Source organism: Hyalella azteca, unplaced genomic scaffold (assembly GCF_000764305.2).
Source record: "Hyalella azteca isolate HAZT.00-mixed unplaced genomic scaffold, Hazt_2.0.2 contig14089, whole genome shotgun sequence".
Taxonomy (NCBI): domain Eukaryota; kingdom Metazoa; phylum Arthropoda; class Malacostraca; order Amphipoda; family Hyalellidae; genus Hyalella; species Hyalella azteca.
In genome coordinates this window covers 932021-1076199 of record NW_025943988.1, presented here as the reverse complement: position 1 = coordinate 1076199, position 144179 = coordinate 932021, and the positions used below count along the sequence as shown (strand labels likewise).

General features: G+C 39.0%; 3 protein-coding genes across 10 annotated transcripts; 2 read left to right on the top strand and 1 right to left on the bottom strand.

The window, feature by feature from the left end:
- The first annotated feature begins 56096 nt into the window (after positions 1 to 56096).
- LOC108675223 lies at positions 56097 to 104914 on the top strand. 6 transcript variants are annotated; one of them, XM_018163214.2, is made up of 26 exons: positions 56097 to 56234; positions 58039 to 58148; positions 58788 to 59525; positions 59601 to 62836; positions 63154 to 63285; positions 63590 to 64152; positions 72375 to 72541; positions 73125 to 73249; positions 75191 to 75265; positions 79167 to 79406; positions 81165 to 81921; positions 82712 to 82850; positions 85268 to 85395; positions 86320 to 86477; positions 87262 to 87487; positions 88682 to 88912; positions 89827 to 89952; positions 90358 to 90444; positions 91143 to 91275; positions 92318 to 92401; positions 92649 to 92713; positions 99519 to 99695; positions 101079 to 101211; positions 101559 to 101932; positions 103401 to 103487; positions 104349 to 104914. In XM_018163214.2, exons 2-26 carry the CDS (start codon positions 58071 to 58073, stop codon positions 104517 to 104519), a joined length of 8430 nt encoding a protein of 2809 aa, XP_018018703.1. In that variant the 5' UTR covers positions 56097 to 56234; positions 58039 to 58070; the 3' UTR covers positions 104520 to 104914. The 6 variants fall into 6 exon arrangements, with proteins under 6 accessions (XP_018018703.1, XP_047739889.1, XP_018018702.1 ...); XM_047883933.1 differs by having other exon boundaries at positions 63142 to 63285; positions 72384 to 72541; XM_018163213.2 differs by having other exon boundaries at positions 63142 to 63285.
- A 2100-nt stretch (positions 104915 to 107014) lies between these two features.
- On the bottom strand, positions 107015 to 121149 carry LOC108675225 (ubiquitin-conjugating enzyme E2 L3). The gene is made up of 4 exons (XM_018163217.2): positions 120911 to 121149; positions 110696 to 110791; positions 109245 to 109431; positions 107015 to 108707 (listed from the first exon to the last, which is right to left on the bottom strand). The coding sequence occupies exons 1-4, from the start codon at positions 120935 to 120937 to the stop codon at positions 108553 to 108555; spliced, it is 465 nt and encodes a 154-aa protein (XP_018018706.1). The 5' UTR covers positions 120938 to 121149; the 3' UTR covers positions 107015 to 108552.
- Positions 121150 to 123958: 2809 nt separating this feature from the next.
- Positions 123959 to 133862, top strand: LOC108675224 (brain acid soluble protein 1). Of its 3 annotated transcripts, none has more exons than XM_018163215.2 (5): positions 123959 to 124128; positions 129020 to 129081; positions 129585 to 129739; positions 131202 to 131919; positions 132477 to 133862. In XM_018163215.2, the coding sequence occupies exons 1-5, from the start codon at positions 124072 to 124074 to the stop codon at positions 132649 to 132651; spliced, it is 1167 nt and encodes a 388-aa protein (XP_018018704.1). In that variant the 5' UTR covers positions 123959 to 124071; the 3' UTR covers positions 132652 to 133862. The 3 variants fall into 3 exon arrangements, with proteins under 3 accessions (XP_018018704.1, XP_047739902.1, XP_018018705.1); XM_047883946.1 differs by lacking the exon at positions 123959 to 124128 and adding an exon at positions 124767 to 124802; XM_018163216.2 differs by lacking the exon at positions 123959 to 124128 and adding an exon at positions 124872 to 125101.
- Positions 133863 to 144179: the final 10317 nt, after the last annotated feature.

Below are 144179 nucleotides of genomic sequence, written 5' to 3'. Positions count from 1 at the left end.
GATGATTTATTGGCTTCACTAATTGTTGACAGACTCTACGGAGGCAACGTCGACTACCAACATGAACAGAAGGAACAGAGGAAATTAATCCCTGAATATATTTCGTGACTTGTTCACAGATCTAAATACTGGCCTGTTGACCAGATGTTTTAAACTGACTTTGTTTACGGAAAATGTTACTGGACTTGTTCTAGCTCCTTAGGGTACTAGGCATTTCAAGACTGAATTGAACATTTCTAAATCGCCAGCTTGTAGTAATTATATAATAGTAGCAACATCCAGCTTATTTTGGCAGCACTTTTCAGTGGAATGTTTGTGGCGAGTGCGATCTAACACTTTTTCTTATTTCGTACTTTTCCATTATCAAAAGACGAATAAATAACTTAATTTTTCTTCAATTCACGAAGAGCACAACTCAAGACTGCACAGCAGTCCTCATTCATGTATAAAAAAATTTCCGCGCTTTGCAATCATCCGCATTTTCATGACGTTAGGCATTCTTTTGGTTGTTTATGATATATAATCCCTAAATTATTTGATTAAAAGTTGCGGTTACAAAAGCTGGAACTGTTTTAACGAAATATAATTAATGCAGGTTATTTTCAGCCGAGTGTGAACGGCGAAGCGTGTTGTCAGTTGACCTTTTGTGTCGCGCTGACGGAGAACTTCTTTAATGTCGCTTGCTTCAGCGACATTTATAATTCGCGAACTTTATTAGAGATGGAAGATGATTAATAATGCACAAGCATTATCATGAATTAACTTCGACTCATCTCGGGTCATTCATTGGCTGATGGTTGTCTGATTCGTGAGTTCATATTTCATTCTGAGAATTTGATAAACTTTGTCGAAATGGCGACGCATTTTTTGCCCTTGCGTGCGTTATCTTGACCCAGTTTGATCCAACATTGAGGCGTATCAGTGCCATATGCAGAAAATAACTCTATTTGGACACTATGACTTGTTTAATTTCCTGAGTTTAGTTGAGGGAGACAGACGAAGCAGCGTTACGAAAGCGAAGCGTGAGATTACGAGCTGTCGTATATATGCACTAATAACGTTCGTCAGTTTTGCGACGAGCGTAAAGTGAAATAACGCGTTCGCGTTCTACAAGCTCTGTTCAAAAAGCTAACTGAAGTGAGCCACCGACTTAACGATATTGGATTGTCTCGCAGCCTGTGGTGCCACAGTCTTGAATAGTTGAAAAGAATAGATTTTTTGAAGGAAATTTATTTATTTAACCGTCAATTGCCTATACAACAGTTAGTAGAGTTAGTGTGTTCAGTTCTTGAGCAATGCTGGCAAAATCTGAAGTAGCTGTTGTAAATAACTTGCCGTGAAGATGCTGTGACCCGTTTAATTAATGTTGGAAATTAATGAGTTAATGCTCTTTAATTAATAATTGGCGTTGGCTACTTGAACATTCGGGTCGAACAAACTCTAGAGGTTGGGCGCCGTCGTAGACGTTGGGCGCCGTCGTAGACGTTGGGCCTCCGTTGTAGACGTTGGGCGCCGTTGTAGACGTTGGGCGCCGTTGTAGACGTTGGGCGCCGTTGTAGACGTTGGGCGGTGTCGTAGACGTTGGGCGCCGTTGTAGACGTTGGGCAGTATACGTTGGGCGCCGTCGTATACGTTGGGCGCCGTCGTATACGTTGGGCGCCGTCGTAGACGTTGGGCGCCGTCGTAGACGTTGGGCGCCGTCGTAGACGTTGGGCGCCGTCGTAGATGTCGTAGACTCGCATCGCTGGTCGTGTTTTTTCTGGGGCGGTGGCCGAAGCAACATTCAGCCTTGCGTTAAGTAGAGCATCCTTGCTACGATAATTGAACGTTGTAGTTCTACGCTGTTTCTTTAAATGCAAATGAGCCTATGCAATCTCGGGCTTATTTATGACCACACACTACATGTGTTCAGATGTGCGTACTACATCGTTGAACAAATTACTAAAGTTAAGAGTAGGCAGAGCACATGAAATACGAGACCAGAGCTAGTATAAGTTTAATTGTAAGTTAAGTTGAATACTTGAGTTGATGCAAACGTTAAAAGTTTGAAAAACTTCACAATTAAGATATTTTATTAGAAGTAATTGTATATTTTATTTATATTTTAAAACTTGTCTTTGTTGTCAAATTGTCAAATTTAATTCAGACTTATTAGTAAGACGGTAAAATAATAAAAAGTTTTGTTCATGACGGTGAACTTGCGACCTATCGGAGCGAGCAAAACATTAATTGTTACGTTTATTCTTAGCAAAATGTTGATAATTTGTGTTCATCATTTATCTGTTCACACTTTAACAGCACCGATTGATATGCAATAGTTAACGATTTCCACTTGAATTTTATTCATGGGTCGAGTGAATCGAATTACCCCTGCTATGTTACAATAATCAGCTAATCTATTTGTTCGTAATTGTCATTGATCGTGCATCTAGCTCAACAGACATTATTTTGCTTGCAATATTATACATAATTTTTCAGTTAACAACTATTCATAGTATCGCTGAACTATAATACAAGGTATCATACATCGGAGTCACCAAAAAAATACTTTACTACTTCACAGAAAACATGTAGCACTTATCGAAACAAGAGACCGAGGAGCCGAAACGCGAATTTTTGTAGATACTTCGCTGTGACCGCGTTTCGTAATAGGCATGCTGGCCTTTGTTCGTAAAACGAGCCCTTGACGTAACCTCGCAATGTCTTCTTAATTGTATTTACTTTGACGCCAACGAAATAAATAAAAAAATAAGACAGAAATCCATTCCGAAATGCCAGTGTTGTTGGTTAGGTGCATTGCGTGGCGCTAGAACAAACATGACATTTAGAGGTCCAAATCTGCTCTGGAGGTCTCATTGGCGGGGGGGAACAATCGTATTTATAGGCTCGATCAGAACGTCAATGGCTACTGGTTCAGTCGTATTGTGAACTCATCAGTTGTGTTGCAAACTCATCAGTCGTGTTGTGAATTATTCAGTCGTGTTGTGAACTCATTCTGCACCAGTCTTTGCTCGTTCTTATATTTCCCGATGAGTGGATCGTGTGGTGTAAACTTTGGGTGAAGTGTTGTGCGTGGTGTTTGAAGACAACTCAGGACAATGCTTCCAATACTTGAACAAATGTTGACGACACGAATGATGCAATCATCATAGGCCGAAGTAGAAAACATTTGTCCCCATATCTTCCTCACAATGTTAATGGACATATACTTTGCAGAATTCCTCCTTTAAATCGTAATTACTTGAATATAATTTAATCAAATGCAAATAAATAATTTATTGAAATATCATTATTAATAATTACGTGATGAGTTGTATGTATTAGATACTTGCAATAATGATCTGATTATAAGTATCTGATTATATAGGCACATATCTGTGTGTGTTTGATTCGTCTTTGCTGAAGTCTGCTTCTACGTATAGACTTGCTGGAGCAGAGACGCGGACGAAACCAAAGCCTAAAGAAAATTCCGACAAAGTACAAGGATTGGACGAAATAAAAGACACGCCTAACCCACCAGACAAGGGAAGTAAAAAAAAACAAAGTTCAATTCAACGTAAGATGTCAGGCGGGAATATTTTGAGAAGACAACTGGAATCTTTTTTTTTTCTTGGCGAAGAATCTGGGCAACATGGCGGGAGATTCGGGGATGTTATTTCTTGGAAATGCGGCGGGCCAATCATTCCTCTTCATGGAAGAATCAACAGCTGCGACTATTTCTAAATTTTGGTTTATTTCAGTGCTTAAACCAAGTGCATATTTCAGTGCTGAAACCAAGTGCATATTTCAGTGCTGAAACCAAGTGCATATTTCAGTGCTGAAACCAAGTTCATTCAATGTTTTAATTTTAAGCACTCTTTCCGGAAAAAAACGCATTGTTCAAGATGATGTTGCTTCAATCCATGAAGCTAGAATTGTTAAAAAATGCCACGGGAACATTCTCATGAAATTGAGCATCTCATCTGGCCGCCACAATCACCAGACCTAAATATTATCGAACATATAATTATGTTCGAAATTAAGGATTGAGTTCGGAAGTCAATTCGAGCTGTCATCGTCTTTAAATGTATTGGAGGGAGTTTTAACTGAAAAATTGGGTACAATTTGTTCGAAAGCAATTCACAATTTAAATGAATCAGTACTTCATAGAATTGAGGCTGCAATTACCACAAACTGTGTACCTAGCTACATCATACTAAAATATATTTTCCAAATTTTTACGGCGTTGCCCATATTTGTTTCAACCATCTGAGTACCTATGAACAATTTTGAAATTAACTGCTTTAAAAAATTCTGGAAAAATACGCATTAAATATGGTCTCACCTTGAAATTCTACTTTAACCGAGTTACGGCCAAAATTTTTTTACCGAGATATATATATGGCCACCCAACTCAACCAGGCAATGCCAGACTACAATAATATTTACATTTACATCGCGAATTAATCGAGACTAGCACTCAATATGCATGGCATAATAATATATATTCTATCACACCAAATCAGCCGTAACAAACATTGAAATTTCATGCAAGTTTGCGACTCGCTCGAGTGCGCACGACGGCTGCTGCTGCCCTCCCTGGCTTTTATTGTCTTCTTATTGGCGTATTATGCGTAGCAATGTTCTGTGAAGGCTCATCACATCTCAGCGGCGCGTACTTTAGTTACTCCTGACGAGAGATGAACGTCGACAGCGTTCAGCCCTGGCTGGGAACTTGCCGCTGCGACGTTCCATGCGGCGGCAGCGTTGTGTTAGTTCAGGTCTTTCCTATCATTACGTTAGCTTAGGTCTTGCCTATCATTACGTTAGCTTAGGTCTTGCCTATCATTACGTTAGCTTAGGTCTTGCCTATCATTACGTTAGCTCAGGTCTTGCCTATCATTACGTTAGCTTGAGTCTTGCCTATCATTACGTTTACCGGGACGTTATTCTCATCTTCATAACTGCAGTACTTGGGAACTGCTGCAGATTGCAGGGTATATCCTCACTTGCACGTCTACCACGCCGCCTTATAACACTCCTCCCGACCACAAGCAATTTCGCATGTGATTATTTGCCGTCGAAAATACCGGCTTTGGTCCGTGTTTTGCCCGTGTGCTTGTTCCGTCATAAGCAAATGTTGAGTGCACTTTAGGCTTTTACATTCCTGGTTATGGAGAGCTTATTTATTATTGGCATATTGTTTATTCATACGCTGGTATCAAGCCACGCTTCGAACTGGAGGCGATGCCTGGTCTAGTAGCGAGTTCAACCTGAACGTTTGAATGTATTGTCTCCTTTTGAGTTTTTGCAGATTTCGTCCTTAGTTCTAAGGGAGAAAGATAAACCCAATAATGCAGGCGTCACCCTGATTTTTGGAGTCCACTTATACAATGTTACGTATTCAAGCTGTGATTGTTTTACGATCGGAGTCGGCATTTTACAAATCGTTCCTGGAAAAATGATTGCACTTGTTGTTTGGGTCTGGAAATTGGTTCGTAAAGTGCCTTGTTTAATTGACTTGTAAATTTTCTGCTATTCAATTCCCATGAATATGAATATTTTATGAAGTAACACGCCCCAATTTTTTACATCGTAATTTCGACCTGAGCATGGATATTTAAATTTTATTTTGAGTGAACCGCTAAACCTTTCAAAAGGTTAACTTATCACAATCAACTTTTCACATTTATTTGCTCACTATTATCTGAAACTAACCTACTTCTGCCAAGAACAGTTTTTTTTAAAGAAAATCGGTCGTTTAATATAACTAAACATAAACTGATTCTTTATGTTTATTCTACACCAACCTCAATTTCTCAGTCTATTTTAATGTTGATTTATTAAAGTGTCAGCTATTTTCCCAGAAGACCCACAGTTTTATTTCAAGTGAGATAAATGAGATGAATCAAACGCTGTACTGGGCCGACGCCGAGTGACTATTGCAATATTTAAATTTCATCAAAACATTTATTTATTAGTGATAATTGATAGCAAGTACCTACGGTATATAGGTGCTGTTGTCAGTCAAATGATAGTTGATAGCAATGTATATATATGCTGTTGTCAGTCCAATTTATTTACCTGCATGTTCTTGCCTTGGTTTAGAAGCTCGGTTTCTATTTACAATAAATATGATAGCAGACCTGATGATAGCAATTACACGTCATGTCTCATGTTCGGAGAGATTGTTCAGTGTGCTAATGTGCCATATGATTGTTGAGTGTGCTAATGTGCCATATGATTGTGGAGTGTGCTAATGTGCCATATGATTGTTGAGTGTGCTAATGTGCCATATGATTGTTGAGTGTGCTAATGTGCCATATGATTGTTGAGTGTGCTAATGTGCCATATGATTGTTGAGTGTGTTATGTGCCATATGATTGTTGAGTGTGATAATGTGCCATATGATTGTTGAATGCGCTAATATGCCATATGTTCGATGATTGTGTTGATGTGCCATATGATTATCATTAAGATTACACTCGCGTCTTCCATGCCTCCACCACAGCAGGGTTTACACTCAAAGACTTCCACCAGACGCGCGTGTATAGGGCCGTTCATGACGATTTACCAGTAGCCTGCCGACGCTAGTGCTTCTCTACAATCTCTTAACAAAAACTCGTCTTATTGTGCGCACAATTCTTAATAGCGACAAAAAATCTCTCCAGTGCACCGCCAGCTATAGGCAGCAGCCATGAGCACGTCTGTGATGGCCCTGTGTAGTCGTGTTACGATCAGTGTAGGTGTCCTTCAGAAGTGATGTCTTCTAAACTGATAAGTATTATAGAGGCAGCTGATGCCTCTACTTCGTGGTGCACCGGAGCATTCGGGGGCCGCTGTATATCTTGTCGAATGTGGCTAGATGTGACGACGCCACAGCAGCTCAGCGTTATATTTAGCGGCATTCTATTTACCAATATGTCATTCAACATTATGTCATTTGCCAGCATTCCATTTTCCAGCATGTCATTTATCAGTATGTCATTTACCAGCATTCCATTCACCAAACTGCCATTTACCAAAATGCCATTTACCAGCATGCCGCTCATCAACATACCATTGACCACCATGCTTGAAGTTGCTCAGTTAAGCGTTAGTTTCATATCTGACGCAAGTTAAACTGTCCTTCGTATTCAAACATTAATTGATAAATTCTCTACTCTAACTTTCCAGTTCGGAACTACATTCAACGTATGTTTTACCTCAATATTCAATCAGCTGATTTCCCTGGTATAAATATCGACGCCATAGCGCGCTTTTCACATCACATTGTTTGCTTACATGTTGTGTGCGTTTTATTGTTTTCTTCCACGCAAAGATTATTCTTAATCCTGCGTAGTGTGCTTTTTATTGTGTCCACGAGCTGTTTTTTTACAGCCACAAAGCAGTTCCCGCCCCACACCCACCAGTGATGTCATACTGTTAATTAAGCTGTCATCTCATTTACTTTTACCGCGATCGAGAAGTTATCCCTTGATTCAAAATTCAGGTTTCTTCAATGCGATGTTGAGGCTGAGTTAAAGACTAGATATGAATTGTTGGTTAGCGTCATAGCGGATTTTAAATAGTGCCGTTATTTTTAAGGGGCTGACCTGATGTGTTATCAAATATTCACGACGCATAATTGCGTACGTTGCATTCGCATTGCATATGTTGCATAGGCATTGCGTACGTTGCATCCGCATTACATACGTTGCATGCGCATTACGTACGTTGCATGCGCATTGCGTACGTTGCATGCGCATTACGTACGTTGCATGCGCATTGCGTTCTTTGCCATGCGTACGTTGCGTTCTTTGCCATGCGTACGTTGCGTTCTTTGCCATGCGTACGTTGCCCTGCGTACGGCACACGTACATACTACGTGCAAGGACGCCTGGTCTGCACGGGTCAACCCTATAGCCTACGTACTTCCTTGACGATGAAGGCACCTCCTCGATCACTTAGTAATGTTCAGTAAACAAATTATTTAGGCCGGGCTGCAACTCGGACAATTGAACGCTAAAAAATAACTTCTAACTGCTGCCCAAATGTTAGTTTGAAAATTTTATGCGTTCATGGTTGAGGGAATAAGGGAAATATTTCGGCGTGACTGGAATGTCAGTTGAATAATTGGATCAAATTTGAATGACTTTTCCATGATTGTCCGTGATCATACAAGGATCCTCAACACACAGTCGATTGTTTCAACCCATTAATATATGTACAGATGCTGCGAGTGTTGTTTATGACATAAAAGAATTGACAATATAACTGACAATGCTCTGCATGCACGCATGGGAATGCAGGTCCGTATCATTAACGTCGCAAAGTCGTATCCTGGATGGAAAACTGCAAGTGCGTATCCTGGATGGAACACTGCCACTGCGTATCCTGGATGGAACACTGCCACTGCGTATCCTGGATGGAACACTGCCACTGCGTATCCTGGATGGATGGAACACTGCAAGTGCGTATCCTGAAGTTGCATATCGCAGCCTAGACTGTGCAGCGTTAGTTTTTGGTGACGACTGGCTGCAAAAAAGCATTCCTTGATAGCCTTCAACTGATGGACCAATGACGTGTTCGATTGATGTTTATTTAAGTAGGCCGCGTTAGTGGCTGATAATTACTACTGATTATTCGACCATTGTAAAGCAACGGGTCTTCAGCTGCCTCATGGTCGCTGGTTGTGTTGCTCATTCTAGAAGTAATACATTTAATTCGATTTATAAATCATTAATACCTTGATAGTTCGCGTCGGATGACACTGCGAAAAATTACCGTTAACGGTATTACCGGCGTTTCAGTGGCCGGTCGGCACGTGAAAAGAAACACCGTGTCACCGTTTTTATTCTAATTTAACACTAGAAATCTGCAAAACAACTGATAAAAACGGCGAAACAGTTTTTTTTCACGTGGCGACCGGCCACTAGAATGCCAGTAGGACCGTTTTTTCACCGTTTTTTCTAATAGTGTGTCATAAAGCATTTGGAGTTATATTACAGTTGTTATGCGTGTTTATGACGAGTATAAGTTTTAATCTCCGTTAATATTATTGAAAAATGCTCTCGAAATTATAGTATAAATACAGAGAATCTATTGCTTTATCTTCTCGTCATTGAGCGAGCCTCATTCGGTTCACCGGTCTCCCTAGGTCATTTAAAATTTTTTTCGCCCTCCTGTCGCCGGATTTCCACTTGGACAAACACAGCCTCTCGAGGAGCAGCTGTGGCGGCAAAGGGTGTTATAGCTATGTTGAATTAAACGTTGATTCAACCAAACAACGTTGAATTCAACAACAGATGTCTGGTGGCTTAGATTCTTTCAACTTATTCCCCTCTCACCGTAGAAATATCATTTGGCCCTCAGGGCAGAACAGCAAAACAATTAATATCGAATAAATAAACTCGTTCCATATTCATTATAAGCATCCGCTTCAATAGCCCCATCGACCTTCAGAGGGTCGGTAGTGACCAATAAGGAAGCCTGTGGTCCAACGGCGCAGGTTGTGCTATCAGCCGTAGCTGCCGTAAGCATTTCTACGCCGCCGATGGATTGCATTCTCTTCGTCAGGTTCGGACTGATCCATGTACACGTTCCGTGTGCTCGAATTCTTCCCTTCTATTGTTATACATAGTCCTGTTATTTTGCGAGATTATAAAAAACTAACAGGTTATTTGAGTGTCATATTGCACTAGTAATAGTAAACTTATTTATTCGGTTTTCTTCACTGAATGTTGAGAATGATATTCTGAGTATGTTGCCTAGCCCTTTGTCTAATGACTGTACGAATTTTTTTACCAGGCCTTTTATTAAGGAATTGCATTTATGGATCAATGTACCTTGTGACGAGAGTTTGACCGTTGTTTTAAGTTCATTTCATACCGTCAACACCAAGATTTTGATTTAACGACGAACTAACTATTAATACCGACTCAGTATAATTACTTCATTAAATACTTAATCTTTGGTAAAGATTTCTACGACTGGTACTTTCACAATGACTCTTACACTAATACTATTAATACAACTGTCTTCTTATCATCTGCGTTTTAGTATTCTCGTGCCTCTCTCTGCAAATTTTAATCTGAAAGGCAAAACGCTTGCGTTTTTCGGTTGATTTTACGCTCGCAAATCGTGAGTGCAACAGGATAAATAGATGCATGCTCTGATAATCCTCACGTATCCTGAACCAGACGCTTAGAAATTACAACGAGGTTGTCAAACGAATCGTCACGTATCTGAAACGTTATTCACTATCTACTAACCAAACACGTCAAAAGCGTAAAACTTGCGCGGCGATCGACGTGGAACAAATAATCCTTTATTATACGTCAGCGAACTATACTTGCCCGACTGCATTTCGCGGCAGCGTGTGATGTGGCTGCAGGGCGGGTAGCCTACACGGTAGCTATACACTGAGTTACGAGCCACTCCTTAACTCTGCATTACTGACTTACTGAAGTCATCAACCTTCACTGGGCCTTTCACCCGCCCCTTCAAAGAACGGTAGCGACTGGGAGGAGCTTCAAGCAATATATTCATTGCAGATATTTGCTGCATTCAAATTAGGGGGCTCTCAAGTGGGTGAAAACCAGCATTCTTTCTTTAAACCACTGGGACCGTGCAGGATGTAGGAAATTGTTTGCACTTCGATGATATTATAATTAATATTCATTATATCAGTCTGTAAGAGGTGACGGTTTATTCTATAACACAAGGAGAGGGAAAGCTTGAAAGAAGGTAATGGAATGTAGAAGGTGTGGAATCCCTGCTTCTGGAATCCATACCAGAAAAGAAAATATTCAAACTTTTATATAAAACTTTATATTGAATTTGCTAATTTCATCAACAACGTATATTGTTACGGTTAAGTATGCCTGCTATCTATAATTAATTTAATCTTCAGTATATTATCAAAAGCTGTTCATAGCTAATAACTCCTTTTATTGTTTATTGTATAGTCATCTCAGAACACGAGATGAATATATATGGATATCTCGTCTGTTACGAAGATGAATGACCGACCTGTCAACCTATTGCTCAAGTTTAAAACATCAATAAGGAGTTTCTAGACGACTCCTAAGGAGAAAAACTCCTGGATCTAGAGCAGAGCCAAATGTCAAACACACACCAGATGACAAGAGATTTTATGCAGACTAACCTACTAAACATACGAGAGAGGGGACGGTATAAGTGCCATTTGGCTATGGTGCGCGAAATTAACAAGCTAATGTGAAAAACTCGTGGTGTGTGACACGCAGGAAATTTGTGCATGTTCTTGTTTATCAAGATGATCGATTATGATATCCATTCTTTCTTCAATGATGTTAATAATTTTGAACGCGATAACGTAAACGCTTCAGCAACGTAAAGTTACAGAAGAAGGCCGAGAAAATCAAACTTCTTTAGAAAGTAAAATTGTAATTTTGACGCGAGAAGCATGATCAAGAACAGGTTTTTGTGCCTGAATAGTGCATACCCACGCAGGCCTGCGCTGCATACGTTGTGGCCCACGTAATAATTCAGGGTTCCTTTTAAAACAATCACAGCTCGCGTCCGATGACCGGCGAGTGTGCGTGTTGCTTGGTGAGACTATTTTCTATCATTTTTTCGATTCCGTTTTTAAAATCTGTGGAAATCTTGAGCAGTTTATTTCGTCAGATAAGTGGTGAAAGAACTGGTCCATCTCCGTAGAACTCGTATATCTTACTCGCGAACTTATATACTTTTGACTAGTACTTCATGTACCGCAAAGATCGAAACGGTCGGTGTGAACACCGATGTCTTCGCTAAATATGGACTTCTGCAGGTGCTCGACTCTTCTGTTCAAAGATGTCTCACTTTCACCGTCAGCAGTGACCCGCAACAAGCTGCAGCTCTCGCCGGACGATTGTGTTAGCCCGAGACTCCACTAATTCGGACATCTTTCTGTGCGCTAAACTGTCACCGCCGCGTCGGTCGTTAATTGCCGCTGCCGCCATCATGGCCTCATACTCGCAAAATGTTACGTGGGCTGTGAGCGCTACGATGATCGTAAAACGTTGTTTAACAAACTAGACTGGTTATAACTGAGTGTTTTCTAATGCATTTGTAACGTTGTAGTAATTTTTGGCAACGAACTGTTGATCACGATGAATAATGTTGCATGATTGAGCCATTGTTCATAATTGATTGAGCCAACAAGTACATTGGTTGTTCTTAAGCGATCAGGCCTGAGTATCGAGGCCGCTACAAGCCGAGTTTGAAATACGTATATGCACGATACTTGATGCGCTGCTTCATGATACATTATGTTCACGGTTGAATTCTCGAAGTTGCCAACTAGAATAAAACTTGAAACGTTTCACTTGTATACCAGTTTATCTTTGTATCGAATGAGCGTGTAAGGACAGTCGAGAGAAGCACGCCAGTCTCAGGTTGATTGTGCTGCTCTATTAAACAGAATCATCCGAGAATCACATTATTTTATGGCTTCTATTGCTCGATATTCTTTCTTGTAATGTCTTAGAGAAACAGAGTTTTTGGTCAACATTTTGGTATCCAACAGCTGCGGTCATGGCAGTGTAACAATATCAGCCTGCGGCCGGTATAGGAGGTTCGATGAGGTGCAACGGTCACTCTGAACCTCGCAAGAAGACCATATATTGAACGTCAAACATGGCTGCACGTTGCAAATTCTCATATGTTTGTCATTTTAATCTATAGAGTATGATATTCATGGCCCGCGGTAATTTATTATTCCACTCTGCATTAAAATTAATAATGATTTTTTCCTTTCCTTGAACCTTTTCCCAGCTGTCGCATTGCAGTGACATTAGATAAAGCAGTGAAGATCTGAGCGAGGAAAAATTACGTATGAAAGACGTTAAAATTCGAATCTTTTTAAAGAGTAAAGTTTGCAGCTATAATATTGCTATATGATGAACATTTTAGCTTAATAATTACGAGAATAAACAAGAAAAAGTACAGCTGATTAAAATGCAGATCTTTGAATACGGAAACCGGAAGTGTAGGAGTCCTTACATTTCATTGCATTGCAATCAACACGTAATCGTCGCACAATCTAACTTTCTCTTTTTCTTTCCTTACAGGTGTGCAAACGGTGGAGTGGACTGATGCCCGCACTAGAGTTCAGTTTCCTGCGACTGCGAGTTTACAGCGTTCAGGTTCCTGCGACTGTGAGTTTACAGCGTTCAGGTTCCTGCAACTGTGAGTTTACAGCGTTCAGGTTCCTGCGACTGTGAGTTTACAGCGTTCAGGTTCCTGAGACTGTGAGTTTACAGCGTTCAGGTTCCTGAGACTGTGAGTTTACAGCGTTCAGGTTCCTGAGACTGTGAGTTTACAGCGTCTAGATTCTAGCGACTGTGAGTTTACAGCGTTCAGGTTCCCGCGACTGTGAGTTTACAGCGTTCAGGTTCCCGCGACTGTGAGTTTACAGCGTTTAGACTGCCTCAGCGAGCAATCGGCAATATTTTTCACCCGGCTCACCCTCGAGCGTGTCGTGGGTATATACCGTGGCAGCGCACTGGTTGTTATTGACTTTTAAAAAACAAGTCATAGTAAAATCTTTTAGTGCACGTCAAACTCATTGAGAATCATTTAAATGAATAAAATACAACATCGTAAACTTTCGCGAGACTTGGTATAGACGAAGAATAGATTAATCCTCAGGTTACTGGAATGCGTTACCATGGTTACCTCGGAGGAGACCTCGGAGACAACTTTGACTTTCGGCCAGACCTGTGTTTACTGAGGATGTTTTTTCTTCTCTTTCAAAAGCAGTCATTACTTTAGAGACAGTACCTCCAGAAACGTCAAGCATTCGGGAAGTTTCTGTCACACTAGCACCTGCCATATACGGGCACCAACAATTTGGCTTCTTTGAAAGTCGGAGAGGTTTGCCATTTATAAAAAAAACTATATAGGTTCGATTATTGACATCAAAATTCACTAAAAATATCTGTACAAAGATAAAATATCAATTAACAGTAACAATGATCTATAACAATATGACACGTTTTCATTGTATATAACATCACGATATGTAAAATTCGATATGTAAAATTACATCAAAATTACGATATGTAAATATCAGGCGTTTCCCTTATCTTGTCCAAAACTTGTTTATTGCCTATTATAATAATTCTAAGTGAATATGTTTGTGAGCTCAAGTCTATGTTGGATCAAGACTCGAAGTTGTAGTTCCTGTTTTCTGTTGGAGTTCGGCTTTGGGTATGAACTTCTTCCCTATAATTGGAGCGCTGTTTGCACGGCTCCAGCGTGGGAAAGATGTTAGGAAATTCGAAATTACGGCATTGCAGAACCGCTTACCCCGTGTTCTTGTTCTGAAGTCTTTCGTTGCGCCTACAATTCTGTGTAATGGCCAGGCTGGAATTAGAGGTTCTCGCTCGTCGCTTGAATAAGAGAGATGCTCAGGTTGACGTAACTAAACCTGGCAAGCGTTGATTGTACTTTTGGATTGTTTTCATTTCCTTTTGTTTTGTTCATTGAATTTATTTTTAATAATGGTTGCTCCGAAGTATCACGAACATTAGTTACGTAAGCTACGTGCTCCTTTCAAAACGAGGTGCAGAGAGAAACGTGCCTCCCGTGGATGTTGTCGCCACCTACAATGAGTGCGCCTCGCACTACATTATTACATGGAATTTATCTTGAATTGTCGCTATAGAGATTGCCTGTTGTACAGACATCACTGGCATGCTTGCCATGTACATTACACAGTTTACAGCAATAGTGCAGTGCACTCGTGTGTGTTGTGTTTTTGCGGTTACGCATTGAGCAAAATTATGCAGACGATTAGACCCTTGTTGAGAATATATTTATGAAAGTTAATATTAAATTTGAGTGTACTATCGGTTATTGTTCAAATTCATGTATAATATTCAGGTATATCAATGTTCTGAATCATTTTGCTGGCTAGTCGAGGCTAGAGTTCAACGCGTCTATCCATATACAGATGCGTTTAAAGTCGAAGTTTAATAAGTATTTTCTAGTCGTTTGTTTATGACAACTTCCCTACTAACCTGCAAATGTCAGCTGATGACTCTGCTGTTCTACACTTGAACGATTTCTCCGATGCAAGTTTCGGCATCGAAGCCATGTATGAGTGACGAGCCTCATTTGTAGGAGTGACTGCCGTCTCGGACGAGACGGTATCACTTCTCGAGGTATCATTTATCACGGTATCACTTCTCGATGTATAATTTCTCGCGGTATCATTTGTCACGGTATCACTTATCGAGGTATCATTTGTCACGGTATCACTTCTCGAGGTATCATTTCTCGCGGTATCACTTCTCGAGGTATCATTTCTCGTGATATCATATGTCACGGTATCATTTCTCGCTGTAGCATTTGTCGCGGGATTACTTCTCGCGCGGTATCATTTCTCTCGCGATAGTACTTCTCGCGGTATCACTTATCGTATTACTTCTTGCAGTATCACTTCTCGCGGTATCACTTCTCGCGGTATCATTCTCGCGGTATTATTTCTTGCGGCATCACTTCTCGCAGTATCATTTCTCGCGGTACCATTTCTCGCGGTATCACTTATCATCGGTACGTGATAACAGCCTCCATGTGCAGAAAGAAAGTCGCATGTCGAGGGCCCCTCGTATCATCGTTGCCATTGTTTCGTGCACACTCGCAACGCTCGCGTTCTCACGGCTTAGTTAGGTTGACTAGTCATAAATCACTTGGCAAAAAACGGATTGGGAGGTACACGTGTTGACAATTCTTTATTTCCAGAACGAACGTGCTACTCTATGAGTGAAGAATATTCAGTTCCGTCATGTTATTTCTTATTTCCGACTAATGTAGAAATAGATTCTTCCGAGGGTTTTCATTATTAGACCAGCTGTGATGGTCTGGGAAAGCAGACGTGGCTTATCGCCCCATCCTGGGCGGTGTTCCGTGGCCAGCCTTCCAGCTGTGCCACGAGTGCCAGTATACCATCCTGGCACTCAACTGCCAACGCTTCTCCGTGCCACAGACCGCGACTGCAATGAAAGTTCCATGTGTTTATGAGAAACTTTTGGATCTGTCAGGCGGGCAGAGCTATTGTTACTTTCTAGCCACGGTTACTTCCTGTATTCAAGCTCATTATTCTTAATGCGGACTCGATAAAATTAATTTTTTAGTTTTTTTATGAAAAAATTCGTTTTTGAGGCAGAAAAAATATATGGTCTGAGAAGATGAGGCCCAATGAAGAAGTGTAAGGTCATGAATGGGTTGACCACGCGCGCATCTACCACGCGGAAGTTGGTACTTTTTCCCTTCCAGGTGATGTCTACCTCAAGGTTGCCGTGTCTTATTCCAAGCAGTGATGTTTTCGCAGGATTCTAGGACTCTCTATAAAAGTTTCCCACAGTTGAGCTGCTGGTGATATCTCGCAAGTTTAGTAGTTATTTATTTTGCCGAAGGGTGCGCGTGTATAGGTAGGAAGAGAGGAGAGTTGTGGCGCGTTTTTAGATTGCGATGAAGAATGAGCAGAACTTGTGTGGCGCTGAACCTTTGCATCCCGACGAATTGTTCGCTGATCGCACTAACCTGCAAAGAGATTTCACACAGCCTTAGCATCCCTAGTATGTATGTATTTAGGACGCAGCAGTCCTCCGCGACACATGAGCAGCCGCTCGCTGTTCGCCTTAACCGTTTCTGCTCCTGCTCTCCTCTCTACTTGCTTCCGATTCCAATTGCACGTAGTTATTGAAAAGCAAAATTGAAAAGCTTTTCTTATCGCAGTTTCATTACTATTGGGCACGCGTAGCTTCATCTGAGCTGACATTTGTCAGCAATTAGTCAACACAATCGGAGAGAAGAGAAGACTCGCGTACACGCGTCGCAGTGAAAGGTGGCAGCGCGCCAGCTGCTTCAGTGCGCTTACAGTTCCCACGATGAACTCGACGAACAGTCTCTTTCTACGGTCTCCTGAAGACACCGACACGAAAATTATTCAGCCTGTGTAATTTGATTCTTGCGCTTGTCTGACATTATATTTTGGAATTTGTGTTCAATTTCCAGGGTGCGAAATTTAAGATGACTTTGGGTGCATAATGTACGATAACTTCGTTCCAAATATAGAACTTAATTATGATTTCATGTTGAATTATTTCCTGCATGCAACCCCAGGTCTTAATTATTTCTTAGATGTTTTTTATTTCTGTTTGGTAAGGCAAACGGTCCCACTTCCCACGGCGGCAATAAATGGGTCAGAAGACGGCATTCTGGAAGCGACAGTTTCCGTACAAAAGATTATAACAATAGGAGGAAATCCTGTAAAAGCTGTTGACCCTTTGAACGCGATACAGATGATGGTAAATGAAATCTTGATTCGTGCCGCTGAATTTGAGATACCAAAGTAAGGTACATGTGAACGAAAACTTGGTACAACTCCTGATATAAGTTCAGTTCAGCTGAATCAGTGAATGCATCTGTTTTTCAAGAACTGATTGCCTGAATGGTATTACTGAATTGTAAGGACAGAAAAGTAACCGAAAATTGAGTCCAGCGATCAAGAAGCTCGCTGGACTGCTACTTATTTTATGAGTTGCAACTTTTTCTTACTATGATGTTTCTATTGTATTATGAATCGCAAGTATGTTTACATTCACCAACTTTTCACTTTTACTAGACAATAATGAACTCGAGTAAGCTTTATTTGTTACATTTTCACATTTATAATATTTTTATGATAAATTAAACGACGGAAAACATGAATGGCTGTTGCAAACCTATGCGTTTGATTTTAGTATCTCGTTAAGATGCCTTGATTTCTTTGAGGGGAATAATTTAATAATTAAAACCATGGGACTAATTGACTGAAATAATGGTTCGCGCATGATGATCAGCCTAACGTTAGTCGCTTTATAATCTAATTTTAGCGTGTCGGGTAAGGCGAGTTCGTCTTAATTAAGAAAGGCGGTCAGTTAGGAGCCTATATAACCCAGTGTACCGACCCCTGATTAGTGTTCAATCAGGGCTCTCTGATTATTAGAGTTAGGAGCCTATATAATCCAGTGTAGCGACCCCTGATTAGTGTTTAATCAGGGCCTCCTGATTAATAGAGTTAGGAGCCTTTATAATCCAGTGTAGCGACCCCTGATTAGTGTTTAATCAGGACCCTCTGATTAATAGAATCAGTCTTGGGACTGGCTGTATAGCTTGAGGAGCAGCTGATAATTGTTTAGCTGTTCTCTCATTTAGAAGCTTGCCAATTGAAGAGAGTGATGACACTGCCCCGGTGCTGAACATTCCGTAGTGACCGTTGCTCCCGCGAGCCCGCAGCGTTATCGGTTGCATCAGTTGTGCCGCTCTTACCTGGCGCTCTCATTACGAGCATTGTAATGCAATACTATATGTGCGAGTACCTAACTTTCGATGGTAAATATATTTAATTACTCTTTCTAGTTTTATTTGTATACCACATTTGAAGATGAAATTAAACAGTCCTCGTATATGGTATACTACAAAGCTGTAGTAATGTGATGGGATAACACCGTAATTCAATTTTAATGACGATTTTAATAGTTTATGTGATTATTTTATTATGCATATTATTATTTCATTGGATATGCAAAATTCAAGCGATTGCGAAATAACCGCCCATTATAACATCTCTTACCCTGAAATGATACCACGTATTTTTTTCAATTGTAATGAGGTGGCCAGCTGATATATGAGAGCGTTTTCTTCTAACTCTATCTCGCATGTCACTCGTGTACCTCAGAGATGTTAGAAACGGCTTTCCAATCATCCATGTATCTATTGGCATGTTGGCTATTATTTCTGTTAAAAATCTACTTAATGTTCTCTGGAATTTGTATTTTAGTTGTTAACTTGCCGAAACTCTTCAAGAATTTAATTCTTCAATTGTACAAACTCAAGATCAAGTTAGTGGAATAGAATATGCCCCAGCCGTAGACTCAGCGGTCACTTAATTGTGCCGACATGGTTGACAATCAACGTCCAGCTTGTGTATCGTTGATATGGCAAGACAGCACGCAGAATCTGATACCACTGCAAGACTTAATAATTTTCTTGATACAATCAGTATGTATAAACATTGACGTATATCATGGTCTGTGTTGTGTCATGCAGAGAGCCTCATGCTGAGCATACGACGAAGGGAGCCTCACGTCATGCGTGTAGAGGAGGCGTGTGTTGCAGACTAGAGGAGGCGTGTGTTGCCGACTAGAGGAGGCGTGTGTTGCAGACTAGAGGAGGCGTGTGTTGCAGACTAGAGTGTTGCAGACATGGTCCTGCAGAAGAGATAAGTCGTCGTCAGCCACGTCTTGCATACTAATGCCCGCATCAACTCAGTCCCTCATAGGCTTATCGTCCAGACATTCCCTTTCGTCCATTCATGTTAATTCTATGAGCTCGGTTCAATTTTCTAATTCAGATAACAATGAAGTAAGAATGAATTTTTAATATTTTTTTATACGTGGCAGAACAGCCTTAGCTCCATTCTGCATTACCTTTTGTATGAATACAAATTAGCTATGATTTACTATATGAGCCGCGATCATGAGATGAACAAACACAATTGACCCGTAGTTTAAAATGTTGGTACGAAATTGGATAGAATCTGAACGGTGAATATCTCCCGTGGCAGTATTTCTTGAAATTTATTTGTAAATGTATCACAATGAAGTACTGCGTCTGTGATTCGTGTGTGAATGCGGAAATGCCACGATTATTTGCCTGCGTCTTTTTGAACGCTAGACAGGAATAAATATAAAGTTTTCTACCTGCACAAAAAAAGCAATCTGTCTTCTCTCAACATTTTTCCTTCGTCAATTCGAGTGATATTGACGGCGCTCAATTTGCATACGCCATTTGAGATCGTCTGATTTGCATGCCTGATGCCAAGCTCGCTCCTTTTTCATTTAGGGGTTTCACTTTAAAAAGATCACTTTCACTTCTGCCCAGGAAGTTAAAATCCAAGTAGGAGATAAATTTTCTGCTGGTTCCACACTATGTTTTTTTTTTGTTAGAAGGATCCCAAACTTGGTGGCTGTTCTGGTCACATTCAATTTCGTAGGTATTTTTAGTCACTTAACTCGTAGTCTGGACGTGTTCCCTCTATAAATTTTTCATTGATGCGTGACGAACGCGCACTTGAATCGTGCGGCCATTCGTTATTGCATTTGAGGTTGAACGAACTCAAGTTGGCTTCTGTATATGTGCTCAGGAAAGAACCTCTTCGAAGCCACTTGAACATTAGTTATAAGTTATACGCTAAAAACACTAAATTTGCCCCGGCGGGAGAAGACGTGTGTGGGATCCACTCAGGAACAGGTCCTTGAAACCTGGTATGCTTTTTATTTGGGACCGCAAACGCAGACCATTGCGAACCAGCTTAATGAGGATCAGATGATTCATTGATGTGAGCTTTTGCGAGCCGACAATCAGCAGCCAGGATCAATGGACGCTGAACTCGCTGAAGTCGCTCACAACTTGTAGGAATTTCATACCGCAGGGTCCAGTTTGCAGGGCGGAATGCCCGGAGGTAGATTTTTAGCATTCAGTTTATGGAGCGGCAGGGATTACAGGCTCAGTTCAGCAGCCAGTTCATACATTGGCAGGCTGGGAGTTGACTTCTAACTTCCAGTTCATTGAGCCGCAGATTTTTGGGTTTTCTTTGCTTCTAGTTCGCGGAGCCCTTGCCTGTGGTTGATCATTTGCCTCTATTTTGTTCGAGGTTTCTCTAGCATTCTCATACTGGAACAATACATATCATTGGTTATAATTTACATCTAAGAGTGTTTACGATACAGCATGCCTAGGCGTACGTTGACCGAACTCATTTGGTATACCGAGATGCAACAGATATGCTGCGCCATGCTCAGTGTCTGCACTGCCAGGCCTGGTGTACAGCTTTCTTCCATTCCATTGTTGTTCAGTGGAACAACAAAGCGCACTGATTAATGGCTGAGCGCCTTCGTCGCGATATAAATCGTTCGCTGTCATAATTCTGCAAAGTACGACTGCCACGTTCGCTATTCGGCCGCCGTGCCTGATATACAGACCGGAAACTGCGTTTTTTCTTACGGTTGTTGAGTTACGCGAGCCTCGGTCGTGTAACTGAGATATTGGCGGTCAATTGTAAGACCAGGAGTTGGCAGCAACGCTCCGCCGCTGCATCAAGTGGTGCACAACTGCCGTGTATCAAGTGTTTCATCGCCGCCGCTGCATCAGGTGCTGCACCGCCGCCGTTTCATGTGCAGCACCGCCGACTCACCAAGTGTTCCGCCACCGCCGCTGCATCAGGTGCTGCACCGCCGCCGTTTCATGTGCAGCACCGCCGACTCACCAAGTGTTCCGCCACCGCCGCTTCAAGTGTCGCTCGGCCGCCTCATCAATTGGTACACCGCCGTGTCCTCATCAATGTCCGTGCCGCCGCCGTCGCCGTAGGCCGCCGCATTGCCGTTCACTGGCCGGCGTCTTGAGGGCCTCAATTGCGCGGCGTTGTCGGGGCTGCGCGCTGCTCTGGCCCAGCCTCGTGACTAATAATTAATCTGTATAATTTATTTTAAATTATTTAATTCAACTAATAATTATCAACTATTATAATTTATTTTCATAATAGTTTAATAATAATAATAATAATAGCTATTTTTGTAATAGTTTTTATAATAATATGCAAATGCATTTTTATAAATTATAAGTATCAACTAAAAATAATCTATTTTTAGTTGAATAATGCCTAATCGATGTCACTGAAGGGTGGAATCACAGAAAAACGTCAAACTATTCATTTATTCATGATAAAGCGTCTTGAAAAGGTTGTATTTGAACATTTCATTTGGAACGTTTCGCAAAGGTTATACGCACTCCAACTGTAAAATGTCCCTCTGAAATGGAAAATGATTTTCAGAATTTGATTCAAAATACTCGGTCATTCGTTTTCCAATAGGTTACGTCTACGAGCAACAACAGATTTATTGTCGAAATGACAGACATTTAAAATAACGCTAGGGTTTATGATGCCTTCAAAAGTTCTGTTAAGTAAACAGAAAGTGCGGTGCTTTTCACAGCTCGATCTATACGCTTGAAATTGAAGGGGTTCGCTTTCTCTCTAAGTTTCTGATGATTGGACCAATTTTCCTTTACCAGAACCATGCGTGCTGGCTGTGTAGTCATCCATGAACTTTTTAACTCTCCTCGCCCTTGTATTCGCAGCTTTTTTAGGAGGTGATTTTTCTATCTTGCATTCCTTATTAGTATTCGACCGCCGCTGGCCAAGCCGGTGCTGTGGGAGCCGGCGCGCGAACACAGGCCCCGTATCCATGATACGCGAGGCATGATAAACCTGGAACTCGAGACGAGCTGAAATGGTAGCTATTCCTTCATCATCTTTCATGGTAGCTATTCCTTCATCATCTTTCATGGTTGTTATTCCTTCATCATCTTTCATGGTAGCTATTCCTTCATCATCTTTCATGGTTGTTATTCCTTCATCATCCTTCATGGTAGTTATTCCTTCATCATCCTTCATGGTAGTAATTCCTTCATTATCCTTCATGGTAGTTATTCCTTCATCATCCTTCATAGTAGTAATTCCTTCATGGTAGTTATTCCTTCTGTATTTCTGTATTTGGAATGACTCGTCATAAGATTGACGTTACCGGAAACAAACGCGTTTCAATCCACGCTGTTCTCGATTAGAAAATTGAGTTACAAGTTAAAATTATTCAAACGCCGTGAAACGGACATTGAATTTTTGTTAATAGAGTTAATAAGTAATCATTTATTGATAATTTCTCAATTATGTGACTGACCGTTGTTTTCCGCAATCGATTCACCCAGAATTGTCAGAAGTCCTGAAATCGTCTGTCTCAATGTTTATACAGCTATAATTAACTTTTATACTTAATGTTCATAGTCTATTTCAAAATTCAAAATTTTAATGTTTAAAATTAGAGGTAAACTCCAAGACTCTCGTCTGCATACGGCAAAAAGTGGTTTTTAGTGCGCATGTCCAACGTCACTATAGTCGTTCCCTGATAAACTTTATTAGCTCGTAAATTTTTAGGCTGAGACTGGGGTGAATGAAATGAAGAATGTTTGTTTCACTGCATCAGATCTTGGGCGGCTCTTAAACTTGGCCTTCGACCAGAGGTTTGGAAAATGGCCAAGAAACGATTTGCGTTTACGAAGTTGAAACGTAGTTTCAACTTCGAAGTTTGCGTAGTTTCTGTCAGCTAAGGTATCCGATGTATTCGAACGATTCCTTATTCTTGGCTTAGCTTTAAACAAAATTTGTTCATAAAAATAGACTATATACAGGTTACTGCTTCATTTATCCCGCCTCATCGATATAATTTTAACTTCTATAAATATGAAAATGTTCGCCTTCTTCTATAAAATCGTATTGTTTTTAAAAATCGTACTTATTAAGATTAATTTATCAGGCTAAGAATTTCAATAATTTTAAATCCTGAAGTTATTCTCGTCTGCATTGAATTTATGAATGTAATTTTGCGGGCATCTTACCACCCCTTAGGATCTGCCTGATTTCAGCTATATAGATCTAACTCAAGATTCTCGATAAAAATTGCGAAAGGTCTGATAAATTCAAATTAACAAATGAAGAAAAGCGAAAGCACTACTTAGAATCGTATATGAAAAACGTGCCCAACACGGAGACGATGGAAATTCCGCCCAAGTCCGGAGAAAAAACATCTATCACAGACAAATGACGAAAATTATGACTGCGTAAATTGATCTCGAATAGATAATCGAGAGGAACTACATGAGTTTTGTGCACCCAAAATTCACTAGGGTAAAATAATTTCTACTCTGCACCCATTCCTCAAAATTTGCACGATTTTCTCCAAAACGCATGTGCTGTCACTTACCGATACTTCAAATACGTTACAGAATGAAACAATAACTTAGGGCACTAAATTATTTATCATATTTTTTCGCGGACACAAAAATAATCTGATTCAACGTGTAACTCAATCTCGTCCAACATTATGATAGGGCGGATGTACGGGGCAGGGGCTCGGGGCGGTGCACGCGGCCGCGGTAGGCCGAGCGTCGCGGTGAAAGTGGCTGGGCGAGTCTCTACCGCTGCCTGGGGCGGCCGTCCTCGCTGCCAGCGCCCACTGGCTTCCTTCGCGTCCTAACCAAACACACAGACGCATTCTATAAACTGAATTACATAAATTTACAAACTTCTCGTTTCCTAAGTAACTGGGAATAAATAAAAGCTTAGGTAATATTGACTTTTGTTTGCATTTTTATATTGAAAAGAGCTTTTTGGTAATTTGAAAGTTTGAGTGTTGTAAAGTGATAGATACAACTGTTATTGTGTTCAGATTATCCTTTTCTTGTACTAGAGATTATTTGTTTTGGGGTGAGATGTAAACTGAAATTCCCTAATTTAATTATAAATGTACCAGTGTTTCATTGCAAGCCTATCTCTGTACGATTTTTGCTGTAATCTATTTCATTCGAGAACTTATATACGCGAATACTCCGCGTGAAGCCCAAGACGCTACGGATGCAGCTGACTAAATTAAACAATTGCCGATGAATAATAACTATAACAATGAAGTCGTTCAAATTTTCAGTCGTTCAAATTTTCATAACCTAATCAAGAGAATAACTCTTAACATAATAAAGATGTGCAAGTACTGTGCATTCTTGCCTCAGAAAAGTCAGAAACTGTGCATTCTTGCCTCAGAAAAGTCAGAAACTGTGCATTCTTGCCTCAGAAAAGTTTTTTGTCGGTGTCTATTTTCAATAATAGCACACTTAAATATCTTCAATATCAAATAAGAAAGTCTCATTTGGGCGGAGGTTATGCCCGTACTTTAGCGGACGTAATTACTATTCTTGCTAACTCTCACGTATAAATTGATGTCTACTATCAGAAATTTCGAGCCCAGTGTTGTAGTAAAGGATAAAATTGATCTGTGAGTTGGGGTTGCTGCTGGATAGATTATCCTCGTAACCCGCTAGACTTAACCTGGTGCAGGATAGATTATCCTTCTAAACTTCTAGACTTAACCTGCTGCTGAATAAATTATCCTCGTTACCTTCTAGGCTTAACCTGCTACTAGATAGATTATCCTCGTAACCTTCAAGACTTAACCTGCTGCTGGATAGATTACCTTCGTAACCTGCTAGACTTGTCACCTCAGGGAACGTGCTCTGCTGTGCCGGTATACGTGCTGCTACATTCTGCAGATGTGTTGCGCTGTGTTTATGTCACACTCGTGTGTTGTTGTGTACAATGAATGTATGTTCTTCGAGAGACATATGCTGAATTCACAGCACCCGTTTATTAAAAGACTCCCTTGTCTTCACCTTGTTTGAAACGGTATTCATAGGCGCGACGCCATGTTGGTACGAGTATACGAGACCTTGTTATTGTGATATAGGGTTTCTATATAACGCAGGAATATAAATATCTATCTTTACACTGTGGAAAATCGAACGATATTTCAAAGCGGAGAATGCATTTTAAAATTAATTTTTCTTGTTCAGGTTTTGAGTGAGTATAACATGTTTTTCGCTGCCGTTTGTCAACTGAATAGCAAATTTCCGAAAGAAATATGGCGATCGTTTGGAAACTTGCGTGTCTTGCCCATCCTGGTAGTGGCAACTTTTGAATGGGTGATAATGGCCTCATTTTGAGAAATCGGTTCTTCTAAGGTGGTTCCACGACCATCACTAGCTTGCTGGTCCGCCTGAAGCATTTTATTACAGTAACCTACACAACAACCTGGGAATGCCATGAACTCATTTATCAACCTAATTTGGATGGATGGCTGAGTTGGCCATGAGCTGAGTTTCCCTTAAGAACTGGAGCCCGAGAGCAGCACCGCGCATATCTTCTTCTGAAGGTAGTATTTCACATCACTGTAGGAAATCCTCAATTTCTAAACAATTTCTCACATGGAATATCTTTCATTTCTAAGAACAAGAATTAAGTGTCGAGTTTCAGATAAAAATTATTTTTTTTCTGGACATTTTGAGCGTTTAATTAATTACCCAAATATGATGCTGCAGAACTAAGAATCCTGCTGGAGATTCATGGTCGGAAGTCGATCTCTGACTTTTGCAAAATTAATAAATATCAATGGTGATTCCGCATGATAGAGGCGTACTCTTTATGTCTCTTTGTAAAGCTCTTGCATACTATCACCTACTTTGAATTTGCTCTTATTGCAATAAAAAATGAATTCTTCCTTATTAAAATAAAAGACCACAATTAGCCTTGTATTCCAATTACATTACAAAATATTTGAGAAGCTGTTCACAATTTCTTGGTGCACGTTTGCCATGCAGATCCACTGTCGGCTGATAATGTGTTTTAGGAGGTGAAACGTAAATCATTGCATCTAATATTGAACTAATACTTTCATACGGGCGATGTAATAATGTTCTGTACTCATTTTCTGAATTCATACACGGTGATCAAAAATTAACTGTAATCGGAACGACTTTGGTAGTTAATTTGACCCCAACGACACCAGGTCGCAAGTTTTGTAGAAATGAGATCAACATATGGCTTTTCGAAGCCGACATTTTGCTGGAGTCTCAGCATTGAGATTTTCACTCGCTCATGCAAGGGACGCCAGTCGTTGATTTCTCGTCCAATTATTTCGTTAATGTCGCTTTTTTACGGTAATACCTTGAATTATGTTGTCATTTGAATCATGTTCTCTTGCATGCTATTTAAATATAAATTCAGCACTGAACTCTCTTTAGTTTACTTGTTCCGCTGTTCTCGTGAACTGAATGCATGATGGAGACCAACTGGTGGTGCTCATGTTCTAGCTGAACATTTTTTTTGCATTTACAATTTTGTGTGTCCTCGTTCCGCATATTGTTTTCTAGCCTTAGATTAGTATACAGATTAATATTTTTTAGTTCGATTAGTTTATGCAGGAGAGTTTTTTGCTTCTTTGTTATCCATCGATCGGGATATTGCTAAAAAGTTAACCGAATTTTGGACAACCAGCAGCCAATCCCCATTAATTCTTTTTATCTTCCATTTCCACGATCACTGCTGATCTGACTTCATGTCACAATTATTGCTGACATTAAACTTGAATTGATGACCATCTTATAACTTGTTACCTGAGCAGTAGTTGTGTGTGAACAGCTTTTCGCTGTCACATTTGTCTCGGTCGTCAACAGCGCTCCTCTATCGCGTCACCGTTACCGTCGAACATCTAAAATTGTTTTAAAACCACCCGCCTCGTTTGCCTGCTCATCCAATTAACGGGCTCGTAAAAATGTCCCACTTACCGTCGTGCTGTGCCGAGCGTGGGACGTGTCGTCAGACTTAACGGAGCTACTTAACTTACCTCATTTAATTTCGCATCGCAATTTTGCCCGACCGAACGAATTGTGCGATACAGGAAAAACCAGAGCTGACACGTGATTTTAGCTTTAATGTTTTATTATCGTCATGTAATGTAACTGCGTGAATAACTTCCTTTACAACTCAAGCTCAATTCACTGCTATATGTAATGGCGCGCTAATCGCAAATTAAGCTGATAAGACAACCAGTTTTTTTTCATGGTGACGACAATACCTAATCGGACCATGACCCCACCGCGACCCACACGCTGCAGTCCCTGCCTGCCGCGGATTGGACGAGTACATGCGGTTGCCAGCGTCCCGCTTCTTATTAGTGAGATACCGCGACGCGGTGGCGCTGTAGTTCGGGCCATTACTGAGATAAAGGAATACACGACCTCCGCTCAACGTCAACAGCCGTGTCGCTCCCAGCGTCCTGACAACGAAGCATTCTAATTGATCCTAACGGTCCTGCATGCGACTACGCGATCTGCGCAGGACAAATTCTCAGATTCTTCTCAACAACAAACATTATTATATTCCAGCAGGATATCCCGGTGCTGCTCGGGGGAAGTAATCCTTGGTAATTGAGAATCGTCGAATTGTTATCGTCTTTATATTTTTCTTGAAGCACCCTTGATTGATTGAAAATTCCGTCCCAGTCATCAGTTGAAAAAGATTCTAATTAAAACCCCGATTTGAAAATTTCAATGAATTTTGGTTTTATTCTGTGCTTTTCGGTTCGACGGTTTTATTTTGTGTTATATTTAAATACACGTGATTCAATCACAATTTTTCAAAACAGCCTCGTTATGAGCTCTCTCATAATTATATTCCAAAATACAATGTCAGGCACGGTAGGTATTGCAGATACGCGCTACAATGGCCCCTGTATGCCGGTATCTCGGCACGGTAGGTATTGCAGATACACGCTACAATGGTCCCAGTATGCCGGTATCTCGGCACGGTAGGTATTGCAGATACGCGTTCTTATGCCTCTGTATATAGCGGAGCCAGACTTACACCACGCCAACAATATATAATAGATAAACTCCATTAGGTGTTCGTACATGTAATATACTCAGCCTGTAGACGATATATATATGATTTGCTCAGCATTCTTCATGTGTTCGCTATGGCCGCTAGCTGGTCAGAGTTGAACTTAATTCCTGCTATCTTGTGTTTTGCCTTTTGCTTTTTATACAGAAAAGATTTAGATAAGAAATGGTGAAATGATGAAAACTGACAATCAGCAGATCAGAGAGATATATTTTGCCAATATTTTAAGAAAAACTAAAAATAAAGTTTTTTACCGACTTTATACCCTGACCCTCGCGCACTGCATCATTGAATAAACATGACTTAAGGTTCATATTATTATTATTATTAACAACATTGTATGATGTTATTATATAATTTTGTTGTTGTAATTATTATTATTAACATTATTATATAATAAAAAGCATTAATTATGTTGAATATCGCTGGGAGAAAGTTTTGATTTTTATTTTAATTGCAGAATTTGTTTTTTTTTTTCAATTGCACAAGATTTACTCACTTGTACAAAAATTTCAAAGTTTCATTTCATTCCTACAAGAAAACAATTATTAAAAAATACGTTATGAAAAATTAGATGCCTCGTATTTCCAAAATAGCCAGTGCATTTAATTCTATTTTTAACGCGTAAATCACGAATCTCATCGGCAACGAGATTCGCCCGAACAAATGACAGCATCTGCATCGAGATATTAATGATTAAAAACCAGTACGCTATAAAAATTAGATACCTCGTATTAGCCAAAATAGTCAGTGCATTTAATTCTATTTTGACGCGTAAATCACGAATCTTATTGGCAACGAGATTCGCCCGAACAAAGGACAGCACCTACGTCGAGATATTAATGATTAAAAACCAGTACGATATAAAAATTAGATACCTCGTATTTTCCAAAATAGTCAGTGCATTTAATTCTATTTTGACGCGTAAATCACGAATCTCACTGGCAACGAGATTCGCCCGAACAAAGGACAGCACCTACGTCGAGATATTAATGATTAAAAACCAGTAAAATATAAAAATTAGATACCTCGTATTTTCCAAAATAGTCAGTGCATTTAATTCTATTTTGACGCGTAAATCACGAATCTTATTGGCAACGAGATTCGCCCGAACAAAGGACAGCACCTGCGTGGAGATATTAATGATTAAAAACCAGTACGATATAAAAATTAGAGACCACGTATTTTCCAAAGTAGCCAGTGCATTTAATTCTATTTTGACGCGAAAATCACGAATCTCACTGGCAACGAGATTCACCCGAACAAAGGACAGCACCTGCGTGGAGATATTAATGATTAAAAACCAGTACGATATAAAAATTAGAGACCTCGTATTATCCAAAATAGCCAGTGCATTTAATTCTATTTTGACGCGTAAATCACGAATCTCACTGGCAACGAGATTCGCCCGAACAAAGGACAGCACCTGCGGCGGCAGGCGTCAGGCACACGCGTGCTCTCTTCCATTGTCTCCCGCCGAGGCATCGATGTCATTTCTCGCGGCGCAGCAAAAACGCCTCACGCAAACCTCGCATTGCTCGTGTCGTGTGATGCCTGCGTAGCCTGGCTACTGTGAATATGATTTCCCAGCAAAAACAAGGACTCAAGCAATCTCAGAATTTCACACTTGTTGCTGGCACATGTGCCGAGCATAACTCAGCATGCCGTCAACCGCGCTCGCCAAAACTTGCAAGTGTGCGCTCCGCTTACGTCAATGAAATGACTCTTTCTTTGAAGCTATGCAAATCTATAAAATGAATGAACAATTAATGAATAAAATACCCATTAAGTAATTTATTATCAAACGAGAAAATTATCATGATTATAAATTTTTTCTCAGAAGGTATAGAGTAGCGTGTGCAGTAGCTGCAGTAATTAATGTACTAGACGACGGGTGTAACTTTTCTCTTTGGATTTTTCTTAAGGAAATAGTATATGTTTAAAATACATCTGTTTGAATTATTTAATAGGACTAATAAGTTTTAAGGTATTTCAATAGTACTTTAAGTATAGCTATAATTTACATTGTTATTTATATTTTTTAGGTCTTCGCATATAATTACCTTGCATAATTATATTCGAAACATTCAATGTAAATCAGAAAAATTTAAATCAATTATTGTCATTTACAATAATTAGCATTATCAATAATTACTTGATCATAATATTTATGATAATTTTATACAAATAAACATTTTCTGTACAAAGAATTAAATTAGAGCGAGATAGGTAGAGTTAATATGCCTGTACGCCTGTAAAACTGTAAAATAACGAGTGATGAACGGAGCTGGCAAGCTGCTATATTTGATGTACCTTCAAATAATAAACGTAAAATTCCTATAGAAAAAATAGAAACATTAATTTGAAAAAAAATAGAAAAAAATAATATAAAATAGAAACATTCATTAAACGTAAAAATAGAAACATTCATTCATTCGTAAAAATAGAAACATTCATTAAACGTTCAATTATAACTGTACCATCATACCTAAACTGGTCCCGTAAATATTGTACAATATTTCTATACTGTACAGTAAATGCTACATAGGACCTAACTTCTAACATGATGGTAGGTATTCAGCTGGCAAATCAACTCGCAACCGCTTCACTATGCCGCTGTCTCGGCAACATTAATGTCAAGTCATTATTGGAAACAATTACGACAAATAATAAAAGAGAATTATTAATCTATCATCAATATTGAACAGAATTAATTGATGCCCTATAGCTTCTTTAGGGTAAGATTTAGATAAGAAATCTGAACGGATGAGAACTGCGGATCAGCGGAACAGCGTCGGGTGTATAGGGGCAAATCGAACCTATTTTACAAAAAAACAAAGAAGAAAATTTTTCAAGGAAAAATTACACTTATATTATATTTTCTCAAGATTACTTCGACGTATAAGAGTATAGTTGATTGTAAAAATTTCTTGACGATGCCTTTAATGCAGGTAAAAATATTACGCTGGAAAGAAATCCATTCTCTAACGAAAGCAAGCATGCACAGAAGCAAGGGTCGCCAGAAAAACAAGGGTTGTTAGAGGTCGTTAGGTTCGAGTGGCTCATCAATAATAAGTAGCACCTGGAGTGTATTTTCTCCCACACACACCATTAACTGCCTGACTCATTAGACCCAACAAGCAGTGTCAGGTCCAACCCTCAAGCTCGTCTTTAACTGCTCATCTCTGAGAACAGTTAGTCGACCATTGTATTGCTGCAGCGTGCTAGAGCTGGGGCATTTGTGTGATGATGCCTGGGCATTAGTGCAGCGTGCTGGTGTTGGTGTTGGGGCATGTGTGTGATGATGCCTGGGCACTAGTGCAGCGTGCTGGTGTTGGGGGCATGTGTGTGATGATGCCTGGGCACTAGTGCAGCGTGCTGGTGTTGGGGCATTTGTGTGATGATGTCTGGGCACTAGTGCAGCGTGCTGGTGTTGGGGCATGTGTGTGATGATGCCTGGGCACTAGTGCAGCGTGCTGGTGTTGGGNATATGGCTCACCAGAAAGAAAAATAAAAAGCTATGGACAGGAAAACGACACGGAGTAAGAGTAGTTTCAGTGCTCATGTTATATCTAATTGCTCTACTCGGACATACCTTCTCTCTGAAAACAATGATTAAAGTAATAATATTACTGAAGTATAAACAAAGCTTAACTTCAAGAGACATCATAAATGCTGCTCCTACAGACCATTTAACGCGGAATAAAATAATGCCAAGCGGCCGACGAATACGAAAGCAGCGTTCAAATCTACGAACAGCTTCTTGACTGAACGAAACTACGAATGCAAACAGACCTGGCCTGGTGGACAGGCGGATAATCCATCAGTAACACGTATGGATGGAAGCTGTCTCTTATACACATCTAGATGTGTATAAGAGACAGCTCTACCAGAGTGTGGGGGTGTGGGGGGTGCCCACTCTACCAGAGTGTGGGGGTGTGGGGGGTGCCCACTCTACTAGAGTGAGAGGATGCGGACATAACATAAAATGATTGGTTGAGCAATTTTCGTGGGTAAGAAGACGAATATATTTTTGGCGCGAGCTCGAGCCATTGGAGACGCATTTCTAGGCTTAGGCAGACGTATTGTAGGATTGGCCTTACCTTGCAGGCAGCTGGAGTATGTCCCGCCCACTGGAGGTCGAGTCGTGTGCGAGGCAGCAGCCTCGTCATATTCTGGCGGTGATTGGTGTGCAGAATCACATAATTTTACTCCCACATTGTCAAAAATGTGTTTTTCTTGTCCCATTCGGGCTTTACTGTGCGTTATAAACGGAGCAATGTCATCTTTTATGGTTGTCACTTGATGAAAAAGCGATGTTTTGTGGGATTTTCTGAAATTTTCTCTCCGCTCACTTGCTTGACTGCTTTTTCGCCTTTCAGTGTTTTTGCTATTGAAATTACGGAAATCCATTAAGCTAAAAATTCTCCCTTCATTACCATAATGATCAGCAAGCCCGTTATCGGTTTCGTTATTGGCTATTAAGCTTTGACCGACCGAAGCCTGCGAAAGCTTGGCTTTCTCAAAACGTTCGATGCTTACAGAAGATGCGCTCGTATCTGTAATATAGGATAACTCACCCTCCTTCTCGATGGAACATTGCTTAACTCGTTTTTGATGTTCTTCGTCCCAGTTATTTATATCGGGACAAAGCGCATCCAGAACTGGCCCTCTGAGGTCAGGCAAACTATGCGTACTCTGCCTCCATTCTTCCTGGAAAACGACTCCTTGTGTTGAGTAGTTCGTAATTTTAATGCTCGATTCAGGTGAATCGAATGACTTGGACTGGGTGGTCAGAAGGTCTGATCGTGTGTGTGAGGCTGGCTGGATGCTGCTTCCAAGCACACAAGTTTTGTTGCACACGATATTGTCATGATTATTTGGATTGTCACCTGAAAATGTTCCAGCGGCAAGGCTTCTGTGGTCCTGTTCCTTCGAAATAGAAGAGGTCGCAGTGGTTGTTCTCAATTGGATTTCAGGAGCTCCAGGTGAATATGAAAAAATTGGTGAATATTGCTCCCCTATTATAGGTTCAAAGTAATTGTCCTTTGAGCCTAACAGTAAATGGCTATTGGCAGAAGCTAGCGCCTCTTGGTCCTTACTCTGCTCAGTTTGTTCGTTAGACGAATTGACGACTACCCTTTCTTCTTGCTGACTGCTGGCAGATGGCAGGTCCAACGACTGTGTTTGTCGATGTAGTTTCATTCTCTGTCGATTTTTTTGGACAGAAGAATATGGCGTTCTTTGCTCCGTTAATTTATGTATGTCTCCACTTGTGGTTCTGAAAACAGCATAGGGAGTTCGTAGTAATTTAGATTTCGCTCCTGTATTAAAACTTGGATTTGTTTGACCAATTTGGCTCAGATGAGCCAAGGAGCTGCTCCTCTGCTTTAAATATTCTGAGTAAGGAGGGGGACTAATGCTTGCATGCGCTGCAGAGTCCGCGGAAAGATTCGCGGACGAGCAAGGGTTTATTTGTAATCCAGAGCTAGTGGAAAAGTCAGCAGGAGCACAGAAAAAGTAAGGCACTTCAAAATCTGTTGGCAGGTCCGAACCCTTTGGTTTAAAGTTTGTGGAGCTCCTATGCAGGTCTGCAAGAGCTTCATGATAACGAGGTGGAGGATGGCGATAAGCTTCAAGACTTTCGATCTGTTCGAATTTCGTTTTCGTATTGCCGATATTGTCATGATCATGTCCAGTTCTGGATGAACTGAATTGCACAGAATTAATTTTTGCGAAAGAATCTGAAACGAAGTCGGTAGAAATTCCAGCATTGGTTCTGGGGTTGTCACATGAATGGAAACGTGTCTCAGTGCTGCGCGTACCGGGGTAACTGACGGACCCGCATGGATAACAACGTCGAGTACAACGTATAATATCAGCTCCCATGTACTTGTAAAATTCATCCTTCTGGCCTGCAGGTTCATTTGAAACCCAAGTCAGCGGAATTAAACATGATGGAGAATCGATTGGATATGAATTTTCCCAGTCGAATGTCGTCGTGGCTTCGGAGGCATCTCCAGCACGAGTGTCGTAGCCATACACGATATCTTCACTACAGGTCGAAGAAACATTACGATGCGATGAATCTTGTGTTAGGTTCGTGGCTTTTGTTTTTCGTTCCTCTTGAGTAGAATCAGATGCGTCAGAATGTCCATCGCAGGAATCAGGGTCGTTAACGCTCAGTTGACTTAAACGAAGCACAGTATCCATTTTAACTCATTGAGTTGGTATCTATTCCGTTATATATGAGCATAGATATATGTTATTAAGGCTTGGCGTCTCTCATAATTCATATCAAATTATGTGATCATCTTATGGGATCTCCTGACTACTAGCAGATTTCTGTTCAGACGTGGGAGCTGGCAACGCGAAATAAAAATTTGAAATAAGAAAATTAAATTTTTGACAAAAATTAAAGAATTCAAACGAATAAATAGCCCTAGAATTTTCTTGGTGCTCTGTCATCAGTGCGTACGATGGAGCAGCATATGTAAATGACAATAATTAGCGTGCAACAAAATAATGCAATATTATACAACAGCATATCAGCATCATGTGAGTAAATTGCATCAACATCAATAAAATGTATAACTATAACATCAAACGAAATCATAACAGTTATACCGTACAATAGTATAATATTAATATCATCAAACAGTATAACAGCAGCCTTACACGTGAGTAAAACAGCAATATCATACAACAGTATAACATCAATACCACGCAAAACTAAAACAGCTACATCATTCAACAGTATAACAGTTACATCACTTAACAGCATAACATCAATATTATTACTGCAACATGACATAGCAACAACATAAGAGCAACATGACACAACAGCACAACATCAGCATCATCCAAGAGCATAATAGCAGCATGTCACAACAGTACAACAGCGTTATACTCATGACATCATCAATGCATACGATGCATGATGGACGGTATGGCACAGCTGGCTCACGGCCAACGCTCTGCCAGTATACTTCATAATCGTGATGCAGTCATGTCACCGCTGCACTGCCGTGCGTGGAACACACTCCACGAATGCATCCAGGCCTCCCACATGATAACGTCGCAATGCAAAGTACAATTGGGGCAAAGATGAAATTCTTGTTCAAGTTCAGCTGGTTTGAACCTCTGACAAAAGGCCGTTCCATTTAGGCCGAGCACTTACACTTAAGAGGCTACGGGAGCAGAAAGCCTCACTCAGAAGGATCAGAGTTGAAACCACCTTACTTGATGTATAGGCTATCGATATTTACACCGGACAATCTTTTAAAAGTAAAATATCGTTTACATATATGCTTCGTTTGTTTCATAAGATAGTGAAACTTAAAAAAACATTTAAATATATTCTGTCACACGTTAATAATATCCATAGGACCTCATCAATGGTTCAATAAACGCCATATATCTTGCAGAGAAGCCACACCGCGTCCGCTGTCCCGTACCATGTCACTGCACGCATGCACGGTCACGTGAGATGGTCGTGCATCGTATCTATCAGCTTCAAGTACCGTGAGAAGAAACTCCTACACCAAATGATAACAGCGCACCAGTGTTCAATCATTCCGATATCACTTCGGGAAGTCAGTTGACGAATCATTTACAAAGCGGTAAATAACTTCCAACATTTTCCCTCTACTTATTTATTTGGATTTCACTCTAGAAAACTATTATTTGCATTACTGATCCTTGAATTTCACCATGATCTATTTAATGGCGATTTCATGACATTCATAGGAATCTAAGAATTAGATACGACATCACGACGAACAAACTTGAATGCGATAAATATGAGCGAAGCTTCTCGGAGTTATGATCGGTTCGACCTAGAATAATTTACGTAACTTGTGTTGCTTCTCTATATTCGCACTGGCTCTCAGTGCCGCCATTGTAAACATTCATCGAATAAGGCACATAGGTTTATTAAATTCCTGCAGCTTGACAACTCTCGCACAGACCAGTGCAGAGGCCTACAATCCACTGCCGCATTGCACTACCAAGTCTTGCTCTGCCAGCTCTTTTTCCTCACCATGCAGGCTGCTGCCAAAACTACTCGCACGTCACAACTCTATGGGAGGCTCGGTATCTAAAGCAAATATTCAGAGGAAGTAATTTAAATGAACGTGAGTTATGCACTGAGTTCATGTCGGAAATGGTTGTTGCGGTGGCTGCGGCTGCTCTGCAGCGGGGAAACTTGGCTGGATGTCGCGTGCGGTATTTTGCCGTGAACATCAATTCGGCATTTCATCGAAAATTTGCAAGTGAGAGAGCAGGATAGAATATAAATTTAAGCTCTCATTTATTTCGAATAAATAAATCTATTGCCTATATGCTTGTCTTATCAAACATCGCTTTATCGCACTTAAGTTAATTGTCCCAGGACGATCTTACATACTTGGATAATTTCGATCTTGGACGATTCATTAGAGCTTCTCTGTAGTTAAGCTGATGTAAAGTAGAGCATCGGATCAGAATTCTACCTACTGAGCAAGTAAGCCGTGATCAAGGAGGTAGACGAGAAGTTTCAAAACTTTTAACTCCGCACAACAGGCACCAATGTGACTGTGATCTGGACGCATAATACCGATATATTACTCAACTGAGACCTATTCTTATTATACGAGTGCTTCAACTGCGTTGTATTTTTAAAATTAGGTTGATTATTCGATGATTTCCGTACCGACATTTGGGCCACTTCGAGCAGGGGCATAAACGACAGCAAAGTTGAAGCAGTGCATGGCGAGAAGCACGAGTGGCGATTCGAATAACGTCAGAGCAAAATACGATACATGCTCTCCAAATTAAAAAAAATATACATTTTCCTGTCAAGAAAAGAAATTCTAAAATAGTTTCGAAACGATTCACTTCCATTACTACTTGGAAATTTCCATTTCCACTACTATACTACTGGCATGCTCGGAGCGTATACTCAGTTATTGAAATGAAAATTTAAGGAGGCAAATTCTTTCCCGTGTTCTCAAATTATTCAGCTTCTGAAGAAGAACGAACGGCCTGCTTACCCTCTTATAGTTTTACAACGGCTGACTATCTTCTAAACTCACACTGGGCGGACACTTCAGCGAACTCGCGTGCGAACTGGCCTGCGAACTCGATTGCAAAACCTAACTTCATTTTCAACTCAGGCACTCATAAATCCGTCAATAATGAACGGATTTTATTCAAATTTGAAATATAAGTATATAATATCAGTAATTTGTGGACGGATTTATTTCAGATTTTTACGTCAATTACTTTTTGTTAATGCCACAACATACTGAAACTTGACCTGACTAGGACCTAACCTAACATAACATAACATAATGATGTCGGCGCTGAAAATGTAGGCCTGATGTGGCCTGTCGCCGATTCTTTTCCTTTTCGTGCCTTGTTCATAGATCTAAACTCGTGTCATTTGACCGGATCTTTTCATGACTGGCGATAGTTTGAAATAGCTACTAGACTTCCACCGGGTTCAAAATTTGAATAAAATCCGTTCATTATTGACGGATTTATGAGTGCCTGAGTTGAAAATGAAGTTAGGTTTTGCATTCGAGTTCGCAGGCGAGTTCGCGGAAGAGTCGATTCGGTTAAACTCACACCGTGCACGTCTGGCGGCTGCTCTACTCAACCTTTGTATCCTTGGTATTTGTTTCAGACGTAGCAGTCCCAGGCAACGATGGATCGCCGCCTCTGATTATCGCACCTTGCTCACTACGGGACGCCTGCACCATGTCTCCACCTGCTGAGCTCGTCTGGTGGAGACGGTCCCGGAGAGCCAGGATTGTACCTCGGCTGCACAAATTACGTTAAGTACGGGAAATAGAATCGGCCATTCATTTCTTGGCAATTCACGTTAATATACATCTGATATTCGTAGGAATCCAAGCCCTTAATCTAGGTTTCACGTTCATTGTCTCAGCAGCAAGGTATTCTATAGTAGCGCAAACTATTCTATACTTGTAGGATCATATAGCAGTATACCTGTATTCTGCTTTTTCTCGTTGTTCCACATTTCCTAAGTCTAATTACGTATTTTTTTATGTAGCGTTCAAGGGAAGCGAAGAACGTAGGCGGTCGGCTTGCCACTGGCTATTTGACTAAACTCTTGCAACAGCCAATTAACACTTAGAACGTAGTCGAGTAAACTTTGTTATTGACCATTCGTCACGATCTTAATTAAATTCGGTGTTTTTTTAATTTAGCAAATTTCATATACGCAAAGTACATCAGTAATTATACCCAGAGGTGGGCAGTAGCGCGCTACATGTAGCGGCCGCTACATTTTCAGTAGCGGTAGCGGCGCTACATTTAAGGCAATGTAGCGGCAGCGCCCGCTACATATTTAAGTAGCGATACGAGGTTTTGCCGCTACAGCGCTACCGCTACATTTATAGATAAAGCCTTTAGATTTTACTTAATAGTATTAAATATTATTTAAAAACCAGCATGATACATACATAATATAAATTGCAGAATAAAACTGTACGAAAGATTTCTGTGTAATGTTGTCAACCTCAGCCTGATACTAGTGTCAACATGTTAGTCGTTACATGTTAAGTTGTCACCAGTTACCACTTAAAGGTATTTTTTCAGATTTCAGTTTGCTTAGTTATTTTTACACAGTTATTTTTATGTTTCACCTTCCCTACATGGATGTCTACTTTAATCTACCAATCTCAAAATTAATGAACATATATATACAAATAAAACTGATTTTTTATATGTAAATGTGGATACTTTTTTAGATTGGTAGATAAAAGTACACATCCATGTAGGGAAGGTAAAACATAAAAATAACTGAAACTTTTATTTACTGTATCTAACCCGTACTAGTTCGGTTAGGTAAATTGCAATAAATTTGCATTTATATGTTTTGAAAATGTTTTATTGTCATTAAATGTTTATGAGGAAATCCCAATAGCAGAACAATAAATATTTAGAGATTTCCAATAATTTTGGCCAATGTAGCGGTTAATGTAGCAGCACTTCATTTTACTGTAGCGGTAGCGTTCGCTACAATCTAGTGGGTGTAGCGGTAGCGCCCGCTACATTTAGAGCATGTAGCGGTAGCGGTAGCGCCGCTACATTTCAAAGTAGCGCTGCCCAGCTCTGATTATACCAGGCGTTCCCAATTTAGTATAGATAATATAGCAGTTTATTGCATTAAAAACCACAAGGGTAATCGAAATCGGTTTCGCCAACAATTCCACGTCACTTATGGCCTTGTAGGTTTACTGTGCGATTCAGATGGGGAATATCTTAATATCCTCCACCATGCGTATAACAAACGTTTCCCACACCCGAACATTGGCAGCATGCCACTGGCACTCGATGTGACAGGAGTATCTCCTCAGCGTCCACAAGGGGCTGGCACGAGATAATTGCTCAGGAGCAATGGCCCCGGTAATGCAAGGCCCGCTAGGTAAGACTTCTGACGAGGTCGGGCGCTAGAAAGTAGGCCTCCCTACGTAATACCAGGAAGATTAAGGCCTGAGTTGATATAATCTTCTGCTAGTTTATTCAAGTGAAGAAAAAACTTACCAGACTGAATCAATGCGAGGATAAAACTTAAGTTTAATCAAAATGATTCTTTATTCAGAATTTGAAGCCTGAAACATACAAAGAGGCAACACTTGGGGAACCTTGTACGATGTGAGTAATCACAGTTTTTTTAGTACGAACTAGAGCATCGCTAGTCTCACGGAGGGCAGACTATGGCTACATCCAAGCAACCCACATTTACCTACCTCCATAAATATACTGACCCGCTATAGTAATGTTAAAAGCACCGTGAACATTAACGGGGCAATACACCAGTGAGAATTGGACTCAACCAGAAGCAAGATGACAGTAATTTGACTTGTACAGTATTTGTAAGCACATTAACTTAACACCAAAGCTTAAGAATACATGAAAAATGGAGTGGAGTGCTCAAGACTCTGGTTTAGATTATATTAATAGGTATAGTACCCAATCCACTCATTTTGATTTGTAATATTGGTTGAAGTACCAAAAACAATTGCACTGCTGCCATACTTAGGCCTCAGCTGTGCTAAGTAAGATTAGAATAAGTAGCAATCTCTACCGAATAACCTGCGAACTACTGGCTGTTAACTTAATATTTATAAGGCACTAAGCAAGTATGGACCTGGGCTGAAATCTTACATAAAACGTGACAAATATCAAATCCTAGCGACATGATTAGGTATATTGGGTCGCAGGTCATACTTCCAAAACAGGTCCCTTGAAGGCTAGGTTAGCAGCTTACCTGGCCAGAGGCTCATGTGGTGAATGCCTATAGCAGCAAAATAAAGATCACAACCACGGCAGCTTCAGTGAATATTTTGAACTGAATACAGACGTAACGATAAGGAAAAGATTTTGATTCGAACAAACTGGGCTCTTTAGCATAGGTTTTAGAAGTTTTTGATCAACTGATGGTCGTTGTCTTTGTGAAGTTTGAGTTTTTAAATAATTAAATAAATAATTATCAATAAGCTTCTCCCAATGACAAATATTTCGTTGACCGCATGACGCCACTACCGTAAATTAAATCCTAAAACAAACCGGAGAAATAAATACAAGTTTGCCACATCAAACCTGACACATTGAAAATATAATCAGTATACATAAGAAATCTAGATAAGAACGTAGCAAAGAATCAGATATAGTGCAACTAATGACATGAAGTAGCATAATAATTTGGAAATAATCTTGCATACAATAAGTACGTTATCATACCCTACCATCCTATGTCTTTTGAATTATAAGCAGAGTAGATGACTTTCGTGAATGGCATCATGTCGCTGATGCAGCAACATGCTCCTAATAAGGCCTTACGCTCTCTCCTCAGCAACACATGAACAGCAGCATCTCCAGTCCATACAAAAGAAAGCAAACCGGTCATATTTGGAACTATTTGTATGAAACTTGTTGTTTGATCTTGAAAATATACAAATTTGAGCAAGTTTCCTAACTTCATGATCAACAGTTGTTGTATTGAATTCAATTTGTAATTTGACCTTCTGCGTCCATATAGCCTCATAACGTTTCACGGTGCACCTCAAACCTAACTTTGGTATACACAAGGGAATGATGAGACGAAGAATTGAATGACTGGCTGGAGTGGAATGTCTTGTTATTTCATGCAATGGGAAAAAAACTTTACTGTAATCTGAAGCGGCATCAATAAGGAGGCGAGATTAACAGCCAAACTAGCAGCACAGCACACGGAGCAGCCATGACAGCATCACAGCACAGCAGCCATGACAGCATCACAGCACGGCAGCCATGACTGCAGCACAGCACATGGCATGACAGCATCACAGCACAGCAGCCATGACAGCATCACAGCACAGCAGCCATGACAGCATCACAGCACGGCAGCCATGACAGCATCACAGCACACAGCACAGGGACTTTTCTTTAAAGGGGTTAGCCTTGGAGTTGCGGAACTGTGAAGGTTGGCAGAGGAAGTCTGTTGGCTGATTTGAGGTGACGAAGTTCTGTAAAGTAAGAGATTATCATCAATTGTTTAACTCCACATCATCTTCTGTGAACAATTCAGTTTAGAACAAATGAACCACTTGATTACAAACTAAAGAAAAATTATTTATTTATAAACTGATCAAATTCTCCGCTATTGAACTCATATTTTGAGATCAAAGAGAAACCCACAGAAACCCAGTAAATCAAATTATACAAAAAAATTTAACCAAATACCACATGAACAAACCAAATAAAATCAATCCAACTACCTCATAATGTCAACACTAATTAAACATTACACAGTAATTCCACAACAATACTGAGTAACTTTCAGTAATTAATAAGTAAACAAATTACAGCGTCAACACGTAAAGTAAGAATACAAATTTACTTTTATACTAGACAATTTACTAGTTTTCATAGTTTAGGCAGACTATAGTCTACTTGATAAGTTATGTAAGAACCTGCATACACAAATTAGATGGCTTTGATTGAATGCAAAACAATGGCAACAAAAATTCAAACACAAAAGTGATACACACAAACGTCACGAATGCACACAAGTGATTCACACACAGAAGAGAAGCAGAGTGTGTACACAGCAGAACAAAAGTAAACACAAATAGCCTGGGTAAACTCTGCTGGCAAAAAGACTTACTAATTGTGTTCTTACAGGATGTAAGAGGCTTTCAAAATTTTGGTTATTGCATCATGTTATTGATGAGATATGAAACAATTTAAACATTCCTTTGCTAACTAACGACATATTTTTAACTAATAGAATATTTAGCTTAAACCCACCAAAGTTTCACATGAATTCATTGCTGAAATAGAAGCTCTCATGTTTATGAAAATCCTCTTCTAATTGGAGGCAATGACTTTTTATAATAGAAGAGGAGAATCTTTACCATTTGAAGATCTTGCTTCTTTAAACATCAGTGTTAGGTCATCATTATTATAGTTTTAGTTCATAATGAACCTCGAAACGTCACGCTCACTTATTTCTCTACTGAAGAGCTGAGGAAGTCAGCTAGATTCTAAAGACAGGCTCCACTTACAACTACTTTGAAGTCAGGTAAAGGTTAGCCTACGAGCTATTTTACCTGACGACTATAGCAGGTTGCAGGAACTCTTTTCCCTGTAAGGGTTGGCTTTCTGTGAAGAGAAGCCCACCAGGAGGCAGTCAGAAGCCGTGTTCTCTTCCACAAAGCGCTGTCAAAAGCAACAATGCAACAATACCGGCTACCCAAAACGTGCAAAACAAAAACCATGAATCTTTTCTGCAATTCTAAAAAAGCACCACCAAACCCTTTAATAGGAGTTTAGAACTAAGACATGAGCATAGCAACCAAGTTGAGCATTTCTAGAACTTATTGGAAATAAGATGCATAGAGAAGCAAGTCCTTTGTTAGTTAGCTAGAATTCATTATATGATGAAACTATGAAAGTGAATGTAATCCTAACTGTGGATTGCAATACATACTGTATTGCTAAGGAACATTACTGAAGTCATGTAAATTTTAATATTAGTATTAAAAAAAAATAAAATGCATAGTTCTGTACAGGAGGTCCCTGCAGACTCAAAGCCCAGAAAACCAACAGCATCACCACAAATGTGTGGGTGCAAACACAGGCAACTATTCACAGTCCTAAAAGCATTAGAAAAATATAAAATAAATCTATGGCAAAGAGTGAATTGTAGTTTTACATCTAAAAAATTAGTTTACTATCAATTAATTGCCTAGGTATTGTTTTATATTTGGTGTTGAGAAAACAAAAAGTATTATTGCAAGGTAGCCAAATAGGCAAACGTCTCTTGGTTGACATTAAAAAACATTATGAGAACAATGAATGGTCAGGATAATACTGTGAATTAAAAAATAATACCTACTCTATTTGAAAACATAGGAGATGAGAATAAATGCACAGATTTATTCTCACAAGTGTGAGATTTTATAAGTTAGTATTTTTGAATATTGTATGATCACTTATGAGTTCGAAATTTTAGTCGCCTAAAATTTCTTTGTTTGCTCAAAATTTCTGTGTCCAATGCATTTAAGTAGCTAGTATACAGCCAGTAGCTCTTCTTGCAATTCAGAGCAGATTTTCACCATAGCAAATAATGGTAAAAAATGGAAAAACAATGTCAAAATTGATATCAGAGATGAGGAAAATGGTCCAATTTTAGGGTTCTTGAGAATATTGATGAGAATAAAGGAAATTCATAGTGTAAATTGATTCTGTGTCCTTGACAACTGACTAGTTATTTCATTGAGATCTTATGGAGTTGGATAAAGTAAAAAATTGTACTCATTGCTAACACGGAGATTGCAAACTGAGGTCAGGTAGATCCAGCACAGCAATCCATAATTCAACACTAAGTCTGTGTGCAGGGCATTTTATGCTTAGTGTTCTTATTTACAAAAAAAAATAAAGACATTTGAAAAGGAAATTAGAAGTTCAAGGAAAGTTTAAGGGAAGCTCGAGACCATTAGTACACCATAGTTCAGGCTACACTCAGACAATATAAGATTGCAGGAATCGAGTTGGTGAAGAAATTCAAGTGAAATACTCAACATCAGTGCATGTTAACATCAAAACAGGTTATTAATGAAATTTATAAGCTTCACATTACAAGGACAATGTAAATACTATAGAGGAAGCATCACAAGGAAGATTCTCAGAAGCATCAAGATGATTCTCAGTTTGAATCATGTTTGTGATTAAATGTGCAATAAATGTTCTTCATGCCAAATTAGCAGTGGGGCAAGTTGAGTAAGTTTCTGTAATGAAAAGTATTTAATAATTCCACAAATTGGCCTATCTAGCTGCCATTTGTGAGTAATTCATACAATGAGCCAAATTAAGAATTAGTTTCTAACTGCATACTTTGGGGACTAAATGATTTTAAGTGAAATGCATCACTTGTGGCAATTAAGACACAAAAAATTGCTTTTTTTATTTACATCTGAATGGTTCATAATCATATTCCCTTGAACACCTGCATTATAGTTTTACATGATTGTGCTTTGAACAAAACTTATTTACAAATGGTTTTATCAAAGTATAAAAATGCTGTAAAACAGATAAATTCACAGTCATGTCCCTGTCTTGTTTAGAAAATTCTTTCACTGACGTTGCCAACAATGGCAATTCAAGGTCACTTCCATCTCCATATATTACAGTGTAACAGAATACAAATCATGGTTGAGATAAATGCTTGATATGTATTCAGCATATTAAATAGAGATCAATCATATTGATTTGTTTTATGACAGAATTTAAACATAAATCCAAGCTATTTTTTGTTCATTTATAAACATTTTATTACTTGTAGGTTTGTACAAGATATCTTTTTTGTATTTTGGTGCAGTTATAAAGATACACACAATGGCTGGCACTGCTCAAGGAAAGGCCCAGATGTGAATTCACGCAGTGTCAGGTCAAATTTCTAACTGAAATTTTCTCATAAATCGTACAGTTAACCATTCAATATGAAAGAATTCAAACAGAAAAATTGTATCTGCACAACTCCAATCAAAGATCCCAAATAAATTTTTATAAATTTTTTTTCAAATGGGAATTTAAAGCAAAAACTCACCTTGAGATCTGCAATGGCCTGAGATGTGTTGATACGGTTGACGTTATATTCCCGTTTCAGCTGGGCAACCATTTCTTGGAGTTGTTTCTGTGATGACATCTGCCCAAATTGATATCATCAGGCACACAGATAATGAACAAGTTGTTTGTTAACACTTTGACTGCGACTCGCAAAATAGCCTGTATTCCTGTGGTGCGACTCATTCAAACTTGAATAACTTAAGTTACAGACAAGGCAGCAAGATCAGGGCTAGTGCGCTACTCTTGTCTGAGCGAGCTCTACAAGCTTCTGACATAAAAACCGTGAGCCTCTATTGGTGCATGTCGCCTGGGATGGAAACTTTCATCTTTCTAGGCAACGTGCGCCATATGAGGTACACGACATTTATTATTCAACAACAATAAAAAATTTGCATCACACGGGTACTAACGCTTGAAAAACACATTTTCTGTGCAAATGAAATCGGATTGTGACTGTAATAATCAAACTACAAATCATTCTGGGGTAAAATGCTGCTAAATGGGAAGTTTATAATTCATTTAGATGATGTCTTACAAAACTGTGCTAAGCAAAGCATGGAGTGGTACCGACAACTGTTCAAGTTATTGGCAAAAAGTTATTGGCAAAAACTGTAGCAAATGCCTGGGTGCTTAGTGATCAGTTCTATAGTCAGTAAAAATCAATGTGAATTGCTGAAGTCGTTGAAGATTACTGAATGTATTTTCACTAGTAATAGGTCAGACACGTGAAGAAATGTTTCTATAACCAAATCACAATGATTTTAGATGTTGGCGTTCCAGCTCTAAAGTATTTGAAGCTGAGGATCTGAACTTCATGCCAAGACTAGCTACTGATCTGAGTCTTGCTTCAACATAAATGCAAAAAAAAGAAGTTAGTTGGTGCTAAAGTGAGACAAAAAGCTAGAAAAGTAACTATCAATTGCTAGCCCAGTATTCAGAATCCGTATCACTGTTTATCTTGTTTTTTACAGTACCATTCTGTTTCTGTGTGAGCTTAGGCAACTTTCGAATGACTAATACTTATTTTTCTACTGCTATAATCCATACCAATACCGAAAAAATGATTTTCAACATATTGGATCAGGATAACCCCCTTTATTTAATACTTTTTCTTTTTTGTAACCACTCATTATTTCAGGCTACATTCCAACCAGGGTTGGCGATTTTTTTGATTTTTTTAAAAAAAATCAAAAAATTAAAAATCAATGATTTTTTTCATTTTTTCACGATTTTTTTTATTTATTTGATTTTTTCAGCTTTTTTGTCTTTTTGAAGTGTCATTTTTTATGTTGCAATTGGCCTACTAACAATAACAGTATATGGATCATAATGGATGGCTAAAAAGGGCACTTATTGCCTTCAATAATGGCCAACAGGTCAAGGTGGTGTTTACCACTTAGGGATTTTTGGAGTAAATGATTATTGATAAGTCTATTCATTAGCTTTGTAAAGTTTGTATGGAGTAAGGTAATGAGCTAAATATTGACCATTTAACTGGCTTCAATATACAAACACTTCAGGAATGCAGATCTTCTAAACACTGAAGAGTCACATAACAGATAGGTAGCTGGTAGCACAGTGCACAGCACTATCAATAGATCTACTAGTTTTATGTCCTATAAATCTACCAGACTCTACCCTCTATATAAACTGACTAGTAGTGACTGAGTGACTGACTGCACTGTTCCCATTTAATTCAGACCAATAAATCAATACCAAACATAAACTGAACGATAACCAAACAAATCTCATACAACTTGAAATGAGACTTAAGTTAGGAGAAAAGCTAACACTGTTTGAAATAAACATGTGCACAATTCAAATATTTTATATCCATTCACTGCATTTAACTATTTTATAAATAGTTTTATAATTGTAAATGTTTTGTTCCTAGTTTTAAATTCACATATCTAAAGATTGAAATTAAATATTTTAATCAGAGTACTCGTATTAGGGTGGAAAATCTTTTCAATTGCCTAAAAGGTCAATACAATCTCAACCTCTCAATATACAGGGTGGGGCAGAGCCAATTGAGCAGTTTTGAGGTAAAATAAAAGAATTATGGAGGTACATTGTTCCCGTGTATGCCGCGGGGGGATTAACTCGTAACCCACTTAAACTTAAAGGCAGAATTGGATGGAATAAATTTCAGTTTCATGGCCTTAGTGTGTGAACGTGCTGCAGGAAGCTTCCAAGAACAACTCCAAAAGTGTGTTGCAGCTAACAAACCCCATCTTCCTGATATTGTTTTCAAAACATAAGTATTTTAAATGGTATGTTATGCTAATCTTGTGGAAAATAAACTTTCTTCTTTATGTACCTCCATTACTCTTTTATTTCGCCTCAAAACTGTTCAATCAGTTCTGCCCAACCCTGTATAAGCTAGCTAACACATTTGAATTGTATATTGTAATCAATATATAACAAATAGTCAAATAGGTAAAGACTACTTGTGGCCTTATAAGAATTAGCTAAGCTGCTAGTTAGGTACAAAGTATTGCACACTTGATGCCTCTGTACCAAAAACATTCAATTTATTGGAACCTAATACACACTAAAGGCAACCAATTTGTTTATTTTATATATATACCAATTAGTTTATATACCAATTTGTCATTCATAGTACATTTATACTAAACCATGAATAACAATACTTCAATATAAATTAAAGACTGCCACTCAATATATTTAATTATATGAAAAAATCAAAAAAATCGAAAAAATAAAAAAAATATGATTTTTTATTAAAAAATCATGATTTTTTTTTAAAAAAAATCAAGTGATTTAATCATTTTGATTTAATCATTGCCAACCCTGATTCCAACTACTAAGATTCTTATGATTCGATTGCATGACGTTCATATAGGTTTTTGAAAACATTATTGTCAATTATTTGTCATATTTTTCACAAGTTTATGATCTGGCTGATATTTGAAAGAGCATTTTTTAAAAAAGTAAATTATTTAAGCGTGCGCCATATATGGCGCACATCGCAGTTTGGGACATGCATGCGTGTACCATATATGGCGCACGTCGCAGTCAAAGTGTTAAGTAGTAATATGGTAACTTGACAAAAACAACCATGTTGACGGCAGAGCTTAGTCTGTGTTTGATAATGGCATTACTGGGGATAATCTTATGGCAGACTACGTATACTGGAGCAAAAGGCTCAAGTATATATATATATATATTCTTTTCATTTCTTTAATGTTATTTATTGCACATTCTAATTCAACAATAGGTATATTAATGATTGATTCGATGCTAATACACATATAGTGCATTCATATTTTCTTGCATCATTTAGGGTATTGAAATATACTCAGAGGAGCTAACAAAGGTAGCATGTGCATCTGACAGGTGCTGACAGATGGCTGAATAATTCTTAACTGCAATTCTAGCTGGTGAGTTAGCTGGTTTGTCTACTTATTCTTCCATTGTAGGGGTATGGTTCACTGCACCATGTACTCCTGCCACTTTTCTGCACAATTCACTGCTGCCACTTCTAAATTTTGAGTGTCAATTAAGTATCCAAGTTTTAATACATGTACTCAAGTTAGCCTTGCTTTGTCTATTTGCATCTTGGTATATGGATTCAACACAAGTTTTGGTGCACATTTGCACTGGCTGCACAACTTACTTGATCCTGCTGCCCAATAAATTACCTGCTTCATGGTTTGCTACCTACTTCATGGGCACCAAGAGTCCAGTATTAAGTCCTGGCAACTGAACTGAATTAAAGTACTTTGTCTCAATTTCTTGGTCTCATATGGTACAAGATTGCTCCTAGTGATGACTTTTGAAAAGTGTGATGAAATCTCCACCCTTGAGGCAACTGGCTCTTCAAATGCAATGGATTCCGTTTGAATCAAGGTCAATTGTCTACATTGTGAACACTTCCTTTCAGCTCTAGATGTTCCCTTCCTTTTAAGCAACACACTGCAATACACTGTAGTGAAGTTCTGTAGCAGCAGCTCAATCTTCTACAGTACTTTCATTCATGTGGCCCAAAAAATGCACACTTTTTTGACAGCGCTTGTTCCCAAGTTTATCATTGTATTTGGCATTGTTCATGTGAAGTTTTATTTGACATTCATGTAAACTACTTGTATTGGTTAGTTGTAGATTGATTGAACTACATTAGCTTAATTTGGGTTAGTGATGGTTCTGCAAAAAAAAATCTTAATTTATACACTTGTAACAGCATAGTTGTTGAATTAGTAGCCCAACACATTGTCATTAAATATGGTTAAGTTAATTACAAGTGTACTGTGTTTTCTCATGTTTGTAAATTTTCATGTACTCTTTTCCTAGCCCAGACATGAAAGTAGAACCATTAATGTGAAATAAATTCCCACAAATCAGAATAATGATCCAACTTTAAAATTTCAATTTATTTTATAGATAACTACACCAGCCTGAGAACCTAAGCTAGCTCTTCACTATAGTAGAAGAGAATGGTTAATTATTGGATAGTTGCATTCTATTATTATATAACAAATTGCTTTAGTTGCATTCATGATTCAACTTAAGTATTCCTCTGTTTCAATTTTGCAAGCATTACTTTTTTGTGTTCATGAATTTCATCAGCAAGATGTTTGGACTGATAATGCCGATCCAAAAAGGTCCAAGGGACAGACCTAAGACCCTGACCTTACAGGTGATCAAGGTTTTTGAGAAGGTAGTGGCAGGAGGCTTGTCCAGTACATGGAAGAGGCTGAACTGTATAATAATGGACAACATGGTTTCCAGCAAAACCATTTCTGTTTGTCACAGTTATTGGAGCACCATCATTGCCTTGAGGCCCTACTGGAGGAGGAAGCTGGCATAGATGTGGGATACCTGGACTTAGCTAAAGCTTTTGACAAAGTTGACCATAGGGTGCCATTTAGAAAGCTGAGGCTGTTAGAAATAAGAGGAAGCCTATTAGATTGGATCCACAACTTTTTTACACATAGAGTACAAGCTGTCTCAATTGGAAACTCAAAATTGAGAGGAGCAAGGGTGAAAAGCATAGTGCCTCAATGCTTGGTGCTTGAACTGATTCTCTTCCTTGTCCACATTGCTGACATTGACTTGGAACTTACCCACACATCAACATTTGCTCATGGTGTTGAATGCAGGAACCAATGCAAACTGCCACTCCTTTCATTCTGCTCCCAGGTTTTGTAACTCCCTGAATCAGGTGGCTGTGGCTGCCCGCTGCTTCCAACTTGACTGCCTTTAAACAAGGTGAAAACTGCCAGCTATAGCAGTGCAGGGAGCACACTTACACAAGCTGGGGCCTTTAATACCGTTTTCCTAGCTGCTATCATACATGTATAAATGTGTATATAAATATACATGTTCTTTTTAAGAAGTGGAGCCTTTCCCCAAGCCATCAGGCTAATCACTTTTCTTCAATAAAATAAAACTATTTTGTACATGTATTTACATGTACATCATCCATAAATGACAATGTTGATGTGTGGATAAGTTTTAAGTCAATGTTGGCAATGTGGTGAGAGGCTGGCTTGGAATACATCTCCCTTTTGAGCCACTACCACAGCTTTCCTGCCATTTTTGAAACCACGAGATGAATTGCCTACTACCGTAAAATGGGGTAACTTAGACCACTTTTTTTTCTTCAAAATGATGCCATTTTTTTACTAGATAAGTTAAACTTAAATTGAAACATGCAAAATACAGGTCTATACTCTAGCTTTACTCACCATAAATTGCTGGCTCCTGCCTCTCATAGTTTTGATGTAATTTCAAAAAAAGTGATGGTCTTTGTTACCCCAGCTCTTAGGGTTTCTTCGACTGGGTGGTAAAATCAATTTAATTTTTTGGTAAAATAACTCCAAATAACTCCAGGTTGTGGTGCATTGTAGTAAAACTCTTCTAGTTACATATGCAAAAGACAAATTTTAGAAAAGTGTCATAGTTTGCAAATGGGGGGCGCTGCCCCCCAATGGTCAAAAAGTGACCACCTAATGGCAGCCGTGACGGGGTAACATTCACCGGTTTGGAAATTAAGTTAAAATTACCATATATAAGAACAGGTCTATACTCTAGCTTTACTCACCATAAATTGCTGGCTCCTGCCTCTCATAGTTTTGATGTAATTTCAAAAAAAGTGATGGTCTTTGTTACCTCAGCTCTTGGGGTTTCTTTGACCAGGTGGTAAAATCAATTTTATTTTTTGGTAAAATAACTCCAGGTTGTGGTGCATTGTAGTAAAACTCTTCTAGTTACATATGCAAAAGACAGATTTTAGGAAAGTGTCATAGTTTGCAAATGGGGGGCGCTGCCCCCCAATGGTCAAAAAGTGACCACCTAATGGCAGCCGTGACGGGGTAACATTCACCGGTTTGGAAATTAAGTTAAAAATACAATATATAAGACTCTGTAGAGTCTGAAACATATAGAAAAAAATATTAAAAGGTGTTTCAAACATAAAATATGTTATATAGGGACATATGGTAATTTTAACTTAATTTCCAAGCCGGTCAATGTTACCCCGTCATGGCTGCCATCAGGTGGTCAAAGTTCCCCCATTGGGGGGTGGCACCCCCCATTTGCAAACTATGACACTTTCCTAAAATTTGTCTTTTGCATATGTAACTAGATTAGTTCTACTACAATGCATCAAAACCTGGAGTTATTTTACCAAAAAATAAAAAAATTGGAGGGGGTACTCCAACAGGCTTTAAATAATAGCTCTTTTTTGTGGGTCACATTATTAATTTTTTAACCTATTAGATATGCAAACTTTTTAAATCTTTCTATTGTGTTACGTAGCCTCAGTATTAGGCCTTTGATAGCCATTGACAAAATTTTTCTATGTCAAATTGTTTTTGAGTTTTAGGGGTTTTTGTCAAAAAAACAAAAAGTGGTCAAAGCCGTGTTGTATTCCAATAGTACAGCTCAGTGACTGAGCCTCACACAGTGAACGGAATTTAAACACATGGATGACGGCATTACGTATCAGTAGAATTTGAAGCGCGGACGGAATACGCCTCACCACGTGCCTAATATCCAGGGTGCAGAGGGTGGATGCAGCGTCGCCAATATATGGGTTTTTAAGCCCTAAGCGTCGCCGGGTAATTTTAAGATGCGTTGCCGGGTAATTTTTAATTAAATGCCATTTATGCTGAGTAATGAAAAACTATTTACAAGCCACAAACTTGTTTGCAAGGTTGCATGCACATGTTACCCCAAATAACTAATTTTACCCTAAAAACACTCTGATTGTACAGCAAGTGCCAACTGAACATGTGATAATGCAGTCTGACCGGGGACCGCTCTAATGTGACCGCAACTACGTAATCGTAAACTTGATGTTAACATTTTTTTGGTGGGAACTCATTGCAGCTGATTTCCAGACAAGCTTCACTGCATCCTGATCCATCCAACAAAACAGAAACCTTACTTTTTTTTAAATAGTTGGCCAAAGACAGACAAATATATCAAATGCAAGAATTTCAATCTAAATGTGTCGGCAAGATCTTCTGAAGGTGTAAATTTTGCTACTGAAGCGTCGCCAAAGATCTTGCAATATTCATCCACTCTCTGCACAGTGGCCTAATATAGCCACACACTGCGATGGAATATAGGGATTTGATACTCACTGCATAGTGACAAAGCAGAGAGTTTTTTAGACTCTCCCTCAAGTTCATTTTTGAGTCCTATAAGTAGACCAGTAAAGTATCATGGATACCAGCATTGCCATACTTAAGAAATTTGTTAAAATCTTGAGCACATGAGGGAATTACAAATGAACTGATTCTAAAGAAGCTCTGGTTTGCCACTAGGTTTGCATTCTGAAGGTAGGTTTGCATTCTGAAGGCTTTCAAATAAATATGGCAACATTTTGCGACGTTTCGTCATTGATGACACGTAGTGCGTTGTTTTGAGAGTTACATAAAGCAAACAGAACTTGAGTAACGCATACGGTTATTTTTTTTATAGTTTTTCATTTCTCGATGCATCCTTAATGTGACGGAATATACCGCGTTTACCCTATGGGCCTATATCCACTCTAAGTGGATAAGACTGTATAAGATGAAAGCGATGCCAAAATATGAATGTATGTATGATGGTAGTAGAGGTGGGGACCTTCTGTTTTGTGTTAGGGCAGGCGCGCTAGGTGTGAATGGACGTACATACAGGTGGAATGGAAGGAGAGAAGATAAATGTTTCATGTGTGATGGGGATGAGAATGAAACTGTAGAGCACTTGTTGATGGAATGTGGGGCGTATGAGAGAGAGCGTCAGTCTATGATTGAGGTGATTCTGAATGAGAGAGGTGAGACTAACGACACCGGCATGACTCATGAGAGAACAAGCAAAGAGTGGATGGCGATAATTACGGGTCTGTCTGAGGGAGCAACTGCGGCTATGTTTGAGAGTGTGAAGAGATATTTGGAAAACGTGTGGAGGGTGAGAGAGAGGAGGAGGATGATAAGAGTGGAGTCTTGAGGAATGGAGGGTTGAGAGAGGGGAGGGTGGGAAGACGTGTGAATGTGCCAAATTGTTTTAGTACGTGGTTTCACTTTTTTGCGATTGTCAAATTTTTATATTTTTTCTTAGGACAGCTGTGAATATGGTATATTTGAACTTTTTTGTTAACATAAGAGTGTGAACTTTTAATTTTTTGATGCTAGTAAAAGTTTTTAGGCAGCGTGTATGACCAATTTAAAGGTCGTGACCGTAGGTCACCACGCACCCCAATTCCAATATTAAATGCATTAATTACAATCTAAATGTGTTGGCAAGACCTTCCGAAGGCGTAAATTTTGCTACTGAAGCGTCGCCAAAGATCTTGCAATATTCATCCACTCTCTGCACAGTGGTGACAAAAATGAACTTGAGGGAGAGTCTAAAAAACTCTCTGCTTTGCCACATCAACAAAGTGTTAACCACAGTGGCAAAGCAGAGAGTTTTTTAGACTCTCCCACAAGTTCAATTTTGATTACTATAAGTAGACCAGTAAACTTGAGTAAAGTATCCTGGATACCAGCATTATCATACATAAGAAATTGGTTTAAATATTGAGTACTTAATTGTATAATCAATTAATTGTAATCAATTACAATTAATTGTAATCAATATAATTTTTAACTTCAAAATGGCGAGTCAAATCCCAAACGACGTTGTAGAAGGGTATGTATAAAATGAAATTTAGGTTCTTTCTTCGTTTCTTGATGTTCAAAACTTCAGCGAGAGTGAGTCTGTCAAATTAATAAAACATATGTCATTGACACTTTGACAGTGCAAATTTTTAGAATATTCTGTCTACACTTTAAATATTTACACACTTCATAGTCCAATGTCAATTTCATGAACAGCCAATGAGCATTTACAACGACCTTGTCCAGTGTCCACTGTCCACTCACTCCACTCCCACTGCAATCGTGCAATGCAAGCTTCATATCAGCAGCCATATAGATATAGGTACTAGGCCCTAGATATAGCAGCCTAGCACAATAAGCACATAATGACAAACCAGAGATTTTTTAGAATCAGTTCATTTTTAATTTCCTCATTTACCCAAGATTTAAACCAATTTCTTATAGATGATAATGCTGGTATCCAGGATACTTTACTGGTCTACTTTTAGGACTCAAAAATGAACTTTTGGGAGAATCTAAAAAACTCTCTGCTTTGCCACTAGGCCTATGCTCCCACAAGTTCAATTTTGATTACTATAAGTAGACCAGTAAACTTGAGTAAAGTATCATGGATACCAGCATTATCATACATAAGAAATTGGTTTAAAATATTGAGTACTTAATTGAGGAAATTAAAAATGCACTGATTCTAAAAAATCTCTGGTTTGCCACTATGGACTGTTAACTCAATTATTACTATAAGTAGAAATGTATGGTTTCAATCATTGAAATATTTCAAAGAAATAAAATAAAACATGCATTACGCTATGGTATTTCAAATGTATGAAATCATAATTTAAATTTACCTTGAGCTCGATTTGATTTTGCACTCGTAGTCACGCAGAAAGCCTGAGAAAGGTGTTGAATTTGAATGAAGTTAATCTTATATAATTTAATGCTTCAATAATCTGTGGTAGTTTGTTTTAAAATCCAATTAGTATCGTTTAATATTACGATAAATCATTAATATATAATTTTGTTCTAGATTCTTTATGACGAAAGCACCACTCAGCACAATTTCAGACAAGTTGATAGGTTTTAGACAGGTGTCAAACTAAGAACTCGGATGGTATGTAAACGAAGTTAATACATCAAAGGTAAAAATGCTAATTGTGTACGAATAGAAAAGATAGAAAATTTCAATAATGAATGGATCTCATACGAAAGCGAAAGCTAATAAACAGTAAGTAATAAAACACCTTTTCATTTCACATTTCTCTCAAAAGTTCAATATATTACTAGCTGCCATACCGCAGCAATTTTTTACCACAATTAAATTCGAAAAATGTTATTGTGAACGATTTAGTGGAACCTGTAGGATGAGAGAGGTTATTTAAGCGACATATTTCTGTATTTTACTTATTATTAGCCATCAATTTCATACCTAGAGAAAATTAATCCAAGACGAAAACTTTGTCTATGGCATCATGTAGTTGCCAGTGAAGGATGTTGCTGACAAGTCACAAACTCACTCAGATGTCGCTGCCGACACTCAACGTGAAATTGACGTAAAATGAATTCGACTTATTAATAGGATAACCAAGAAACACAAGATTTTTTGGCTCTGCAAACGGTATTTAATGGTATGAAGCAAAATATAGCCGACATCCAATTATCACCCTCCCATAACTCTTGTAAACGCGTTTCTCTACCTAGGCTAAGTCTAATCTTTATCCCTGGCTCTTAACATGAGGAAATTAATTAAATATGAATGTCGACTGTCAAGTATATACCACAATTCTATTCTAGTGAATAAATGTAGTGGTATTTCTGTAGTAGTTGGCAATTTTTACGGCGTGTGAAAGACCATTATTATTAGCCTTTAATTTGGGCTATTGACTAATGCGAAATGCGTGAATGTACCTACAACTTTACAAGCAAGTCTGCAACTCGGACAGTCGGACTGTTGCTGTTTATTCGCTGAAACTTGGAGTTGAACACTTTCATATATGCTGTAGTTAAATGCATCCATTATCTTGTGCATGAAAATTTTCTATACCTAGTTGTATATATGGTGCATTGGTGCTTGACTTGTGTTCCTGTTCCTGATACTAGTGATAGGAACCCAAAATTGTCCTTCACTCCTTGTGTCAGTCTGGCAAAGGCCAAAGAGCAAAATTTATATATAAATCAATAGCATTTCAGATATTTTAAACTGACGCCGGGTCAGATTTAAACTTTCTCAAATTTCTATATTGAAATCCTAGGCTAAAATTTACTTGAATCACTACCAGACACCAGAGTACCAGTAAACAGTAAATAAAGCTTAAAGTTAAAGGCCCTGATTTTGAAGATACCATTACTATTAGTAATTAATATCTGCAAGTTATCATTCATGATGATTTGAAGTATCCACCAAAAATGTCCACCAAGTTGTCTAATTTGTGATGACTATGTTAATATGTTATGAGTCAGGACTCAGGGTCTCAGGGATACCTATAGATATTTGTCTTGAAAATGTTGTAGTGTGTAGGAATCTCAGTGTGGGTCACAGGTCACTGTGGCTGAACTGAGAGTATTTGTTGTATTAGGCTTGTTAAAACAATGGTTTGATTGATGCTTGATTGTCTTCTTCTCCCATACAATCATTCCAAACCACAATCCGTTATATCTGTTGTGTTCATGTCTTAGTTTAATAATCAAAATAAGGACAATTTCAACAAGAACTGGCAGGAAAGTGAAGTATTCTGTATACATTGAGAAACAAGACATGTTCAAAAACCAGGTCAGGCTCAGGGGCAGGGGGGGGTCCATTTAACTTTAAACCTACTCTTGCATTAAACTTCAACTGTAACTAAGTCTGAGAAGGCAACACATAACAACAAAAAATATGTATGAATAATATGAACCAAAGCAGTGCAGTTAATCCTAATCCTCGATTGAGATATTTCAAAGGAACTTAAGTATGTTGAATTCAATGAATTGACAAGGCATTTTTTTCAATTCACTTAGAATTACAACTGAGCAATGCTATTATTTCAACAGCTGATACACATTTTGTGCTTCAGGAAAATGGGGGCCTAGCTGGAAATATCCTACTTCCATGCAAGGCACATGAAATGGGTTTCCCAAAGCAGTGTTACTCTTAATCTGAGTCAATCACCTGTCACCTGCTGATTGTGACATGTATTGCATTCTCTCTAAATTAGTGAATAATTAAAATACAACTACTACTTATTCAAAGCAAAGTTGTGGCTGAGACACCAATATCAACACTTCTTCATTATGTAAATCAAAGAAGAGGCAGTAACTGATAAACTAATATAAATAACCTAAAGATATTGAATCAAATTGAAGGAATAATAGGTTGGCAAATTAGTATTATGTTGCAATATACCTGATTAGGAGAATAAATTACATTAACCTAATTTATTGTTATTTTTACAGATCAGACTAATAGCTGGCAAGTTGGTGGTACAATGTACAGACAACGTCTGAAGGGGGGCCATAGAGTGGGCATCAGCCAGCAACAGAACCCCAGTGCCACGCAACATCATGTGTGTAGATTTTGTTACAAGCATTGTTACTGGTAGAATATTATATTCTTGAAAATATTGTACGTATTTCAACTAATTTAATTATGTATTTTAACTCGCTCTCAGTAGCAGAAAATTCTATGTGTGCTTGGAAAATTAACTTTCCTCTGAATTTTCTAGCATATCTGGACAAAATTTTCTTTTACAAATATATTGAGAACTAATTTTAATACATACAAAATTGTCACCTAATTTTGGAGATTTTCTGTGTCAAAATAAGTGCTGCAGCTCTCTGATTTGCTTATGTCCTACAACTTTTGTAGGAACCTTGTGTATTGTCCCCCAATTACATCCTTAAGAGCCATGGTGCAGAATTTGGAAGGATGGAAGGTGATGCTTGTATTGCCAGCAACAAAAATCCAGATTAAGGAAATCCTTTCCATTTGTGTACTAACTGTACAGTACTTCCTTTTTTTATAAGATAACATTTGAAATATTTTCCCTGAAATTTTTAACATTAATGACAGACATTTAGAATTCAGAATAAAATTGTGGGCACACCTGTGTGAGTTGTGCAAGCAAGAGTGCAAGATTTGAAGTTTTTTTGAACAGAAACACTCAAATAATTCTGTTGCAACAATTGAATAACTTTTTTTCCAGTTTGGTGATGGGGGAGCTGCAGCAAAAACTGGCACCCATAAACCCCCTGGCCCTCCACAGGCTGGGGATGCTGGATGGGGCTTCGGGGATGACTGGGGCTGGGGTGAGTCATCCAATTCTTCATACAATACCCAGTCCCAGCCATACCAAGCTGCTGAACATCAGCCATTAAAGCCTCAACAGCCTATAGGCTTTGTTCAGCCTCATCTTCATCGAAATACAGATCAATATCAGCCTAATAATCAGCATACTAACCAGCCAGCTGTGCAGCAGTACCATCAGCCTGCAGTGCTGCAGTACCAACACCAGTCTGCAGTGCAGCAGTACCAGCACCAGCCTGCAGCAGCCCAGCAGTACCATCAACCTGGTAACAATCCTATTTTCCTAAACACTCCTGAGAACACTGCTACTGACTTCTCCAACAACAATAGCAATGGCACTGATATTGCTTGGAGTGATAATTGGGAAGCTGATTGGAGTACTGTGGAAAATCAGGAACAATCTCAACATGAAATCAAACCAATAGATAACAATTCTAACTCCCATTATGATTATCACACGGAAAATCAAAATCAACAACCGTATAATTACCAGCACCAGTTTCTGCCGGATCAACAACAGACTCATCAGACTTGGTCTCACCATGACGCCAACCTGACACAGCAGCTACAAACGCAAGAGCAGCATCCACCCAAAACTCACCAACAGCTACCAACGCAAGAGCAGCAGTCACACGAGATACAGCAACAGATACCACCGCAAGAGCAGCAGTCACACGAGACTCAGCAACAGCTACCACAGCAGTCACACGAGATACAGCAACAGCTACCAACGCAAGAGCAGCAGTCACACGAGACTCAGCAACAGCTACCAACGCAAGAGCAGCAGTCACATGAGACTCAGCAACAGCTACCAATGCAAGAGCAGCAGTCACATGAGACTCAGCAACAGCTACCAATGCAAGAGCAGCAGTCACACGAGATACAGCAACAGCTACAAACGAATGAGCAACAATTGTATGAGACATGGCAACAAACGCATGAGCAGCAGCAGTCATTTGAGACACAGCAACAGCTACAAACAAATGAACAGCAGTCACATGAGTCACAACAACAGCAACAAGTTTACTCTACTGTTCAGCATGAGGCATCAAATGAGCTGCAGTCAAATCACGCACTGCAACATCAAGCCAACCTAATTCTTGAGCAGTTGCCGTCAAACCAAGAGCAGGGGAGCCTGCAGCAGAGGCATCAGCCCAGCGCAGAGTCTGAGTGGTCTGACTGGTGGGAGGACATGTCTCAGCAAGATAATCAACAGAAGCCTGCAGATAAACTACTACATGATAACCAGATGCGCCATTTAATAGAGCAACAGCACACTCAGCAGACTTACGGAATACAAAATGAGCAAGATACTCAAGGCAACCAAACTAAACAAGCAAATGAGGGCCTTGCTTTGCAACAAGAGACGAATGACAAAAGTCATCAGCAGGAGAACTGCTTCCTTGATGAGCAAGACCGACAATTTATGAAGCAACCACTCCAAGATCATCATGAACAAGCCAATCCATATCATCAGGAGCAAAATTATAATAGAGGTCGTGAAGAGATAGCTGGCAGTCAGTGTGAAGATCAGTGTTACCCCTACAATCATCAGCAGGGACAGCAAACTGATGCTAATGTGGTCTCTGATGCTGCCTCTCAGTTCTATGGTTTTAGTCCTGAAGTCACAGCTGACACTCGGGTGGTTGATGATGATTTTTCCAAACCTAGTAATGTAAAGCAAGTCGAGACAACTTCTGGCTTTGGTGATGAGATGCCAGAAGATGGAGGTGAATCGGAACCAGTAGAGGGTGACTGGGGGGATGATTGGGGAGACGAGATGGTTGAAGCAAATCCCTCCCTGATAAATCCTGATGGAGTTGGTAGTGAACTTCAGCATCCAGAAGCAGAAAGTTTTGGTCAAATTGATGAAGGAAGTTCTGACAAACTTGAAGTGGAAAGTTCATGTACTGAAAATTACTCAACTTCCAGTAATGCTCTACCTGAATGTCAAGTTGAAGGGAAACTTTTAGATCCTTATTTTGAGCAGAACGATTCTGGTGAAACCAAAGCAAACTCTATGGTCGGCTCTCAAGCAGAGGAAGTAGGCTTTGCAGCTGCTATTGCACCTATCACTCACAGCGGGGGAGCCTGGCACCAGCCCGACGTTGGGGCAGCTGTAAAAGCTGTGACCGACGTTGCTGCCAAGGGGTGGGGAGTGATGTTCAGTGCTGCAAAGGGCGTTGCTTCAGACGTCTTGGAAGTAGCAACTACTAACAACCCGGCATGGGGTGTTCAGAATACCCAAGATATCACCCTGTCAACAAACTTGCACTCTTCCCAAGTAAGTGCCATCCCGCCTACGAACGACCAATCGTCGCAAAAAATATACGGTGCAAGCGTGGGTGAATTCAACGCCTCCGCCTCTCAGGATTCCACCACTGCCAGGGGAGCTCGTGGCTTCCAGGGCTGGTCCAACGATGATGGCTGGTGTGGAGACGACGCGCAGGTGGACAGCTTTGACGGACTTAGGATTTCTGGTACGTTGAGTACGGGTGCTGCAGGACAGTTACCGGGAGGACTAAATAAACAGCCTATAGAACAAAATGAGCAAGGACAGCAGAGAGAACAAAATGAACAACTGCAGCATGCATTTGCGCAACAAAATACTGATCAGAATGAACAAGAACAGCGCCCGTCACTACCGCCACAGGAACGACTTCGTCAAGACGAGCAAGAGCTGGAGATTCACTATCAGCAGGAATGGCAGCATCAAAATTTGCAAATGGAGCAGCAAGAAGAACAACATCGCCATCCAGATTATTTTCCAACGAAAACTCCAGAAACTAGCGACAATGATGGTCTTCAGTACATGCCCAGTGCTCCTCCTGTAAATTCCACAACTTCATCCATTTTTGCTGCCCCTGTAGCTCCTTCATCGACCTCGTCTCTGTCAACTATTCCTTCCGTCACATGTCTAACTCCTTCAGTTGCTGTATTGTCCTCTTCGTCCAGCTCTCCTGTAACAACAAGTGTCCAGTCTGTCCCGACTCCTGCCTCAACGGCACCTCCTCCTACAGCTATTTCAGTTCCAGGAGGCAGCATTAAAAGCTTACGTGCGCGTAAAGGAAGTCCTTTTCAACCTCCGAAGAACATCAACCTTGTCGCCGCCAATTCGGCCATCCCTAATGTGCCTTACTTGCCTGATCCAGGATCCAACATTTCCTCTACCAGTGTAACCGCGAAGACGAGCGACAATAATCCTGACTCTTGTGATGGAAAGCAAACTAATGTAATGACACAGTCTCACAATGTAGGTGCTTCTCAAGATGACTTATGCGCGGGGAAACCAGATGAACGTAAAAGGAAAACAGAAAAATCATGCTTTGAAGAGAGGCAAGATAATGCAAAAAGTCAAGAAAATATACAAAAAGATGGACATGAGGACGGAGAAGACAGAAACGCGGGAACTTACGACGACGAAGAAGAAGAAGATGATGAAGCAGGAGTGCCTCGCTTTAGCCGCATGGTTCCGGGGTGCGGTAGTTCAGCCGAGCCTCAAGTGATCCAACCTCCTCACACTCATTCAAATCCTCCTCCCATGCCCACTGATAGGGTTGTGACGGGCATAGATAACCCCATAGCTCCTCCCCCACAACCTCATAGTGGGACTATAGGGAGCTTAACTTCACAGCCCCAACGACCTCCATTACATCCACCTAAACGCTCCGCCACCATTGGCTCGGAGGAAAACGGCGCTTCTGTCCCACTACGTCCTCCGTCGAACGGCGCGTCATCACCGTCTTCCAAGGCACGTCAGCTGCCCTCGTCGTCCAGGGCACGTCAGCCGTCGTCCTCGACGTCGTCAGTGTCACCGCCACCGTCGCCGACGTTCGACGCGTCGTCGTATGGGCGGAGCGGCAAACGCGGCGCGCAGTCTGGCCGTCCGCGCGGTGACGCGCAGCCGTCCAGCCGCCGCGTCAGGGACGACCAGCGCCCCAAGGCCAGGTTTGTTGCGCTCAGACTGTACCATTAAAATATGTTGAGAGTTCGTAACTCCGTCAGCCAATCACTGATAGCTTGTTAAGCTAAGCCCACGAATCCTAGACGAGAAATTGACCGCTTAGTCCCCTTAAGTTAGGTTTGACCGCACGGCTCCAGGTAGCCTGTGGCTGTCTTAACTTTAAATGATCGATGTGGTTACAGCACAGCAAAGTTTGACGATCATGATGCAAGCTTTAAACTGTCTTTGACTAGACTGATGACCCAAGTGTATGCGATACCTGTATTTTTAACGATAATAACACATGCAGGTATTCGGGCAGCGGGCGACCGCGGTCTGCTTATCGCGAGGATGTCGCTCGTCACGACGGTGAGGGCAACAACGACTACGATGATCGCAGTGACAGCGATACTCGCAACCATTCTAAATACCATCGACGTCAGGACCAGCACCGGTGAGAACCATTAACCGTCTTGCAATGGTTTTGAATCTTGAGTGCTATATTACTTCCTACTTACTACTATTATTAGCTAAAGTGGCGTCAATTGTTTCACTCCTTTACATGTTATATTTTAACTGCATTTAAAGTTACGGTACCGGTATGTTATGTGTTTCAAACTATAGAGGATGATTGTTTCTATCTTTATTTAGTGAGGACATCTTACCTCGATAGTTTTAAACTGTTTAAGGGATTACATCCATTATACTCTTTAATTTTGTAGCCATTTTAGCAAAACATGCGTGGTTGTGTTTCTCAGAGAGGGTGAAGGTGAGGGCTCCCGCAGCAGCAGCTTGGAGGGCCGTGAACCCTCTTATCCACCCCGCATTACGGGGTCTGGGGACGACCAGGTCCCCAGTGGGGACGACCGAGCACGACGGTCTCGAGACCCACCCCACAGGTCCGAAGATCCTCACTACCATAGAGGAAGAGACGCCCAGCCAAAATCTTACCGTCGAAAAGACGAATCTTATCGCAGAGGCGATGAATCTTATCGACGAGGCGACGAATCTTGTCGCAAAGACGACGAATCTTATCGCAGAGGCGACGAATCTTATCGGAGAGACCATGAATCTTATCGCAGAGGTGACGAATCTTATCGCAGAGGCGACGAGTCTTATCGCAAAGACGATGCTTTGCACCGTCAACACAACGAAAGTTATCGTAAAGGGAGAGACGAATTGTACCACAGAGGCGATGATCCCTACCGGAGGGATCGCAGACGGGGAGATGAGAAGGGGAGCAGGGAGTGGGAGGCTGACAGCGACTGGGACCAGACATCATCGTCCCGACGCTGGAAGTATCGGGACTACCATGACCGCGGTGAGTACCGTGCCTCTGGCACCTCTTTTTTGTGTATGTAATTAGTTAGTGGCCGCGCACTAGGAATGGTTAACTAGTGTATGTATTTAGTAAGTGGCCGCGCATTAGGAATGTTGAATTAATCTATGGAGTAGTATCATTCTAAATGTTGACTAGGACAGGCGAGTACCGTTGAGGTTCAACTTTTTGACGTGTGCATTTCAACACATTGGAGTCTTGGAGTGTGTAGGCTATTCTCAGCCCTGCTTGAAACATTTGGCTACGTTTGGGCCACTCTGCCTTCATCCCTTCGGGTCAGAACTTGTGGAGATGCCCAATAAAGGAACATGAAAGGCTTACTTGGGACTTGAGTGAGAGTCAAGAATTGGTGTCCTGGGGCTGCACTAAAACGTTGAGTTCGTTACTCCAGCAGCCAATCACTGATTCAGGCTGAACTCGCCAATCACAGACGAGAAATTGGCCGCTACGTGTACTTAGGCCGCTACGTGTGCTTAGGCCGCTACGTGTGCTTAGGCCGCTACGTGTGCTTAGGCCGCTACGTGTTCTTAGGCCGCTACGTGTTCTTAGGCCGCTACGTGTGCTTAGGCCGCTACGTGTTCTTAGGCCGCTACGTGTGCTTAGGCCGCTACGTGTGCTTAGGCTGCTACACTTAGGCCGCTACGTGTACTTAGGCCGCTACGTGTACTTGGGCCGCTACGTGTACTTGGGCCGCTACGTGTACTTGGGCCGCTACGTGTACTTAGACCGTTGCGTGTACTTGACCGCAAGGGCCTAAGTACACCTTCTCATTGCATGGTACGGCATATGTGATGAGTCGATGTGGTAATCTGAAACCATACCGTACTGGTAAGCCTGTTTGGTATTACTAACACAGTTTAGTCTATTGGTACCACTAATAAATTGTATCACAATTATAAGTAAGGGTACGCACGCAGTGAAAGCAGGTTTGCCCGTGCGGGCAACCTGCTCCAACCTGCCACAAGAATGAACATAGGATAATAATGTAAGTGTTCACAGTGAAAACCTGTATGAATAGGCTTCTGTATTCTATGGTTTCAGGCGCCAGCCTGAGCAGGTAACCAGCACGCTAGCAACCTGCTTTCACTGTGTGCGTACCCTAAGACACGTTATGCAGGCATTGCACTTGTGTAACATGCGGTCGACTATAGCGTACATTGCGGCGACCAAGCGCAGTGATTGCCAAACCTGTTCGCATTTGCCCAATTTAAGGCATGTTAAATTTTACCGACAAAAAGAATGTTAGCTCAACGAAAATATTGTTTTTGAATGAGATTTTCCCGCTATTTTACCCCCCGAACAATGGAATAATTACATTCCCCTCAGTTAGGAAGCCACTGGCACCCTGCGCCTGCGCCTGCGGTCTTCTACATTTTTCAATATTAGCTGCGCGATCACCTCTCCTCTCCGCTGTAGGGTTTAACATTACTAATCTGCGTTTAAATAGGACGTGTGCTTGCGGTGAGAATGTTTACGGTGGATCTTGCTGACTAACGAATCTTGTTAATGTCCCATTACCGCATTCTTCTCAATAGTTAATGCCTCATTGCTGCCTTTTTCTAATACTTAATGTCTCATTGCCGTCTTTTTCTAATTATCTAATGCCTCATTACCGTCTTTTTCTAATTATCTAATGCCTCATTACCGTGGCCGTCTTAATTAAAGCATCGTATCCGCCGCCTTCTCATTAGTTGATGCGACATTACTGCTTCCATCTCATTAGTTAAAACCTCTCTACCACCTCCACATTTGTAAGTGAGTCGTTACCGCATCCTTCAATTAGAAAATGCCGCGTTGCCGCATTATTCTCATTAGTTAAGCCGCATTGCCGCCTTCCCAACAGTTAATGCCTCATTACCGCTGCCTTCTCATTAGTCGCCAACAGGTCCCGAAGCGAAGCACAGTACCGCTGCGTGCTTGCTGCTAAGGTCACAGAGGACGGAGCGTAGTTCATATCATCACATGGCATGTCTAGATGCATTTTTGCTGTGTTAGTTACATAACTACGAAGATTGTGCACTACTGATTTTCAGTATCGCAATTCATTAGAGAACAGCTCTCAACTTTTGTTGTTTCTTGGGGTGTCGAATACTTTTTTTATTCAATCGTTATTAGGTCCTAGTTATCAGCCTCTGTACGTGTTTGCAAGCTTTCTGAATGAGCATGTTTAATTACAAAACATTGTACATTCTGCTTGAAAATTTCTACAGACATAACGTGCAATTAGGTTTGTTCTAATCAACACTATGGAAATATTGGATCTTGTATCTAGCGCTGTACTACAGCCGTGCTATCCGCACTGACGTACGGCTCAGCTGACGTTTTGTCGTCGTACTGCCACGTGGCTTAACATCGGCTGGTCTAATTTGTTGATCCGTCGTTGGCAAATACTGTTGAATTATTGTGAAAATACGTACAGTTGTTATTTAATTCGTATGTTATCTATAAACTTTATTTAGTTTTCTTTTGAAATAAAGGAATGTTTCGTTAGATTAGATGGTATCGAGCTATCAGGCTCAGCGAAATGGCTGACCTGTTTGACAGCATGGCTGGAAACAGCTGCAGCACAGTCTGCGGCCTGCCTACTGCCGATTTTGGCTGCCAGTGCACCTTGAGATGTGATGGTGAGAAGGCTGCTGGTGCGATCTGCTGACTCGCCTCCCTTCTGGCACATCGCGTGACGGGAGAAATCATGTGCAACCTATCTTTGCCTAGTGCTTTAGTGATGAGTCTTCCTCCTCATGTGTGGTGTCAGTGGACGTTTTAATATGGCTGAGGGGATAATAGTTTATCGGTAAGGCTTTCAACATAGAGTTGCTGCATAGCGACACAAGACAAGTGTTAGAACTTTTGAAGTACATTGACATTAATGATTACATAACTTAGCCGTACTCCGAGCTGAGCTTTGTAAAGAACAGTGGGAGTCTGGGAGATTATAGATGATGAAATCCTTTATGCTGTCTCAACGGAACTGTGGCTTCTCTTACAATAATTAAGTTGTCTTGAATTTAGTGAATGCTTATCCAAGGTGGTTGAATACCTACGACGTAGCTAGTGTGGAACGACTGCCAACTTTTGGTGCGACGCATGGAGAACTATTTAATAAAGTGTTGGAAGTGGAAGTATGAATGATCGGTGTTACCGTTACTGAATTTTGTATGGAGAACCTGTAATATTGCAATGGAGCTTATACAGCAAATAGGGCGTTTTAGATGATTTTTTTACTGATAGCAACATAGAATATCTTTATACTTTATCATTGATGGAAGATCATATTGTATTCATATAATATTGTTAAATAACCACATGACTTCAGAATTAATAAGAAAAGAATTTCAACTTCTTCAAAATTTGATCAATGTAGCTGCTTGTAGCATTTTAGCCTGACATTCTCATGATTCTGACAGTAAATATGGGACAAAACATAAGTCAACTTTACTGTTTTGGCTAGCTTCAATAAGCCTTCATAATACTTGCAAGTTGCAATTTATGCTTGAAATTGTCCATTACTGTCTCAAAGTTTATTTTGTACAAAGTTTTGTGCTTAATTTTTCCAGCCTTACAATCTGCACTTGTTTACTTTATCTTGGGAAAGCTCCTGTCCTTCTTGTCATTATCATATTATCATTTGAATGAGGTGAAAGACTTTGCTTTTTTTTAGATTATGGGCATTCACTCGGAATATTTTGCCATTTTATTTAATGTTCTTTCTATTATATTGCTTTATAGGCTTCTTTTTGTGAATGAAAAAGGAGAATAAACAATAAACTTCAGGCTCTCAGCTGCATTTTACAATTATTTTTGTGTGATCAGGCTAGACCTACAGGTCTCAATGTGGCATTCCCTAAAATTTCTGAAAATTTTTCATCCTTTCAGTGACTGACATTTGTCAAGTCTTGGATGCATTCATGATAAGTTATTCTTTTTTTCAGTTAGAAAATTACAAAATTATTAAGTTTTATTTTTAGGGCTGTTATAAATTAATGGCATTTATCTAAGATTGTGTAGAAATAATTCAATGATGTGTGTTGATGCAAGGAGTTGTGGATGAGCAGCATGGTGCAGCTTGGGGACCCTCAGGGTGCCAGTAATGCCTTGAGTGATGATAAAGATGAAGCTCAAGATGTTTGTCTTGGAAAACAATATACAAGGATGGATGATGGAATTTCTGGTGCATTAAATAAAAACTATGAAAGTAAGAATATTGGACAAGTGGACAATAATGAAAGTAGGAACCTAAGAAAAGTGGACAATAGTGTAAGTAGGAACCTAAGAAAAGGGGATAATATCTATCAAGATAATGGTTCTTTCAAGAATAAATATCAGGAAGGAGGGAAAATCAAGCAAGAGTATCACGCTGATAACTCACGTCACTGGTATCAGGACTCCGCATCAGTAAGAGATCAGAATGATTGTGAAAACAATAATACAGAAAGGCAGGCTCGACATGAAAGGCCAAGACAGGGGGAAGTTTTTGATGCCAACAGCAGTGGACGGCTTGATGGTCACAAAAGGAGGCTTGAAGGCCATGATAAACAGATGGAGGAGTTGCTGGATGGCAGCCATGACAGCGATGATGCACGAGGAAGCCTGTATTCTAAATCCAGACATTTTGACGGAGAGAGAAAACAAAACAAAGAAATGCATCAAAGAGACAGAAAGAGAGATGCTGATTTGGATAAAAGTGAGAGAAGAAAATACAGGGATTTTGATCAAAGAGATTTGTACAAAGGTAGTGACTTGGAACAACACAAGCAAAGGGACAATGAGGCATTTGGTTCTGGAGAAGAATCAAAAAGACATCCTAAAACTTCAAGCCAAAGACATATTAAAGTTGGAGTTATTCAATCTAGAGCAGAGGACTACAAATACTCAAAAGAGGATCTGCGGCACTACAGGTCCCGTGACCCTGACCTGAACAGGAGTACCCGGCAAGGAGATGAAGGTCGCTATAGGAGGCGCAGGGATCCTGTAGGGGAGGAGCGTGCCTTGCCACCTCCTGCCCTCCCACGGCCTGACAGCGCTGCCTCTCACAGGACCAGCAACAGCAGAGCTACCACACATGGTGGGTTAGGTCAAGTTAGAGGTTCTACCATCACAACACAAGATATTTTGTAAAAATTTCTGGTCCTGAGACTCAATTTTGTTGTTGTGGAGGCAGGGCAGTTGTGGGATAAAGTTGGTGTGTAGGCAGGACAGTTGTGGGTTAGGTTGCTGTATAGGCAGGGCAGTTGTGGGTTAAGTTGTTACTGCCCTTTCCCTCCCCTCTCAATTGTTCAGCTCTCTGCAATACTGCACATTTCCCACCTGCTTAGGCTTGCTGCCTCCCAGAGCTGTTTGGTCAATAAGAAAAAAATCCCAGAAATGCGTGTTGGTTGAAATCTTTAACAATATTGGAGAGGTTTCAAGACATTCCTTACAAGGTATGTTATCCCAGCACTGGTGATGTTGTTATATGTCTACTTAGTTTGGCTCTTAAGATTCGAGTTCTGCTAACAGAAATTGTCCTTCTCACCGCAACTGTGATCTGTGTTGCTCTGTGATCTACAATGGATGTCTGGGTTGTGATGCAAACATACTTAAAACCTGCAGCAGGTATACAAACATTACACCTGCAGTAGTTATACAAGCATCACACCTGTAGCAGGTACCTACACAAGTTATGCTTCGGAATTTATTGATTTTTTCGCGCTAATTTATTTGGCGCTTGCGCTACAAGAAAGTATCGCACATTACCCATGAATTTTTTGTACATTTTAAGTGGTTCGTCACAATAATTTCTCTTCCAATTTGACTTCCTTATCCAAACATTTTCCACCCATTTTACAATTGTTTTATATTCGGTTTGCATTCGTTTCCCCGAATTATATTTAAATTTCCATTCTCAAGTTTTTCCCCTCTTGTATTTTCCCTACACATTTCTCTTGTTGCTAGGCAAAACCGATGTTGAATTTAGAATATCATGCGATTTAATAGTGAATCAACTGAAGTTCAATAAATTCATCTTGATAGTATATGATGGCATTAAATTTTCGTTGCGAGCTGTAACGTTGATCCTAATATGTATGAAGAGTTTTCCCAAGTTTACCGTTAATTACCCTTTACGCCCTGAATTTCTGGGATAAAAATCGTAAAATTCACTTTTTCATGTGAATTTTTCGAAAAAATGACAGAAAACGTGAAATTGTTGGAAAACCGATGTTTTTTTCTGTGTGACGAATTCGTCACGCCAGGGCGTAAAGGGTTAATGCGTGGGACTGAAGCCTCGGTAGTTGATTAGGTAGGAGTGACTAACGATGTAGTTACTCCTACCTAATAGTTACTGCTACTCAATAGTTGCTTCTAACGAGATAGTTATTCTTACCATGTTACCTTCATTTAACTAATTGAAGTTCGGAGCATCGGTTACCTCTTAGCTGGTATGTCGCTTCGTGCATATAACATCAATTGTATTATATGTCAGTCAGTGAGGTGGTGGGGGTTAAAACAAACCGAGGAGCTAGAGACTAACGATTATCATTGATTAATGATGTCGCTGCACGTTATTTTACTGCGTGTTTTGCTAGAGTCAACAGCGCTTGATATTGAACTCGGCATTGCAAGATCATCTAATTTCAATGTATGTGGTGGCTAATTTGTGCGAGTGTACAAGATATATTGTAAAAAATATTGGTGGTATAAAATAAATATTTCAACCGACAAGGAAGTGGGTGTCGGAGCAGCGTTAATCCCACGTTTTCCTCGTTGCCAGCTCCTCAGAAGCTGTACAATTCTTAGTCGTGCGCAACATGTTACATGCACACGTCTCACGTCATCATCTGTAGCTCTACTCCGTGTGTGTTTCTTATTCTTTAACTGAACTGCTTTGTGGTATAATAATCACTACTATCATATTCATTGCCTGACGGTTGTTATTTTTACGACACTGATGAAAGGTGACTTTTTAAAGAACCTCTGAGCAATGTTAGTTTAACAAAGTTCGCTGTAAAGCCCATATTCATCGTCACGCTGTAGCCAGACTACTGCAACATCTTCAATGCCGGCAAAAGTAGTAACCTTCAAGAAAGGTAACGTACAAATACGCGTTGATTGTATTAGTTTAGATTACGGCACTTGAAGGTAATCGTATTAATGCATAAGAGGACGAGCTATTCGTCGCGTTTTCATCTCAGCGGAAATAAATACAGAGCGTGTTTTCTTTCTTAACTTGCCGCGAAATTCGGTAGGAACTCACAAAAAATTACGCAATGAAAATTATAGACGTACATGTAGTGTGTAGTGGAACTCGCAGTGAAAATTATAGACGTACATGTAGTGTGTAGTGGAACTCGCAATGAAAATTATAGACGTACATGTAGTGTGTAGTGGAACTCGCAATCAAAATTATAGACGTACATGGAGTGTGTAGTGGAACTCGCAATGAAAATTATAGACGTACATGTAGTGTGTAGTGGAACTCGCAATGAAAATTATAGACGTATACATGTAGTGTGTCTCTTCTCTGCCGTGTTATTCCTACCAGCATCCATGGTGGTGCTGGTAGTGACTGGTGTGGGGGAGGTGATGGTGCAGCTGGTCCAGAGGCACCACACTAGGCGCGTTATCGCCTACTCCTGATAGTGAAGCGTGTGATAATGACGAACATTATCTCTCGCCTTAGCTAAGCTTAAAGCAGGAATCCTGCTATGATTTGTATGAAATAATTTCTTTATCATTTGACATTAAAACCAATATCTGCATGCAAGGTGTCCAGTAAGTCCTGCAAATATTTATTTCACCCTAGCCTAACCTGAGAAAACTAATGACTTCGGCACACTAAAGTACGGAGATTCTAAGCTCCAACTCAATTTGCTTGCGGACTGCTCTGTTACTATCTATGCAAAGGTGGTTATAGTTTCGGTAATGCTAATTATTTATTCTTTGGTAAGAACATCATAGAATCAGTTGTTTCGTTGATGCTCCGAGATGATTCAGGGTATGAGTATCATGATAAAATGTCAGAAAATTATGTCGACGACGCGCTGTTGTATCAAGCTGGCCAATGAAGCCACGCCGCTATTTTATCAGGAATATTCGTGTGAATATTAATAAGAATATCATTGTGACGTACATTAATGAGAGGTGTCATGGTATGACGTACTGTCTTGGTATGAGCATCATGGTATGACGCGCTGGTATGAATGACACGTTGTTTACCTGCCCAGGTTACCCAGGCTACGACGCTTACTACAAGAGCAGTCGTCGCGCAGCTGGCAGCGACCACTACGACCACCAATCATTAATGAGTTACTACAACTACTATGCGCCTTACTACGAGCAGCATCCCAAGTACCGCGACTACTGCCACAACTACTACAAACACTACCCGCAGGTATGTATATATTATATACGGCTCATATATAATATAGACTCCTCACTGATAGCCTTTTCCACGGCAATCATTTGCCAGTATATTCGTAGGTATAATATATGTATATAGTTCATGAATGATCCTTATTCTCGAGTAATCGGTATCCAATATCAATCTAAGTAAAGTTTGGCTACAGTGCTGTCAGAATGGTATTTTATTGTGATGAAATTTTTATGTACTCTTGATGATATTATTTAGATTTCTGCTGGTTGAATTAAAATACTCCCGCCGTAATGACTGCGTATTTTACCTGCTGTTGTGGTATAATCCTTTTGGAAATGGCGTTAGCTATATTTTCATTATTTTCTACCTAGATTAGCTTGATTATTCTTTTTGTAATGTATGTAAGTTTGATGTTCTCACTGTCATAAAGAAGACATTAAAGTAATTCGTCTTATGTATGTGACAGGATGACTTCTCGAGTGTAATGCGTCTATATTATGATACATACATGGAAATGTGAATAAATATATCTTGACTATTCATGTTATTATATTAGTTTTAGCCAAGATAAGATGATGTGTAACCCTAGCCTCCCTTGCAGTATGCAGCAGCAGCGGCAGCAGCAGCGCCGTCAGCGCCGCACTCGCTGCCTGACGAGCGCGGCAGCGTGCGGTCAGGCCGCAGCTCTGCTGCCGAGGAGGTCAAGAAGGCTACCCTCAACTCCAGGTGATGACTGGACCAGTGTTAACTTATTCTGATTAGCTGCTATAATGTAAGTTTCACTATCATATAACTGGAGTTGTATGATAGTGAAGTTATAGTTATATGGAGCCAGGTCAAGAAGGCAACCCTCAACTCCAGGTGATGGCTGGACATGTGTTTGCTTATACTTATTTGCTGCTATAATGTTAGTTTCATCATCATATAACTGGAGTTGTATGATAGTGAAGTTTTAGTTATATGCAGCCAGGTCAAGAAGGCTACCCTCAACTCCAGGTGATGGCCGGACATGTGTTTACTTCTACTTATTTGCTGCTATAATGTTAGTTTCACTATCATATAACTGGAATTGTATGATAGTGAAGTTATAGTTATATGGAGCCACTATAACTGCGACTCGTCGTCAGTTATACTCACTGTATAATCATTTCACACGTGCCGCCCAATATATTTGTGCCGTGGCCGCCATGTCTGGATGTGTGGCATCCCTTGCACTGGCATGTCGCATGTGGGAAATTATTTTATGTTATTCACATGGAACCCATTAAAGCCTATCTTAACTTAAAGTCTAATTAGAAAAGAATATTTTCTGAATGTTATTTGGCAATTCTTGATTTGGTTGTCTCCACATTTGTATGAAATATAATTCGTTAACTCGTAAAAATATGTTCACGTGTCACTTGCGCAGTTTGCCCACTTGATTAGGATTTTGCATGTAAATTGAGTTGGGAAAGAGTGCACAGGTGCAGCTTATTTATGAGATTCTATTTGTATGCTGCCTGCGATTTGTTGTATGCTGTGTTATATTCTATTGGTCACACAGCGTAGGTATGCTGCATGGTATTGTATTCGTATGCTTTTCAAAAGTTATTGTATGTTTGTGTTTCTGTATAACGTCTTGCTCGATAGCCTTTTGCTAGAAGAACTATAAGTTAATCTTTATTCTTTTTTTAAGAGCTGATATTTGTAAAAACCAATAATCAATTTGCTTTCGGTCCATTCCCATTGAGAAGAATTATCATAAATTGGTAAATTCTTCACCCAGTTTTTCTTGAAGTGGCTTGAACTTCCGACAGCGTTCTGGTCTAGCCAACATTAAACTCTTTTGGGCTTTGCTGTGCTTTCTGTTGTGTGCCAGTAGTCGGAGATCGCTGTGTGGATGTCCGTACTAATCCACCCTTGTAGCATGTAAACAAGTCCCTCAAACGTCATGTAAACAAGTCCCTCAAACGTCATGTAAACAAGTCCCTCAAACATCATGTAAACAAGTCCCTCAAACGTCATGTAAACAAGTCCCTCAAACGTCATGTAAACAAGGCCCTCAAACTACACTCATAATTATGAAAATCCCTAAAATGTTGTCGTTGTTGTGAAATTATAAAAATAGCAGTCACGTGCCTCATGTCTATGGTTGTTAGTGCCTAGTGTTATTTTTCGCTGCTGAGTTGTAATGCTATCATGTTGTGTGATATCACACTACCTTGTACCAATGTTACATAACTCTATTTCATTTTTACACTCCTTTATTGATTTTTACACTACTTTATTCAATTTTTACACTACTTTGCTCAATTTTTACACTCCTTTGTTGATTTTTACACTACTTTATTATTTTTTACAACAGGTACTTTATTTAATTTTTACACTACTTTACTAAATTTTTACACTAATTCATCTAATTTTTACACTACTTTATTTCATTTTTGCACTACCTTATCTAATTTTTACTCTACTTTATCTAATTTTTACACTAATTATCTAATTTTTACACTACTTTATCTAGTTTTTATAGTACTACTTTATCTAGTTTTCACACTACCGTACCTTATCTAATTTCTTCACCACTTTATCTAATTTCTACACACCTTTTTCCACATTACCACGAGTTGTTGTTGCACTAATGTGTTCCACTGAGTGTTTATGTGACGTGTTGCTAACCCCCCACAGTCGTGTGATGGGGGGCAGCAGTTCGTTGTATGACCCCTACGGCCTCTACCCCCGCCACCCCCACGACACCTCCAGGTGCGTCCTGCCCTAACACATCACATTCTATAGCCTATACTTTCAAAAAAGTTAAGAGATAGTAAGTTCATCAGCCAATCATTGACGGCCTTTCAAGCAAAATCTACCAATCATAGACGAGAAAATAGAGCGTAAGTACTTACGTTCACTATACTTTCAAAAAAGTTAAGAGATCGTAAGTTCATCAGCCAATCATTGACGGCCTTTCAAGCAAAATCCACCAATCATAGACGAGAAAATAGAGCGCAAGTACTTACGTTCACTTAGCGAGTTCTGAAAGTATGGCGCCTGGTCCTTCCTGATGGTGTTCTAAGCGTATTATTTATTATCTTGTGGGCTATTCACATTCCTCAGTGTATTATTTATTATTTTCAGTGTGCTATTTATGCATCTCAGCATATTATTTATGCTTTTAACTGGGTTATTTATAGTTCTGTGGGTTATTCACATTCCTCAGCGTATTATTTATTACTATCATTAGGTTATTTATTATCTTAATTTGTTTATTTATTATTTTCATTGTTTATTGGTTATTTCTGTGTGTTATTTTTACTTTTCAGCATATTATTTACACATCGATAGCTAGGGTGGAATAAAAGGGTAGTGCTTCATATGTTCAAGATCGTTTCAGTAACTTAATCAGTTCTAAACTATCAGTTATACATTAACAGACAATCTAGTACATATAATTTTTTTCATTAATTGTGATATGTGCACTTGTTTAAATATTACTCAAGGCTTACATTTCCTGAATTCCACCCTGTACATTGTACAGCGGTACTGACGCATGAAACGTTTTTTTTTACGTAAAAAATTTGCTGCCGTGGGGTTGGGGAGGAGGTCAATGACCTGTATTTAACCCCCTATTTTCTTTGAGTGGGATCTTCCTTACTACTATTTATGAACCCCGAGTATTGTCCAAGTTCTTCAAGTCTGGGTTAGATGATATGTCTTATTATAGAGTGTGAGTGGTGTTTAGCATTCAGTTTGGTTTCCATGTTAATTTAGAGGATTTGTCATAACCCTTCGAACCGAACAGGTTTGTAGGCTATGGTACAAGTTTTCTTAGCATTCACCTGTTGACCTGCAAAAGTTAGTGCATGAAAAGATATGTCGTTCAAATCTGCAGTGTACCAGCAGCCTGTTATTTACAAGGGCCTGTTTACATTATAATGAATTGTATGCAAGCAATCGATCTTAAAATTAATTTTTTTCGCGCATAGAAATTATTCATATTTTGCTGTTCATTCTGCTGTGCACAGCAACAATTTTGTTTGTATAACTTCTTGTTACGCACAGACTTATTCCATTGTGACTCTTAGCACTTGGGATTAGGTTAGTTTAGCCGTCACTCGGTTTAGGTTTGTTTAGAGTTGAATGTTTGGTGTTGCATGTGCAGTTGCGCTTTTGTAGAGAGTGTTAAACCTGCGATTTGTACCTCGGACCAACACAATAATATATAATTGAGCACAATAGTGTGTTGTTTAGCACAATAATGTGTTGTGAGCACAATAGCGTGTTGTTGAGCACAATAATATTCATCGTCGAGCTCGGTTGTGTTGAATGGGCTAACACTTCACTATCATCGAGTAGTAATCCAACACGAAATGATACCCTGACCGCAATTACAAATAACATTGCCCCATTGCTGATGTGAGAACACACGAGAGTTGTGCTAATTACAGAACACACTCATTTTATGTGGAGAATTTAGTTTACTGAGACACTAAGCTATACCTGCCTGACTTCAAGTGGCAGTAAAAGGTTATTTAAGTTACATGCTTGTTGACTGACTTGCAATGTTTTCTTTTCAATGTCACCATCGACACCATCATCTGCACGCTGTGGGTGCGTATTGGTTTCATCATTGTCACCACCATCGGCGCATCATCACACGCACTTGTTACATCATCATGTTATTATTTCTGTAATTTTTTCCTTGAATTGTAAACTCCAAATAAAACATTTCTTTTCTTGTGCACTGATTACGAAACTACCCTCACTTCCTCACTATACACCAACCTTCACTTCTATTACACCACATAACATTTCTCTCCCCTCATTCACTGAAGCATTTCATACATTGCTTCACTCTGTCACTCTTCCTTCACACGCTATTCCCCCTCACACTCGCCCCCTCACACTCGCCCCTCACACTCGCCCCCTCACACTCGCCCCCTCACACGCTGCGTGCGCTGCAGTAGTCAGTTTGTGAGTGACTTTCATGACCACTCGTCCCTGGGGGGCTACGAGCCCTCGGCCATAACATTTCTCTCCCCTCATTCACTGAAGCATTTCATACATTGCTTCACTCTGTCACTCTTCCTTCACACGCTATTCCCCCTCACACTCGCCCCCTCACACTCGCCCCCTCACACTCGCCCCCTCACTCGCTGCGTGCGCTGCAGTAGTCAGTTTGTGAGTGACTTTCATGACCACTCGTCCCTGGGGGGCTACGAGCCCTCGGCCATCTACGCCCCTCACCAGGACCCCTACTACCCCACCAGGTTTGCTATCTACTTAGTCTTACCGTAGACTATACGCTTCTACTGGACTATCTACTTAGTCTTACGGTAGACTAGGCTTCTACTGGACCATCTACTTAGTTTTAACGTAGACTATACGCTTCTACTGGACTATCTACTTAGCCTTAAACGTAGACTATACGCTTCTACTGCTCATCAACTAACTGCGACTACTACTGATACTGCTCACCTCTACTGTTACTAGTTCTACTACGGTACCGTATATATCACGCACTTATTGCTCCCACTGTTACTTCTCTTACTCGTTAGTCTACTTCTGTTGCTTGCATTTCACTGGCGGCGCTCAGAACTCTCTTGCAATTCCTGCCTCCTTCAACATCGCAAAAAAGGTATTTGCTTGTGCCAATTCCCTGCCTTGATTATTATTATTAAGTTGTAAACGTGTAAACAAACGTCTAGTACTAAACACAAAAAGGTATTTGCTTGTGCCAATTCCCTGCCTTGATTATTATTATTAAGTTTTAAACGTCTAACAAACGTCTAGTACTAGTCTGATCAGCAGTAGTTCCTGTACTATTGGTAGTGCATGGTAGGTCTTACCCTCGGGGTAGTACTGCATTACTGCTTCGACAGAACCTATCGCACTGCAGAAGCAACTTGCGCTTATAGCATCGTCTGTCATATATTGCTCTACTAAATACCTACCTTTATTTTATAGATCGTGCACGTTCATACGATCTATAAATACTATCAACTAAACTATCCAGTATAATGACTTCCAAGTAACTGATTGTTCCTTCAGTCATTGTAGATCTCCTGTGACGAAGCTGATCGTCCCTTTAGAGCCACCACCACCAACGCTACTATCACATTATTGTTGTGCTGTTGTCATTATATATTGCTGACATTATACCGCCAGCATAACCACGATCATCACAATTATACCGTCAAACACTTCAATCATTCCATCTCTTCCCTCTTTGCTGTCATCTTGTTGACATTCCCCAAACATTCCCACTCCGTGAGGTGCTTGAAATGGTCATTAGAAAAATAACCATTCCCAGCCAAGTGGTCATTCTAATCATTCATGATCTCCAGCTCTGTTGATTCTCTCTTCAGTTCCATGCTTTTTTTAAAAATCTAAATTGGATTTATTCCCACCAATTTTTTTATCATTAATTTCGAATCTTTATTATTGTTTATTTGATTAAACTTCAATAATATTTTTTCTAATCTCTATTATTGTGTATTATTATCTTACGGATCTTTATTTTTGTGTATTTTTTTAACCTCTAATAATTCTTTTTAATTTGTATTATTGTGTATTATTATGTTTCTGATCTTCATCATTGTTTATTTTAGTTTTCCTCAAATGTCACTTGTTAACATTGAATTATTTCCCCCCCCCCCTCCAGCGGGGACATGAGTGGCCGTGTCTCAGCTGAGCCCCCCCGCGCCCCCTCACAGCGCTTCACCCCTCCCCGCTACTCCCGTAGGCACGTCATCACACGCTTCACCACCACCAGTCAACTGCTGCTGGTGATGCCTGAGTCATCATCCTTGTCTGTGATGAACATACGAGACGTCCTCGCTCATGATCCTGACTGCAGGCGACAGATACGCGCGCTGGAGGCCTTCCCTGGACCTCTTACTGTGTCAGTGCTCTTTATTATTAATAATTATCGATGATAATATTATTATTCGATGATATTCGATGATAATATTATTATCATCGAATAATAATAACAGTAATATTATTATTATCATTCCTCCTACTGTGTCAGTGCTCTTTATATTATTTTTATTGATATTGGTATTATTAATAGTATTATTAGTATTTGTGTTTTTTTAATTAGTTTAATTTATAATTAATTTTATATAATTATATATACAATACCGGTGTATATATATATAATCATATTATATTATAATATATATTATATACCGTAAAATGGGTAACTTAGACCGGCGGGGTAACTTAGACCACTTTTCATTTTTTTAACAAAAACCCCCAAAACTCAAAAACTACATATTTGACATAGAAAATTTCTGTCAATGGGCATTGAAGGCCTAATACTGAGGCTACATAGCGCAATAGAAAGATTTAAAAAGTATGCATATCTAATAGGTTAAAAAATTAAAAATGTGACCCACAAAAAAAGCTATTATTTAAAGCCTGTCAGAGTACCCCCTCCAATTTTTTTATTTTTTGGTTAAATAACTCCAGGTTTTGATGCATTGTAGTACAACTCTTCTAGTTACATCTTCTTCCAAATGAATTAAACTCACCGAGGTATGGTTGAATGAGTATTTCACAATTAGTCCCTGAGGTACCGGGCGGACATATGTAAATGACAAATTTTAGGAAAGTGTCATAGTTTGCAAATGGGGGGCGCCGCCCCCAAATGGGGTAACTTAGACCACCTAATGTCAGCCCTGATGGGGTAACATAGACCGGCTTGGAAGTTGATATAAAATTACCATATATAACATATTTTATGTTTGACAGCCTATTTATGTTTTTTCTTTGTTTCAGACTACAGAGTCTTATATATGGTAATTTTAGCTTAATTTCCAAGCCAGTCAATATTACCCTGTCAGGGCTGCCATTTGGCAGTCAAATTTTCCCCATTATGGGGCGGTGCCCCCCATTTGCAAACAATGACACTTTCCTCAAGTTTGTCATTTGCATATGTAACTAGAAGAGTTCTGCTACAATGCACCAAAACCTCGAGTTATTTGGAGTTATTTTACCAGAAAATATAATTGATTTTACACCCGGTCTAAGATACCCCAAGAGCTGGGGTAACAAAGACCATCACTTTTTTTGAAATTACATAAAGACTATGAGAGGCAGGAGCCAGCAATTTATGGTGAGCGAAGCTAGAGTATAGACCTGTATTTTGCATGTTTCAATTCAAGTTTAATTTAGCTAGTAAAAAAATGGCATCATTTATAAAAAAGTGGTCTAAGTTACCCCATTTTACGGTATTATATATAATTAATTTTAATTTATAATTTTAATTATTAGTGTAATACTATTTTTCTTCTACGAAGCAATTATCGTGACATAGAATTGCTTCAAATACTACCTATTCTTTTTGTACTATTGGTAAGCGTTTCGGTCGTAGCAGTCCCAGGCCACGCTGGAGTGTCTATTGCTTTATATTACCACTCACCTATAGCTGTATGTTACTACTAGCCTATTGTTATATAATAGATGCTTGTGTTGTACTCTACACTGCGCCACTGGTTGCTTCAGCTCATTGCATAATGTATGGTATTACTGTGTTGCATTGCATTACTTAACTATGCCTCACAATAATGTGAGGCATTATTTACTTTACTGAAGTAAAGTATGTATGAAATATTTATTTCATAGTCAATGAAGTGTAGTTAATATTATTTTACAGAGAGGACACTCACAAGGAAGTTGTGGTGCGGTTCTGTGAGGCAAAGCATCATCACTACCGAGACCTCTGCAGCAGAACTCAGCATGAACAACTGCGATCACAAGCGTTGCTATGGCGCTACCTCACTCTACTTGTGCGCCAGAACGGCAAACTCTGCTCTACAGACTTGGCAGCTTTGCTTGTAGAGAGCGCCAACGATGTCTCTCAAGAAGACCTCATCACTGCCGCCGTGTCCAGGGGCTTGTCGAACATGAACCTGGACGATGGTGCTGGGTCTAGACCCAACACCACAGCAGGAGACGATGATCAGGGCGAGAGACGAGACGAAGGAAGAAGATCTATGATGCGAGATGAAGACTCGGTTGGCCGTCTTACCGCGTCAGTGAGCCATACTTCCCTGGCTTCTTCATCATCAAATATAAACATCGGTCAGCCTGTGGGTCCCAACGGACCCGTGGACACCCTTGCCCCCAAGGTAAAGGCGGATGTGACCCGTTGGCTGCCGCAGCTTACGAAGGAGCAGCTGGAGCGCGTGGACCGCCAGTTGGAGGAGCTGGTGTGCTTAGGGCGCCGTAGGGATGCCATAGAGCTGGCCATCGAGCAGCGACTGTGGGGCCACGCCATGGCCATAGGGAGCCGCATGGAGCAGGCGGTGGTGGGGCGCGTGTATGCCTCGTTCATGCAGTGCTTGGCCCCACAACATGTCTTGCACACGCTCGTGCAGCACGTCAACGGCAAGCGTCCTGATGTCACCAAGGTCTGTAGCACCTCGGTCTTAAAAGTCTTATTACATAGGAGATTTGGCGTTACTTACCTTATTATTCATAAGATGTGGCTTTATTTAAATCAATACTTGCAAGATTTAGCATTACTTACCTTATTATTTAAAAGATGTGGCATTATTTAGATCATTACTTAAAAGATTTAACGTTACTCACCTTATTTATAAGATGTGGCATTATTTGAATCATTACTTGCAAGATTTAACGTTACTTACCTTATTATTTGTAAGATGTTGCATTATTTCCCTGTGGCTAGGGCTGTTCAATTAACTAGAGCGTTCAGTTGGCTAGAAATGGTCGAAAAAGGCCGACGTTTTTCAACTTGCGCTTGGGATTATTGTGAAAAATCTGTATTTTGCTACACGCGGCTGCTACGTTTAAACAGTATAGAATATTCAAGTCAATTGTAAAACATGTTGATTTTAAATTCTATAAAAATTACAGTATATAAAATGCTATATAATAAATTATAATTTTATAATATAAAATATACACGTATAAAAATTTAATTATATAAATATAATTGACTCTACATTATTGCCACCAGCATACAAGCTCGTCAGTTCATTTAGTCTTGCTATCAGAAAAGGACTTTAAGCTGCTTCTACACTAACAGGATATTCAGTTTATCAATTCATTCATGTACCCTGAGTTTTAAACAGTTTCTATTCTTGCGCCACAGACAGCTTACAAGGAGGATATTTTATCACAGAGTTTCAATTATTACAGAGTTATATTTTATTACAGAGCTACAATTTATTACAGAGCTACAGCCGTAGCAGGTGGGGGGAGTGGCGCCGCCACCTCGCCACTCTCGTGGCCAACCCGTCACCCGCCGCCACCAAGGACCTCACCGCCATCGTCGCCCTCGGGGACGCCCTCGTCACGTCAGACGTCGCCGCAGGTCACGAGCTGGCCTAGGGCGCTTCATTGCATCCATTTACTTGCCCGTCGCTGTAGCATTTCCATTCAAGTGTCCATTTTCTTGCTTGCCGCTGTAGCATTTTCATTCAAGAGTCCATTTTGCAATGTAGTTTGCGCTCGTATTATTTCCATTCGAGTGTTCAGTTTCTTGCTTGCCGCTGTAGCATTTCCATTCGAGTGTTCAGTTTCTAGCTTGCTCCTGTAGCATTTCCATTCAAGTGTCCATTTTCTTGCTTGCTGCTGTAGCATTTCCATTCAAGTGTCCATTTTCTTGCTTGCTGCTGTAGCATTTCCATTCAAGTGTCCATTTTCTTGCTTGCTGCTGTAGCATTTCCATTCAAGTGTCCATTTTCTTGCTTGCTGCTGTAGCATTTCCATTCAAGTGTCCATTTTCTTGCTTGCTGCTGTAGCATTTCCATTCAAGTGTCCATTTTCTTGCTTGCTGCTGTAGCATTTCCATTCAAGTGTCCATTNGTTTGTGCTCGTGACACTTCCATTTAATTGTCCATTCCACAGCGTAGTTTGTGCTCGTGACACTTCTATTTAATTGTCCATTCCGCAGCGTAGTTTGTGCTCGTAGTATTTCCATATAATTGTCCATTCCACAGCGCAGTTTGTGCTCGTAACATTTCCATTCAAGTGTCCATCCACAGCGTAGTTTTTGCTCATAACATTTCCATCATCTAAGTAATTTCTGGGTCTGAAATGTCTAAGAACCGCTGCTGCTTCCAGCTCATTGATCTATTGCCTAGTCAATAAGAATTAATAAATATTGAAATATTAATTGCTGGTTGGATAATGTTTACCAACTACAAATAATGCTAGGTTTTTATTTATCAGACAATCAGATTTTGCTTAACCCTCCTGTGGTCTTCAGGTCAAAATGACCTAACTCTCATGACCTGAAGACATAGGAATTCAAAAGTAAAGAAAATAGCCAAAAAGTTCACCATTTCTTATAAGAGAAAACGTTTCGGAGTCCAGCTCCATCGCCAGTTCAAAACCTAGAACACAGGTACAAACAATTAGTAACCTAAAATTCACATTCAAACAATTCACCTAAACTTGAGGACATTAGAACTAAAATCGAAGATAACACAAATAAAAATGAGATAACATGTAGAGAAAGTACTATCTATTTACAATTTCTAGAGGATAAAAACTGAATGCAGCATTTAAACTGGGGTTCTGTTTGAAAATAAATAATGATTCTAAAATTCGTAGGTCAGAAACACCGGTTATGGAGGCTAAAACTCTGAAATCACTATTGGACACCGGGACGTTGCACTGCTCGGCATGAATACGTACGGCTGAATGAGGGGGATGCGCAAGTATGTTCCCTGTTCCATAACTCCTGCCTCTATGCTCTGCAAGCCTAGTATAAAAATTGCGCGATGTCATACCGACATACGCAGATGTGCACTGCGCACAACTATATTGATAAACTAGGGATGATTGCATAAGAACAGGGAGAGGATCTTTGTACTTGAAAAACGAGCTAATTTTAAAATTGTTCACTAGCAATACATTAAGATTTACATTTGGGAGGTATTTAGAGAATAGATCTTTCAACTCCTTTGCCATCGTCTCAGATGCGGGGCCAAAGTAAGGAAAAGAACAATGAACACAATTCCTGTCGTCACGTTCGGGAACCACCTCAGCATATTGTTTAGACAAGAACTTCTTAATTTGAGTATACACAAATTGTGAAGGAAACCCATTCTTATGCGATCATCCCTAGTTTATCAATATAGTTGTGCGCAGTGCGCATCTGCGTATGTCGGTATGACATCGCGCAATTTTTATACTAGGCTTGCAGAGCATAGAGGCAGGAGTTATGGAATAGGGAACATACTTGCGCATCCCCCTCATTCAGCCGTACGTATTCATGCCGAGCAGTGCAACGTCCCGGTGTCCAATAGTGATTTCAGAATGAATTTTAGGCTACTAATTGTTTGTACCTGTGTTCTAGGTTTTGAACTGACGATGGAGCTGGACTCCGAAACGTTTTCTCTTATAAGAAATGGTGAATTTTTTGGCTATTTTCTTTACTTTTAAATTCCTGGTGAATTTGCGACTTAAGCAGCCAAGTGATTTTAATACTGAAGACATAGGGTGCATAGAGAAGAAAACAACAGGAGGGTTATTAGATACAAGCGTGTTGAACTGGAGGGTAACTTAATCAATATGTTCGTATGTTATGTATAATATTTTGATAAAGATAACCGTAATGTACCTGCTTATATGGTATGTATCAGAAGGAAATTAATATTTTGTCTAGCGTGTTTTCATGAACATGACGTGATTGATCCCAAGTTTGAGCTTGGATGCGGCGTTCTGACAAGATTTAATTTCAATTATTATTATTTTATTATTAAATTGTATTACCAACACCAGGCCACGTATGTTACCTGATGGGGGGCGGCGTGCAGCTGTGGGGCCACAAGCTGCACCTGCTGGGCCTCGACCCCAGCCTCTTCAGGCCCTTCAGTGAGGCCTCCCTCTGCGCCCTCCAGTGTACAGAGGTCTGTTGTCTTCTACTTAATCAAACTTTAATCAAACTCTAATCTTCCAGTTCACCATTTTATCGTCATTAGTTAAATATTAATAAATTAAATAAACTCTAAATTAAATTAAATTTGTTTCAGAAATAAATTAAATTAATTTCAAATTGAATTTATTTCAAATTAAATTAAATAAATTTTAAATTGAATTCTTAAATTAAATAATTTATTTAATCAAACTTCAATTTATCTCTAATCTTCCAGTTCATTGTCCTTAAACTCGTAATCTTTTATCAAATTTTACAGGTATTTCTCTCACAGCATTTTTCTTCACCTATTCACTTATATTTTCGTTTTTGTCTCATTTTTATTTTAGACTTGCCTGGGTCTTTGTCTAACTTTTGCTTTGATGGAGGTTATTTACTTAATTAAACAGAGTTATTCAAGTCATTCCAATGCTTGCTGAGGGAAGTTAGAGAGAAAGTTTTATGCTGGAAAGAAGACCGACGCCAAATTGCAAATAAATTGCGTTTCAGGTGTGCAAATTACCAATAACACTGCATTGCAGGCGTACAAATTACAAATAACACTGCATTGCAGGCGTACAAATTACAAATAACACTGCATTGCAGGCGTACAAATTACAAATAACATTGCATTGCAGGTGTACAAATTGCAAATAACATTTCATTTCAGGCGTACAAATTGCAAATAACACTGCATTGCAGGCGTACAAATTACAAATAACATTGCATTGCAGGTGTACAAATTGCAAATAACATTTCGTTTAAGATATGCAAATAATAAATAACATTGCATTTCAGGCACACAAATTGTAAATAACATATCGTTTCAGGTGTACAAATTACAAATAACATTACATTGCAGGTGCACAAATTACAAATAACGTTACATGTCAGATGTACAAATAACATTGCATTGCAGGTGCTGGAGTACGGGCTGAGTTTGGCATCAGCAGCGACAGACACGAGCGGCGCGGCGCCCGCCCCCAGCACCGCGGTGGCGCTCAGCGGCTTTGTTAAGTTCAAGCTGAGATACGCGGCCGTGCTGGCTGAGTACGGCTTCTGTGAGGAGGCTATCAGGTGGGGAGGGGATATATGATGTTGAATTACGGCTACCCTTGATGATATATATTAAGGTTAAATGGCAGTATATTAACGGGTGCTTCTGTGAGGAGGTGGGGAGGATAAGGGACATTAAACTACGGCTGCCCTTGACAACATATATTAAGGTTCAATGGTAGTATATTCCTGGGTGCTTCTGTGAGGAGGCTATCAGGTGAAGGGGATAAGGGACGTTAAATTACGGCTGCCCTTGATGATATATATTAAGGTTCAATGGCAGGCAGTATATTAAGGGGTGCTACTGTGAGGAGGCTATCAGGTGAAGAGGATAAGGGACGTTAGATTACGGCTGCCCTTGATAATATATATTGAGGTTCAATGGCAGTATATTACAAGGTGCTACTGATGGGAGGTTTTCAGATGGAGGGAGAGGATGTGGCGGTGGGAGGAATGGATGAGGGGTGCCAGTGGGAGGATGAACAAGCGATGGATACGCAAGGTTCAATGGGTGTCATTATATCACGGGGAGCTTTTCCCAGTAGGCAGTTTCAATTTACTGTGCATGAGTTGCTATAAATGACTTTTAATGTAATAATGTCATAGGTTAACTTGAAAAATGTGCATTTATTAATGCTTCTAAAATTGAAGTTCGCCAATAAGTTGGATGAAATTCGTGCTTTGTTATCACCATACTCAAAATATTATAAAGTGGCATATCAAAACGCTCAGGATTGTGTTTTGTAATTTTCAAGTGAACATGTAATGATATAATTGCTGAATACATTATTTCTTGCGCCTTTAGGTACTGCGAAGTGGTGTCAGGCACCGTGACCTCAGGCAGCTCTGGCGTGCCCCTGGGGGAGGACCTGCTACTGCTGGTGGCCGAGCTGCTGGAGCTGTCGACGCGTCTCAAGTATCACGACCGCCATTACCTGCTGGGGGAGGGCGAGACGCACGACATGCCTGACCCTCAGTGGCTCACTGTACTCGCCAACTACAAGTACCACCTGCAGCAGCAGCTCGTGCAGGTGCTGGTCGTGTGTGTGCCACTCGTGCAGGTGCTGGACGTGTGTGCCACTCGTGCAGGTGCTGGTCGTGTGTGTGGCACTCGTGCAGGTGCTGGTCGTGTGTGTGGCACTCGTGCAGGTGCTGGTCGTGTATGGCACTCGTGCAGGTGCTGGTCGTGTATGGCACTCGTGCAGGTGCTGGACGTGTGTATGGCACTCGTGCAGGTGCTGGTCGTGTGTGTGCCACTCGTGCAGGTGCTGGTCGTGTGTGTGGCACTCGTGTCTAAACTCGCATGATGTTAATTGCTTTACTTCTGTGGGGGGTAATATTCTCATTGGATATAAGTATTAAAATCACTCGTTTGCTTAAATTGCAAGTTAACCAGGAATTTAAGAGCAAAGACAATACCATAAAAATTCACCATATCTTTATAAGAGAAAACTTTTCGGAGTCCAGTTTCATCGTCAGTTCATAACACAAAATTCAGGTATAAGGATTCCCTACTTGTTCCTATGCGATCGTCACTAGTTTACAGATATAGTTGTGCGCAGTGCGCATCAGCGTACGTCGGTATGACGGCACGCAATTTCTATACTACTAGGCTGGCTGAGCATAAGGGCAGGAGTTATGGAACGGGGAACCTACTTGCACATCCACCTCATTCTGTTGTACGTTTTCATGCCGAGCAGTGCAACACCTCTGTATCTGATAGTGAAGCCTTGCTGACGGAAGAGACCAAACATTTTTGACGTAGCTGAAGACCTCAACTCCGGCGCGAAATAGATAGCTATCTGAAGCGCTAGTAAATCTTCTACTACTACTACATCTGATAGTGATTTTAAAATTCTAGCTTACACATCCGGTGTAACTGATCTATGAATTTTAGAATCCCTATATATTCAAACAGAAGCCTAGTCTGAATGCCGCTTTTAGCCCCATTCCTCTTGAAATAGTAAATAGATAGGCCGTTTACTAGCGTTAATTTCTTGTCTTATTTGTTTATTTTCCGTTATTGAAACCTGACAGTGCATTTTACTTTATTAATTGATTGTATATGTGTTTCTAGGACTGAACTTCTTCTGAACAGAATTTTGTCTTATGAACTGACGATGGAGCTGGACTCTGAAATGTTTTCTCTTATAAAGATATGGTGAATTTGTGTTGTATTGTCTTTGCTTTTAAATTCCTGGTAATATTTTCGTTTCGTTTCGAAGACGATGGATCCACCAGCGCCATCAGCCGATGGCAGCCACCATGTGAAGCAAGAGAACCATTTGGAGGACCTGGAGCAGACTCACCATCTGGAGGGCCTGGATCAGAAGCACCACCTGGAGGAGCACCACCTGCATCAGGAAGCTCCATCTGAGCAGACAGACGGCGCTATGACCAGCATGAGTGTTGGGCCACCTGCTGCCAACGCTGTGATGTCGCAAGACGCATTGCAGGTACGCAGCGTCGTGGTGGCGCTTATGTCATGTCATGAAGGAAGGCATGCACCACGCGACACTTCCTTAGGTGCATTACATCTCACTTGTATATAGAGTACACGACTACACGTATATATCGAGAGTACACGTATATATCGAGAGTACGCGTATATATCGAGAGTACATGTATATATCGAGAGTACATGTATATATATATAGAGTGCAGGTATATATAGAGTGCAGGTATAGTATATCGAAAGTACAAGTATATATCGAGAGTACGCGTATATACGTATATCTGCGTTTGATTGAAGACCACTGCTTTTTATTTACAGTTTCCTTATTGTTATTTTTTTCTCAATAAACTGAACAATATTTCTTGCTGGAGTTAGGATGTCAATAGGCAGGTTACTAAAAGACATTTTACTGGAATACGACGTTTCCAATATTCAATATTCATTCTTAATTTGATGAAGAGTTTTACAACGCTTGAAATTTGGAAATGGCATATGCACATACAAAAGCTATCCTAGATGCGATTTGAAATCAAAACTTATAATTACTCCGAGAACAACTTCAACGTCCTTACAAAATGCGTCGGTTTGCGTAACGTTTGATTTGCGTAATATGCAAGACCTAAGCAGATAGGAATATACATACTTGATAGTGTATATAGTATATACTTGAAAGCGTATACTATAGTATATACCTACTTGATAGCTTAATATGCAAGACCTAGATGATAGAAATGCAAAATTGTTGTGTCATATTCTCGCCTTTTCATGCATGCTGTAAAAACTGTTTTTCATACCGGGAAAAATAACTTTCCTCGTGAATCGACCTAATAAATTATATTTTCTGCTGAAATATTATATAATTACCATAGAAAATAACGTCTATGCCGTGAAATAAGATTGATGTCACTTGTTCAGGATGGACACAGCGCCCCCCAGCACGACCTCTACGCTGACGACGTGAACCCCTACGGCAGCACGGAGCCCCCGCCACCCCCCATGATGATCCCCACCCTCCCTGTCGAGGACCCCTCACACCTTAACGTTAGAATTTATCATATTTATTTCTAATAAATTAATAATTGTGCCTTATGTTGTCTTTTACACGGTTGGCAGTCCATTTTTCTTGCTGATTTATATTTTCAGGGGATAGTTGATTCAGTGTGTTGTATAAATTTGGCAGTTATCTTAACTAAATTGAAGCTTGTCTTGTATTTTTCAATGTCTGAATTATCTTGAATATTGTATTCATCTTGTGTGTTTATTTGACGACGTTCACGTGATGTAATGATTCCTTATTAATTATGCTCGCCGAAAATTAAATCGCCCAACGAGCAATATTTGGTAACGTTTCAATTATTCTCTATGAAAATTATTAAATTAATCATTTTGTCTACATTAATAGGAATAATTTTGCGTGCATGTAACGAGTTATGTTTGTAATTTCAGTCGACGGCGGCTCAAGACGTACTTCAAAACTTCAGCTTTCAGCCGCACTTGCCCTCCAACCACAGCGCCTACGACGGACAGCCTGGGGTGAGTAATGTGAAGTTAACAAGTAAAAGATGAGACTTGCGAGAAGTGCCGTGCATTTAGTCATATACAGTGCAGGCAATGCCGTACATTTAGGCCTACTCCGTGTAAGCAGTGCCGTGCATTTAGTCATATACAGTGCAGACAATGCCGTGCATTTAGGCCTACTCCGTGTAAGCAGTGCCGTGCATTTAGTCATATACAGTGCAGACAATGCCGTGCATTTAGGCCTACTTCGTGCAAGCAGTGCCGTGCATTTAGTCATATACAGTGAAGGCAATGCCGTGCATTTAGGCCTACTTCGTGCAATCAATGCGAGCTAATCGACATCGGTAAATAAATGAATTTTAGGAAGTGCTTCAGTGGAGTAGCCAGCATCTGGTATTCTCTTTAATCTTACGATTTACTTTAATCTTACAATTCTTACGATTATGCTTGGGAGACATAAATGCCTGTTTACCAGAGATTCTTTAAATAGCCCTTATAAATTAACTAACGGTAATTCAGTTCATATATACTACGGGGTGAAATAGACCGTGCAATATGGGTGTTATATCCATGCGCTCCTCCGTAGAAACTTCAGCGATGTCCGCTGACTGATGTTGTTCTTTTTAGTTTATAAGCAGCCTAAGAAATGTGCATGTTAATCTTGATGATATAATCATCATGCTAGCCTTGTCTGATGTTGTCATGATGTGCAGGTGGGGAATGGAGTGGACACCTCCATGGGGGGCTATGGGGAGGAGGCGAGCGGACAGAGCAGCCCCCACTTCACCCCCACACATGTCCCCAACCTCCCCCAGCTGCAGCAACCCATGAGTTATTCCCCGTATGGTGAGGAATGCATGAATTGGTTTTGGGAACTAAAATAATGCTTTTCATCAACTAACTAACTTTAGCTTTCGACCTCTTTGTCGTATTAATTCCTTTAATGCGACTTAAACCGCGAAAAATTAATTAATTGAAGAATAAGAACTGAAATATAATAATAAATTTGCCTTAAGTTGTATAATTGATGAAATTAATGATGCACAACAAAGAGACAATTAGCCACACAACAGAGTTAAAGTGTAAATAATCCACAGATTAAATGATGTCTTCTTCAGTCATTGTTATTCGTTCCTATTACTTTCAGTTCCTGTTCAAATTTGTAGTTAGTCTAACACGTTCTTTGCTACTCCGGGTCCATTGTGGAACTTTTGTGTTTGGTTAATAGCTGTAGAAAAGTTACTGTCGTATTGTAGCTCCTCGTTCTTATGCCTGCTTGCGATTGGGCAAACGCTTGTAGATATTGCTGTGAGAACAGGACAGGTGATGAAACACTCAGCAGAACATTACGGTATGCACAACACCAACTACCAATACTTCAGATGCTGCTCTATTTTATTTACATGGACCCTTCAGATTTATTGCCGAGTGCTAACTTATTTTATGCCTCACGCAGTATTGCCCACATACTGCAGCTTTCCAGTTTTGAGGAGGTGATATTGCTCATGCAATATCACAATCATTCACCCTTGTATCAGTAATAATTTCTAATAACTCGCGGTTGCTTGACGGTTCAACAGTCACGGAACAATGACGGTTCAACAGTTGGACGTTACTTCATATACTTGTATGTTCTGCACTCGACGCTTCGGCCTGATCGCTCAGTAATATTCACACACTGACAACATAGTTAGGGCAAGATTCAAAGACTAGTTCAGCAGGATATTTCTGACTTGCATGTTAATGTCGATCATTATTTAACATTAACATATCCGCTTACTAACCGTAATGTAGTTATTATTTAACATTAATATATCAACTTGTTACCGCTCACTAACCGCATGCGTGTCCCATGTCACTAACCGCATGCCTTCCTGTCATGGTTTAGAGGGCGACGCTTACACCAGCTTACCCTCTGACTTTCCTGACGAGGGAGACGAGGGCAGCCCTCAAGACGCGTGGGGTTATGCCAGTGAGTAATGCAACCACTTCGGCAATATTGTGTCGGTTCTCCAGTGAATCTGAATTATCAATCTTCAATCTATTCATAAACTGGACTCGAGAAGTCGTGACGATAAACCTCATTAAACCTGTGATCTCTTCTAATTACATTGATAGTGAAGTCCCCGCGATAGATTTTGATTTGATTAATTGTATGATGAGTGATATTTAACTGGAAATTGAGTAACAATTGTGGCTAAGTGAAACTTTTTTCTCAGGTCTTCCCTACACCGGAGGAGGGGCGGACACTTCTGGACCGCCTTCGCCAGCTCACCAAGCCGAGGTATGTGCTGCTGGCTGCTCACGTCATCTTTCTCAGGAATCTTTCATTTACATTCTTAATTGCTATTTTATTCTTCTCTGGTGCATTATTTGAGAGCGTGATGTTCCGAAACTTCCGTTTGCTATAACTAATTAAAAAAATTTTCAAGCTGTTTAATAAACTGATTTTGGCAAGACACTGAAGTAACGGAGGAGGGAGAAGGACGCTAGATACATACATATATGGTTGATAATTAATCAGAATTCTATTTCTCCAAATTATCTATATTGTGACGACTTTAAGATTGTATGGGCTTTAGATACATACATTACAAGTTCTAGCATTCTTAATGATATTCGAAAAAAATCGTGCATTTCTATTTTCTTATGATATTCGTATAAATGAAAATTATTAACGTTCCTGAGCTTATTCGTACAAATTACAAATTCTAGTTTTTATTATTATGTATTTGTACGATGCATAACACTGGCAACGCAACCTTCTGCTCATCGCTGCAAAATAACATTTTGTACTGTCTAACTTTCGGTTAGGGAAAGTATTTTTTTTTTATGTTTGAATTCATGCTGGACTTATTATCTGTCATCCATTGTTTACCAAATTTCTGTCGGCTTTAGTTCAATAGTGTGTTTCTTCAGTTTTTTTTCTTCATCTCGGGATGTGACGATGTGTTTTGTTGTCTGCAAAAGGCCAAGAATGTTTTAGTAGTGTACGCCTCTAATGTCCCCATCATATCTCAATGAGCAACTGACGCTTTGTCTTGCGATCCAAGTTATGTTTTAAATCCGTGTTGGTCAGCCGCTTTATTCGCGTGGTCTTCATTTGCTTCATTCATTAACTATCATCTTGACTAAGTTGAACTTGTTTGACCCCAAGTCTTGAAAATAAGACGACTTCTGAGCTGTTGTGGCTGACCAGCCATTAAAAATGAAATGTCATTAAAATGTCAGCCAGAAATGTCAGTCAGAACAGGACCGAAAATCGCCGTTTCTGCGTTATTCCCGCGATTTCATGTTGCCGTGCGTGGGTGAACTTTGTAGAAGCTCGATTAATTTTCTTAACATAATTTCATTTGAATTTTTCGTTGTCATTAATCACTAATGTTCAAATCTTGAACGTTTGAAAATTAATTTTAGCCCAACTCTTCTCAGCGATTAATTTCCATCGATCATTCCACACTTTAGCTTCGATTATGGAATAATTATATTATATTCCTTTCAAACTTTTCTCTGTGACGTCTTTGTTGAGTTAAATGTCCGTCTGGAAACAGTTAGTCTTTCTCTCGCCCATTTGTGATGGAATTTTTAATGCTCATGCATTAGTTTTTTTCTAGATCACTGTTAACTTGATTCCTTCGTGTGAAAAGTGCACAACTTTCCAATAAATTCCCTATTCCAATTTTAATAAATTTCTCAGCATGCGTGTTTCCTTAATTTCATTCCAATTTTATTTTTTAAGGTATTTTTAGCGCATTATCTCATTTATGAAAAAAATGCACAATTGTGCTCGCCATGTCCGTCCGTCTGTCCGTCCGTGACTTCATGTTTTCGTCGACGAGAAAATGCGCTCTCTGTCACTCACTGCAGTGAGTACTGAGTTACATTTTTAATGTTATGCTTTTACGTACTCTCGGTGAAGATGTCCGAGACAGAGAGCATCCCTGTGAACGATCCTGCACGTAGGATGCATTTTAGCCGCGCATCCCTGCGCGCGCACATCAACGATGCTACACGGCGCAGGCTTGGCCGCACCAGCGCCACTCCTGCTACGGCTGCGGTTACGAACATCGCAACAAAAATTGTTAAACCAAATGAAAGGAAAGTGGCATCAGGCAGAGCAGCTAAAGTTCACCGAGCTGCTAATGTATTGCGTATTGATGATCCCAACTCAGCAGCGTCTCGAGAAGACGCAGAGCTCGTGGAAGATGAAGAGGAAGCAGATTTGATGCCGTGGACTCCCTTGGTGTTCGGGGGATCTTACCCAATTGACGAACCTCTGAGCACAAGGAAACTTGGCACTAACCCTCATGTTGATCGAGTACAGTCTGATGCAGGTGCGTGTGATCGAAATAATGAAGCTGAGTACCGGAGTCTTGACGACGAGGATGATTATGATGATGCGCGTTCAAAAGCTCGATACAATTACCCTAAGTCGTGTAACAGCTTCATGAGTCTCTTGACTGGACCTCCAAAGTTTCCCAGAGGTGTACCTCGAACCTTTCAAATTGACGAACTCTGCTGCGTTGCTCCGAACCTTTGCGAACAACACGCCGCTGCTGCTGCTGCATCTCTTCCTACTACCGAACAGAATGTGGGTGCTTACGATGCAGATTTTGCAGGGACCACTGCCGCTAATTCGCGAAAAGCGGCCTATTTGACGCAAAAGACGTCGAGTGGTTCTTATGTTCCAGCAGCTGTCGCCTCTAATGATCGAATTCGTAAAAATCTTGATCGCACTCCTGAAGCGGCCACAACTCAGTTGCCATCCAGAAATTTGTGTAAACCTGTTACGATAACCTCGTGCGGATCAAATATTCCAGCGCAACCCTCGAAGATCCAACCTTCATGTCCTAACGCACAGGATCTTGCTAAGTCATTGTGTGCGGAAGATGTGGTTAACCAGAACGATGTAGTTACATTGAGTGTAGCTGAACGCTCTAAGTCTGGCCATGCCCCTCACACCTGGGGAGGTCGGTGTGGGGAAGGCGGCAAGTGGGGATGCGACGTCGGGACCTCGGGACAACGTAGGGACGGCAACATGGAGATGGGGATGGTAACTCACCCTGCGGTCTACCAGGACACAGGCGACGATGAATGCGACTCGTTGGGGGATGACGAGAACTTGGAAGACGACGATGAGTATTACGATGAAGACGAGGTGGATGATGATGAAGAATATTACGAAAACTCTGATGTGGACTGCGAAACAAACGATAACTTTGGCGATGTTGGTCTCCAGCAACAGAGTCCTCCTGTAAGCTTCCACCGAGTGGAGAATGAGGGACAGCGAAATGAAGTCACCCTCCCTCATGACGAGTCTGGGGAGCAGGTTTGTCGTCGCAGGAAAACAATTGCCTTCTCAGAGATGCCTTGCTTCGGTGAGGCTGAGCTCCCGACTTCAGAACCCGTCGCCTTTGTGCATAATTCTCTGTCGTGTGAAGCAACGCCCTGCACTCCAGGACAGGAGCCACTCCCGCAAAGTTCGTTAGGTTTTCAGAACGTTTCCCCTGCCGCGGCAACTGTGAGACATTACCCAGACTCTGCTCATACCTTTCCGACGTCATTGAGACAACAACTTACACCATCGAAGAATCCCAACGATACTCAGCATAAATGTGTTGAACATCCCAGTTCATGTGTGTCCGAGGATATAAAGACTGACAGTCCTGCCACTGATCTGCCTGACCAGACACAAGCCTGCAGCGCAAACCTTGAAATGCTTTCGCTTGAAACACAGACAAGAGATTTACACAATTTGCATATTCCCACATCGCTTCAGCAAGAGTTCAATGATCAAGAGCTTCAGTTGCAACAAGATACCAGACGAAGACTGCAGCTGTCTAATGAAGAACAGCAACAGCCGCGTGATCAGATGAAAGCTCAGCCCCAACAAGATCAGAACTGCCTTCAACAATACAACTATTCTGCGCACGTGCGATCTGGAGAGGGCCACAACTGGCACCAAGACATCAACCAGTTAGCACAACAGCAGCAGCAATTGCCCCAGCAACAGCAGCAGCAATGGCCCCAGCAACAACGGCAGCAGCAATGGCCCCAACAACAGCAGCAACAATGGCCCCAACAACAGCAGCAACAATGGCCCCAACAACAGCAGCAGCAATGGCCCCAACAACAGCCACAACAGCAGCAGCAATGGCCCCAACAACAGCCACAACAGCAGCAGCAATGGCCTCAGCAACAACAGCAGCAGCAATGGCCTGAGCAGCAAGAGCAGCAGCAACAGTTGAACGATCAGGTAGTGCTAAGTGAAAATATTTCGTTGCCTCTATCACTATACTTCTCGTTTCACTGCTTTCCCTTCTACTGCCACTCCCTTCCATCAAAGAGAGAAAAGGGAGAGGTAGAGGATGGATTAGCTTACAAGAGCCATAAGCAATCTATTGTCATAAATAGATTCTGCACATCGGTGTTTTTCAATGTCAACACAAAAAGTTAACTTCACATCAATTACTTTAAGAATATATCTGTGGTAATATTGAGAAACTAGTTGGTTCTTGTCACTGGATTCGCTGTTGCTGCTGTTCTCCATGTCACTAGTCTTGAATTTACAAGGCTAATAATATTCATTTATTTATTTTATCTATTTACTTTTATAACTTAATGGCATGTCTCACATCTGTGCACTTCCTTTACCGCTGCAACAATCAATTTAATGAATTTTACTCTGACAAGTCGCTTTACCTGTATTTCGAGTTTAGTAGGGAGAATCTATGCAGGAAAAGGCAATCATGACTTCATTGTTCAAAGCTCTCAAAAATTAATATTCTAATGTACTTCCCATTTTGTGAGAACCAAGAGAGTTTCAGAACAATTGAGTTTTAACGCCTCCTTGTTAGCGACACTGCACTCTGCCCGTTTGCCCTGCAATACCTTGTTATTATCTAAATTGTAAGTGAACTTTGAGTCGTTTGATATCTCCTTAGACTGTAAGTGCCTTTATATTTTATTTGATTACAATAAACACCCGAGTCTGTAGCCTCGCATGCCGGCACTGACGTTGTCGTCCATAATTGTCATTTATTTTGTTACGTTGCAATTAAACTTTTTTTTCCTTTTCGAGTATCATTCACCTTCCATTTTTAATGTAAATTATATTTTTTTATATTGCACCAGAAATGCATTGTACTTTAGTGATTAGATTTGACTTTATTTTGTGAGTATTGCTCTTATGTGAGCTTTCGGACACATGACGCCTGTTCCGTCTGGCCATTGTCGTCGTTATAGGTTTTGTGTATTGCAAAGCCGTACTGTACAGCACTAATGTACAGCATTATTGCACAGTAATATTGCGTAGCATTAGCGTAGTGTGCGCCACAACGCAACAATGAAGTGTTGTTGACATTACACCTGGTACCGGTATTCTATACTTCACTGCAGTTATTTTATGCATATTAATAAATTCATTTGCGAGCAGTTGAAATAATTTTCTTGATGTCTATCATCTTCCAATGGAATAATTCAACCAGAGAAATAATTCATGAGCAACACAATCCTGCATTGTTACGTGCCTGAACGTGGCTGCCGTGACGGCTTTTATGTGCATTGCTCAACGAAATTACGACAATTGAAACAAATAACAATCAATAGTTGCAGATTATGTTTATTTACCATTTATTTCCGTATCGATGTACTTGGATCCTTGTGTACGTGCTTAATTTTTATGATTTTGCAAGTCGTGTATCCAGCGTACGGTGATCGACAGCCTCGCAGATGCGAAGCTTTCGTAAATCCTACTCCTAAGTTGTATGATTTCGTTATTTATATCACATGCATTTTTGTTGCGTCATTATTATGTGATCTGTTTCTCTGTTATATTGTTATTTATGTTACATGCATTTCTGTTTCGTCGTCGTTATGCTATTTGAATATCTTTTTCTTCGTTAATTATGTAGCCTGAATTTCTGTTATGTTGTTATTCATGTGACCTGCATCTTTGTTTTGCCATTTTTCATGTAACCGGCATGTCCACAGTAGCGCAGTGGTAGCTGCACCGAGATGAGAAGAGCTAGCCGTGGGTTCGAGTCCTGGAAGCTCAGTTTATTTCTTGGTATCGCTAGTGAGCGGCGCTTGGTAGACGTCAAAGGTGGTGCTTCCAGCATGGCCTTGAATAGTGTCCCTAAATGAACTCTGGGTATTTGTTACCTGAGGGGCCCTTAAGGCTCTGATTCACCGTTTTTTATGTGACCGGCATCTGTATCTCGTGTGCATGTTGTAGACTAGTCCTCATTGTAGATCTATGCGCCTATGATGCCATGTGGACACATAATCTTGTATTGATCCCTACTGTTGTCTTTATTTATCGTGCTTTTTTGCCTTATTTTCGAAATTTTTACTGGTTGAATTTTTCTAATATTTTCGGAATAAGTTTGAAGGCAGCAGCAACAGCGGCGATGTTTGCTAGGCACATTGTCTTTACCATCAACATGAGCGCAAACGGCTAGCGTGCGCGAAGTTGCTTAACTAGCTCTTCATTATCGCGCGTGCAGTGTACAGCAGAGACGTTTACACCATTACATTTGTATTCTTTCTTTTCTACTTCTCTACTTGAACTACTACTTACGTTAATCCATACGTATATTATTTCATATTTTCTTACAGCTATTCCTACAGTTTACAATACAAAGTGTAGCTATCGAACTCTGAATTTGACCAGCTTGCTTCGTGTTATCATAGATTTTTAAGAATAAACAGGCCTCATTATCATACATGATGAACGCTTATCTCTAGATCGCGAAATTTTTTCGTGCATTTTGAGTATATATTACAATAACTAGAAGAGACTCTTAATTTATAGCTTCTTGAAAAATGCATAAATTTTCTGAGAAAATGGTAATAGAGTATCCTCGATTTTGAAAAGCGTACATATTCGGTACCCACCATTCGCTAATTACGAACGGTGCTACGTTATTACGAAATAGGTTTTCACGGTCTGTCTTGAGCGTGATGATGAATAAATTTCCCATTATATATCTTGGTACTAGTATTTTTTATATATTTTTTATTCCATATTTATTCTATTTTCTATAGAATATGTTTATGAAGGTTAAAAAAGTCTTCGGGCATTACAGACGCTGGAGCCAGCGAGCACGTCGTCTAGCAACAACAACAACGAAGGTAACAACAAAAGCAAGGATGATGACAACGGCAACAAGGCGACAGAGGGCGGCGACAAGAAGGGCTTCCTGGCGCGTATCTTTACATGGAAGAACAACCAGGCCAAGCTGCCTGATGATAAGAACCCTTCTGTGAGTAGTGTTGTAGTGTGCTGGGCTGTGGTGTGTAGTGCTATGCTGTGCTGTGCATGGTGGTTTAGTAGTGTACTCTGCTCTGCTGAGCTGTGCTGTATTGTGCTGTGGTGTGTAGGTGCTGTGTTGTGTAGTGCTGTGCTGTGCTCTGGTGGGCAGTGCTGTGCTGTGCTCTGGTGGGCAGTGCTGTGCTGTGCTGTGCTCTGGTGGGCAGTGCTGTGCTGTACTGTGTAGTGCTGTGGTGTGTTGTGTAGTGCTACGCTGTGCCGTGCTGTGCCAGCCATTAAAATCAATAATAATCAGTTATCAACGATTGCTCCATGTTGCACTCCGTCGTTCACGCTGAACGTTCGTGAACTCAGAGATGAAGGCTTGAATTTGGATAGCCTCGCTGATCTTCATAAAGCTTCATTGAGGTTATTAATTCAATGGAAGACATAATGGAGGATTGTTGATGGAATGTTTAATGGATTAGCCTGCTAGTGACGTGTACACGTCACATTTAATGAGGTGTACACGTCACATCCCGCATTAAAGACGTGTACACGTCACATCCCGTATTAATGACGTGTACACGTCACATCCCGTATTAATGACATGTACACGTCACACCCCGTATTAATGACATGTACACGTCACCTCCCGTATTAATGACGTGTACACGTCAGATCCCGTATTAATGACGTGTACACGTCAGATCCCGTATTAATGACACGTACACGTCAGATCCCGTATTAATGACACGTACACATCACATCCCGTATTAATGACATGTACACGTCACATCACGTATTAATGACGTGTACACGTCACATCACATATTAATGACGTGTACACGTCACATCCCGTATCAATGACGTGTACACTTCACATCCCGTATTAATGACGTGTACACTTCACATCCCGTATCAATGACGTGTACACGTCACATCACGTATCAATGACGTGTACACGTCACATCCCGTATTAATGACGTGTACACGTCATATCCCGTAATACACGTCACATCACGTATTAATGACGTGTACACGTCACATCACGTATTAATGACGTGTACACGTCACATCACGTATTAATGACGTTTACACGTCACATCACGTATTAATGACGTGTACACGTCACATCCCGTATTAATGACGTGTACACGTCACATCCCGTATCAATGACGTGTACACTTCACATCCCGTATTAATGACGTGTACACGTCATATCCCGTATCAATGACGCGTACACGTCACATCCCGTATTAATGACATGTACACGTCACATCCCGTATTAATGACGTGTACAAGTCACATCCCGTATTAATGACATGTACACGTCACCTCCCGTATTAATGACATGTACACGTCAGATCCCGTATTAATGACGTGTACACGGCAGATCGTATGGGACGAGGAGCGCAAGCGTTGGGTCAACACGGACGGCAGCGATGACAACGACGCCCCTCCTCCCCCGCCCCCCATGGCCTCCGCCTCCTCCCTGCCCCTCACCGCTAACAGGGCGGGGCCCCGACGTATGTATTACCACAGGGACTATGATGTATTTATGTTATATGAGTTGGTTATACATAAACGCGACACATGTGTAGCGTGCTGCACGAGGTATATGTATAGATAGAGCGCGACAATGATATACGTATTCCTGGTACACAAGTGATGTATACAATAAGTGCTGTTATACAATATATTTGATGTAGCGTACGGCACGAGGTATAGGTATAGACAGAGCTTGACTATGATATATTTCTGGTACTCAAGTGCTGTATAGAATAAATCTGGTTTAGCGTGTACATCATGAGCGTAGAATTATCCTGCGTGTTGATAACGAGAATGTAGGACTAAGTCTTTCCTACGTGCGCAGGATCTCGCTACGTGAACCCCTTGGATGAAAAAGATCGCATCAAGCCTGTCAGTACAATGGCGCCTCCTCTGCTGCCTCAGCAGCAGCAACCCGTGCCTCAGCAACAGATGACTGCTCCTCAGATGCCTCAGCATCTGCAGCAAATGATGCCTCCGCAACAGCTGCAAATGATGCCTCAGCATCCGCAGCAAATGATGCCTCAGCAACAGCCACAAATGATGCCACAGCAACAGCAAATGATGCCTCAGCAACAGCCACAACTGATGCCACAGCAACAGCCACAAATGATGCCTCCAGAGCAGCAAATGATGCCTGCACAACAGCAGCAAATGATGCCTCCCCAGCAACAGCAGCCTCTGGCAGCTCCTCACCAGGTAATTTAAGACCAAATTGAAGCTCACGTTTCATCTTCTATAGTGCCACCTTCATCTATTATATTTGTTGTAATTCTCAATTACTCGCAGCCTTGCCTTTGAATCTCTTTACGACTAACCTAACACCTAAACTCAAGTCGCAAATTGTTCGCACCTTGCCTGGATGTTACTAACTGCTCCTCGTGTTCATAGTACAGACACAAGTTGTCGCTCCTAACCTTCCTGCACACGAGCTTCTCGATCCGTGTTTTGATTCATTGTTACGTTTTTAATTCATTTCTTTAATCTCTTCTTATGCGCTTATTTTTATCTTATTTATGTTTCTTATTTTCATTTGCGCATAGCAGTCTCGCATCCCCACAATGTGTGTCGTGTTCCCCACTCGCCAGTGTTTAAGCGTTGTCGGCCAATAATGTCATGGTACATGAAGTGGATCAAGCCAATTACATTGTGTATATATTTGTTTAGATATTTAAAACTTTATTCCCGATGTGATCACCTCTTAAGATACCTACAAAGTAAAAAAAAATCCTACAATATGCCCCTACGTTAAAATGCCTGTTGCATAACTTACATTCATTTGCATGCTAACGTATCCTAAAGTAGTTCTTCCAGGAATTCGAGCTTGTATTCTATTTTTTTGTGGTTCTAGAGGTCATTGCTGCTGTACTTCGTTGTCCAGTAGTTACTGGTGCTGTACTTTGTTGTCCAGTAGTTACTGGTGCTGTACTTCGTTGTCCAGTAGTTACTGGTGCTGTACTTCGTTGTCCAGTAGTTTTTGGTGCTGTACTTCGTTGTCCAGTAGTTACTGGTGCGGTGGTTTTTACCAGTGCTCGATTTCATCCAGCTCGCTTGATGGTATTTCTGTTTTAGAAAGATTTTAAACATTTAAGGTTCGTACCTACTACCGTTAAAATTAGTTTACTAGTTACGTTAACTTATCACCGTGAGCGGCAAGAAAAAGCCTAAACTGGATTTTCTCCTATGGGATTTAGGTATCAGTGTTTTATGCTCGCTTGCTTTCTTATTGAGACTACAAGTGATGTTTCAGTTTCTTCCAATTCTTTACTTCACGTGGACATGTATAATTGCAGTTGTCCTGCTTGTCCATCGTCTTTGTCTGCTGCTATCGGAGAAGGTATTATGAACTTTTGGCTGGTATGTAGCAATTTTCCATTTTATCGATTTTTCTACCGACTTTTTTATTAGTGAATTCATGTTGCTCCATGAATTACGTCTTTTTCTTTCCCTTATCTTCATTAGATTAACCTTAATAAATATTTTAGTTAGCAAAATTTTTTCTTAGACTATTCAAAAATCTTTCTGAGGGAGTATACATACTGCTTCAGCTAAGCTAGATCTTTTCCTATGAAAATCCCGTTAGTTTCCATCGAACGCTTGAGTTTTCCTTTAAGAAAGTTTCTTTTGTGAGGATAAAACGCGTGGGTGAGCCGCCCCTTGTTCACAGGTCGCCGCAAACCCCCCAGCGGGAGGCAGGACGCGCTTAGACAGCTCCTCCATAGACCTCGACGATGCCGATGATCCCGCCAAAGAGGTACTCAAGGGCTTAGCGCACAACACCTGACGTTAGTGCTGCTCAGCTGGCCTTATGAGCGCACAACACCTGACGTTAGTGCTGCTCAGCTGGCCTTATAAGCGCACAACACCTCACTTTAGTGCTGCTCAGCTGGCCTTATGAGCGCACAACACCTCACGTTAGTGCTGCTCAGCTGGCCTTATGAGCGCACAACACCTCACGTTAGTGCTGCTCAGCTGGCCTTACGAGCGCACAACACCTGATGTTGGGCCGTGAGCGCAGGATTTATCATAAGCCTAAATTTATTTTGATGAGCGAGCATCGGGAATGTTGTACTTTTTTCTATGATGCTTGTAGAATATACTTGTACGGGGGCTACTTACCATTCCTCTTCCGTTGAGTTTCTACCGCAGTATTTGTGAGAGTTTAGTTAGCTTCTGTTTCTTTGTATCAACTCTTCTGCCCGTCCTCTGCTCGAGAAAGCAATCAACAAGACTAGTATCGTATCTTGATGCACGCAGTAGAACATTTTGCATGGATCTTCATCAGCCTGTTTTTGCCCACTCTTAACCGCCCCTTGCAATCCAAAAAATCAAGACGTGATGAACGAGAATTACGTAGGAAAATATTATTATGTTCAATATGATTCACGTTTACCTATGAAAAGATTAGTAATGATCATACAACATTTCCATTGTACGATTTCGTACGATATTGCACACGCGTTTGAAAACATCTACTTAGATTCATGTTTGAATATTTCACCAATTTTGTCGCATTCTGATGTCATATTCCATTGCTGTCGCAGGTGCGGTAGGCCTGACCTCTCGCCCCGCTTGGTGTCTCCAACTAATGCGATGTTCGCATGTATACTTTCAGGACGAATCTTCAACAGCCGGTGGAGCTCCGATGTTTTTCAACCCTGCTCAGTTTCAACAACTCAACACCAGCAGGACCGCTCCAACCAACCCCCGTAGAGGAAGAGGTGGCGGCCCACAGAGGAGGGCTTTTCCAGCGGGGGGCGCTGCGCCCCCTCCACCAAGAGCCTGATTAATGTGCATCTTAGCCACTAGATATCAACATTGTGCGATATATTACATGTCCCGCATCGTTATGTAATGAATACTTGTGCCAGCATTCGAAGGACGACGAGCTTCTCCCCACCAAATCTCGTTTCTCAAAGCCTCGTTTCATTCACAAATTCTTGAGCAATGTGCTTCTTCCTGTACGAATACTTGCTTCCTCTGTAGTGCAAACGAGTGCTACCGACGTGGCCTTCGCACACGTCAGTAGTGTGCAACGAACCGTAAATTTGATTTCCACTAGTAGAATTTATGCTCCTCTAGCAAATGCACTAGTTTTTGTATAAATATATGCATATTATTAAAACCTTAATGGGAGTCAAAAGAGTTAAGGATTTTTTCATAGGAATTTTATCATGTGTAGTACTCTACAGGATGTTGAGCGGAAGACGCGCGGACTATTCGCTCCCAATTCCGTCGAGAATAATCCTGCATCCAGCTACAAGGCTAGTTTTAATAGGTCTCAATATATATTGGTTTGACAATTTTGAATTGAAAGAAGACTTACATTATGCATGCATATAATTTCATGACAGCTGCTATGCTTCCATCAATATATTTCAGCCTTTGGCTACAAATAGTTCAAGTATCATTGTTGGTTATCATGTTATTTTGGACGTGACTTGCCAGCGTCTTCCATTTGCGGGATAGACATGATTAATGCATTCTGAATAATCAAGAAGCGCTCCGTATTAGTAAATAAATTATTTAAATAGCCCGTTTTTTTTTTGTAAAATATTGGGAAGTTGGAGTTAAGTTACAAGTTTTTTATGCAAATTGTTGTTTATTAGTCGTGGTCTAAAGAATTTCAGCTGAACGTGTAATCGGATTCAAATATCTTGGTTGCCGGATGAAGCGCTAACCATGACGATGAATACATATTTATTCATCATTCATTTACATCATGTTTATTTCATTGAATTTTTGCCATGGTTATTTTTAAATTAGTGTTTTCTGCAATAAAATTGAATACGTATAACCTTTTCTTAGTTCTATTGTCAGTGTGGACTGAAGGAAGCTTCTCGAGCTCATTGCGTCTGCTGCTCGGGTCTCGTAATTTCGTCACATGGTTTACTCTTATAAGCGTATCATTTACAAATATGCGCTGATGCTAATTTAGAAAGTTATTTTATTTTGTTATATCTTTTAGCTTTGTATATTTCACTGTTGTTCTTGGAGTTGTGGTTTTGTTTTGTATTTCTTTGGCCTGTAGCTTATTAAGATGTGTGTATCTATGAGCTAAAGTGTATCTCTATTGGTGTATCCTTGGGTTTAAATATTTCTTGGCCGTGTTCATTCAGTTGTAGATTTTCTTATTATTATCTGGTAGTTGGCGAGTTTCATATTTAATTCAAATATTTTTATCGTGATCATTTACCTGCATGTTATTTACTTTTTTTTTGTCCAACATGCGAGTGAAGGGCAGCCAGAAGGAATAGTAGAGCCTCACCTCACCGTCATGAAGCTTTGTTCTTCCCTCTTGTATTAAATCTTCCTATTTTCTATACAGGTTGCCTCTTATGATGGCTTGAGATACACCTTATCGACTTGTCTCCCTGTCTAATGTCATTTCCCTACGCGATTTATATTACTTCCTTTTATCTGCACTCAGAAATGGGTGCAGATAAAAGGGAATGGGTCATATTGCCTAAACAGTGACACACTTTCTGCTCGTAGCGCTGATTTGTTCTTTCGTCGGGCCAAATTGGGTTAGGACGAATAAATAAATTAATAAAAATGGTGATCTATACACTTGCTCTTACTTTTGATGCAGTAATTTGGTTAATTTTTCTTTTTAATGGCAGCCCTCGAGCTCAATGCAAAAAGAACTTGATCACTGTGCAATATATTCACTGCATAATGGATGTTAAGGTTCCTTATTATTAGGTCTCACTATGCAGGCTTCAAGAAATAGTTCATTTTTTTTTCTTTGCTGAATCACAAGTAGCCTGATTTATTCGAGCGGATTTGAATTTTACGACTGTGTCTATACTCTGTTTCTATTTCATTTTACGGCTGTGTCTATTTCATGCTAAGGATTATTTGGCAAATTTGTATTTTCTGGGAGAGAGATTAGCACTTAAAATCACGTGACAATTTGGCAACGAAGTACGAAATTGGGTGACGTGCGCCCTTAGCAGAGCGCATGTCGCGGTACATTGTGGGGCGAACGGTGTAACTTGGTTAACTCGCCGTTGTATCAGAAATGGTTGTCCAACTGTTGCTTGTGACCAGGTGCTGAAAACTCTTTAATCGTGAAGTTTATTCCACGAAGAATGCATTCGTAATGAACGAGTGCGATTAGCATGGACTGTGCGCAACACCTGGACAATGATTTGCTAACCCGTAATTCATAGCTCGTACTTGGCCTCCAACCTTTCACGTTTCTTTTCCTTCTCTGGTTGTTCTGTATGATCTAGTATTACTCTGTAAATTTGACGAGGAGAAAAAAATAAAACAGGATTTATATGAAAACATGATTTCATTTTCACTAGTTGCTTTATAAATCATATGCAGAGGACAACGGTAATTACGTGAGCGGGAAATGTAGGGTTTCAAATCGAACACTTGCGGACGAGCGGGGCAGAGTTCAATTCAATGTATACACTGGCGCGAGCTGGCATTTGAACGGACTAAGTAATATTGGTTCTCAGTTGTTGAGGTCGGCGGGGTAAAAGAAAATGATCTCAACGTAATCAATTTTAAAATTCGTAACATATCCCAAGATACGTTATTGTACAGATAGAAGTCCACTTGATGGTATTTATAGAACTAGCAAATAATATGATTTACACTTATTCATTAAATGAATGCTAATGACTACACTTAGCATCATGGTGGATCGAGAGCACTGGCACGGTGGTTACAAATTTTTTTTTCAAACAAATGTGGGGATGGATGCTACCGTGGACGGTCAAAATGCACAAGAGATTATTTCCAGAATGCGAAGATAATGAACGAGCATAATAAACGCGAAAGCAAACTAGGTGAAGTACGAATCTGTAAGCTAAGTCTCGTGTCGTAAAGTTTCCTCGGTACGATCACATAAATAAAACAAGCAATGAGTAGTCAAAGAATAATGTCCTGCCGTCAATAATGTCTATATACTTGATCAAACATGTCCTCAAAGGCGACGTTCGAGCTGGCCACAAGTGTTGGGAGCTAAATAAGTTAACCACAGCAATCGGAAGCACTATTTGCCGGGTTGACACCGCAAGCAAAAATAAGTGCCAAAGAAACTGCAAATTCTTTAGTACAAAGACACTCGACGCACACATTCGAAGCAAAATAACAAAATTAATAACCGAGAAGGATTAGGAAACGGCACTCTGCTTCCTGCCATCGTCACAAATATGCTATTCAAACTCTGTACCGGAAGCGACTGACTGCCTCGCATCAAGGTAGCCGACTACTCGCGGAGTTACATCACCACGTAAAATAGAAATTGCCTGCAGATCACTGTTGGTGCACAGCTTCATCCAACGAGCAGCGCTGGCGAGGAGGTGTTCATTTGAGTCGAATTGCCTGCCGCCTTCGAGGCATAACTCTTACAAAGCAGGGAAATCTGGCAGACCTTGTTGCTGTGAACATTTTGAGTTTCCTGAGAGCTCCAGGACTTGCAGTAGTTATTTGCAACCTACCGCATGGCATTGTTGAAAATAAACACTTTTGCATGTTTATAAAAAAAAAAAAATTAGCGCCTAAGTTCAAACGTTATTTTGAAGTTTTTACGAAAAAAACTAGATTGTCAATTATAAGATGCATAAACTACTAATATCCCTGGTGCACTTGAACAAAAATAACCTCGGTATTTTCGGTTGTCAATTAATCATGAATGTACAAGAATAAAGCGTAACGCTTTATTGATATAAATTTGAGTTCAATAATCCTAACTAAACAAGTTCCTTTTATGATAAAGCTACGAGACGGACAGTATCGTCAACTGTCACAGATGATCCCAGTAATTGTTTGCTAAGGCCTAACGAATTTCTACAAAAACCCTAATCGGCTGGCCTCTTCTCCGAGTTCTTTTTGGTGAATTCTTCAGCATTTTTGATGAATTTCTTGCGATCTTTGGTGTACTCTTCTGCCAAGTCGGCGCGGAGAGGGTGCTCGGGTTCAGGCTCGTTCACTAGCTGCACTAGAGAGTCGATCACTGCAAAAAAAATAGTCAAATTAATGTTGTTAAATTACCTCATCATAATCTGGTAAAAGGAATACTGTGCTAAATTCCTCGATTGGTGGAAACCAAATCTCAAATATTAGGCTAGTGCAAAGCAAGCGTGCACATCTACAAAAAATGAACGATAGAAATTGACTGCGTAGGGCAAGTTTTACAGCTGGCTGTCCCGCACGCTGAGAAATTTTGAGATGATAATATCATGGCGAATATGGTGACTAGAAATGTTAATAGGTAGAAACAGGCATTAGCTCCATTGTTAGATCTTCATGTCTCGTGCCCCTGTGTAAAACGGGCGATTTGTCACCTAATGAAATACACGAGTGTTGCGTAAATTTTAATGGCAAGTGGAAGATGGTGCTATAGTACGGAAGGAAATAGAAAATGACAGTAATAAGAATTATTGAAGAAAATAAACTACGCACAATGAACTAGAAAATGAACTACGCACAAGATTTGACGCAAGGTATACAAAAACCGAAAAAAATCCTACTGCTAAATCTGTTTTGCTACCTTGATCTGTTTTAGTGGCAGGCTTCCAGTTCTCGGCGCTGATAATAGGCAGGCAGACTTGGCCTTTCTCATCAACGTTGGGATGGTAAATCTTAGTCTTGAAGGTCAGCTTCGGCGGCTTAAATGGATACTCGGCAGGGAACACAACTTCGATCCTGAAAGCTCCTTTGTTGTACGGTACACATTCCTATAAGAAAGGAAAAATTATGCATCGAGTTTTGCATCTCTCAGTTTTTTTTTTAAGAGCAGCACATGTAGCAGCACTTGGCGGCGTCCTAGCAGGATCCCATTACCATAGTCTATAACCCTAATATTTTCAACTAGCACTATTTGCTAGTCAGCATCTGCCTAGACTAGTGGTAGGTTTTTACCTATAAATGACCTAATTTATAGGTAAATGACCTTTTCATCAACAACCTAATGTTTGGCAATTTTTATTTTAGCTCAACAAAAAGCTTATGAAATGTTTTAACATTGAAATATTACAAAATTTCGTGCCTTAGGTACTTTTTAGAAGATTCTATGCATTCAATATCTTGTTAAAATGCTCAAAAGTGCATCTTGCAAAAGAAGATTTTAAAGCAAATTATATCATGTACAGAACAGAAAAAGTGTTGTCTAGCACCTATACATATAGTTCATTTTTTTAGTCAATGAAGATAACATAACCAATGCAATTTTCAAGGCTACTAATAACGTCATCAATAACCGTCTTCGATAACGCTGTAAAGAGGCAGAACTGACAGCACTTGATTATAACCAATGCCTGGCACCAATATAAAGGGAAAGGAATGCTGTACACTCATCACTCATACTTGGATGGAAACATTTGCTCCAGCTTCCAGCCATGAAAATTGATCATTTTCCACTTTAGATTGCAGCGGAATAAAAAATGTCAGCAGAATTTACAGTATTAGATTTTTTTTCATCAAGCATAGTGATACAAGGAGAAACCTAGTTTATACCATGACTTTATAATTTTCTAAATTGGCATCAATCAATGCACAAAAAAATCATGGTTGATAAAGATCTTCATGACCCAAGACAATGTGTGATATTTGTTTAATATAAATTTTATAAAAACTTTGAATTAAAGGGCAGTTTAGTCCAATATAAAATGTGTTAGAGTATTTCTTTGATACTGTGCATTTCTAAGACTAAGCCTTCAAAAATTAACCTGAGAAGTATCAGGGCTATCACTCAATACCTTTTCAAACAGCCAAATATGTATAAGTCAAAATAATAAAAAGAAGAGTGAGGAAATTGTATTGAATTTTTTCACAGTTTCATTATTTTCTTTGGTTGTTGCTTCAGGAATTAAATTTCAGTTTATTAAAACCAACTTATTAATTGAAACATAACCTGCCAATAGAACTACGGTATTATTTACTGTAAATTATTATTACTTCTATAAATTCAGATTTAGAAAGTTCAAGGATGTTAATACTAACAGGCACAATGAGTCCTTGCCACAGCAAGATGTTGTTCTCATCCACTTGGATGTCTTTGAAGGACTTGATGCCAGTTCTTCGGATGTCAGCCAACTCCTGCACAGAAGCAGCTCTTATATCATTAAGAAATTACATGGAGGCTAAAGCACTAATAAACTAACTGACATTCAAATATTCATTTTATCATTACACAAAAAAATGGTGGCAAATACATATGATGCATGTGCAATATCTAAAAAACTGTGCTTCAGGGCTCAAATATCAATGTGACATTTTTAATTTCCTACATGCCACGCACTTTCAATTCTTGAGTAGAGCAATTAAAGAAATTTGAAAATAACAATTGTTGACATTCGTTGTGTATTTAGAAAACAATCAGGATAAATCCCTTTCACTCCACCATTGGCCATTTTAGTAGTTGTTAATTTCTACAGACCATATAAATTTTGCTTATCAGAAGTTTGGACACAAATTACGCCAAGTACAACAGATCAGCTGTGATTCAGTGATAAATTCTAACAATGGTAGAATTTCTGAGAGGAATGAGTAACACATAGTTGATCATTTATCATGAATACATACATTATATTTTTCCGATAATCAAATACACAGTGTATTCAAATACAGGCTTTTGCTCTTGACACCGTGCACTGTAGCAAAATTTCAGTATTTATTGCTGAAATGATTTAGAAATTATCAACTCAGCAGTCCATGGCACATGTGACTCATGTTAAGCATTCTTAGATAGCCATCAAAATTGCCTGTATGGGAATGAATTGAAAGAGTGGCAACCCTGATCAAGAGGTGCCAAGTAGGCAGCCTGAATACAAAACTTATAGAGCTGAACCAAGAACAGCTAGGAATTTCATGTGCCAGGGAGATTACTGATTCATTCATTAAATTAGTTTACTTGCTGTCATTACTATGCACTGATTGCCTCAAAATGAAGTTAATTCCTTCAAATACTAGTTGCAAATAAATGTGGTTTCCAATTATTAATCTGTTGATCCTTTCCTGTTGTTTCAGCTGAATGAGCTGATGTAGTGAAGGTTGAGAGCATCTTGACCTGATCTGTTCTCAGCCTACTTTGTTCATAATTTTGTTCCATAGATTAGTTCACTTTGGCACTTGTTGCTTTGTGCAGAAGTTTGCATCATATTTGTATTCTTGCATTATATTATTATATTGTATATTATTTTGTTATTATATTATAATTTCCCATTATACTTGCATCCAGTGAATGGGATAAAAATGCCTGTGATTGTAGAAAATTGTATCTATCTTATCCAGGGTGCAGAGAATGCACATGAACAATTGGAGATCTTTGGAAACACATCAGCATTGAAATCCATGGCTTCAGAACATCTTGCCAACTAGTTTTTTGTTAAATACCTCTTTACATTTATTTTTGGCAAGAATTCTTGGAGGTTTAGGTAATTCAAGCAAAAAATCCTTAATAATACTGGCAACACTTAAGGCCCCCAAAAGAGAGGATCTTGGCAACACAACTGCCAATTGCCAAACTCTGCTCAGACTGCTCAATGGATACTGTCAAACGGGGTAAAAAGGGACAGTCCTCCAACATTTTTTAGAACTGTTGTAGCAGCTAAACTAATTGAAATATTGCAAAACTAAAAATAGTGGTGTAAAGTTCAACATTTTTACTATCTATGCAGCATAAAGCAAGTTGAGAAATCATAGATTTATTACCTCTAAAAAATCCCTGAAAAAAAGTGTGAAGAGTGAGATTTTGGAAAAGTACCTCTGCTAAGGTCTGTAGCAGAAAAAATATTTGTCATATCAAAAAATTCTGCTTACATAAAAGTTGCACATTAGTGTTGGCTCAAAAATGTGATTGACAGAATTTGCATATCTCATTCCAGGAAAAAATGGTGGCCATTTCTGCAAGACAGGGTAATAAGGGAAACACCCAGGGTAATAAGGGACACCCCTAAAATTGCATTTACAGTAGAATCTTTTTTGTTATAGTGAAATCACTTGGCTCAATTAAAATTGTGTAAAATTACAAACCATCCTGTAAGCTTACAGATACAGAAGAAATGCTACATGGCTGCTGATATGAAGCTTGCAGTGGTCAAGGTCATTGTCAATGCTTTATGGCATGTCCATGAATACAGTAATATCACATTAATAATACCGTCAACCGGGGCTACTCGGGACGGTTTTGAGCGTTTTTGTTGATAACTTCTTACCATGAAACATTTCATAAACAAGTTTAGGCTCATTTTATAGCTCTTTGCGAGGGCTATCGAATGGCATCTTCAAAAAAATTCTATATGCTATTCGTAAGGTGCGAGAAGCAAAAAAAAGAGTGTCCTGAGTAGCCCCGTCAAACGGGGCTACTCGGGACACTTGCAATAAAACTTCATTTCAAAATATTTGAAGCATGCAGAGTGTACTCATCCATTACTAACAGTACTCTGAAGTCCTCCTCTTTCATTGTAGATGATGTAGAGGTAGAATAAATGACATTTTCTGTGATTTTTACTCGTTTTTCCTTTATTGATATGATATTACCATATACATTGATTACCGTATTATTGATGCGATATTACCATATAATTGATGCGATATTACCATATCCATGAAAATGTCATTGAGCATTTACAACAACCTTGTCCACTGCAAGCTTCATATCAGCAGCCTTATAGCATTTTTTTCTGTATCTGTAAGCTTACAGGACGGCTTATAATTTCACACCATTTGTGTGTACCGAGTAGCCCTACCATGCGGAAAGGGCTGCCATTTTTTGGATTGAGGCATGTAAATTCTGCAAATAAAGTTTTCAAGCCAACACCTGGGTGCAACATTTATGTAAGTAAATTTTTTTAATACGGCAAATATTTCTTTTTAATACGGCAAATATTTCTTTTTAATACGGCAAGTCCTGAGTAGCCCCGGTTGACGGTACAGTAATGTATGGGTAAGGTAAGGTCAATGAAGAAAAATCAAGTAAAAATCACAGAAAATTTCATTTATTTTACATTTACATCATGTAAAAAGGAAAAGGAGGACTTCAGAGTACTGATGGTAATAGATGAGTACACTCTGCATGCTTCAAATGTTTAAAATTAAGTTTTATTTCAAGTGTCCCTTTTTACCCCATTTCCAGTTAACTTCAGGAGCCTTTTATATGGCTTCTAGCACCTTACAAATAGCATATAGAATTTTTTGGGGATGCCATATGATATCCCTTGCAAAGACCTTTAAAATGAGCCCAAACTTGTTTATGAAATGTTTCATGATAAGAAATTATTAACAAAAAATGCTCAAAACCATCCCCTTTTAGGGTAAACGCGGTATATTCCGACACATTAAGGATGTAGCAAGAAATGAATGGCTATAAAAATATCACCGTATGCGCAACTCGAGTTCTGATTGGTTTATGTCACTCTCAAAACACCACACTATGCGCCAGCATCAATGAAACATCACAAACTGTTGCCATATTTATTTAAAAGCCTTTAGAATTCAAACCTACAAAATCCCTGAATTCCGACGCTGTGTGTGACTAAATTCGGCATATTGTGAGACTAATTCCGGCAGCGCTTTAAACTCTATTAAGTATTAAAATCACTTGACTGCTTAAATCGCAAGTTTATCAAAAATTTAAAAGCAAAGAAAATAGCCAGAAAATTCACCATTTCTTAAAAAGGAAAACGTTTCGGAGACCAGCTCCATCATCAGTTCAAAACCTAAAACACAGGTACAAATAATTAGCAATAAATTCACATTGATGCATAAATCGTCATATGAGAAACAAACAAGAATGAAGCAAACACAGGCACAAATCTATCTATTTACAATTTCGAGGGGATATGAACTATTAGCGGCATTTAAAATAGGCTTTTGTTTAAAAATATAAAGGGACTCTAGAATTCGCAAGTCGGAAACACCGGTCGTGGAGGCTAAAATTCGAAAATCACTATCGGACACTGGCACGTTGCACTGCTCGGCATGGACGCGTACTGCTGAATGAGGGGGATGCGCGAGCAGGTTTCCTGTTCTAAAACTCCTTCCTTTATGCTCCGCCAGCCTAGTATAAAAGTTGCGAGATGTCATACCGACATACGCAGATGCGCATAGCGCACAACTATATTGATAAACTAGGGACGATNAATAGATAGATTTGTGCCCGTGTTTGCTTCATTCTTGTTTGTTTCTCATTTGACGATTTATGCATCAATGTGAATTTATTGCTAATTATTTGTACCTGTGTTTTAGGTTTTGAACTGATGATGGAGCTGGTCTCCGAAACGTTTTCCTTTTTAAGAAATGGTGAATTTTCTGGCTATTTTCTTTGCTTTTAAATTTTTGATAAACTCTATTAATTTGTAATTCCAGCACCCTGTGTTGGAATTCCGACGCTGTTAAAATTTATAACTAATTAACTCGTTAATGTTTATACGCTTATCGTTTGTCTCGTGTTAGGAGGCAAAGTCGACGCTCGTTAGCTCGATCTTAATCACTATTGCTTTAACCTTACCCAAGTGAAGACCTCTTGCTCAAACAGAATTATTACTTCTGTTAACTCTTGCTTACTGTTACTTAATTTGAGTTTGTGCGAGTGTGTTTTCATTTTATTTTGTTCCATTTAAATGCATGTTAGAACTTCTGTGTTTCGCTCGTTTAATTAAGATCTTGCTTAACCGGCTTTATGCCAGTGCTTGGAACCCGTAGGGTTATTGGCTCCTTGGAGCTTCGGTGTTAACCGATTATGTCACATGCCTTAGGGCTGTGAATTAACTTGCATGCTTGCATGCGCTTAACTCCTTTAAGTACGAGCGAACACTCCTTATACTGTTTTCACTGTTTTCTTTCTTATAGTTCTCTACATGAGAACTCTAATCTAGGATTCCTCAATGAAAACAAATAGGTTAGTTAATTTGATTATTTGAAACTGTTATCATTATTCTGAATTTACTGAAACCATACTGAAATCCATTGCGTTATAACTTTTAATCTATTAATTTTAGGCTTACGTTGGTTTTCTTTCTTATTCAGATAAGAATCCACCTAACCGCCTCTACTTGGTCTTCAACTCTGCCGTTTCTGATTTTTGAACTGAACTTCTCCTTGCTTATTCGTTCTGATTGCCACCGGCAATATATGGTGAGAATTGGAGAGAGAGACATATTCACCTGAAACAGTGACTCATTCAACTGAAATTAAATATTGTGTTCAACACTTTTAACGTTCGAACTTGTACTTATATGTGCGTACGTATTCTACAGTGCACGAGTTCCTCGTTGCGCTTCGTGCTTCCCGTTTCCTTCTGGCTTCGTTCTGCGAACCAATTCTCTTTGCGGAACCACAATAAAAGTTTCAACACTTTCTTTGTTCTTTGATTTTTAATTGTTCCAAAATTCAATAACGCCCTGTGTAAGCTGTATCAGAATACGACACAGCTCAGAACAAGCTTAATCAAAAAATGTTAATTTATTCATTTAAGCTTTTAATTAAGAGCTATTAAGCTTTTAATTAAGAAAATTTTAATTTTTGGACACAGCTCAGAATGAGCTGTGTGTGTCTAATTCCAAGCTGTGCTGGAATTACCATAGTTTTTATGTGTCTAAAACCATCGCTTAACTTAATAATCTATTAATTTATTTACCACTAGAAATCAGCAAATACAAGTAGGTATACTTAAAAGATTCCTAATATATTTACAGACTTATTTAAAAGTCTCAAACCATATTATTCTCTTTACACAAACAGTTTATCACTATTTGGTAGAGCAAGGTGACAGGTCAACTATCAACTTGCCACATTTTTCTATGTTCTCACTTGGTGATGTGCACTGTCTCTCTTTGGATCTTAACATTTTCCCACAAGACAGCCCAGACCTAGTGTTTTGGCAATAGTATGGTGCACAATAGTATGACGTCACTATTTCAACCATCAACGAATGCGTGGAACTAAGACAAAGCTTAATATAAAGGAAAAAAGTTGAGAAGTGTCGGAATTACCCACGATGTCGGAATATACCGTGTTTACCCTACCCCGTTTGACGGTACCTGTGATACTCCCTAATTTCTTTACTGTATCAGTGATATGATCAATTTAGCTCAAAATATCTAAAAATTAGTACCGTAAAATTGGGTAACTTAGACCGGTGGGGTAACTTAGACCACTTTTTGTTTTTTTAACAAAAAACCCCCAAAACTCAAAAACTATTTGACATAGAAAAATTTTGTCAATGGGCATTAAAGGCCTAATACTGAGGCTACATAACACAATAGAAAGATTTAAAAAGTTTGCATATCTAATAGGTTAAAAAATTAAAAATGTGACCCACAAAAAAGAGCTATTATTTAAAGCCTGGCAGAGTACCCCCTCCAATTTTTTTATTTTTTTGGCTAAATAACTCCAGGTTTTGATGCATTGTAGTAGAACTCTTCTAGTTACATATGCAAATGACAAATTTTAGGAAAGTGTCATAGTTTGCAAATGGGGGGCACCGCCCCCAAATGGGGGAATTTAGACCACTTAATATCAGCCCTGACGGGGTAACATAGACCGGCTTGGAAGTTGATAAAATTACCATATGTAACATATTTTATGTTTGACAGCCTATTTATGTTTTTTCTTTATGTTTCAGACTCTACAGAGTCTAATATATGGTAATTTTAACTTAATTTCCAAGCCAGTCAATATTACCTCATCTGGGCTACCATTAGGTAGTCACATTTCTCTCATTATGGGGCGGCGCCCCTCATTTGCAAACTATGACACTTTCCTCAAGTTTGTTATTTGCATATGTAACTAGAAGAGTTCTACTACAATGCACCATAACCAGGAGTTATTTTACTAAAAAATATAATTGATTTTACTGCCCAGTCTAAGATACCCCAAGAGCTGGGGTAACAAAGACCATCACTTTTTTTGAAATTACATAAAGACTATGAGAGGCAGGAGCCAGCAATTTATGGTGAGTGAAGCTAGAGTATAGACCTGTATTTTGCATGTTTCAATTCATGTTTAATTTAGCTAGTAAAAAAATGGCATCATTTATGAAAAAAAGTGGTCTAAGTTACCCCATTTTATGGTACGCATGACATAACATAACGCACCCAGATTTGGAAACCATAATTGCTCAAATGAGGCAAAAATAAACGACAGACCATTGACTTATCTTGCAAATATATATATTCATATTGTATAACATAGCATAATTACGCTCTGTAATTATGCCATATTGACCTAATTTGTATAGTCCATTTACGCGCATTGTTATTAGGTATTGATCGTGGCGATTTTGCAGGCCGGGAGGACGTCAGTAATGTAGTCTCAACTTCCCAAGTCCCAACATTAGCATGCAGGATCGTACTCTTGACAAACAGGTTCATACTCTACTTGCCGCAACCAGTCCAGTCATTCATTAGAAGGCACCAATGGCACATCTAAAGCCATGTTGCCTTCTTTAGTTCTGTAATTCATGTCTGATTGAATTGTGATCTATGAATGAATATTCATTACTGTGCTGACTCTTAGAACCCGAGTCCTGAGTTGACGCGTTAGCAATCTAGTTAACTCGTATCCAACCACAACACAATGCGGATACACGTTTGTGTGTACGGTCGTTGGTCAGTGTGATTACGTAATTTGCATTGCCGCGCATCGCGTCCATATTTAAATTATTTTAGCTTTCTAAACGTATGGCGCACAGCGCATTTTTTTCCCGGCATAGTACAGTGCACCACGCAGGTCGTTAAAATGACAATATAAATTCCCGTGCACCTGGCACATCTTCCTGACCATGGTGATTATACAACTTGGAAAGTACTAAATCACAGCTTTAATGCTTGGCTCTTGGCACTAACTAGCCTAGGGTAAACGCGGTATATTCCGACACATTAAGGACGCATTGAGAAATAAAAAACTATAAAAAGAAAACTGTATGCGTTACGTAAGTTCTGTTGCCTTCACGTGACTCTCAAAACGCTTCACTACGCGTCAGCAACGATGAAACATCACAAAATGTTGCCATATTTATTAAAAAGCCTTTAGAATGGAAACCTACCAAATCCCTATATTCCGTCACTGTGTGTGGCAATATTCGACACGTGGTGAGTCGTATTGCGTCAGCGCTTCAAATTTAACTGATACGTAATGCCGACATCAACATATTCGAATTCCGTTTGCTGTGTGAGCTGTATTGGAATCATAGTGACAAACCAGAGATTTTTTAGAATCAGTTCATTTTTAATTTCCTCATTTACTCAAGATTTAAACCAATTTCTTATATATGATAATGCTGGTATCCATGATACTTTGCTTCAAATTGCTTGTCTACTCATAGGACTCAAAAATGAACTTGAGGGAGAGTCTAAAAAACTTTCTGCTTTGCCACTATGATTGGAATACAACACGGCTTTGAATTAGAACACTAACGAATATTGAACACTACTTAATTACGTTTTAATTAACAGCTATTAGGCTTTTAATTAAGCATATTTCAATTTTTGTACAAAGCTTGGAAGTTGGAACGATCTGTGTGTGTCCAATTCAAGTTGTGTCGGAATTAGTTTTGATGGGTCTAAATCCATCACTCAACTTAATCATCTATTAATTTATTTATGACTTGAAATCAGCAAATACAAGTTTACTTAAAGGATTCCTAATATATTCACAGACGTATTTAAAAGTCTCAAACCATAATATTCTTCCTATAAAAACAGTTATTCACTATTTGGTAGAGCAAGGTCAACTGTCAAATTTGACACATTTTTCAATGATCTCACCAGGTGGCCACTGTGCAGAGAGTGAACGAAGATTTAAAGACCTACGGCGACGCATTATTGGCAAAATTTTCGCCTTCACAAGATCTTGCCGACACATTTAGATTAAAATTCTTGCATTTAATATATTTCTCAGTCTTCAGCCAACTATTTAGAAAAAAAAGTAAGGTTTCCGGTACGTTGGATGGATATGGGGGTTACGTAACTTACGTTACCCACTCACCTTTATATAAAGGGTCGGATTGTTCATCGAAATTTTACAAAAAGCTCTTAGGTTGGGTTAAGTCAGCCAAGTTCCTTTTTTTAGATAGCATTTTGATCAAAAAGGAACCTGGGCGAACCAACCCAACCTGCGAGTTGGCGTTAGGTTGTGATCTCTCGATGTGGCAATGTATCTCCAGATTTATGGACAAAGAAGACGAAAATGTTACCCATTGCAGTGCAACGGGTAACATTTTCGTCTTCTTTACCCATTGCAGTGCAACGGGTTAGGCATTTTTAGCGCGATTTTTGGGTCGGAAAAAAATCGGTTTTCCGATGCCGACCGCCAAAAATGGATTTCAGATTCGTAATCTACACCCCAAAAAACATATAATTCAAAAAAAAAACACCCTTTTTTTTGGATGTAGTTAATCTGCAATAATACCGGAAAAACTAGAGAAGTGACGGAATTACCTACGATGTCGGAATATACCGCGTTTACCCTACTAAGTTGGCACTTTGCACTTGGTAGGGTTGGAAATTAGAACTTCCCTATTAATAATAAATACATAAATTATTCTGTGGAGTGTAGATTGTGGAAAGACTGAAGACAGATATTTCTTCAAAATCTTTTATTCTATGCTAAAGCCCTATTTTGTTGCAGCCTGAGTTGCAGCCTTGCAGATATGAAGTTATAAAAAAATTACTAAATTAGTCTGTTTGGGAACTGGGAAGAGAAAGTTCTGGTTGCATGGGGCGTGGGCCGTGGGCTGCCTTTTATTTTAATACCTAATACTAATAAAGGACTTGGACTTAGAGGTCAAAGGAAAGGTCCGAGTTCAAGGTCCTTCAAGTTCAATTTTAAGTCCTATAAGTACCAAGCCCAGAAAAGTATCATGGATACCTGCATCATCATACATAAGATATTGGCTTAAATATTGAGTAAATGAGACAATTAAAAATGAACTGATTCTAAAAAAATTTCTGGTTCGCCACTATGCATTAAAGGTTGAACGCTTGAAGTTTTGAAGTTGAATTTGAACTAATATGGGCTAACATGATTGCCATCAACATGATCAAGCCATGGATTGTCATTCATATATTTAACAATAATTTTCCCTCTAAAGTTTGGCCCCGCAGCCCCTGCTGAGGTTCAGTGAGATGTCACATTCTTAATTTGCAGCGTAAATAAGTTATGGTTGAGAAGTTATTATTGCACCATATCACCGAGTGACTAATCAGAAAATCTTACTTTCTGCAGTCGTCTGGTGGCTGCCATTGCAAAATGTTAAAATTGGGGCTGATTTTTATTTTCAAAATAAGCGCAGACAGTTCGCACGATAACTTAGCTTACACGCTTCAAGAATCGCAATGCCAAAAGTAGGACTGAAATCTGAATCGGTTCTCAATAAGTTTCGAAGTTTCTAGCACTTCCGCACCTTGAGGACTACTTTGTAGGCACGACTTAAAGGACAGATAATACAACAAAAAAGGCATACTCTTGGACTGAATCCAGGAACACAGTAAAACCTTCCAATAAAATCTTCAAACTTATTAAAAAAGGTAAAAATAACATAAGATTTATAATGTAACTTTTTAGTATAGCCTACGTGTTCTAAAGTTACCTGATGGATATATAAGCATACACGATTGTCATATAATTATATAGGCAGTGAGGGAAAACATTACAACGACTCATGAGTTTAGATTTTAGAGGCTTCAAAGTTCATGTATGTTGAAACAAACATATTTTTAGAGACGAGTTAAATCCGATCCCAGTTAGTAATACCGGTGTTCGCAACAAGTTAAACTCTCTCCTACTGAATCGACACTTCCCCGGACCCGCCTGCGAACTCGCCAAAAGATCTCAGTATAGTAATTAGTCAGTCGTCAGAGACAGAAAACTGTTTTATAATAATTATTTCCCGATTTTACTCAAATTAAGCTCCACCAAAGTTCACCATCGAATTAATTATCGACGCTTTTAATGTTCAATTTTCGTCATTGTGAAAATCTATTTCGATTAAAAAGAAGAGCTCCTGTCGAATAACTGGCTATGAAAACGCCATTTAAACGCTTGCACTGGAAAATTTAGAGCTCACAAATAAATCATTGAACTACCAAATTATATAACATATATATATGAACTCCACAAATTAAATAAATGCAAACTATTGAAATCTCACATGTAACATCGTCTTGGACCATCCTCCGTCAGGACATGCAGAATTAAATGCTCTGTAAAAGTGGACCTCAAAAATAATTGAACATGGGTCATGGGGCAGGGTGGCCCAGTGTTCACAGTTCAGAGTACCAAGATTGACGCTCAGAGGCGCTGGTTCCATCCCAGCTCTGTGCGCCAGCCGCCAGTTTCTGGTCAGAATCGGCGAGGAGGCCGGGCGGTTAATTAAGCACAGCAGAATTACAGCAGCGAGTTGCGAGTTCGAGACCGCAAATGCTGTGAATGTTCTGCGCTGTTAAGAATCTGCAACAGGCCTAATAAACGCTGAAACCGCTATTATTATAAGCTGCAGAATGCATTCGGTAATTCACCGAATCGACACTTTGAACCCGCCTGCGGTAAAACCTAACTTTACGCTCAGCTTAACAACGCATAAGTCCTTCAATACCGAACGGATTTGCTCGAATTTCAGAATTTAAGTAGATATAATCAATACGCTGCGGTAGGAATTATTACAGGCTTTACAATACTTCGTTTTCAATTGAAACGAAAAAACGCGTTTTTAAGAAACCTAACAACTCGTAAATCCTTCAATGACCTATGAGTTGTTAAGTTGCTTTAAAATGCGTTATTTCAGATTAATTTAAAACGAAGCAGTGTAAGAATGTGGAATAGTTCCTACCGCAGTGTACTGATTATATTTACTAATATTCCAAAATTCAAGCAAATCGGTTCAGCATTATAGACCTTATGAGTTGTTAGGTAACTTCAAAAATGCGTTTTTTATTTTAATTTAAAACGATGTAATGTAAAAATCTTTAATAATTCCTGCCGCGGCGTAATGATAATACTTACTTATACTCCAAAATTTAAGGTAATCAGTCCAGTATTGAAGGACTTATGAGTTTTTAGATTGAGCATAAAGTTAGGTTTCGCGTTTGAGTCCGTGGGCGAGTTTGGAGAATGGAGAAGTGTCGATTCGGTACAGAAATGCCGGTCGTTTCTCCGTATAACCATATAACTCGCGAACGAAGGCGAAATCGAAAAAAGTTTGATGACATATATGTTAGCTGGGTAGGAATGAATATGCACAGCTTCGTTTAAATATGTACTTTAGGAGCGTAGATATTAGACTTGTGACGAATTTTGGCACGTATTGCATTGCCGTATATATGATAAAAAGAATGCGATATCGGAAAGAATGGCCACGACCTATACATCACCACTAGGTTCTATTTAACTGGTATGCGATGTTTCATTGAGCTGCGTCCTCCAGTTTTCGAGATTTTTCAGGCTCACGCAAAATTGGAGACCGGCCGCACAAGTTTCTGAGGTGTAATTTCTATAGTGTAATTTATAAGGTAGGCAGTTGTATCAGTTGTGTGAGTAACAACGTTATCGATCCAAGTTTATATAAAAATAAACGTAATTGAAATTAAATATGTCCAATCTGATATTCAATGAATGTAGCACTGCATAGCTAATAGTGAAGTCGGCGCTGAAGAATAAACCTGATGTGGGCTGTCGCCGATTCCTGCTGTACTTTTCGCAACTTGTACATATGAGATCTACAAACAGGCCATTCTACCTGATCTTTTCCAAACTGTCGATAGTTAGAAATATGTACTAGACTTGCGCCGGGTTCGATATGGTGCTAGGCATTTTAAGTCTAAATATATATTTCTCCATGTCTTCATCCATCTATTACCTATAGGAAATGTTTGATGTAATAAAATTTGAGATGAATCTTGGCCTACAAAGTATTATTACATTTTCATTAATCATATTACTGCCCATCATTTGTGGAAACTGAAGTCAGGGGTCGACTATTCGCACACCTTACTTGACCGTATACGATGTACGCCATAGTGAGAAGTAGTTAGAGTGGGAGGATTTCGTAAAAGGGGGAGGAAGGATAGGGAAAAGGGGACTGTTCATAGATGAAGTTGAAACAGGATTGCACTGGAAGTGTTATTTATCTCAGTAAAAAATCAGTTTTAACATGAAAATCATTATTTATTCTCTCTTATTTAAGTATTTTCTTCTCTTAATCTAATATTTTCCGATAACCAATACTATACCGTGAATGGTCCATGTTTAATTTTATTTTGTCTTTTCAGAGTTTGGGTAAAAGCGGCTCCCGCCATCCAAACTCCATTCCGACGCAAGGACGCCGCTTCTTCTGAATCGGGTCGAAATTTTGTGATTCAAATTGGTATTTTTGAAGTATAATGGCTGAAAATGGTGCTAGCAGTGCTTTAGAGAATAGTGTTGAAGAATCACCGCAGGTAATTTGCGCAGTTTGAAAAATAAGCAACGAATACCGGCATTCTCGTGTATTTGTGTGTTCCTTCGTACGTCGCAAGTGTTTCAACCTTCAAACTCAAAGTTGACTCATGTCAATACTATGTTATTTTTAAGATTCGATTAGAATATAAATTTGATTCTTTTAGCTAATGAAAGTGAATTTTTGATTTATGTACACCATAAAAACCATTTTCTAACGATCTACTAGCGTTTTCTGCAACGTTCATCAAAATGGCGTTGGTAGTGCAACTAAAGGTTACATTGATTCACTGTTGTTCCCTTGTGATTTGCAGAGAATTGAGCAATTTTGTATTAAAATTTTTGTTTAAATGACTTCTTGAAGATATAAATTAGCTACAAATCTTGATTTTATGCAATTAATGCTGTGCTGTTTATTTGAAATTATACGCGTGTTCTTTAAATTCGCGCGCTAGCACCCTTACTGCCTGCCTGACGTACGATGCATCGTATCTTGTATTCGTTGTTGCCAAGTTGTATATAGAATAGCAGCAACAACCTTATTTTATTATATATACGCTTTTATCTATAAATAATCATAACACGGGGCACGGTTAGTTATGCTAATCAGTTGAGTGTATTTGCAAATGACCGCATATCTACGTAATTCCGTTGGATGCTTGGTCGATCTTTTCAGGTTTGTCAACCCTTCCGATTCTCTAACACGTTGAACGCCAAAAATTGGCACTCCTGCTTTGAGAACTCGCCGTTTGAGTAAATAAGAGCGGATTTACTTCAAGATAGTCTCTGACTCTGTCAGACAGTATAGAAGTATGGTGCTTTTAACAGATTTTTAAAATTTTCCGGAATTAAAAGGAGTGAAATATCTCGCTCGTGTTTTAATCAACATTCACATTCAACGCCATTCATTACAGTTCAAGTGAAAAAATTGTCCCCACATTTAGCGTTGTCGGCTATTTTTCACAGCAGTTTTAGGTGAACGATGCAATAACATGGATATGATTGTTTAGGTTGCTTCTATTACTATGCCTACTTATGTCTGTAAAATACTAGAATTGTTTTAGGTGGACCATATTGTCTGAGATCATGGATTTATTGTGGATGGTTCTTATTGGTTCATGGTTGAGTGTGACCTTAGTAAGCCTCTAAGTCAGTACTGTCAGTGACTCAGTGGTTCCCAAACTTTTTCAGGCTGGCGCCCCCTTTGGCTCCCTAGTGAATTTCTAGCGCCCCCCACAGACATACGCCTCTTTCTTGAAATTTAGTATGCTGCAATTTGAAAGATAAAGGTTAAACACAAATGTGTGTTTCACAAATAGATCCTCATTTAGTTAACCAATGTTTTTCAGCCGTTTTAACTGTTTCGGCTCTAGAAACCTAGGACGTTGCTGGCAAATATATGGCCGGTCTCACAACCAATTTCCAATTTTAATTATCAAGTAATATCTCCCAAACCCACTGTGCAGAGAGTGGATGAATATTGCAAGATCTTTGGCGACACTTCAGTAGCCAAATTTTCGCCTTCAGAAGATCTTGCCGACACATTTAGATTGAAATTCTTGCATTTAACATATTTCTCAGTCTTTGGCCAACTATTTAGAAAAAAAGTAAGGTTTCCGGTGCGTTGGATGGAATACGATGCAGCGAAGCTTGTCCGGAAACCAGTTGCGATGCGTTCCCGCATAAAATGTAAACAACGTTTTTTCGATTGCGTAGTTTCGGTCACATTAGAGCGGTCAGACAGTCAGACTGCTTTATTACATGTTCAGTTGACACTTGCTGTACAATCGGACTGTTTTTAGGGTAAAATTAGTTATTTGGGGTAACATGTGCATGCAACCTTGTAACTAAGTTCGTGGCTTGTAAATAGTTCGTCATTACTCAGCGTAAATGGCTTTTCATTAAAAATTACCTGGCAACGCATCTTTAAAATGGCCGGCGACGCTTTGGGCTTGAAAATCCATATATTGGCGACGCTGCATCCACCCTCTGCATAGTGGTCCCAAACTAAAGAATGCAGGTCTATGAAACTGAACACGTATTCATCAGAACTTAATGGTGATGTACTGATGTAAATCACTGATGTTTAGCTTGTATTTTTTTTAATTTCCCATTCATTCGTGAGTTACGCATATATTGCAAAACAGGCCAAAATTCACAGTGATGAAAGAATTTGTCCAAACTAGGGTAAACGCGGTATATTCCAACACTTTGAGGAAGTAGCAAAAAATGAATGGCTATAAAAATACACCGTACGCGCAACTTGAGTTCTGTTTGCTTTACATCACTCTCAAAACACTGCACTACATGCCAGAAACAATGAAACATCACAAAATGTTGCCATATTTATTTAAAAGCCTTTAGAATGCAAACCTACCAAATCCATATATTCCGACACTGTGTGTGAGTCAGTGTGACTAAATTTGGCAATTTGTGAAACTAATGCTGGCTGCGCTTCAAACTACTAATTCATAATACTGACACTCCTGTGTTTGAATTCCGATCGGTGGGTGAGCTGTATTGGAATATGACACAGCTTGGAATTTGAACACTATTGAATATTGAACACTACTTAATTGGGCTTTTAATTAAGAGCTATTAAGCTTTTAGTTGAGAAAATTTTAATTTTTGCACACAGCTTGGAACAAGCTGTGTGTGTCTAATTTCAAGCTGTGTTGGAATTAGTTTTTGTGTGTCTAAAATCCTCTCTTAACTTAATCATCCATTAATTTTTTTACCACTTGAAATCAGCAAGTACAAGTATACCTGAAGGATATTCACAGACATTTAAAAGTCTCAAACCATAATATTCTTTCTACACAAACAGTTTATTACTATTTGGTAGAGCAGGGTCAACTATCAACTTTGACACATTTTTTGATGTTCTTGTCGGGTGACGCGCACTGTTTCTCTTTGGATACCAACATTTTCCTGCCAGACGGCCCAGACCTAGTGTTTTGGCAATAGTATGGTGCGCAAAAGTATGACGTCACTATTTCAATCAACAAATGCATGGAACTAAGAAAAAGCTTAAATAAAGTCGAGAAGTGTCAGAATTGCTAATGACGTCAGAATATACTGCGTTTACCCTATTTAACAGATTTGAACTAAATTTAGAATATACATTCCTAACTACCAAACGGTGATTTTTAAGCTTATAATTTTTTTTTATTTTACCTTCATTTGTGAGTTTTTTAAAATTTCACCGTCGTTCTTTATTCCACACTTCCTTATATTTGGCCCGTATCGCCGGGTAATTTGTCACTTAAATTCGCAGCGATCAAGAAATTTCTTCTAAACTACAGAACTGATTTCAACAAAACTTTGTATATAAAAACATAACCTCTCAACGGTGATGTTTAGCTTGTGACAATTTTTCTATTTTGCTTTCGTTCGCGAGTTATACAGATAGAGGAGCTTAGGAGGAACAACCAGCTTTTCTACTGGCCGGTTAAACCAAGAGTATATAGCCATATGACTGGCAAACAAAGGCAAAATGAAAGAATTGTAAACATCACTGTTGCTGAGGTTAGGTATTTAAATACTAAGTTTCGTTTAAATCTGTTGAGTAGTTGGAAAAAATTTCTAGATTACTGCGAATTTAGGCACGTATTGCTGTTTAAATCATGATTGAAGGTAAAATAAAAAAAAAAAACTTGCGCACAAAGGCACAATTGAAAAAATTTTCACGCTAAACATCACCGTTCGGTAGTTAGGACTGTAAATTCAAAATTTCGTTTGAATCTGTTCAGTTGCTTGGAAGAAATTACTTGATCACTGTGAATTTCAGCCCATATTGTCATATAAATATGGCAAAAACAAACGATGGCAAAATTCAAACAATTTTCATGAGGAAAACATTATCGTTAGGTCCTAATAAATACATGTACCGTAAAATGGGGTAACATAGACCACTTTTTTTTATAAATGATGCCATTTTTTACTAGCTAAATTAAGCTTGAATTGAAACATGCAAAATACAGGTCTATACTCTAGGTTCACTCACCATAAATTGCTGGCTCTTGTCTCTCATAGTTTTGATGTAACTTCAAAAAAAGTGATGGTCTTTGTTACCCCAGCTCTTGGGGTATCTTAGACTGGGTGGTAAAATCAATTATATTTTTTGGTAAAATAACTCCAAATAACTCCAGGTTTTGGTGCATTGTAGTAGAACTATTTTAGTGGAGTTTTCTTTGCTTTTAAGTTTTTAGTTAACTAGAAGAGTTCTACTACAATGCACCAAAACCTGGAGTTATTTTACCAAAAAATGAAAAAATTGGAGGAGGTTCTATGACAGGCTTTAAATAATAGCTCTTTTTTGTGGGTCACATTTTTCATTTTTTAACCTAGTAGATATGCATAATTTTCTTATATTTCTATTGTGTTACATAGCCTCAGTATCAGGCCTTTAACGCCCATTGACAAAATTTTTCTATGTCAAATAGTTTTTGAGTTTTGGGGGTTTTTGTTAAAAACTAAAAGTGGGGGGGTTTGTTAAAAAACTAAAAAAAACTAAAGTTGAGTGTGTTTGAAGCTTTTTTTGAGAAAGTCTGTCAATCTTATTGAATGAGTCAGAGCACTATTTACTGTTAATTATATGGACAATGGATAATTTTTATTATTTTATTGGCTTCATGCAATTATATTGTTTTTTATTAAGCCTAATGCAATCTTGTTTGGAATATCTATTACTTGTTATTTTGAAATGTGTTTATTATTTTTTGTGCTGTGTTCTTCATCATGTTTAAGAGGAAACTGGAAAAGGTTTTCTTTAGATAATTTCATCTATACTCCATTTGGCTGCATTGTTTTCTTTTGCATTTTTAATTTGTATGCAATTTTAATTGCTTTAAGTCTCGTAATGCAATCTTATGATGAATTTTAATCACACAGAAAATGGACACATCATCTGAGGGCACTCCAACCACTCCCAAGGGCCGCAAGAAGAGAGGCAGGTGCGTACACATTAGTTTTATTAGAAGTTTGAAGATAGGACAATAGGTATATCATATTTATGACATAGACACATGTCAGTTTTAAGGTAGGAATATATTTCATATTTAAGACAGGAATATATTTCATATTTAAAACAGGAATATATATCAGCTTTAATGCAGGAGCCAAGACTATCCTGGAAGATTTGAAGGACCACAAGTTAAATCATGGTTTAGATATATAAATGTATACATTGCAGTTGTATTTATTCATAAAACATTGGCTAGTGTGATGGTTTTGTGTATTTTTGAAATTTAAAGTGGATAAAATGATTCAAAAAAACATCTACCACTAAATATGTCATCATATTTTCAATGCTTGTTTTTTCTTTCTAAGTGACCCATTGCTTCATTATGTATGTGTTATACTATCTGCTTTTGTTGAATTGTTCTCACAGTTATTTTACTGCAGTTCTCACGTTTATTTTACTGCAGTTTAAATTGAAAGCACTTGTTATGTGCAGAGCTTCAAGTGAGGCTGAAGCACTGATGAAGGAGGTGGGTCTGGACAACAGCTCTGTGGAGGAAGAAGGAGGCTCACGACGACGCACCCGAGCTGCTGCTAAAGGAATTGTCTACACCCCTCCCCCACCCAAGAGGCAGCGAGGAGCTGCTGCAGGTTTGTCATCAACACTAAATTATTTTGTGATAAGAGCTAAAAATTATTTTGTGACAAGAGCTAAAAATTATTTTGTGACAAGAGCTCAAAATTATTTTGTGATAAGAGCTCAAAATTATTTTGTGACAAGAGCTAAAAATTATTTTGTGACAAGAGCTCAAAATTATTTTGTGATAAGAGCTCAAAATTATTTTGTGACAAGAGCTAAAAATTATTTTGTGACAAGAGCTCAAAATTATTTTGTGATAAGAGCTCAAAATTATTTTGTGACGAGCTAAAAATTATTTTGTGACAAGAGCTAAAAATTATTTTGTGATTAGAGCTAAAAATTATTTTAGGATCAGAGCTCAAAATTATTCCATGATCAAAGCTCAAAATTATTTTGTGATCAAAGCTCAAAATTAAATGGGTGCCTTTCTTAGTATAAAATATTTTATTTACCTAAAATATTTTGTTTCAAATTCAAAAACAATTATTACTATACATGAATTTATAATATTAATGTATTCTGGTTCCAAAGTTTTGATTAACTCATTTTAAGTTATTAAAAAAAATATTTCCTTCCATGTCTCCATGCAAAATAAGTACCTACCCTTACTTTTGATTGTTGATTATAATTATGATGGATTCACTTTCTGATTGATAACTATTTGATTATTAGCCATTCATTACCTATATTCATTAATTGTACAAATCGTTCATCTCTCTTTATTCATATTGAATGGCTTATAGTTATTTTTTCTTGGCACTTCTTAGTTCAGATCAGATACTTGCTTGTAAACAGGCAACCTTTTTATTTCCTAATAGTCCACCCAAGAGCTGTGCCTCAGACTATGTGTCCTAATTCCCATGAGGTTCTCTCAATAATTGGGTTACCCATAGATCCATTCACAATTGAGACATTTTGTATTTTTTTTTTCAAGCTATTTAATTACGATTACCAGACTAGCAAAGATTAATAAAAATTTTATATTGATAAATATTTCAGAGAACAATTTTCACATAACTATGCCAACAATATGTGCATTTAAAATTTTTTTTCTTGGTGTCAACATTAATTGAAAACCATAGAATAAGGGTTTTTTGGGGTTTTAAAGCCAAACCCATGGTTTGAAAACCGTAGAATAAGGGTTTTTCGGGGTTTTAAAGCCAAACCCATGGTTAACTCATTGCTATATCATCTCCTTAAACTGTCGGCTTCCTAGTCTTCAAGACCAAATTTATAATAACTCTCTTCATTGCCCGACGAAGACAAAAAAGTCAAATGCTGAAGTCTAAATGCAGCCAGCAAATTTGTTCACAAGTAGCCTAGGAATCCGTGTCAAACATAGATACTCTGTTATGCAAAAACTCAAAAAGATGTTCAGTATCTTCTATTATTTTGAAGTTTTTTCCTTGTTACGAAACATTTATGCAATGGTTTGTTGAAGGTTTTTTCATGTATTGATTATTTTTAATGTAGGTCGTAGAGGAAGAACACCCAAAAATAAGAAAGCAGATGAGAGCACTGAGGACGAAACTGGGGATGAAGTTACCCCTGAGAAGAGTGAAGAGAAGGTCAGCAATGACGCGGAAGAGAAGATGGAAACAGAAGAAGAGAAATCTGATGACAAAGTAGATGGTGATGACTCCAATGATAAAAGTGCAAAGAATGATGGAGACAGTAAGAAAGGCGAAGATAATAAAAAGGAGGGTGATAATAAAAAAGATGAAGATAATAAGAAAGACGGAGAAAATAAGAAAGAAGAACAAAAAAGTCCTGTAAAATCAACATCCTCTGTCAAAGTTGCATCTCCTGCTGCATCACCTGCTAAAGTTGCATCACCTGCGGCTTCCCCAGCCAAAGCGACAGATACTTCCAAATCCAATGCATCTCCCGCAAAAGCTGCTGAGTCCTCCAAGCCCTCTGCAGCAGAGGCTGCTTCTTCGCCCACCAAAACAGCCGCAGCCTCAAGTGAGAATCAATCATCACCTGCAAAAGCTCCCGCCGCTCCTACTGCTGCTCAAACGAACACATCTTCTGCCAAGGCTCCCGTCAGCAACAGCCAGAGTCCTTCTAAGCCAATCTCAGCATCTCCGGCCAAACCTGCATCTGGTAACTCACCTGTCAGTTCTCCAGCCAAGCCTGTCAACAATTCCTGTGGGCAGTCGCCAGTTAGACCCGCCGACTCTCCAAACAGGTAAAATTGGATCTCGCTCTGATTTTCAACTCGTATTTCTTAGTAGATCAGCAAAATTAAATTTTCAGCTTGAAGCTTTAGTTCGATGAAGCCGAGATTCAGCTTGATGAATCCGTTCTCAATTAGACACTATTCGATGATGGTTTTACTAATATTTTTTATTATAATATATTACAGTAGCATGGCCTTATTGTGGCATAAGAAGAAGTATAACCTTACCTTTGCTACATAAATGTTCGGTTAGATGTTAGAAATAATGCTTTTTCCTGCTATTCAAAGAAATGCTAGGAAAAGGCTTCTTCATATTTCTGTTGCAAAACTAACTTATCCAAGTATACCTCTTTTAAAAATCCGCTAATCAAGTTAGAAAAGCATTTGTGTTTAACACTACAAAATTTTGCCACTTGGCGAAATTTGATGGCAAAAGGGTAGAATATTGAATTCACTTGAAATTCCTGTTTCCCAATAGAATGCGTGGTACAAAAACCACTTTTGGCTCTCACTAAACTGAAAATATTAATTTTTACTTGCACTCTACGAGCGTATTTTGCTTCCAGTATCAATCGGCCGGCATTGGGAGGTTTGAGTCCGGCAAGCAACAACCAGCAGACGCCTTCCAACGCCGCCCTAAAGCCTGCAGAGCAAACCAAGGCCGTCACTCCTGCTTCAGCTGCTGCACCTGCTGCCACACCCACCCCGGCTGCTGTCGCTGCTAATGCCGCTACCGAGTAGTTCTCTGTACACTTTATCTTCACTTTTATGTTAAATTGCATACTTGCTGGAGGGACCATTGTTCTACTGACATCAGGCTTAAACTTAATAGTTGGTGCTTGAATTGAGAGCTTTCGAGCTCTGGACGTTTTAGATAATGTGTCTTGATCATGGACAAAATTAATTATCTTGGTCTTATGATATTTTCGTGCTAAGTACCATCTTTTAAGTGTTCGCGAAAAATTAAGTTCTTGAGAACTCTGTCACTCCAGCAGTTTTTTTTATCCACTCCACGCGAAGGATTTAGTGTAAGTTGAGCGCATGGGAGCAAACTGAAGCCTGTTGAGGGAAACCGATACTTATTCTTATTTAAACTTGGCCCCTTCCAAGAAATAAATGACTATGAGCGAACCGTAAATACGTTTCAAATTTATTAATTGGAAAAGGAACAGTTAAAAAAGACGTTTGAGAGTGTTGACCTGAATAGGCTCTTGTTTGCCTCTATTGCTGAGCGTTGTCTTCGCTGCAGCCAAACGTCGGCTCTGGTGCGCCTCATGTACAAATTCTTATAACGTACTTCATATTATCGGCCTCTTAGTGACTGACTTGAAGAAAATTTGATACATTTTTCCGCTGGGTAAATTTATCTCGTGCAATTTGGTACAAATTTTGGGTGGTAACAATGCTGTTCTGATGTAAGAAAACGTATGTGAAAATTATTACCTTGAAATTTTTATTTTTATCTGGTTATGTTGGGTATGGTCTTAGACGCTTTATTTTATAAATTTGGGAGTCGGATGTATTGAAGCGCGTTTTTTTTTTCTAAATTCGGTTAATCATCATTGATTTATTCAGTAGAGGCGATAGGCCGAATAATGATAATCTACTGGGACTCTAAATGTAGACTTTATTCTAAATAAGATAGAAGTCTGGGATGCATTTCAATTATGTTCATTTGATAACAAAAGTAGGCCGCCTAATTTTCATGGAAATTCTCCGACGATTTTCGATTCCAAGGATTTTTTTTCTTGATGTATTCCCATTCGTTGAAGTTTTTTTTGGAGTTATAGTTGTTTCCTCGTGCCTGCTTATTTTTTTGAAGGGAATATCCTTACTTGCAATTTAGCGAATAAATTAGCTGTCCTGATTTGGTCGCAACTCGGCCTCAATCTAAAAATCTTATCCTGACTTAGTCTTGTGGACAAATTTTTGAGAAAAGTTCGTGATTTATTCGCTGTGTATTTTTCCCCTTGAATAATATTCTCTTTGGGGGAACATAAAGTTCTAGCGAACATTTTCCTTTATTTCGAATTATTTTTTTTTTATTTTGAAAACTTCGCTATAAGCTCCCACTGAGTGTTTGTTTCTAAGAAAATCTCATCACCAGTAATGCTCTAGATGTAGCTCGCCATTGTTAGGTCCGGAGATACAATTCAAATAGGTGAAACCTATGTATAGTAAGTGATCAGGTTGACGGCACAGTCGTCTTTCCTAAAGTCAATTACCTAAATTTTTGTACTTGGTCTTTATTTGATGTTCATTGAAAATGAGAAGGTTATTAAACACATTATCCTCTTACCAACGAAAAGTTCTTTCATTTTTCTGTAAGTTTTTTTTATCATATTGTCAGGCCTGTAACTCAAAAAACTGGTAAACTATTGCAATACAGTGAAACAATGATCCGTTACGAAAAGTATGTATACAGTTTTTGAAGATGGATAGTTCAGCCAGAAAGATGGGCGTTTGGATCACCTGTAATTTAATCTATGAACCTCGTCTAACGCAGCCTTGGAAATTCAGCTTTTTCTCGTGTTTTCTCGGCTGTCGTGTGTACAGAAGTGCAATTCTTGGCGATTAAAAAAATGAAAAATAAAATACTGTCTCCCAAATTTTGCTGTATATCTTCGATATTTCTAGAATAGTTTCAACGAATAACTTGACGTAAAGCACTGTCGTAATCTGGACGTTTAATGAAAGAATCTGGACGTTCCGAGAGGAGAGAAAAACGATCCGTTTTTTCTTTCCCCTCGGTCTTTTTTTATTACGAAAAGGAAATAAGACCTATAACACAATAACTTGCATACGATTCCAAAATTATAATGTGTTCGTGAACTTCTACTCCCCTAGTATGACAGTGCGAAGTTAATGTGGGGGAAAGAGCATCTCGGTTGAACGTTAGTTGTGCACCTGACAGGGACGCAATTTGTGATGTACCTGTCGTCGTTATTCATAAATGACTGATATTCATTATTGCAAAAATTGCGTAAAAAGAAACCGCTGCTTCTTAGTCGTGTATTTCTTAACAGATAACGACTGTTTATTTTTTGCGAGCAATTCGTAGTCACGAGATTGCGTTATTAGATAGTTTACGTGGCAATAATTTTGTGGAACCTGACCAAAGGTTCCAATGCTTCCAAGACACTCGTGCTAGTTTCCAGTCGTGATGATTAGGTTAGGTTTGAGTCGAAAATTTTCCGCCATCACGACAGCGCCAGATGGATTTAGTTCAAAAAGTATTAATAATGCCTCGTTTTGAGGTGCCAGTTAATCTCGGATATAAACATTCACACAGTTCGAGTTTTTTTTTGTTCATACAAAGTCTGTGTTCAACCAAATAGACTCCACCTTTGTTCCCAGACTATTGACTGTCATAAAACAATCAACTTTTGATATTGATCGTCCTAAAATGATTCAACACCGGGCTACTTATGCGCGCTGGGTTTGCTTGAAAACCTGTCTTGTGATTGAAATTGAATATTATCCCTTTCAAGTATCGTGAACCAGTGACAACGTTCCAACAGTATAGTTTTTGCTGGAGATCCTCAATTTAATACTACACATGCTTCACTGTAGTTCGCTTCGCTGACTAAAGATAGTGAGTAATTGTTTGAACAACCGGAAAAAAGAAGTTTGTTAACGCTCAACGACCTGGAAATCATTCTATGCAAAAGAAATGTTCGTACATTTTAATCCCTGTTGGATATAATCAACACAAAATGCACATATATCATCACTTTTGATGGCAGGGTCAGAGTAAATTTATTTTTACTACTTCTGTTTATTATATGGATATTTTTGTGAGAGTATATCAACTAACGCCCACCTTTTCTCATCCGCTTCGTCATATTTGCCAATTGCCCCTAATAATCACGTGCGTTTGTTCGATTGAACGTTTCGTTCTGGCAAACTTGTGGCGCAAAAATTAACATTTCCCGAATAACTGCATTGAATTTTTCCCGCTAAATCAAAGGTTATTTCGGTACACCAGTCATCTAAAAGTAGTTATTTATTTCGGCAGATAATGACTTGGTCTCAAATTTGAGAATTTTACGGTGACTTGGGCAGACGATTTATGAGGTCAACTGTTTTACTCCAGGAATTTATTAATCTTGTCCTGCTAATTTGAAATATTTGATGTAAAAATTTATTTCATTTGGTGAGATTAAGTCCATTGTTAAATAGATACGACCTTGTACAATGTACAGTGTGTCCAGAATTTGAAGTGAATTGTCTTTTTGAAGTTAGTAGTAGTTGGTAGTTAAATGCAACGGCAGAGATGTTTGCTTAGGCAAGGAGCGGCAGAGAAATTTCCTTATTCAAGATCTTTGTGAACGGTACATATGGAAACAATCGATATCGATACTGACCATCGATAGGGCGATCTGCCTATACTTTGGATGGAGGGGTTCACAGCAATGAATTGACTCTTGACTGTCTCGAAAATAAAAGTGAAAGGTTTGTCTTAAATTTTATTAATGACATGAAATGTTGCATGGTCTCGGAAATGTAGATTTTGATATACCCATTTAAAAATTTCGGGTGACAATCGTTGGCTGCTAAATGAAAATGATCTTTTCAATTGTTCTAAATTTACTTGTCAAAATTCCCGCCTGGTGGCAATTAAATGAAACTCAATGGTAGCTGTAATGCGTAGGCAAGTGTTCGGTTAAGATAAGTCACTTTGGTTTTCATTTTGTGGAATCAAAACTTGTTTGAATCCGGCACAGTTTTAATAATGTAACTTTTATCGTCTTTGCATTAATCGTCGCAATTATTTTATTTTGCAATTTATAACGCCAAAATATATTTTCGAATGTGGTTCTTTTCTCATTCCTGGCTGATTATTGCAATGTTTAAAACCAATTTTAGCATAGACCAAAATTGTAAAACTTTACTCAGCCGAGAATAATTGAACAACACGGGGTTTCGACTTTTTCGAAAATTTCGCTCGTTTTTACACACAAATTAACAAATTACGGCCATTAGAGATTTGGCTTTAACTATTTATTGCATGCAAGCCTCAACATGTTACATGTTAATGCTCACTTATTCGCATCATCAATGTTCACCACGAACTTTGCTCATTGTTCACCTACAAAGGGCCACCGTATTTAAGAAATAAAATATTTTTGCGGTGTTTTAATCACATTTCTCTTATTGTGTGGTTTAAAATCTTGTGTAACACGCGTAATTATTACTGGATAACATTGAAAATAACCAAGTATTGAATTTGTGATTGAGGCTTAAAGAACAGAAAAATTATCAAACTAATCTGCGCGGTGATGGTGGCGCAGAATTAAGTCTATTTTTTATATTATGTTGTTTTCAGAACCGCTTCTAGATAACATATGTGTTGTCTTCGTTTGCGATCTGAACTTCTGTCGTATCAAGATCACGGACTGCTTCAATTAGGAATGGTCACTTGAAACTGAACTTTACTGAAAATTTTACAGCAACAAGGTTGATATTTCATTTTTTTTACCTGGTGGCGGAAATGATTCAAATTAAACATTTGTTTACTTTCTTTTCAACCATTGAAAATTTGTTTTTTTTTAGCTGACTATCGTCCATTTAAAATTAATTGAACTCAGTGTCATAGTCGCGATATTTTAGTAATATTTCCCCGACAATTTATAGAAGTGTATTTTTAATTCGATTTAAATAATAATTGAGAAAAAAGAAAAGAACCACTTGAAGGCTGGCTGGGGTTTATAATTAAAAAAAAAATATATATATATATATATAAAAAATATATATAAAAATCACTCTGGATTCAGAATGCGTGGACAATATTTTTATCTCGTGTGAACACAGTTATGGCATATGGTCATCTAGATCAAGAAGTTGACTTTTCCTGTGTCATTTTCTCATTGTTTTTTTCCCGATTTTTTCGGAAATATGTTTCGAATTGAAAGATATTGATGTTGAAACATTCGCTCTCACTCGGTGATTATTTTAGGGATAGTTTTTTGTGAGTATCGGATGACACGGATGACGATTAGGATGCGCTCTAAAAGCGATGCACTTTTTGTTCTTGTGTGGATAAATCTGAATCAATTTGTCCCGGCATGAGGGCGTATCAGTGCTACGTGCAAAAAGTGTTTCAATATTTGGTCCATATGACCCATACATTTTTTTAGTGTACTAACACTTTGGCCCAAGGAAAATTTTTTAATTATTAAGTAACTATTGTACGAGATCATCATGAAAATGTACAAATGACTAACCAAGTTTTTCTTTCCCTTGAGAGTAACGTCGCACTTGCAGCACATTAACACAATAAAAAATTATTACGCATTAAATAAATTAGGAATGACGAATGAATAACTTGGCATTCGATCTCCAGAGAAGCGCCATTGTTTTTTGACGAGAATACCCAATCACTTGTATTTAAAGAGAATAAAGATAACCTGAATTCAGAATTTACAGAAAATCGCATTATTCTCATTGAAAACTGTCATGATATTAGATTTTAACGAAATCATTGTTTGGTCGACCATTATGGATATATTCTTCAAGTAATAATAATAGTTCAGTAGGCATGTCCGTTGCGGGGGCCATCTTACAGAGGCCGGATTAATCGCACCTTCCTTCTGCTTCATTCGCGTGCTTACAGTGATTGTATTTTATCTACTGCCTTCCACTTGGGTCTTTGTTCTTCGTATCAATTCAAAGTTAACGTCTCTTGTTTTTCGCCAGCACTATTACGCAAGTCATTTCGCCATTTGACAGTGACGTAAGGCTATAATGTACGAATTAAATTCTGTTTCTTGCCCTTTTGCGATTATTCACTTTTTGGATAGCAATTACTGATGCTTATTTTGTGTCTTAGAGTGCGGGATGGCCTCGTAACGCTTGTTGACCAGTAAATAATGCAATTCTACTGGACCAGCCGTGTGAAAACTGCAAAACGTTGTGGATGTAATAGTCATTTCTGTCGTCTCGGCGTTTTTTGGCATGGGAAAAATTTTATGAAGAGAATTGTTCATTCTCAATTCTCAATCGGAATAAGGGAATAATGCTTAAAATTTATTTTTAAACAACCGTAAAATTTTCAACATCGATAAAAGTTCAAGCTAGCAACATTGGTGGTCAGGGTCAATGAGTTCATGTTAACACGTAAACTGAGGTGTACAATGACTTTACATTAGCCAAATTGGGGTAAACTAGGCGACATCCTTAGTTTTTTCTGATTTTGAATGAAATAAAATAAAATGGGGAAATGATAAACATTTATTTAAATAACGTTACAATTTTCCTGACAAGAGCATAAATTCTAACAAACGGATCCGTCAAAAACACGTGTTGAAAAAATAATAAACTCAGAAATTGAACTGTCAACGCGGTGTGCAGATTACTCTGCACAACTTTCTATCCATCAATCGCCGGTTTCAAAAATTCTAGTTTGTTCAGTGCCCCCTTATAACAGCAGCTAACGATTTGATGCTGTTCAGCGAATTGCCTGACGTACGAAGCGGAGCATCACGGTAGATCACATGCGCCTCATCTCTTGGATGCATTAATGAATGCATTAATTGAATGCATTCAATTAATGCATTGAATGCATTAATTTACGATGATAATAACTATTTGAATAATAATAAATAAAATGTTATGCTGGAGGCAGGAACGGTTAGAAACAATGTATTAACATATCAATCTTGACTAAATTTATATTGAGTCTTTTTGAATAAGTTGATCATTTAAATTAGGATGAATATTAGTATCGTTATATTATGTAAATTGGCAGAAAATAATTGAATTTGAGTTTTTTGTATTCATCAATGCCGTAATGAACCAGCGGTTTCTCAATGATAGGTTTGGGTGAAACATGAAATAAATATACTGCTTTCAATAACTGCAGTCTTTTGTTTCATAATAGTTACGAATTTATTTGCAAGTTCGTTATTTGATCATTTTAAATCAGTACGAAATAAATTTTTTTCCTTTTCTCGATTAAAGACAAATAATCTAATATAGTGTCGAATATATGCGTCGAACTTTAAGCATTTCGACATAAAGCTTAATGACCATCTTCAGCTCTTATCCGTGCTGTAGGAAATTGTTTTGCTGGTAATTTAGGTTGGTATTTTGCAGTTTGCTGCTCCAGTAAATAGAGTTACAGCGTAGCCTCCGCAGTTAATTGGATTGCGTTTACAGGGAGAACGGCGACATTCTTCCATGCTCAAAGCTTGGATTGTTACTCAATTCATTTCATTAATTGAGAGCAGATTGTTTGCCTAAAATACTTGAAGGGAGCGCATACAAAAAACTTGAAGCGGTTCAAGGCATGAAGGTCAGTTTTTTGTTGTCGAATTAAATTCGTGGGTACGGAACGAAGTTAATTTTTGAAAACGAAAAATTATAACTCAGTACTCACTGCAGTGAGTGACAGAGAGCGCATTTTCTCGTCGACGAAAACTTGAGGTTACGGACGGACGGACGGACAGACGGACAGACAGACGGACATGGCGAGCAAAATAGTGCATTTTTTCCATAAATGAGAAAATGCGCTAAAAAGCGTAAGATTATTAACGAACTGGTGCATATAAAACTGTGAAATATAGCAGAATGTACGCGTGGCAGCTTTTTTCAAACTGCTGCTAAATTTTATTTTTTTTTTGGTCCTGATGCAGTCAGTACGTTATCCCACGCCGCTGAATTCAATGAGAATCGATGAGAATCTAAGACAACTTTTAATTTTAATTTGAAATCACAGGACTTGTGGAATGCACGACGAAATATTTTCTCCGTTATCAGAATATATAATCTTCAGAAAAATGTCTACGATGAAAATTAGTTCAGTGTTATCAATTATGAAAAGTTTTTCCTGTAAAATAATCTTTCATTCCAGCTTGTATATCAAGTGTGAAATTAAGCAAGAAATCTGAAACAGCCTTGGTCGCTAAAGAGTTTTTTTTTCAACAATCATTCGTAAAGGAAGAATTATCTGCTGCGATTTACATTATTCGAAATGTAGAACGCATCGCCCTGACACAAAATGCCCACTTATTATTTAAATGAAATTGTTCGGAACGTTCTGTTGAATATCCGTGTGTTTCTTGCTGCATTTTCCTCGCGTGTGGATGAATCCGAATTTCGAACCAATAAAAATTCGACCTCCGCAGTGAGGGACGCAGCAGAACAAGCGTTCTCTATAAAATCAAGCCGTCTTTTGAAGGCCCGCTTCAATTTTTGTGTCCGCTTGTTTGCAGAAGAAATATGGAATATAAATTCGATCAAGTCCTCCAATGACGAAAATTGCACGGCATTGACTGAAATTTGGGCTTCTGCAATCAGGGCAATTTACTACGGTGATGCAGCCGTTGTGTTCGGACTCTGAAATGAAATGTACATCAAAATTTTCCGCTTCTACACGTAAATATGATACTAGATTATTTAATATATATATTCACTCAATACTAATTCCTCAAACCGTAATGGTCCATCGAAAGTATTTCACTAAACAGAAACTTTACATTAATTGAATTTAATGTTTCCAATGAAATCTACAGACATCTCAGGTATTGAACAGGGTTTTCCAAACTCAAATGACGAGAAATGGAATTTTTCAGATTCTTTATCTATCGTTGATTCAATTCAAACGCTTCCTCCAGATTATTTGCTACTTTTTATTATGCGCTGGATGCGAATGATTGTTCATCCGGCATTCCAGAAGAATTTTTCGTTCTTTAAACAGTAATGTTCGAGACTCACTTGTTTCACCTGCTGAAAAAAGTTTCTGATGATTGGATTGTTATATTCACATTTTGTATTGGTTGAGTCCTGAAACTAATCAATGTAATTTTTTATTTACAAATATCGGATATTTTTCATCGAGATTTTGAAATGTTATCTTGTAGTTTTTTCATAGCTACAGCATTGCGGTCGAATTTTATTTCATTTTCAAACCAGATATAGCATTTTTAGGTTCCAACAATTATTGGTTGCAATAAGAAAACAAACAATCATCAGCATATTTCAGTGATCTACATATATTAGCATAATTAGAGTGCATCTCTATTATTGTTTCGATATTGAAATAAAAACTAATGAAACCCTTATTTAGAATTGCAAGTTAAGGAGAAGACAATCGTCATCAAATCGCCACCGTACATAGTTATACACTGTGATTAAAAAACTTGCATTTCAATTTTGGTTGGTCAGACTTTGAAGACTTAAGAAAGTTTTCAAGAAAAATTAAATTTAATGACTTTGTCTCTTCTGTACTCGAGTAAGTTGAATGAGTTTTCTTCTAGATGGTGCAGCGAGCATATGAAATTCAAATTTCTCATGTATGAAATTTTCTTGTTCTAAGATTTCGGTCTTTTTCTTTGTCCATAAATTTTCGGAGCAGTCTGTTTCTACAGCGGCCGATTTTTTTGTGAATTTGCACCGAATTTAAAAGCAGTTAATTTCATTGGTTCAACGTACTGTGTAAGATCACGTGTATACATACGCTCAGGTTAATTATCGAATTAAAATTACATACGAAATATGAAATAGATGTGAAACTGTGATGTTTTTAAACCGGCAGAGGTAAGTGGATATGCGCATGATTATTATTTTGAATTATGAGACTCAATTCAACAGTCTTCGCCAGGGCATGTGAATGTTTCCAGCATTAATATTTGTATGAGATTTTGTGCCGGACAAATTATCAATGAGCTTTACACGAACTTTTGATTTATATTAATATCATAGAATAAAAAAGAAAGAGTTTGCATTTTATTATCATATTCCAATTTTAAGGTGCATCATCCCTATATATTTTCCCGATAAGACAGTGGATATTTTGGATATATGCTTCACAATTATATATTGCAAGTGTTCTGATAAAACCGGACTTTGGATATACGATTAACAAATAAATTACACATACAATAAATAGAAGAGATGAAAATACATGCTTCTCTTCCATACTCACCTCTCTATCAAAACAGTTTAAGAATGTATGAAGAATTAAGAAAACTTTTCGAAAATGACAGTAAAATTTTGACACAATATTGCATGATAATATTTTAAAACGAAAATACGTTGGAATAAAATAAAATGGTAGAAAATATGTACAAAATTATGGTAAAATATGTAAAAAATGGGAAAAAATGAATGGAAAATTCAAGAAAAAGGTGCAATAAGCAAACGACACTAGCTTCCAAACGATATTGAAAATTTAAAAAAGGGACATTGGATGTCGTAAATTTGTGTAAAATACGTGAGAAATATAGATAAATGATATGTAAAATTTATGCACAATATTGTGAAAAAGTTTGTTATATGAATGAAAATGTGTGGAATGGTATTTCAAGAAACTTTAAAATATTTATGAACTAAATTAAGAATGTTATAAACTGATTGGAATGAGTAGTATAACAAGTGGAAATTTAATGAAAACACACGGAGGATCTTTAGGATATTAGTCCTCACCATTAACATATTATTGTCATTTATTTTATCTATCTTATGGTAGATTTTGTTTCGTTTTACGAGTAGAAATAACAAATGAAAGAAGAAATGCAGGAAAATTCTTTGCATAATGCAAGAAAACTACGAGATAGTCTATATAAAGATTAAAAAAAGTAAATTGAAAAGATTGAAAACGAATAAAACACATATACACTATTGAAAGTAAGTAACAATATACAGTGAGCTTTGTATTAATGGCGACGATTTCTGACGAATTTCTGTCATGCGGAGAAAAATACGATGGTACTCGTGATACCAAAGAGATGTTTCAATTAAAACAACAAAATTTTAACAACCAAAACTGTGGTGCAGATTAAGGTATAAATTAATAATAATGCGGATGGTTGCAAAAAAAATACGATGCGAAATTAATAAAAAAAAACTCAATAAAATTCTATTTTCTAATGAATTCCGTAGGAATAAAATATTTTTAAAGTAGAAATAAATTAATTGAAACATTTCAGTATCTTTACGCAAATACGACTCTGAATAATTGATGTTGTGCTGTGCAGTGAACCAGTACATATCCTCAGCTATGTGGCTAGCACTAATTGCCACGGATGTCGGGCAAAAATTTGGCCGTACGATGCAAAAATTTCCATCGTTATTTAGTATCAAGGAAATTCTTGGACGTCATGGAGATAATTTTAACTTCACTTCTGATAAATATAACAAGTTTGTATAAAATATGAACAATAAAAGCCAGCAAAAACACGGAGTTTCTTTCATGAAAAGTTCTAGAGCTTTGTATTAGGAGAAGGTATTTTTGTGCAACTGGAGGATGATGGAATGTATCCGTCAGA

Excerpts from the sequence above, each read along its gene's own strand:
- LOC108675224 (XM_018163215.2), top strand. The coding sequence starts at position 124,072 with ATGGCTGAAAATGGTGCTAGCAGTGCTTTAGAGAATAGTGTTGAAGAA. Across the intron at positions 129,082-129,584 it reads GGCCGCAAGAAGAGAGGCAG|AGCTTCAAGTGAGGCTGAAG; the intron begins GTGCGTACACAT and ends TGTTATGTGCAG. Across the intron at positions 131,920-132,476 it reads CCCGCCGACTCTCCAAACAG|TATCAATCGGCCGGCATTGG; the intron begins GTAAAATTGGAT and ends TTTTGCTTCCAG.
- LOC108675223 (XM_018163213.2), top strand. The coding sequence starts at position 58,071 with ATGTACAGACAACGTCTGAAGGGGGGCCATAGAGTGGGCATCAGCCAG. Across the intron at positions 72,542-73,124 it reads ACTACAAACACTACCCGCAG|TATGCAGCAGCAGCGGCAGC; the intron begins GTATGTATATAT and ends CCTCCCTTGCAG. Across the intron at positions 86,478-87,261 it reads TTCTGTGAGGAGGCTATCAG|GTACTGCGAAGTGGTGTCAG; the intron begins GTGGGGAGGGGA and ends TTGCGCCTTTAG.
- LOC108675225 (XM_018163217.2), bottom strand. The coding sequence starts at position 120,937 with ATGGCAGCCACCAGACGACTGCAGAAA. Across the intron at positions 109,432-110,695 it reads GGCAAGGACTCATTGTGCCT|GAATGTGTACCGTACAACAA; the intron begins GTTAGTATTAAC and ends CCTTTCTTATAG. Across the intron at positions 108,708-109,244 it reads TGCCACTAAAACAGATCAAG|TGATCGACTCTCTAGTGCAG; the intron begins GTAGCAAAACAG and ends TTTTTTTTGCAG.